We start from the raw sequence: 144,179 nt of genomic DNA, 5'->3' as shown, positions 1-144,179 counted from the left end.
CATTTTATGAAAGATAGTGTATAACTCTCTGAAGATTCCATGTGTACATGATCGTAGCTAGGCCTGGATATATAATGTGCAATTGCGTCATCGGTCTGTCTGCATTGCAGATGTGGTGATTAGCTTTGAAGCTTTTTTAACCGTTGTATGAGATATGTGAATGAATTTAAACTGCAGTCAGGTTTTTCATAACTTCTCAAATAGAACATAGATTTTAAACCAGTAAGTTACCCTTTTCTTTCGCTACTTACTAAATACACAAGCAAAGTGCACTTCCAAGCAAATTTCAGGATAAATTTAATGGACAGTTATTAAATAAGTTAATATTATACAGAAAACTAGTTCATTTCGAGTACTTTCATACTCTCTACTTTTCATGTTTTCATAACGAAACATTATTGATGCGCTAAGCTATAAATATACAATGTAAAAGCTACTTTTAAATACAAAAACATCAAATATTTAGTCTCAAACATGTGCACTAGATTTTGTATTAATCACCTCGATATTTTTCAAACAAGAAAATTATAAATGATATTGTCTGTTTTCATTACTGTTTTCTACTTGAAAAGTTTCAAACTTAAAGTTAGCATCCTGCTTTGGCCCTAGTGATGAATCAAATTCTCCACACAAAAATAACGAGAAGTAATTCTTCTAAATTACAGGGTTAATTGAGCTGCTGCTCTTTAATATATGTCTACGTTTATGCTTCAGATGTTTATAAATGTTATCCTCTGATTTACTCAACTATCTGAATCCCTTGCAATATTAACGGATAACTGAAAGCTTCTCCAGTTATATTTGCTCCAGAAAAAAATCCTGATGCCATGTTTTAAAACTTTGAAATTTGAAATGGCATTGTGACTGGTGCGCGAATTATGGATGCATTTCATTGCAGAATATGTATTTGCTGTGTCATTAGTGCTCCAACCACAGGGACTAGTTACCAAGAAATTAAGAGCATTCTTCCACGACTAGAGAGGTGGACGGGTCCAACCACCTGCAACAACATAACACAAGGTAAGACGCGAATCTGCACCCCTTGGTATTTCGAATCCTACTACTTTGTCGTATTAACGTCTTCTAATGTCCAGCTTACACCAGCCGTAATTAAGAATTGTTCAATATCCAGCGCGCTTCGTTTAATTCGTAACATCTTCAAGAGAAGTCAACAACTGTTCAACAATTTTGACGAAACGACAAGTACATATCATTCGGATAGTCTTGGATTTCATCAATGGCCGAACAAAATAAGAGAGGCTGAGATTGCTGAAATCATGTCTTTCGGTATTTTCGGCTTGGCGTTGTCCAAAATCAAGTTCATTTTATACCAGACCTGTTTCATTGATTTTGCTTTTGTCAACAACATGTTGATCTCAATCTGAGTCCAGAACATTGGGAAAATTCCCCATAAAATGCCTCAGCATGATTGTTTAGAATTTTCTTGCGAAGAAACTGTCCAAAGGAATGTTAAAAATCTAGCTGGTAAGTATGAACGAGACCGAACTTTCGTTTTCTTAAAGATATATGATTCAGTTATCTCCTTTAAGTTCAATGCATTCTTTTTTGTATTAATATAAAAATAAAACGTTTTAAAGTATATAAAAAATTTAATGTATTTAAGCACTGTCAGTCTGAAATTCGCTCGGCAATTTGCTCGGAAATTTGCTCGGCAATTTGCTTGGAGAGAGAGAGAGAGAGTGTGTGTGTGTGTGTGTGTGTGTGTGTGTGTGTGTGTGTGTTTAGTAACTAGTGCGTCCAATCATCATCCAAACTAATCCAAAACCTTTGTTCCATTGAGAACTAATGAAAAAATCAAATTGCCTATGGCTGCATTTTAAATCCATTCAAATGTCCCATGCAGCATTTTAAAAAATCCAAATCCAAAGAGTAAATCACCATATCTGCAATAAAGACAGACAGATGACGCAACTGCATATATATATATATATATATATATATATATATATATATATATATATATATATATATATATATATATATATATATGTCTAGCCACGATTACGTACATGTACATGGCGATTTTTCAGAGAGTTGTACGATATATTTCTTGAAATGCCAAATACCTGATTCATTTTTAAGTATACATTAAAAAAAAAATGTATCAATAAAAAGGGGATATATAATATATACAAAACCATGTAAGTACTTTGTTCCGAGTCGGGGAAAGAACTAATTTGATAAGGTGGTAGAACATACATTTCGACCTGACGCCATTGACATATTTCCACGCCGTATCGAACTCGTTATTACCGCTCACTGGGAACAAATTTCGTTTTCTTTCAATTCGGTAATAACCAACGTCACCGATTTTTAGTATACATGTTTTAAATTTCATTTCATTTTGTCATAATGATATATCTTAAAGTAAGCCGTTCCATTTATCCAGACCTTTTCGTGCAGCTCTCTTGAACTGTTCAAGACCGACTCCATCCACTGAAACTGGCCTGCTGGATCGATCTGGGAAGGTGTTTGCTTGTTAGAAGTGTAGTACAAGTTCGTATTTAGAGACAGAATACGGATTTTGGGCGCGGCTTCGATTAAGCGTGTATAGTATCCACCTGAAAAAAAGTAATTAAGATGGGAAATTAAAACTTCATATAATATGAACGGAGTTGCATGTGGCACTGACCTTAGACCCTTTCGATCTTTAATAGTTCTGCCTGTTGACTTGCAATTCTCAGTCTTTCCTGGTAAAAACATTATCTGGGTGACCGATAGATGAACTGCGTCGATTCATGGTTGTTGCTTCGTTTCTGTTATAGGCAGCGATCATAAAATGATAAATATATTTAATCAGTGATTACTTTTACACCTGACGATTGTTATTAGCAAAGTTGTTTGGTCTGCAGTTGATATCGAATTATTTCCGTACCAAAATGGCTTGTGTGGCGAAGGAGAATTGTACAATGAGCTAAACTAACCACATGCTTTTCCACCTGGTATCTGGGAGAAAATGAACCAAAGCAAATCGGATTTAGACGGATATACAATCGGCAACAACCATAAATAAACATTAAGTCAAGCAGGCCATTTGAAATTTCTGTGACTTTCTACCTCAATACATTTGTTTTTGTATTTTGCACACAAGTAATTCAGTCATGTGTGAAGTACACATAATAATTAGGATGCACCGTCTATACTCGCTTATATGTCAAGTACAGCAAACAACAAAAACCCATACGTTCGGTTCAGTATGCCCCGGAAGATCAGGTGTATATCGTTTGTTCTACTGATTATTTCTACCATTCTTCGTCTACCCAGATCTGCGGTCGCATTGTATGATGGTAGAGCTTAGTCTTTGCAGTTTGCATCTGGCTACGAGTTACAAGCAAAAACTTTTTCATTTTGTTTAACATTTTTATTTAAATTTGCTTCTTGATCTGTGATACCCACATTTGATTATAAGGGTCCTTTAATATACCTTTATCCTTGTGAAATTAAAATAAAAAATATGTACGTGCCAAGGAATTTTTCATAGGCTTATATATATATATATATATATATATATATATATATATATATATATATATATATATATATATATATATATATATATATATATATATATTATATAAGGTAAGTTTCAAGTTTACATCAGTGACACAGTTTACATCAATGACACGAAGATGCTTTGTGTATTTTACTGAACCACACAATATTTATATTGTTTCCAATTTTTATTATTATTATTATTTTTATTATTATTATTATTATTATTGTTGTTGTTGTTTGGCAGAGGGACATTGAAAATTATGTTATAATGTTAGTGCAGCAGTGGTCTGGAAAGAGGATATTTCTCTCATGTCCGACTTTCAGTTATAATAACTATAGTGCAGATAACTATAAATTGCTTGCGAGGAGGGGTGGTGGCGGTGGAATAAACTAGTGGGTGAGTGATGCTTTGATACCGGCTTACCGACATGGGTCAAATACTTCGAACCGCGTCCACACTACCCATAACTTTATCTCCGCATAATGCTCAGGTGTAGAGTGAGTGCATTCCCGTACAAATCCACATGCGCACGGCGCTGCCGCAATGTCCGCTTTTCTACCTAAATCTCGTGGCTCATCCGCTAATATTGACTAGATTTTCACTGCCTGTAAATCACATCCCTGTTTCGGTTCTATCTCCACTGTGGCGCTCCGGTTAAAAATCTGGGCACAAAGCCGTCAGAATTTTTCCATTTTGGCCAACACCGTCTCAAAGTATACAGTGGTAATGCTTTTGTCTTTGATAGCCACCAAGCGCAGTTTACTAATCGTGCTAAGATTAATCTGAGCCACCGCAACATTTTGCGAACAGATCCGTATTCAGGGATGCAGCCTAATAAAATTATTTTAGCATCGCCAACAGCCACACAAGTTACTGTTGATATAGCCCAGACTACAAATCCGACTGGTGTACCTATGATGGTCGCCACGATCGAGATTCCAGCCACTCCAAGACTAATATTGGTCTCGGCAGCTTTCCGCTAAATAACCTCTACGACAATACACATGTGCGTTTGTATTCAGCAAGTACCGCGGTTCATTTTATGACTTAATTTCGCAGTTGCTGTTCCGCTTCAATTATTCTCTCTTAAGCTTTACGGTCCATTATAGTCCTCTATTATTAATGTGATGGATTGATATAAATGCTAGACAGGGTAGCTTTTTCGGGTGCAATACTCACAGTCACTTCTAGCCAGTTAGCTTTCTTCACTAATACAACTGTCATGCAATCGCAAACAATATTTTCCTGTGGAATGTTTAAGTCTCCGGCGATTGTGCGTTCTGGGGGACTGCCACCACGTTCATATAAAACCATACTGATTACGCTATTAGTTGACGTATGAAACGATCATTCTCGTTTTCGCCCAAGAACTGTTACACGGATAAGTGAAGCCGTGCTAAAGAAGAGTCGAGATGAGTCCATGCTTGCCTCTAGTTAATACTGGTACATTAGGATGGTCATAACTCTCGATTTCTATCTGAATTTCGGCTCAGTTATATTAGAGCGTATACGAGGGTATGTTAACCGCATTTTCACGCAGACCAGTGGACGTTAGCATGCTCTCCCAGATGATTCAACATACCATCTTACGATTTTTCTCTGACCTCATTATCTTTCGTAACAAATTATGTAAGCTCCGTATTCGCCATGTATACGGTTCTCAGTCTTCAGTACAAATGCCAAAACCCGTTAATTGCACTTCTGCAGTCTGAATTGCTACCTTAACTCGAGTGTGTGCTGAATCTATTCCCACTCGAGTATAGCCTTACATTCAGGTCGCTAGGGTCTATGAAGCGAGACATATTGACCCAAGACATGGCGGCTCAATTAAATAGTGCATTTTATGCACAGTAATGCCTGGGGGGATGAGGCTCTAATTCCTTCCCCGGGATCAATTAAATAGTCCGCTTATGGACATTAACCAGACGTACATGCCCGTATGGGCGAAAAGGTCTATAATTTAAATGATGATGATGATTGCACTTCTTCCTCGACATGCAACCCTTGTATTTATACTCCTTTCCCAGTGTTCAATTTAAACCAATTTCCAGCTGAAAAAGTTCTCAATGATATATCATTTCAAAATTTTATTATTTTGAGGTTGTTGAAATCTTCGCACCGCTGCTGAGATTTTCTGATTTTGGTAGTTCGGCTTGACCCCCATGTGTTGATGGACGCCCACACGATAAGGAAATAATTTCCAGTTCTAAGTCTCAAGCCCCAAACATACATAAAAATAATTCTTACGAATCAATACAGACCCAACATCACGTACTCTATTTCCTCAATCGATCAAATCGGCAAACCTGGCCAGATCCACATCAGCGCTGCGCTTGCTAGAACGTAAATGTTAAAAGGCATTGTATACTTAAGCGCAGTTTCCAAATTACTGTTTTCAACAACGTGAAATTGACAAGCGCGCGAGTGTCGCTGAACGTTCTAGTGCATCCAGCGTGTAAATGGCGTGATATACACGTATTGGATTACCTATCCGAGTTTGCAACGGCAGTGTAGAACAAAACAGCAGTAGACCACCGCAGTGTCATGCTTCCTTCAATTCAGCCTATTCAACACTTTGAAAAAACTTCCTTATACTATGCATGCTTAAAAACGATCGCAAATTGAACACGTCGTATGCAGGGTTACCTCATTGATAAGCGCCACTCTCATCAATAATTAAACTATTGAAGGCATTTATTACCGAAGCCTGTCTATCAAATGATCCGAATCTGATTAGAAATACAGTCCTTTGATCAGAAACTGACTCAGTCAGTCAAATGTCAGCTCACCTCGTTAACATGGTACATCTCGTTCTTATTGGAACGTATATGGTGGCATGAATATGCAAGCCAACATTCAAATCAAATCAGTAAATTAGCCCCTAGATCAGTAACAAATAATTGTTGACGGACGAAAAACGCATTACGGGATCAGGACTAAACCAGAAGCTCTCTTGGGTTTACGCTCAGATTAGTTAACAAAACGAACATAACTTTACCCACAATATTTTGCTCTAAAACAAACGAAATTAGTTATGTCGTTGTCATAAGATACAAAGAGAGTATGAAAATAAAAATAGGACAGTAAAACTCAAGCATTAGTGCTAGAGTTAACACAGTTTTAAAGTCAATAATAATTTCTTATTTACCCTTCAGAAAATTGATCTCTTGGTTCTTATCATTGATCCAACTTCGCCACTCTACAAGAGTTCTATTGTATAGCTCGTTGTTCCCCGCCGGAAATTGATCTGTCGGCCAGTAGTCGTGGTTGCCGTACGCTGCAAATACTGGATTTCGTGGAAACGCTGTTTTAAGAAGGTTGGTGATATTTTCCAGGATCTCACTGTTGATGTCCAAGCTTAGATCTTGGTCTTTGCCATGAAGAATTGTGTCCCTACAATGTAGCATTTGAGACACTTGTACTTCTTTCTTTGATCGACCTACAGTTTGACATGTCATGACCCAATTAACATAATAGGTTTAAAATAAAAATAAAATATGCATATTGTATTCGATTAACTAGGGCAATACCAATCATATGATGAATCATTGCCAGTTGAGGGTTTTTTTTCGGACTGACAGCGTATAACACTAGAATCGAGCGTTGTGGATCCGGAAAGGATCGAAGAGAAATCGGTATGCAAACTGAACAGCAAGGTACGAAAACACGGAAACAGAAAAAAATATATAAAACGACAAGGAAACAGTACGAAGATTATAAAGAGTAGTTGGATACATAGCTAATTAACAATTAGACCTCACGGTGCGAAATGGTATGAAGCACTGCACCCCCATATATACTTGAAATGGTCTCCCTCTCCCTTTCTCTCTCTCTCTCTTTCTCTCTCTCTCTCTCTCTCTCTCTCTCTCTCTCTCGTAGATTTAAAATGAATTGTGTTTACTTGCGGTTCAGTGAGTCCCGAGTCACTAAGAGGGGAAATATATTTTCCATCCTGTATATTTCGAATTTATATGATTTTTCAGCTTGTGGATGTTATATTTTGATATTTGCATGCTTGGTAGATGTCAGTTATTTGCATTAATTGCGAAGCAAATATAGGGCAGAATATCTTATTAGTCATTGTCAATAGGTAGGTATTGGGTTAGGAACGTGTAACATCCGTCAATTGTTTAGTAAATGGATACAGGGTATTATGTACTGTTAGTAACATCAGAAAATGGCTACAGACCGACAAATGATTAAAGAGTATCGCGCCATCGGCTTGGAAGATCTAGGGTACGAGGGAGATCGCCTATCAGCGCTCATAGAGGAGATAATCAAAGAATGGAGGGCCGAAAAAGCAGCTGAAAGAGAGGCCTATAAGGATCTGGCCAGGATGGCCAAAACAGCAGCCGAAAGATAGACACGGAAAGAACTGGAGCTGACCAATATAGCAGCGGTCAGAGAGACACAGAGGGAGCTGGAGTAAGTCAGGATAGCAACGACCACAAAAGAAAAAGAACTCGCTCATGCTCTCGAAATGGAGAAATTATGGATAGAAGCTAGGACCACCGATAGGGACGAATCAAGTACGAGTTCTGGAGGGAGCGTACGACCGAGTATCGACCACCGAATGGTACAGATCAGTATTCCGCGTTTCAATGACAAAGAAGAATCCACTGACAATTTTCTCGCGCAATTTGAGAAACTTTCATGCATTCATAAAATTCTCGAGCACCATTGGGCGGTTAACGTCTCAGCGTTTTTGCAAGGTGCAGCACACAAAGTTTACCATAACTTAGCTAAAGAAGAAGCTGATGACTACCACGCACTCAATAAGGCCCTTCTTTGCCATTATCGGCTGACCGCCGAAACGTACCCTAAGCTTTTTCGGGACTCGACGAAAGACGCAACGGAAACCCATTCTCAATTCAACACCCGTGTTCGTGGGTTATTTGAGAAGTGAATAAAGATGGCAGAAGTCGAACGATCGTACGAAGTGATACGCAAGGTTATACTCAAGAAGCATGTCAAGAGTACTTACAGTCATGAGTTGAAAGTATTCCTAGCGGAGAGACAGCACCGGACTCTCGAAGAGATCGGCAGCATGGCGGAGAGATCCAAGCTGTCAGGGCGGTAAGAAAGTCGGAGGGGGATCTACAGGGAAGTATGCCACCCACAGACCAGGACAGGCCTCATCCACAAAAACGGACCTAGCAGGACGGCGAAGGCCATTGACGTGCTACAGCTGCAAGCCCACATATTGTTTTACAAGGGACTCTCGCAAGGGCAGACAGACCAGGTGAATGCTGTCGCTAGGAAGGAGTAAAAACAGGAGGCAAGCTGTAAACCAGCAAACCTCGCATCCGCAGCTGTCAACGGCTAAGGTGCCTACCTCTTGTACGACTTTGTGTGTAGCGTTCATGCTCCTTTCGACAAGAAGTATGTTAACCCTGAGGACTACACAGTGGATGTAATTGAGGTCAAGTACACGAATAGCGCGCGTGATTCGTTGCCAGTGGCTGTCATTGACCTCGATTCACCGTACGTGAAGGGGAAAATTGAATCTTCATGCTTGGATGGACTATCACATGACGTCATACTGGGATGTCGTTATGTGTTGCCACAACCGACCCCCCCCCACACACACACACACACAGAAACCTGCACACCGATACCGGTGAGTGCTGTCGAAACCAGGTCCACGAGTCGACAGACAAAACCGACGCCGATAGACGTTATGTTGACACCGGTCAGTAACGTACTTCCGGCCGAATTGAGGAAGCTACAGCAGGAAGACGCAACTGTGGCACAGTGGCATAAATACGCTGAAGAAGTGACGTAGTAAGAAACTCCGAATGGCGCAGTGAAGTTCGTATCCAAGAAGAGGATTTTCTATCGCCGTCCCACGAAAGGAAATGAACACTTCAAGCAAGTCGTCGTGCCAAAGGAGAAGTGATGTGAAGTGTTGAAACTTGCACATGAGAGTCTCATGGGTGGACACATGGGAATTTTCCAAGACGCGTGATCGTCTTGTTCAGAAATTATACTGGTCAGGGTCCAATGAGATGCATAGCGGTTCTGTCTTTTCTGCGACAAATGTCAGAGAATGGCACAGAAAACGGATCATCGACCCATCCGCTTGGGAAGTACATCCCTTATCAATGAACCATTTTGACGTGTCGCGATGGATTGGATCAGACAGGTAAAACCCGCGTCGTCGCATGGAAATTGGTATATTTTAACGGTCGTAGATTACACAACACGCTCTCCGGAGGCTGTAGCGTTGCGTAATTGATTCGGAAACTGTCGCTGTAGCGCTGTTTAGGAATTGGCCACGAGTCGATATTCCCGACGAGAGTCTGACCTATCAAGGGACACAGTTCATGAGTCGCGTGATGGCAAAAGTGAACCGACTGATTAAGCACCTCACAACTAAACCGCATCACCCCCAGTGTTATTGACTGGTCGAGCGGTTTAACGTGATTCTGAAAAACACGTTAAAGAAGCTGTGTGAAGGCAGCCCCAAAGATTGGGATCGGTACATTCCGGCCATGCTTTTCGCATATCGGGAAATACTACAAGCACGTTTAGGGTTTTCTACCTTTGAACTCTTGTATGTGCAGACCGTACATGGTCCAATTGCCGCACTCAGGCAGCTTTAGAGGGATAATCTCGATGTCAAAGAGGTACGTACTACCTTTCAGTACGTCGCGGATTTGCGAAACAAACTGGGTAATATTTGTTACCTCGTACAGGAAAACCTCAAGCGAGCGAAACCACGATAGTATGAAGTAGGGGACAAGGTGTTGCTGCTGTTGCCTCAAGAACACAACAAGCTGTAAGTTTCTTGGAGGGTTCCGTACGTCGTAACCGGGAACGTCGGAGGTCAAGCCTGTCGGATACGGATACCGACTAAGGAGAAACTGTACCATGCCAATCTCCATAAGGGATACCGAGAAAGAGAGACCGTCGGGGATTTTGTCGTCGCCACAATCGTCACGGAGGACGCCGAAGGCGATACGGGAGGTACGAACACTATCTCGAGCTGTCCATTAACGAGGGCTGTGACACCCTCGGACGTGGAATGTGACCCCATGCTGACTGCGCATAAGCGGGAAGAGATAGAGACGTTGCTGGCAGAGTATTCCGATATGCGTACGGACATACCAGTGAGCACATCACTCCTCGAGTCCGGTTTAAAACTGGTGAAGGACTGGCCAGTGTAACGGAAACCCTATCCTTTGCCCAACACGAAACGACAAGTCGTAAGAGAAGATATCGTGCAGGTGATTGCTCTGGGAGTAATCGAGCCCGCCGATTCTCCGTAAAGCTCTTCTGTAGTCTTAGTGCAGAAGAAGGATGGCACATGTCGGTTATGTGTCGACTACCGGAAGATGAATCAGGTGACAAAATTTCAAGTCGAATTGCTACCTGACCAAATATATATTTTCGTTTCTGTCTCGAAAGCGAAATATTTTTCGAAGTTGTATTTTTCCAAGGACTATTGGCAAATTCCTGTAATGGAGGAGGACAGAGCAAAGCTCGCTTTTGCTACTCCCGATGTGACCTACCAATGGTTAGGCATGCTGTTCGGAGTCCAGAATGTGCCCGCAAATCAGATAAAGTTCAGCATTACGCAGACACTATCAATTCGAAAGAGTTCTTCAGGTCCCTGAAAAATGTTTGTGAACCGTCAAAAGCCTGCATCTCCCCGCTAATCTCATCCGACCAGACCACTCTGCTCAAGAAAAAAAAGAGTATCACCGAAAGGTGGAAGGAACACTTCTCCAACCTATTAAACATGCCCTCCACCGTAGCCAACTATACCGGACCTGGACTTGCTCCCTACCATGGAAGAAGTCTAGCGAGATACCAAATGATCACCTCTGGCAAGGCACCAGGTGCGGGTAGAATTCCGTTGAACACTTCAAAGCAGCTGGCCCGAAGGTACTTGTGGCACTGGTCATCATCATGGTCAGCATTTGGAAGGAGGATTTCATGTCACAGGAGTTCAGAGACGCAATGATTGTCACCTTATATAAAAACAAAGGGAACAAAGCTGACTTCGGCAACTATGGAGGCAAATCACTCCTCTCGATTGGAGGAAAGATTATGGTGCGCGTCCTTCTCAACCGTCTGGTCGGTAATGTCTCAGAAGCCATACAGCTGGAGGCCCAATGTGGCTTCAGATCAGATCAAAGCACAATCGACATGATCTTCACAGTGAGACAAATACAGTAAAACATGAACTTATACGGTGTCTTCATATACCTCATAATGGCCTTCGGTAGGGATGTACTATGGATCATCTTAGCAAGACTCCGTTGCCCTAGGAAGTTCACTAAAATGATCAGAATTTTCCACGACGGCATGAAGAAAGAGAGAAAACAATTTATAAGCAACCAATATCAGAGCTGCATTGATTTAATTTTACTAATGTTTTGATACTTGACATTATTCTTTATCGTTCCAATGATAGTTAAAATGACCGTGCAGATTCAATTATGTAACCAGTAGGAAAACAAGGTAAAAGTAAGTCCATCACTGAAATAATCACATAATTATCTATCATTCTACTCTAACATGTTCTTCCGGGGAGCGTTATGTCCACTTACGTCTGCTTCTGCTTCCACGTGTCATCCAATTTTCTATAGCATTTTCTGCATCAAAGTCTGCACTTTAACAGCGTCATTCTGCATATTTGTTTTTGTAAATCGTGTATATTAGAGCTAGAAACTTCGTTACGTTTCCTTTACTTACCTAAATAAGATAACAGACCCATTTCATCAACCACATACAAAAATAACGAAAGATGGACTCCTTGTAATAACAAATGATCAATGTACTTCAAAATTATCACCTAGACAACTTTAAATCTCCGACAGGCATCAGAACTATTTGGCATGCCTAATTTTGAGATTTAAAACACTTATTTTGATACATTTAATTATTTGCCAAGTAGTATTTAGTATCGATCTCCTGTTAATTACCAAATAAACAACACTGCAAAAACACCGTTTGTGTGTGTTACATTTCTGGTCCATCGATCATGCTTTGATGAAATCCTAGTAATTGATGGTATGTGATGAGTGACTTATTTCCAACACTCCTGTCAAAGAAATCTCACAAGTTATATTATTAACTATATACTAAAACCTTACCTAAAGACAACGACGTATAATATAACAATCTTTAGACTCAGCCAGCTAACAAACTGCCCTATGCTAGGTGAGAGATACGTACAAATATTACGATTAAAAAGTAACTCATAATTTAAAATATCAATGTTTAATTATTTGTCAAAACTGGCTTCAGTTAGTAAATATTAACACCATCACGCCTGTTCGAGTAAATGCGAGTGACCTCGAGTGACCTTGACACTGACTACAAGATGTAACTTTGAATTGTGACACCACAAGCAGAATACTAACACACCCCAACTAAATTTTTCGGACTAGCCCGTATATATATATATATATATATATATATATATATATATATATATATATATATAACCTGTCCATGATTAGCGAAATTAAAAAGTGAAAAAGGAAATAATAACAAATTGTGTCTGTAGAATAATAGCTTTGATGAAAATGTATGTACATGCACGACAGATTATACATCAGAAAGCCGCCTGAATATTAAACGAGAAAAGAAAAAGAACTTTGCCTACTAGTGATGGTTCAGGAACATCTTGCTGTCCAGTTTTCATTAGAAACCTACCCCGTCCAGATAATGAAGTCCACGTCAGGTTTCAGTGAGGCCATAGCGTAGACACTGCTATTGATTAGAGACCAGGGTGAGTCGCACCAGTAGTCACCATACTTTCCCGGGTCCGTCAGATTCTTCCCACGGCATGACAGCTGACGGTCTTCGTACGTGAAGTCATAGTGAAAATCTGTCACATGCCAAAACCAACCTGAAGTAAAAGTAAATCTCTTTTTAATGCACCACTAATGCTTGTTTGGACAGAGATAAAACCGCCATATTATAGTTTTGCTCTTTAGCAGGCACAAGTTCGATTGCTGATTATGGTACGTGCTTAGTTATGTAAATGTTTACGTACGGTCAGTTGTTTCTTAGAGCGAACCGTATTATAGTACGTAACGCAGGATCATATAACTTAATGTATAACTGACACTTTGGTGAGGATAACACGTTTGATAATCTTCATACTGGTAAATTATCCGAAAAATCTAAACCCCGATATACGTACTATACATGTAACATCGTGTATGCGATACAGGCTGAACCATCTTTTACATGTTTGAAATGAATGCAAAAAGTCTATTTCTATTGATTAACCATAATAATGAAATATTTCCAATACTTTGTCATGGAGACATGTCATCCACTGCACCTATTAACGTTCATAAATATTGATATTAAATGGTACGATGTCAAATTCGTTGACTGTGATAGAATGGTGAGGTAGGTGTCCCATGCGAATCCAGGCAAAACTAACGAACTAAACAATTTTCCCTCGCTAAATTCAAGTAGGTGGTGTTTCACTCTCAATTAATAGTTTCATATAACTTGAGTTTCTTAATGTTCGGAGAAGAGCTGATCTTTGTAGACATGTCCTAAACGTGGTATTTTATGTTGGCTTTTGTTAGATGCAAAGCTTAAAATTAGATAGGCAAGACAACATGACAAATCAAATGACAATGGCATTATGGTTACCAGACATAAATGTGCTCTTCGAATGTGTGTGTGTGTGTGGGGAGGGTACAAATCATAAATACTAAACAAAATCTCGGCAACACTGAACTCCTCTGGCCTGAAATCGTTCTGACCTCTGTTATCTTTCCCTCAAAATCTGGAATACTTGTAAACATTTATATTAAGGAGTAATACTATCGGTCATCTATCAAGTGCGTGTTTGTTCCATACATTGACGCGATAAACAGACTTATTCCGCCAAAGCACAACAAAATGGGTATCTGCAGTCATCATCATTAGGTAAACACTAGATATATAATACAGATTGTTCTCGTTAGAAATAGTTTAACTTTTAAGCAATGTACAATATGGAAATGACATACAAACATCCCATTTTGCAAACAGAGATGCACATTTGTATTACTATTAAGAACGTAATACAAAAATGATGGTACTAGAAGCAATAATGTACATATATGCATGAATCAGCAGTTTTTTAGACAAAAACTGGGCAAATCAATTCTAGAATACCGTGTGTGTGTGTGTGTGTGTGTACGGGGGGGGGGGGGGCTCAAGACGGACACCGCAATTTTGCAGCCTTCTGTTTTCTTCGCTCCTAAACACTTTTAAAAGTACATCATGGTTTCAAATACACGTTCGGAAATGTTTTCTTTATTAATGATTTCCTGATTTTGTTTTGTGTTTAAAACTTTCAATTTTATGAGACAAATGTAGGCAAAGTCTGTGTCTACTATATTCCTCACACCGGCACAATTCCAGGATGTGGGAAGGCGTTTTCGAGAAATGACATTTCTTATTCGGGGATATCTTCTGGGTAAAACAGTCCATCTGGGTTAAGTCGGGAATCAAATTCTGTATGCACGATTTGGCATCTGGGCCTAGCACTACATAACTAGCCAATAATGAATTACGATGGCTCGCCGACTAATCTAATCACACAGCCGTTATGCGTTTTCTAACATTTATTCAACACATATGTGTCGATCAAACGATTAGTGAAGAACCCGGTCGATGACCACCTGTACGGGCTGCATTACATATACGTGTGCAAATTCTTGTCTTTAATAATTTCAAGATCTCTCATCCAACTTTTTTTTAATTCAGCCAAAGTTTTAAAGGTTCCGTCTATAAAAAAAACGTAATTTTTTCAAATGAAAAATGTTAAAGAAATACATATGCTAATTAGATATAGATTCCCTAAAATTCCCAGAGGGCAGTTTCAGGGATGCGTCCATGATTTTAACAACCGAATCCACAAATTTAGGATGCGTCCAGGACTAAAAAACAATATGGGGATGTGCCAGTGATTCAAAATTAAAATCGAGATGTGTTTAAGAATAAAGAATAAAGAAAACAATAGTAAATATTATTTAATCTCAATCTTAGCATTAAATAGCAGTTAGCTCAGATTGTTCAGCTTTATTTAGTTATGAAGTCATTAGTACTTTGAAAAATAGTCATTTCTGGTTTCTTGGTTTTGTATTACGCAAGTTTTAAGGCTCTTGACACTTTTAAAAAGATCAGTAACAACTGTTACGCAATACAACAACATCATCATCAACAACAACAACACAAAAAGAATGATAATGAAAACAACAATACTGTTCTGACCATCCTTTTATAAATTGTAAATGCAGCAGCACACAAAAATGAGGCAATAATAATTCAGTTTATATGATCATCCAAACTTGTCCTCAGATAAACAAACGTGGTATGACTCCAACTGTAAATCAACATTTAATATTCTAATAAAAGTTACAATTTGGATTTTTTTTTCTTCAGATTTGGACAAGTATAAAAGTACCACCATTTAATATCATTTCTCCATGAAAAAAACTCGAACAAAATGCAACTTTGTAATAGCCCTCTATTCAATAAAAGTACCAAAGTGCTTGGTAATTTTTCGAACTATTTAGCATATCCAATTTTGGTTGATCAAGCATTCCGAATTTACCCGACAACTGAGAAATGTCATTAATTTATGTATATCACAATACCTGAAACGTGCAACTAGTTCTTGGGGGCTTATAGTCTAACAAATCGGGTGATCTTCATGCATGTCCTGGTGTGGTTTTTTTCAAGGCGACTGGAAATATAACTGTACAGTATTTAACAAAATTAACGTCATACAGGTCATGTTAAGCTCTCAACGCCGATTATTTCAGCAATAGGTGTCATGTTTTTAGAATTTGATTCTACATATCTTTAAATGGCAACTGTTCACTTTTTTTGATACTCGTTCATCCAGATTCCTTTGCATGGTCATTATTTACACGCCTCGAAACAATAGCTAAGGTGTAATCCATGTTGAAGTACGTGGACATTTTTGGACGAGATCAACGTTGATGGAGTATAATCCGGACTGAATGTCGCGCGCTGTGATGTCATAGTGAAAGCTACGCGTGTTGGTAAACAAATTCGTACTACTCCTATATTGTGACAATTAGACTCGACGTGTTCTTTTCTTGACCCATTTTAGTACATGGTCACCATTTTATAAGTCCATAGCTATCGATTCGTCTGGAAATTTCTTGATAACAGTTAGGGTTCAAACCTTTCAATAATCGGTATTTAAGGGACTTTGGTAAGCAAATTTAGTATTATATTTTAAAATAACAATTTGTATTTAATTTAAGACGAGTAAGTGCGCATAGATGACCTGTGTGACTTGTACTATAGTGTCTGTATTCAATAAATTATTCGACCTTCTTCACTGTTCTGTATGTTGGAAACATGACAAATTACAATGACTCACACATAGAAGGTCTGGACCTGCATATCTAGTACGATCAAATACAATCAAAACAGTCGTAAAACGCGCGACCTTTGACCCTGAGGTTAATATAAGTAAACGATATTGTCAAAGAATGAATTGTCTCTAAGGTTATGTTGATTCATCCCAAATATGAAATGAAATTATTTAGGAATTTATGAAATATTAAGCAAATGAAACAGCTAAAACCTAATATGACTATGGTATTTACCACAAGGTCAGTGGGATCCACGTGTGTGGCACAGGATGATTTGTCTTAGATTCATAATAATTCATGTCAGGTATAAAAAGTTCCACAATGGAGTAAAGGAAATATGAAAGCAAATTAAAATGTCTTTTTACAAAAATAATAATAAATTAACAAAAACCTGAACGCAAATTTTCAATGACCGTTACCTTGACCTCAAGAGGTCAGCCTGAGTACCAAAACAATAATTGTCTTAGTTTGAAAATGATTCATACAATGCATGAACACAAGATTTTGAAAATAAAAGTAAATAAATAGACTTTAACTAAAATGTGAAGATTGCTTTAGGTCAATGTTGAAAGCAATGAAGTTTCTCAGCTTCATAAGGATTCGTCGGGTTTGAAGAAAGTTTGTAATGGACTTTAACAAATAAAAACAAACTTCACACAAACCTATAATGTAAATTTTCAGTAACAGTGACCTTGGCTTTATAATCAACGGAACGAGCCACCATATCGTGGAATTCAGTGTCTTAGCTTAATAAGGTCTAGTATAACGAGAATCTATCAATAGGTAAATGAAAACATTGGCATAAACATTAATAAACTATTGACAACACCGCCGACGAACAATTTACTACTATGTCTTGCTTTCATCTAACATGGTCTAGACAGAAAAGGGAATATCAAAGTGTGCCTGAAAAGTACAGATAACTGGTCTTACGAAAACGTATATTTATTGATTCCATATGTTATACTGCTAATGGTATTTCTTTAATTAAATTATTATTAATGGTCTTCATTGCTACTACTATATTCTATAATTACATCATATAATAACTTTTCAAGTTCACTTGAAAATTATACATCTTTTGAACCTCTTTGATAAATCTGCATTCAAGCAAAACAACCATTTAGTCTTCGTGGAATGCTAACAACACTCCACAGTTCTGATACTATAATACAAGAATTGGATATACTCGAAACATTATGCGCATCAATCTGTGAATATTTAGCCATTTATATATACACTGCTATAATTATCTAATCTGACACATTCCCACGCAGTATCTATGAAATATGCTGTGTCATCATCATCATCTTTATTTCCTTCCATGGAAGATTACATGATATAAGAATAAATCATCTGAATACAATCAATAAATATAAAAAAAAAAAAAAAAAAAAAAAAAAAAAAAAATATTCTATGTTGGAATACAAATTCTTACACAATATCAATCAACAAAGTGTTCGTCAACTCATAAGTTGCAAGTTTCAGTACCTTATTTACAGAAGATAGCTGCACACTGCATGACAAAGTATGCTGCATACAGGACGAATAGCTTGGAGTTTTCTTTGTCGATTACTCCTGATGGTAACCTTTTACCTAAAAGATATTGTAGTTGCAGCTCATCTTCTGCATTAAATAACGTAATGTGCAGGCTCAGGGGAAATTTATCAGTAAGGAAATCCCAGAAAGAATTTCGAAAGTTCGACATATAAGGACAACTAACACAACAATGAAGTATCAAGTCTGTATAAACATTCCCACATCTAATACACATATCAAGCTGTGTTTGTGGAACAGCAGCCCATAGTTTAGCTACATATGTAAATACCTTAGTGTGTTGTCTAGTTTTAGCCGACTGCCACACTGAGGCAGGTCGTAAGTATTCGTGTATCGAAGAGAATCTATCAAAATCTGCTTGATTAGACATACGAACTCTCCAGAGGCTATTTTCAAGACCAACAATTTTTGACCTTACAATTTCTTTCCAATTATGTTTATCTGGAATTTCAGAATGATGTAAATAATCAGTTAGATACCCGAGCAAGTCAAACTTCTTTGAGGTATAATATAAATTTGAAATTAACCCGCAGCTTGACATGCATCCGCTCAGAATGAAGTGAAATAACGCAACGTTAAACACACGTTTAGTATGTACATTGTTAGGCATCAAACACAATCTGTGTAAAAACATCAATTTTCTTCTATCAATTTCGGACTGCGCTGATGTCCATCCTAGCATTCCCAGGGCAATGTCTGATCTTGTATGTATTGGAAAACCTTGTAAATGTTTGGCAAAATACCTCAGAGTTTTATCCAATAAAGCGAGGTCACTTTTTGAAATGTTACACCATAATTCACTTCCATAAAACATTGAAGGGAAAATTACCTTTTTAATTACATTTGCAGCAACCAAAGGATTTAAACCATTCGGTTTAATGCCAATACCAAACAGACCGTGAAAAGATTTTTTCCCTTTCTTGCATGCATCGAGTATTGCGTCATGCGACGTCAGCTTTGAGTTAATCCGGTGACCCAGGTGTGTTGCCGAATCGGTGACCGGCAAACATGACGGGCCAAGATACCATTTCATATTGATAAAATTCTTGTATTGGGGTCCGAAAATGATAATGTATGACTTTGTAACACTAAGCTCGAATCGCCACTTATTACTGTAGTCGTATGCTATATCTAACAGCTTTTGTAGATTGCTAGGATATATAGCCAAAAGTGAAATATCATCAGCTAGGGTTGGATTTCCCACAGCTAAGGATCCAATCTTTGCTCCAAATCCACTATTTTCTAACTGTAGCAGCAAGTCATTTATAAATATTGTGTACATCAAGGTTGACAAAACACCCCCTTGTCTCACTCCTTGGCCAATTGAGAACCAATCTGAAAATTGCCCATTTACAAGAACTTTACTCTGTAAATTTGTATACATGTTAAAAAATATCAAAAGGGATTTACCCGTAATTCCCAACGTGAATAATTTAAAAAGCAGTCCTTCGTGCCACACGGTATCAAATGCCTTTTTTGTATCAAGAAAAGCAGCAAAAACCCGTGAACCCATGTTTACATTATATTGTACTGATTGCAACAGCACAAAACTCGCTGTTGTGCAGCCTAAACCTTTTTGGTAACCATGTTGTTGTGAACTGGGTATACTAGAATCAGTATCTTTGAGCCAAGTTACCAAACGTTCATGAATAATTTTCTCAAAGGTTTTGTAGATAACAGGCAGTAAAGTAACAGGCCTGTAACTTTCGAGGGAGTTCTTTGATTTTCTGTTACCTTTGTACAGTGGTATTACTAACCCTTTTTTGCAATCTACAGGTATGTAAGATTGATCAATCATCCGAGTAAATAAAATTGTCATACACTTGATGAGGTAGTCGCTGCCATAGATCAAATGTTCATTGCAAATTTGATCATGGCCCGATGCTTTTGATTTCTTTAGACCTTTAATGATTTCTCTTACTTCATTTAAACTGATACTGGTCTGTAAGGCCTCGATATGGCTTACTTCGTCCTGTAGACCCCGATTTAATTCTCTCTCTATAAATTCATAAAAGTTTCCGTCAAAACTATGGTTTAAATTCGGCGTGTGAATGTCCTCATAGTATCTAGCAAAGCCATTTGCGATGGAATCATCATCACGGACACAAACTCCATCAGTTGATAGTTCCTGACAAAAATTTGTATTGTTCCCTCTCTTAATGTTGATCATTTTCCAAAAGTGTCTTACATCGCATTCATGTGCTTTTTCAATTTCTTCATACACCTCCCCCATATATTTTTCCACAGCCAGTTTTTGAACGTTTCTAAAGTCTCTCTTCTTATCTTTATATTCTCTGTAAGAATTAAATTGACTACCCCTCGGTCTTCCCTCATTTATCCAAGTATACCTAGCTTGTCTTTGAAGTTTATGTGCTTCTTTGAGTTCATTTGACCAATATGGTTTGGCATGATAATTGAATTTAGACTTTGGAAGCGCGATGTCGCTTGACTGCTGTATTGCATTAACAATGTGCTGGTAAAAGCTATCAACATTGTCCGAAATAGTATCTATATCTAAAGTTTTCAGGCGAAGGTCCAGCTCAGATTGATAGTTTTTCAAGATATCAGCGTTTAATTTATTCCAGGCTATGTTGTTTCTCTTCATAGACTGTCTGAAGTCTCTCCCACAGGTCACTGTACGAAGGGAAGTGAGGATAGGGAGGTGGTCAGATATCGCGTGCTCTTCGTGATCTGAAACAATGTGCACACTTCGTAATCTACCTATGCATTGATCCGACAGTACAAAATGATCAATCATCGTTCTTGCTGGGGTGAACGTATAGCTGGAACCAGTGCATATTATTAAATGTCCAGCACTCACTAGATTATTATATCGCAAGAACTCATGAAATACTCTATCTTTGTAATCTCTGAAAGTGGCTGGTTCAGCTACTGCATTGAAATCACCAGTAAAATACACGTCCCCCAGCTGTGAGTACTGATCATAGAGATTTTGAATCAACTCAATTTGCGCTTTGTAACAATCTATGCCATATAATAGGGTCGGCATATATACACAAAAAATATATACATTTTGCATATCAGGAAATTTGAATTCTATGCCAACAACTCTGTCACTATTAACTTCATCTATAAAGTTAGCATATCTCATGAGAGAAGTTTTGCAGAAGATTGCAACTCCTCCTTTACCACATTTTATTAACATACAATTAGAGGAAATATCCTCTGCCTTAGCAGTGCATTTATAATCAGAACGAATAGTATCGCAAAATGGAAGTATGTGCTGTAATAGTTTATGTTCAGTTACGCAAGCTACGTCAACATTATATTTATCCAGCATTGCACTAAAGCTAAGAGCAGAGGACATAATTCCTCTAACATTCCAGGTCAGTATATTAAGATTCATATTAACTTGCAATATAGGCATATTAATACTTATGCATCGTGAAAGCAGGACTAAAATGACAAAGATGACAAAACACATTAACTTACGACAGAACATAATGGCAAATTTATGAACAATTAACTGTCACCCTAGTCACAGAATATCGCATCCTGCACCTTCATTTGCCTCCTGATCGCGATTGCTAAACCTGTCTCGCCAAGATTGATTCCCATACCACCTTCTTACATAAACACCTTTTGGCCATGTTACATCATTTTCAACAGTGTCGCAGTCTGAATTATATACAGTCAGCTTGGCCGATAGACAATTACGTCTACTGTGGATAAACTTTATGGATAACGGATCTATATCGTATTCTTTCAAGAATTTACCGAGGCCTTCAGCAGTAGATTTGACGCCAATGCCACCCACATAAAAGCGCCTTGTTCTACGTCTAACTACACCTTCAAATACAACATTCTCATTTTTGTCATCAACATCCTCATGTCCAACAATACTCTCTGAACCTATTTCTAAACCTGATTTACCAAATGATCTAGGTCTTTCTACCTGACCCCCAATAACGGTAGGTATCTTGCTAGGAGGGGTTTTCAAGTCTATACCTTTCACATTACTGTTGCTAGTAATCGGATGCCTAGCGTTCTCTATCCTGGTCGAAGTCGAAGTTAACAGTTTATTTTGATTCTGAATGGGTGTGCGCACAACATTTGTCACATCAGGATGAACACTGGCTTTATAAATCTGTGGGATATTTCCATCGAAGGGGGCGATATGTCTTCTAACGAAAGTCTGTGAAATTATATCCGAACTTTTTGAAACCAGAGTTTGCAGAGCACTGACCCCACTCTTTTCCATAGTTGTTTGGGCCGTTACACCGGTTCGTGACTCCACTGCCGTTGTACCTATTCAAGCAAAACAACCATTTAGTCTTCGTGGAATGCTAACAACACTCCACAGTTCTGATACTATAATACAAGAATTGGATATACTCGAAACATTATGCGCATCAATCTGTGAATATTTCGCCATTTATATATACACTGCTATAATTCTCTAATCTGACACATTCCCACGCAGTATCTATGAAATATGCTGTGTCGACAATATTCTAACAATATATTGCATCTAAATATAGCCACAATCTATATAAAACATTATCGCACAAAGAAAGCATTCTCAGTGAAATATATTATGCTAGCTTTATGTTATCGCACAAAGAAAACAATATGTGCACAATATAATATGTAGTATAGTTTCGATCAATATTCTCAGTGCAAATACAGCAGTTCATAAGCCTGACTGCGCGGCAGCTTCACGTGTACGCACACTGGGAAGGTTCGTCACGGGTAAATGATCACCTGCTTAAAGCGTACACTAGCGTGTGATTTAAAGTAAAGTCATGGGGTTAGAAAGCTTTGATATTGCATCAGTAAGACAAATATAACGGCCTCGTAATGATACTGTTGAATCTATCTATGAAAATATTGAAGTATGGTCGAAGACAATTAGATGTTTACCTCTGCCCTCCCTCTACCCCACGAAGAACCCCATGGGTTCCGCCCTTCTCTGTGGGTCATGCAAGGCTGTTTTTGTCACCTATCCTTTTTTTCTCTCATTGTTCACAAACGATTTTAGATCTAATATGTGCTGAATAGGGCACTACATGGAAAACGCTATCAATTGTATTACTACATGTGGACAATTTGGTTGTATCTGCTGAAAATGCAGTTCAGCTACAAAGATTATTTCATTGGTTAAAGTAATACCGGGAAGGTGAAGGTCAATCTATAAAACTCCAAAGACATTGCATTTCGCAATGGAGCAGTTTAAACGAATACGAAAACTGACGTTTCGGCGACGGCCTAAATTAAATTGCTCCCTACGATATATACTTTGGCTGTATGTTTTCCTGAAGGGGCTCTACTGGCATAAATTTTCCTACATTTTATTTTGCTTTCATTTCCTCTGTTTTAAAATGTTAAGAAAGTCTCAAATGATGCCTGTGTTTAGTCTAACATTGTTGAAATTCGCACTTTAAGATAGCCAAATGTCGATGTACGTAGGGTTTCTTCGGCAAAAAATAGAGCTTGACTATGCAAAGACGATCACGTGACGAATTAAAAGAGTAATCTAAGGAGTGAATATCATAAGAGTGGATGTTGATACTTAAAGAATATGTACTGCTGTAGGCGATGGGATAAAAAGTTTTAGTACATAGTAATGCACCTTCCTTGAAGTAAAGCAGTTTTATATGCAGTTTTAGAGCCATGTACTATGCAAGTGGTTTATGGTGTAATGGGATCATGGGGACAGGGTTCACCCGCAGATTTGTTTTTTTTTGGGGGGGGGACATGTAGTGGTCATCTATTAAGTTTGATGGATATACGCCAAAACATGTATGGATGTAAAATCAGAGGAGGGGGAGAGGCGCAAGTACACCACATCCACCTCTGCCCCTATCTGCCGTCGACTATGCATGTGGGTCATCTCAAATTGTTACCAACTGAAGGCTTACATTATACTCCACCACTAACCATCTCTCTCTCTCTCTCTCTCTCTCTCTCTCGTAATATTAAAGACTATATAGAATCCTTTGTTTGTTGATTTATATGGTAGACACACATACTCTTCACCAAGTGAAAAACACTCATCCCAAATTCAACCATAGCCCAAGTCTTATGTTAATAAGCGAAGCTGTGTATACGCCTAAAGGGAGTTTAGCATGAGCACGTAAGACCAATGGGTCCATATACATAGATGGACAAAATAAAAACTATATAGAGCGAACTTAATGGCATGGTATTATAGACATACATATTTTGAGTAGATCGTAATGCTTGACTCCTTTCCGAAACATGAAAGGAATTACCAAGGGGTGAACTTTAAAAGACCCAAGTATGGCTCACTAGGCTTAGATTGAAATAACAGTTTTAAATGATATAAATCAGCAGGTTCATTGATTTTGCTCCTGGTTGCATTAAACTTAAGGATGTCCATATCATTTTCAGGAGGGAAGGGGCTGGGTTATTTTAGCCTCAAAACTATAAGTTTCCAGATTTCATATATCTTTTAAAAATATCATTCAAATTTTTGAAAGAAGAGCACATTGTATCCAATTATATTAGTTGAAAAGAATTAACTATCCTAAGGTAATAGGACAAAAACATTTCTGGTTTGAAAATATATACATGGTGCCACCTGTCCCTCTTCCAATATAATTGGTTAGTCCCTTAGCTGACCGTTTCTTGTACTCCATAAGTACAGCAATTGTAGAAAATGTTAAAAATGTCTCCAAAACGTAAAGTTTGATTTAAATTGCCACAAGTTTTAAAAGTATAAAGACACGTTTCTACCTGACTGATGCTAAACATGACTGGATGATATGGTGGCTAAACGAAATAACATTAACAAAAACGTGTCACACTGAACATTCACCGAAAGATTGACAACAACAAAGCAAGTGGTTTTAAACTGGTTGGAAAATCAAATCACTCGCCTGGCTGTCATAAGGACTAACGTATACACATTTGTTTGTAGATTATGGCATTATACATTTTTCCTACAAATCTTTGATAAAAAATGTTACATTGTATGTTTGGGAGGTATGTAAAAACATAGTTTCGAACCGGTTAACATGGAGTTTTAATGGTTGCTATGGAATCTGTCAAAAATACAACTTGCCTAAATATAATCCTCGAATGTTTAGGCAAATATAGATATTACTTTAGGTGTATAAAAGTATTTTTATCTGATTGGCATAGGAACTAAACTTTTGTTACTTCACCAGTTAATGCGCGATCTTCCCTTTCACGCATTATTAACCCTATAATGCTACAGATGCATGAACAGAAAATTGATAAACATCCCATGACAAAGGCGATTAAGTTGCACCCACTCAAAGCACCCACTTTTCACATTAGTGTCGCATGGGTTGATGGCAAAAGCATGCTGAAATCCCGCTCAAAGTCTGCATCTTCGATCTTGAAAATGGCACTAAAACAATGAGTCGTGACACAACACGAGTTCCACACAGCACATTTTATATACATCTTGTACTCTTTCCCCTACCAATGGCCTCGATCCTAAAACTGCAAACCTGACAGCTGTGGAAAACTGAATAAAATTTCATCAAAATATATTTAGTAGCTAAAATGTGACAGCCACGATAAGGACGCAGGCCACTGACTTCTCTTGTTTTTAGCCTTAACCGTTGGAGTAGAATATGAAAACAGGAGATACTATCAAGTCTAGATGCGTATCATGTGGACAGAGTCACTTGCATGCAAGTATATTCATTGGCTCAGCTATTATACCTGTAAATGGGTATAGGTTGCTTCTATAGATTTTCCCTTGACGTGACTTTCAGCTTGAGACTAAAGTCATGGCTGTGGTATCTCTATGATATATAACAAGTTCAAGTTTCATTAAAATAGCTTAAGTAGTTTAAGAGTTGTCCTCCAGAAAATGCACTAAATCAGATAAGTACAATTGTCTTTGCCTACCTGTGAACTTAACCTAGTGGCATGGACCCTGTATATGGTACGTGACACGCCGTAAAGATATATTAACGGGCAGACTTTCATAAAATCTATCCAGCTGTCACAAAACTATGGGCTAGGCAAGCAAATGTTAACAAATGGATAGAATGACAACGTGCATAATTTAAGATTGTTTTAAAAAGCAAATGTACCAATAATCATATCGTAATTTAACATGACACCAAAGGTGCTCTTGGCTCGACCTTGAGAAATGACACATAACTTGGTATGCAAGACTCTGTATTCAGAACTACATGCTGAATAAAAATTGAATATGTTAACACTTAAGACAGCAACATGAATGTGGTATATGAAACACTGTCAGATTATCATGGATATAAGCATATTCAGTTTCATCTCTCTAAACATTAATTGGATTTTGGTGAAAGTCTGCACAAGAAATATATGCATATTAATATGTGATCATAACTTTGTTGCCAAGAGTTTGAACGTGGCAGAAAGTCAGTATGTAAAATTGTACAGTGCTGAATAATGCTACTTTTAATGGCTTCAAGTTACAGTCAAGATATCACAAGAAAGTAACCTTGAGATGACTTAACATACCTGTGCAGATATGATCGTGATAATGGTGAAAGACACACCAACCAAAATATTGTATTCTCATTACTTGAACAGCTTCTGAACTACATCTCTACGAAAATAATAACATTGATATTTTAAACTGGAGCATAAAGGTGTGCCACGTGACATGGCCTTAGGTCAGGATTCATGAGAACAGCATTTTTCAACTCATTATTCTTGAGAATTTGTGAGCTACTGGCTAATCATTAAAATATATAATGTTGATCTATGATCTAAACCTTGATAAAATAATATGAAAATAAATGATATGTTTAATTATTGTACCTCGAAATACTTTATAAATCTTTGATAGTCTGTTACTCAGTTTGGCTTTCTAACAATATCCAATCGGGTCAATGGCTCAATTCTAGGTCTGGAACTTTCCAGCCTATTATGTTTAAATTTGCTATTTAAAAATTTAGGAGTTACAGTCCTAATATGAAAGGCGAGTAAACTTCATGCATGACTATGATGCTGCTTATAGAACCATGCTATTGATACACACGATAGGTACATGTTACAGCTTCAAACAATTACTTTACAAGAGGAAGCATTATATCTACACATGCTGGGTACGTGATTCAAGCCAAGACTTTTACATGGTTGACGGTTGGTACACAAAAAAACGATACTGATCAGGGGACTGAGACCTGGCCTTACAGATAGGTCCATGAAAATGTAAAGTGACAACATCAAATTACGATGTACAGGCTATACCATGTTCTATGTATATTACTTCATTTAAATGTCTGCAAGTTACTGCTCCAAATTATATAACTGTGTCAACCTCTGATATTCAGATGAGAACAACGAAAGTGGCAAATTTTATACCCTTGCCTTACATACATGTAAAATCAATCTTCATGCCACTACTTCTATCAAATTCAGAGTTACAAATAGCACACTAAATGTAACATTAATATGTGACTTTAACCTTATAAAACACTAGTTCATATGTGTACATGTATCCAACCAATACGTTAATTTCAGTAAACCTTCCAATCAGCATATCATTTTTTAAAATTCTGTACAAAATGACATAAGGTTCCATGCACTCAAATTCCACATTGTCATCATTATATATATAAGTTATTGATCACAGTAATCCTCTTTCAACGAATCGTTCTCTTTATTCTAATCGGGGTGATAAACGACAATCACTTGTCGTTGAACAGGAAAAAGATCCTGAGATCTCCTGTTTGTTTCAGAAGGCCATTCGTGAAACTGAAGCTTTTGAAGTTCATGTCTGTTATGTCATTTAAAATGGAATTCTTATGAGAAAATAGAGACCCCTCAAGGTACCTGCTGATGACGAATGGTCGATGAACTATCAGATTGTAGTTCCGAAACCTTACAGACATGACATACCTAGTCTGGCCCATGAAACTCCGCTGGCTGGTCATTTAAGGATCAATAAAACTTATCACAAGATCTTAACTCACTTCTTTTGGACGAAAATCAACAGTGATGTTGGTAAATGCTCTAGATCTTGTCATAACTGTCAAGTGGTAGGAAAACTAAATCAGAAAATTCACAAGGCTCATCTACAACCTATTCCTGCCTTTGACGACCCATTGATTAGAATTATGGAAGATTATGTTTGTCTCTTACCTAAGACCAAGTCAGGTAACCAATACCTGTTGACCATTATGTGTGCGTCAACAATGTGTCCAGAGGCAATTCCCTTGAGGAATATGAAATCTTTGATAAAGTCTTTTACTCAGTTTGGCCTTTCTAACTCTATCCAATCGGGTTAAGGGTTCAATTTTAGGCCTGGAACTTTCCAGCCTATTATGCTTGAATTTGGCATTTAACAATTCAAGTCAGAAGTGAAGTTATTGTTTGACAGAACTAAAATGGAGAGAACTTTTGCTTTTTGTAATAGTGGAGTTCTGTTTCTCTTGCTCATTCTTCAAATATTTCTCCAGATTAGATACTACGGCCTTTACAAGGTTAAGAAGAAAATGAATGAGTTAAATTTTCATATTAGTGCTCCTGTGATCTAAATAAATTATAGGAACACCAGTATATTGTAAGAGATAGCCAGGTTAAACATGCAATTAATTTAGTTGTACCTGCCCCGCTCATTGAAGATATAAGTGAAGGAATATCATCAGATTCTACTGACATTGGAGTGACAAATCTTCGGAATTCATAAATTATGAAAGATCTGGACCAGAAACTTTCACATTTGCAAGAGTAAGAAAGAAATGAACTTAAACAGTTATTATTTGAATATGAAAATGTTCCATTAAGTTGAACTTGTAAATTCCAAACCTGTCAAACAACACCCGTACAGGATGAACCCTCTCAAACGGGAATACTTGAAAAAGGAAATTCAATATTTGCTGAAGAATGATTTTATAGAGCCCAATAAAAGTGACTGGATTTCACCATGCATACTTGTTCCAAAACCAGATAAAACGTTCCGTATGTGTACTGATTATAGGAAGGTGAATAGTGTGACAAAAACAGATTCATTCCCATTACCAAGAATCGATGACTGTATTGATAAGATGGGGAATGCCATGTCACGAAATTAGACCTTCTGAAGGGCTTTTGGCAGATTCCACTAACGGAAAGAGCAAGGGAAATTTCGGCATTCGTGACTCCCGATGGACTTTACCAATATAAAGTAATGCCGTTTGGGATGAAAGGGTCGCCTAGAACATTTCAATGCCTCATGAATATGATTACCTCTGGTCTAGACAATTGTGATGCTTACATCGATGATGTCATGATATACAACGACACATTGAAAGAACATTTAGCAACAATTCAGAAATTCTTTGACAGACTCATAGATGCATGTTTGACAATTAATTTATCTAAAAGTGAGTTTTGCCGGGCTATTGTAACTTTCATAGGACACATCGTGGGACATGGACAAGTTAAACACATAGATGCTACGGTAAAGGCTACATCTGAAGTCCCCGTGCCTGTGAATAAAAAGCAACTAATGCGATTTTTGGGTATAGCCGGAAACTATCGAAAATTTTGTTCCAATTTTTTTATAATTGCTGAGTCCCTTGCAAATTTATTGAGTAAGGAAAACAAGTTCCTTTGGACAGAAAAATGTCAGGAGGCTTTGGACAAGTTAAAAGCCAAATATAAAAGCGCTCCAGTTCTTACAGCTCCAAATTTCAGCCAATCTTTTAAACTGTCTGTTGATGCAAGTGATGTTGGGGTTGGAGCAGTTTTGATTCAAGTGATTCAAGAAGACGAAAGTGGTATTGATCATCCAGTGCACTATTGCACTATTTTTCCAAGAAATTAAATAAGCACCAAAGGAATTGTTCAACAATCTAGAAGGAATATTTGGCTTTGCTATTGGCATTACAACATTTAGAAATTTACCTTAGTTCAGCTCCTTCCTCGTTTATTGTATTTAGTGATCACAAACCCCTTACTTTCATCGGCAAGATGAAAATAAAAAATCAAAGGCTATTAAGGTAGAGTTTGTTGTTGCAGTAATATAATCTTGACATCAGGCACATCAAAAGAAAAAGATAATTTAATAGCAGATGCACTTTCCCGTGCATAACATTATATTATTTCATGTACGCTGTGTAATTTATATGAGTTCTTTTAGGCCTCATGTATAATTAGTCTGTGGTAAAAAGAAAGCTTTATGTATAAATCTTTCTTTTTATTAATGGGGGAAGTGTTATGTATATTTGATTTAATTATATCTGATTTAATATATATTTATTTCAATTTCATTGTTTCTCAGCTTTAATTTTTTTCATTACATGATATTGTAATGTAAATTTATTCAATAGAGATGATATTTTTTTGAAAATATTTCGACCTTGGCTGTTTGTTTATAAACACCAGGTGTTGATCTAAATCCTGACCTTGTTTCAGAATTTGTAGCAACCTTCGTAAACAAGTTCTATTTTATTTTCCAGGTAAATAAGTTATTTGCTAAATTTTAAAAAGCTTGTTGTTTTCACTCTTTCTGCGTTACTGTTTATTCGAGCCTAAACACGTGGCACATGTAAGAGTCCAGAAATGTTTCATAGATTTTGTGTTAAGTGTTTGTATTGTATATGTTAGTTGATTGTTTTCACTAACATCACTTTCCTCAAATGTATTTTGTAAATAGCAACAAAACCAATTATTTGGAAACACTGTAGGAAAAGAATAGATCTCATCAGGGTAAAATTATGCACGAGAATGCTCACCATAACGTGTATACTTCTTTCGGTGTAAGCTAAGTTCACGATGTCTAAACATATAAAATGGTTTTGGATTCTAATGTACGAGAATCACTGCCATGCTTCTGATCATCTGTTTGAAGTAATTTTGTTAGACAATGGTTTTAAAGTTCTTTTGCGGGATGTGATACCTGAACTAAAAGATAATGAATAAGGAATATAAACCAAAACAAATTCTAAAAGTATCATAACCTGCTGAATGCATCTGCAGTCCATACAATGTGCAGCAATGAAATATAGAGTACAGTAACTGAATTGTGGTTCACCAGTAACAGTTCTCTGTTAAGCCATAGTAATGATACCAGAAACAGTTTCTGGTTTTGTAGATAGCATGTACTGTACATATGCACTCAATTCAAGGTCAAACGTCTGAAAGTATGTATTTAGTCCTTCGCTCACCAAGTTAATCTCCAGTAACGATAACTTTATTCATTATATTGAATGCATGTCCGTTTTTCCGTCATTAATGTAAAATGTGTCGTAAGCATCGACTGGAAACTAGTTTCAAAATTATAATATAGCATTTGTATAACAAGTTTGAGAATACCCTCGTTCTCTCACATCCACTTAAGACATTTTTCGTATATGATGGAAGCGTTTCGCTCCTGTGTATCTTCTATACCATCTTTTATTTCTTCTTTCTCCATCTTCTTGAACAAACTAATCTCGACTGTACAGGCGAACTTTCCACAAAATAGTTCCTACTGGGATACGTGTCTTCGCTAATGTTTACGTGGAATCTTGAACTATTTCGGTAGAGGCAGCATTTGTTCGAATATGCATACATTATTCATGTGCCCCATTTATATAAACGCAAAACATACGTCTATAAGTCTGACTTACGTTAACTATGCAAGTCCAAATATTTTGGCGTGTGTTTTATGGGAGAAAATTGGTGTTTTGACACCATCTTTTAGTTTCCTGGAATTTATTTATTTTGATATTATGCAGTATAAAAAAACGTGATACATTTGCCAGTAAACACAAGCAACACAATAAAAAGAGCACTGTACGTATAAGAAACAGATTTAAAATCGCTTTGATAAATGGTCCTAAAACATATTCAAACATTTGATACCAAAATAGCATTTATTTTAAACTAGGTATCTGCTTAGCTAGGGACGTTCGTAAGGCTGATTAAATAGAAACTGTGATATTTCATTTTTATGTACACGTTCTTAAGCACTAAACAAACATCAAGCTCATCTGTCATGAAATGGGAAGAATGTCGATTGCAAGTAGCAAACTAAAGCAGGATAATAAAACTAAATACTGGCTTAAACATGTAAAGCCTAATACCGCCGTTAGGTGCAAAAACTTATATGTGCCAAATCAGCAGAATAATACCTAACCTTGAAAGTCACTGGTCCTAAATATCGTGGGTTCCAATAAACCGAGATAATATCGACGTTTCATCACATTAGGCCATGTAATTTCTCCCTCGAACTCAGACACCCTGCCAATGTTCACATTTATACGACTTAATCCGATGTTCATCTGAGACATCCTTGGGTCAACGTATTTCAATCAAAAGCTGGAACACAAGGTTTGATGGCGTCATTGTTGTAAACATAAGAAGCCAACATCGCGCTACGTCGGATTGTCTTTAGCCCAATTTCACACTTCAAAGTATTCCAGCCGGCCACCTGATCACCAATATTCACCCGAGACTTATTTTGATGTAAGGCCCACGTTTTCTTCTCAGATACGCTAAAGAAGGCAGGCCTGCCGCTCTCCATCCCTCTCGAAATTAATTTGTGCGCCACATGCGAATATTAGTATTAGATTAGGCACTAGCGGAATTTGTTGAATGTATGACATCACTACTTTTGGAGCACTCAAAAATAAAAGATCAGATTACGAGCGACTTTGTTGACTGAATTAAAGGGTAGCACCTCTTAATTCTAAACGAATATCTGAATGTCGTTTAAACCTAACATCTTCATTATTATAAAAAGAACGATTTGTCAGACAATTTTTTTACCAATCATTTCATTCCTTCCAATCTTTATTACATTTGAAGAATAGTGAAATTTATGATAAATGGCGGCATTGGAGCTTTAAAGCTGCTAACAGATCTTCTCGCAAATGTGATTCAGTATGACCTGTCACGCTGTTTGAATGAGCCATCAAAGTTTCTCTTACAAATAGAGTCACTTATCGATAAAAAGTGTACTTTTATTAATGTACAGGTGACTGTTACACTGTGTTGTTGATGACGTATTTTGTACATGCGCACTCGAGAAACACTAGGAAATCTCAGCACATGCTGCTATGGATACTATAGGGTGCATAGTGGATTCTTGCTCTTCGATTGCGATGATGGTTGATCACTTAATTTGCGTAGATCATGTTGCGATGTTTGCATTAAAGTAGTAGGGATGAGAAAAATATGTTTTGATTCTGTTCATACAGATATGTAGAAATATTATTGTTGCAAACTTTGAATGAGATTTAATCTAAAGGGTAGCGCTACATTTTATAATGGGATTAGAAATTATTTCTGATGCCAACATAACAGTTTGAGTGTTCGTTTTCTGTACAAGCTTAGAAGTGGAAACTTTCTAATCATGGCTAATGTAGGTAGATTTTAAATCATTCCATCTATACAACGGTCTTGTCCAATTTGTGTGGATAAGAAAAGATAAATATCATCACATTGTACGATTAACAGCGCCTTTTAAAGCTTTTATCTAACTTCAAATGTCTACAGTGGTAACAAACTTAAGAACTGTACGCAAACATTTTGTTTAGCGAAAATTGTCTCTATTCATTGAGATATCGTTGAAGAATATTTATATACAAAATTTGAATGCATTACTATGATTTGGCTCAGCAGCCAATATTACAAGAACAAAGGTTATTAATATCAGACATACACAGAGATATAAATATATATATATATATATATATATATATATATATATATATATATATATATATATATATATATATATATATATCTGATGAAGGACCAAACCATGACACAACAACTTTTATTTAATTTCGTCAATAATCTCTACTTATACTGATACCTAGAATTTGATGATTATGATTCTGAGTATGATTCTTATATAAAATATATCACAACACTAATAATAATAATAATAATAATAATAATAATAATTTAATAATATTTAATAATGATGAGCAGTAGAAAGAGGAGTAGATTAATTAATTACCTGAAATGTAATTTCTTCATGGTTCGTTCTTTCGACAGGCATGCATACAAAAATAATACAATAGTAGTTAAGTGGGGCACTATACGTACAATGGAAATTAGCATTACGGAGACCCCTGGGTGAATATACGTACAATGGAAATTTAACATGGCGAAAAATCGTGGGTTAATATACGTACAAGGGGAATTAACATGGGAAAAAATTGTGGGCCGATATACGTACAAGGGGAATTTAACATGGGAATAGAGTTTGGGGGTTGTTTAGGGACAAAGGGGAATTGAATATGGGATTTTTTTTTTTAAAAAAAAATTTTTAAAAAAGGGGTAGGCAATGGAAAGGCTATCTCTTTTCGAGAAATATGGCTGGCCCTGAAAAGGGCCTTTGGGTTTTCTTCTTCTTCTTCTGCTTCTAGTTTCTTCTTTTTCTCCACCAAGTTCTTATTTTATCTCCAACACTCTTTCTCTTCTTTTCTTTCTTTTTTTTCTCCTGCTCTTCTTTCTTCTTCTGTTCCTCCTCTTCTTTCTTCCTCTTTTCATTTTCTTCTTCTTTTTCAATTTTTTCATTCCATGCTCTCATCCTTATCCTTTCCTCTTCATCCTCCTTCTCCTCCTTTATTTCTTTCAACAGATCACTGATGATTACCTTCATTTTTCGTAAATTGTTTATCTCCATCTTCACTCGATGGGGACTATAAGAATAGTGATCCTCGTTTAGGTTAACCAAAATTTGCTCTATCATTCCTAAATTGTCGAGGACGTTTTGCAATTTTTCCATTTTGTCCATTTGGTTAGAAGCCACCTTCTTTTTTTATCCTTTGCAGAATGGTTTGAACGACGAATATTGTGGGTTCTTATACGAAAAGCGCGGACGTGAAGGAAAACATCCCCCTACTTTTTCATTTCATATAATAAAACCCTAACTATACTCTCCACATACGCTAAGAAACAATAAACAAAATCCATAATCTACTATCCACACAATCATACGTGAGCGGTTACAAAACCCAAACTATACTCTCCACATACGCTTAGAAACAATAAACAAAATCCATAATCTACTATCCACACAATCTTACTTGAGCGGTTACAAAACCCAAACTATACTCTCCACATACGCTAAGAAACAATAAACAAAATCCATAATCTACTATCCACACAATCGTACGTGAGCAGTTACAAACACAAACACACAAACACATACCCTCGCACTATGAAAAAAGAGTTAGTGTTTATAATCACACTACTCTACCTACACACACACACACACACACACACACACATTGGCAACTCGATAGTTATTTCTTTTCTAGAGTATTGGGTAGCCCTTAAAAGGGCTGTTTTTTTTAAACTCCAGATGCACCTATCTAATGGTTGCACCTTCCTGGCCTGGCGCCACACACGCATCTTCTTCACCAGTCTCCTTTCACCTTTCTTCTGGGGAGCGCAGAGGGAGGATGATTCGCTTCAACACCCCAATCCTCTGTCTCGGGAATATTGTACGACATCCTCTCTTCTAGTTTCTTTTCCTCCTCTTCCCTCTGTCTTCTCTCCTCCTCTTCGTTCTTCATTCTTTCCTCTTCTACTATAGCCTCCGCGGCCAGTTCATTTAACAGGCGCCTGACATATTCCAGATGTATCTGGAGTTCAAGAAGTTTGCTTATTCTGCTATTCATACTTGTGTTGAACAATCAACAAGGGTAGCTAGACTGCCCAGCGAGTTTCAATTTATAGTGGAAGCGCGGACGTGATGGAAAACATCCCCCTAAAAACATAAAATTGATCTTACCTAGATCATAACCAAAAAACAACAACGCGCGGACCTAAAAGAAACACTCACTCACTTTTTTATGCTACCCATCACTATTTTTAAATTTTTTATAAATCACTTCAATAGACTATCCACATACTCAAATCAATCCAATCTAACCCCAAATTTACACCTCAAACACCAAAAAAAAAGACATCATGTTAATCTACTATCCATACCAACTTACTTAAGCACTTACAAACACAAACACACAAACACATACCCTCACATTTTTAAAAAAAGAGTTAGTGTTTATTTTCACACTACTCTACCTACACACATTGGCAAATCGATCGTTATTTCTTTTCTAGAGTATTGGGTAGCCCTGAAAAGGGCTGGGTTTTTTTGTTTGCTATGGCATTCTTTTTTTAGTTTCTAAGAATGCGATGTCCTCTGAGGATAGACTTTCTGGCGATAGGTCTGCTTCTTCGAAAAGAGAAGAAGAACTCTTTGGTGTCGATCCGACAATCGACAAAGCCTCTGTCAGCTTCAGGTTGCTGCTGTTGTTGTTGTTGTTGTTGCTGCTGTTGCTGCTGTCTCTGAAGTCTGTACTTCTCCGTCCATTCTTCTTTCTCCATGTTCATTTCTTCTCTGAAAAGCTCTTCTATCAGGTCTTCAGTGATTTTTAACATTCTCACATTCTCTATTTCTTCTGGCTTCGGTATCAGACTGTGTCTGACCCTATGCAAATTCACGTAGGCTTCGTTGAGTTTAGCTAGTTTGGAACACATCTTCTTAGGAGAATGAGTCGACAATGGATGGTTAGACTGGAAACAACCCCGGTTCTTAAAGTCAAAGCGCGGACGTGAAGGAAAACATCCCCCACACGGTTTTCGAGTCGCAACGTTCAGTGAGTGTCATGCGAGGGATAGTAAGAAATGAAAGAGCATCAATCCAACAAAATTATAGCTAAACAAACCACAAAGGCATTTTTTTTCAAAACACAACATTTTTTATTCAAAAATCACTTAACACTAAACAACAACTCTAACATTTTTAACAATAATCCAACATGATAACATCAAACAATTTTTTTCAAAACACAACATTTTTTATTCAAAAATCACTTAACATTAAACAACAACTCTAACATTTTTAACAATAATCCAACATCATAACATCAAACAATTTGTTTTTCAAAACACAACATTTTTTCCACAGTCTCCTCACATTCCATCTTTAAAGTTTCTCCACTAGGTAAAGAGGGATAACAGTCTTCCATGGTTTCTAGTAATCTAGGATGACTTCTCTCAAACTGTTGATTTCTATGGTATTATCGAATTCTGCATACAGGATGACGTTCACCGTTTCATCAGGGTCTCGGTCTTTAAACTGAATTTCCACACGAATCTGGCCGGATTTTATAGGGTGGAAATGTCCCTCGTCGCTGCCTTGGTCTGGAGTGAAATCGAAAGCCCACAAAGCGTAGCCTCCTGCATAATCCTCGTACGTAATACCGTGACTGGTATTGGTTCCTAACTGTCCGGTGGCTTCGTACAGGGACAAGTACGATCTCAAGTAATTCTTCCTGGTAAAGTCAGGTTCGAAAGGTCGGGTACACAAGGTCTTGCCATCGCGACTGACTTCGATTTTGGACACGCCAAAGTGTTGAAAGTAGAAAGGATTTTTTTCGGCAGCTCCGTTGAAGGCTGTATTCTCGACGATACCAGCGATCAAACGTTTGGGTAACTGTCTATGGAACAGATGATCTTCGATCATGGATCGCTTTCCCTTGGGAATGGTGAAGGTTTTCACTTCCACGCGTCGTATGGGATACTTGGCAGTCGTTCTGCTCAACGTCTGACTGATGTCGTTTCCCACTTTAGGTAACACTTCCACACGGCGTACGTAGAGTCTGGCTTCTAGGATTTTGGTTTTGTAACCGTCACTATCAGCCATCAAATGGAAAGCGGCACTGCTACGATTCAGTCTCAGGCGGACATCCACCCCGTTCAGCAAATACTTGTCTTGCAACCACATGTCCAAATGCAAACGATCCATCAGTTCTAAACTTGTGTCGGCTCCCGTGATTCTCTTTCTTCGTTCTACAAATCCATCATTGTTGTCTTTCTTTTCATCAGTTTCCAATATTTCAAACTTGGTAGGTTCGTCAGCTTCCCATACCACACAGGCATTGAGATGAGTGTTCTTGGCATCTATTCCGTACGTCAAGAGATTTTCCAGGTAGGCACGATAAGGGTAAGTATCCATGCTGCTACTGACCAGTTTGTTATTCAAGTACAAGTCCACTCCACTGAACAAGGAATGCATGAAATTGTTGACGGGAGCTACTGCTTCATCGTCTATAGCACCTCCAGTCTTATCTAGAATTTTGACTTTCAGGTACAAGTAACTGCTATTCAGATCGATGTAATCTTCGGGCTGTCCTTTGATTTCAAACTCGATGGGAGCGGAATCGGTCAGTGAGGAGACGGGGTGAAATTCCACCCACTGGGATTCTTGCATCGTCATCATCGTGGGGGGCATGGCAAACAGATCCAGTTCCGTCTTGGAACAAGCGCAAGATTCTCGGTGCATCATTTTTTTGTCTCTTTTCTCAATAATCGAAAACGTCTAGGTCTCGAACGGTTCTTCTTTTCTTGGCCTTTCTCGCTTGAAGTCTGGTGAAAGGGTGTTTTCTTCGTCGTCTCTTTCTGCCTTGTCCTTGCTGAATGCCTGACTCGGTAGCGTGCAGGGCATTTATAGGTGTTTCTCGTTGGCCTAAAAAGTCTTTGCCCGTTTGCAGCAAGACATTTTTGCCTGCCCTCATGAAGGCTTCTTTAGGGTTTTGTTTGTCAATGATGACATTTTGGAGAAATTCTTTGCCTTGCGTCAGTGCCGCATCTTTCAAGGCGTGCAATCCGCGTGTCACCATCGGTTTCAACACCGGGGCCACCGAACGAAAGGCCGATTTTAACATATCTCCTAAGCCGTGTCCTCGCTGTCGAGCAACCCCTCGGTACACTGGATACATGACTTACGAATTGTGAGAAAACCGTTTTCGAAAATGGAGTTTCACCGTGACTTTTCCTTTGGTGAATGGAATATTTTGTCCCAAATCTCCTTTTATAGTAATGTTGACCGTGTCCAAATACGACTTACTGACAGGCAAATAGTGAGGATGTACAAATTCGCGGTGGACGTGGTAAGTGTTTCCACCTTCCTCGTCAGTGTTCGTGGCAGAATCCACTTTGAAAGGAATGACACACAGTAACGGTACGGAGGTGTGTCCCACCACGTTATACTCCACCACATCGGAGTACACAAACATCAAATTCAGTCCTTGGTTCAGTTCTACCGGGGCACGAAATAACTTGCTAAAAGACTCGTTGTCGTAAACGATGGGTAATTCGCTTTTCTTCATCATGCTCATTCTCAGGTTCATGTCTCCGCCCAACATGTCATACAATTCAGGACAAAATAAAATGGACAGGATTTTACTCCGTTCAAATTTCATCAAGAAGCGACGAGCTGTTTTGTGGTACTCCATGGTGACACTTTTGTTAACATGCTCCAAAGCTTTCAGAAACACGGCATTAAACCTGGAGGCTATGGTGCTGACCAAATGTTGACCACTAAAATAATAGCCTGGGGAAATGAACAAGTGATAGGTGGTGTACTTTTGTGTACGGGTTTTCTTGTCATATTTGACATTGCTATCCATCCACTGTTGCAATTGTTCGTCATGAACTTCCACATCAAAAAAATTTTGATTGGGAAGGACATTGAGGACTTGGGTCGGGTGAATCATTTCTACTAAAGCCACTTCCCAATGGGCTTCGTGATCTAAGGGGATGGCTTGAGGTAATTTGGCCGTGTAACAGCACAACGTGTTCTTGGGAAACACCTCCATGGAACTGTCACTGGGTAAGGTTAAGTAAAATTGGTTTTGGTGACTCATAATTCCAGAGTTCTGTGGCTGTCCGAGGGGTTAGTGGACGTCAGAGGCGTGTCTCCGCCCAAAATGGGGTTCTGGTTGTGGTTGGAGTGGTGACTGGCACTGGCACTGGACACAAGGTTCCCGTGGTTCCCGTTCGAGGTGAATTTCAGGGAGGGATTAGGAAGCAGGTAACCGATGCAACTGCTCAATAAAATGGTCCACAATTGTTTGTCTCCTTGTTGCAAACTCAAATTGGCGATGGCTGCCCCGATGACACAATACACCACGAAGATTTGGCAGAAAAAGACGATTTGCGTTTTAGGCACACGTTCTCCACACCACACCCACAAGGGTTGTTTTTGTAAATCTTGCACAGAAGAACTAGGGGAATGAGGAGTGGTCGACGTAGCTGCGTCTGTGTGAAAAGGCATGATGGTCACTTCTTTTTATAGTCGATGACTTGCGAAGCGTCGATCCAAGAATCAAAACTGGGTGGATATCCTTTCCAACGTACTTTGACTTCTTTGACACGTCGTTTGCCCACTTTACGGGTTCTGCGTTCGAGAATGCTTTCGATGTCGTACACGTCGTCTTCTTTTTTGGTGACACGTTGTAACTCGGGCAAATAAAACGTTCCTTTGAGCACTTCTCCGTTCATGTCTTCCAATTTATAGACGGCAGGATGACGGCCATGCACTCGTCCAGTGACGCGAAACAATTCGGTCGTCCAGTTAGGTAAGTAATTTTTGTCGAAAGTGCGTTTGGTTTTGCCAATGCGCACCTAATCTCCTACAGCCAACTCTCCACTTTTCTTGGGGACAGCCCTCGTCGGGGACGTACCAAACAGGCGCTCAAACACCAACACTTCGTTGTCGGGAGTCACGTCTTGCGGGGCACGTCCAATGCTTCGATGGTAAGATTGGTTGTACGCTTGCACCAGGTGCGGTAAGATGTCGATGTACTTCAGAGTGTGGTGATGCGTAAAATATTTCCACATGCGTTCTTTCAAAGTGCGTTGAAAACGTTCCACGATGCTGGCTTTGGTTTCAGGATTCTCGGTGGTAAAAAAATGAATGTCACGTTTCTTTAATTCTTTTTGGAAAGCTTGGTTCAGAAATTCGGTGCCTTTGTCCGTTTGCCATCGAAGAGGGTGACGACCGCTTTGTTTCAGCACTCGTTGCAGGGCTCGCACTAACTCGCTGCTCGATTTGGAAGTCAAGGGTACGACCCAAGCAAATTTGGAAAAGACGTCGATGACACAAAACAAATATTTGTAGCCACGATTGTAGCTGGCCAAATGAGAGACATCGGCTAAATCGGCTTGCCATTGATGATCGATGCCTTCCACTCGGGTGCGACTTCTGGCAAACTTGCGTCGAATGGGTTTGTGTAAAGTGTAGGTAGCTTGTTCTTGTAACCATCGTTGCACTTGAGGTAAACGGAGACTTTTCAGTCGCGTTTTGGCAGCACGATACAATTTTTGAACTCCTGCGTAACCTGCAGGATGGGAGGGATCGTAGTAAATGCTGGCTAAGACTTTTTCCATTTTTTTGTGTTGGTTGGTGTGTTAAAAAGGCACCCACTCTTGGAGGATGCTACTCTTTTTCTCTTGGGGTATTTTCTTGGATTGCAATGCTTTGCGTGTGCGACCGGCAATAGGTGTTGAAGAGGAGGAGGATGTCTGAGCGGGGGATATCGGTTCTTGTTTCACTTCTGTCTTCACTTCTGTCTTCACTTTCTTTTTCTCTTGTGATGAAGAAGGGGTGGTCATCATCTTTTTAATCCATCCAATTCTGGAGGTAGGTGGTGTTGTTAACTTGCGTACTTTTTCTGGTGGAGTTTGAAACCCTTCTTCTTCTTCTTCTTTTCCTTTTTCTGTCTTGGTCACTGGTACTGGTACTGGTACTGGTACTGGTGATGGTGCTGGACTTTTCATCAAGGTCTTAAAATCTTTCAGAGTGGGTAGAGCTGTTTCGTCTAAAGCTTTCTGGTGAAAGAGTTGCAGTCGTTGCAAGAGTTGACCGTACTTTTGCGATTTTTCTGTTTCGGACAAATCTTGGCGATCCATCAAGGACTGCAATTCGTGTTGTAACTGGGACATCTCGCTCAAATGGGGATTGGGAGGTAAATGCGGGGTGTGTTGTTCTTGCCACCGCTGGTATTCCATCCATCGTTTGTAAGGCACTAAAGCTAGTTTTCGTCCTTCCATGGGGTTGTCAGGGGTCGATTCTGAGATCTTGGAACTTCCGAGGCCTTTTTATCTTGCTCCCACCAGTCCTCCCAACATGGTTCCCAAGACTCCTTTCAGTATGGGGCCTAACAAGAGAGGTAAAATACCTCCACGTTGCACTAACATCTTCTTTTTTTGACGAATGGGAATTTTCTTTTGAACCATTTTCCGAAGAACGTGACGATGTTTGCCTAAGCATTGTTTCTGGTGTTTGGACAAAGGGATCGTGCCTTTCAAAACGTTCAAACAACATTCGCACACGGTATCGATGACCTCTTTGGAGGCTGTTTGAATGAGTTTTTTTCGTAGGGGTGGAGAAGCTTTGGACAGGACAGATAACATGTCCCCATGTTTGGCTAAACGTGGTGGCAGTCCTTTCCTTTTGTTTCCTTGGGGTTTTCTGGAGGGTGACATCTTTGAGTCTTCAGGAGCACCAAAAAACACTGATACCCGACTTGGTCACAGGCCTTTTTTATACTGGAACGCGTCGCCACTGATTGTCTTTACGTCGTATTAGTTTGAGGACAGGCATGACACGTCGTGCAGGGGTACGTAACGGACTAAATCGAGCCAGTTCTTGCTTGGACAAATCCAGTAAACTTTGTAACATGCCCGATCTTTCTTGAACTTTGATTTTGGGAGAAGGCACTTTGTGAGCAGCAGCCACTGCCACTAAATTGGAAGGTCCTGCCACTGGGGAAGTTCTTTTGGGGGTCATCAACGGAGAAGTTCTTGGTGTGATCAACGTCTCCAAGTACTCTTCAGTTCTGGGTGTCATTAACGGAGAAGTGGACAAACGTGAAGCTGCCGGAGACGCAGTCACCGCCGTGGCAGGTCGTGGTTTGCGAGTGTAAGGTTGCGTCCTGGCCGAAGTGCCTCTCTTGTGACTAGTTTTCTGTGGACTTTTCTTTTTCTGGGGGCTTCTTTTCTTTTTCCGGGGTGGTGGTGGTGTCTGGTCAGAGGAGGGTCCTGCCACTGGAGAAGTTCTCCTTGGGGACCTGGTCTTTTTCTTCTTGGGGCTTCGTTGGACTTTTGTCTTGGGTATAACTTTGGGGGCATTAGGATCCCATCTTAAGAGTGAGCGAATGATGACCCCTCCTAGAGTACCGCTCCCTCCAGGTTTCAAAATGATTTGTTTTTTGGTTTGAGTGTCGATGCGGGGATCGGCCAGTTGGACCAAAGCGACTTTGTTTCGATCGAAAAAGCGTTTGGTTTGATGAGGAATCTGAATGATTCCTTGGAGTAATTGACGTGCCGTCACCGTGAACCATCGTAAGACTTCTTTGAGACTAGCTTCTAAGACACGAGCTCGTGTTTGTGGATCTTTTTCTCGACTGATGCCATACAAGGCATGAATCAATTTGACGGGAAGATGCGACTGAAGGGACGTCATGTTCGCACTGAGAGTGAGACAGACGAAAAAGGGTCTGAGGTTTTTATAGATTTTTTTATGGGGAGTGAAATGAAGTCGAGGACGGAGACGTGTACAGGACAGGCCCTCCGTCTTGGCACCAGTGGTGAAACAAATGGGTACGAAATCGCAAATCCTCGGGAGTCGTAGGTTTCAAATCGACGAGTAAATAGGCGTGTGGAGTTTGAGTGGCATCGTCGTACGCCTGAGTCAGCCAAGGCGTTCCTAACTGTTTGGCTAAGACTTGCACTTGCGATTTATCTCGAGGGCTTTTAAACAAGACCACGTAATGCGCATTGAGACTGATGGTGCGATGGGCTTTACTTTGTTGAAACAAATTTTGGGTGATGTAAACGACACTGGCATTACGGTGATGCCCTTTGCGCGTGAACCACAGTTTAATTTCTTCTTCGTCTTCTCCTAACATGTCGTCGAAAATGACCAAATGGGTTAGACGGGAGTCAGAGACGATGCCATCGTCTTCTTTAGGAATGCCTTCCACAAACACGATGGAATCGCCTTGACTTTCTCGCAAGAGGCTGTACGCCGATTGCCACTCTTTGTAACACCACACGATTCGTTGAGGGGGTCGATCGATCAAATGATGTTTATGTTCGATCAAACGTTTGACGAATTCGGTTTTGCCTGAACCGCTAGGTCCAGCAATGAGCATGTTAAAGGGATGGCGAAGATACAAAGCCTCCCAACTGGCACGATCTAAGTGTTCGTCGATGACTTTGACAGTAGAGGAAGAGGGAGCAGAGACAGCAGAGGTAGCCATGGTGTGAGAAATGTCACTTGTGACACGCAAAAACAAACAAGACAAGAGTTTATATACTTTTTCAGAACACGTTTATTGAATGTTTCAAACATGAATACGAATGACAAAAATACATAAAAGCCAAAGGCTTAAGTACAAGAATAAAAGGCACATGATAACCATGAACGTGGAATAAACACAAGTGTCTGTACAACATGTTTTGGGTAAAGTTCTAACCAGTTCTATAGTAGGGGTAAGGTCACACAAGTGTCCTCCCGAAAGGGTCTTTCAGGCCTGTCCACGACAGTCCTGTCCTGGGTGACGGGTTCTTCTGGCACCGTCACTAACACAGGTTGAAAAGTAACTTTTTTCCTTGAATAACTCTCGTGCATACTGGGACCACCTCTTGTGTCCAAGCCTCAAAACCCTGGTCTCGGTGATGTCCAACATTTGACTCCTAACCAATCTGGTTTCTTCTTCGTCAACGACATGGTAAGTTACTTCAATGAACAATGAACTATCGATCTTGCCTAGGGTTCCTTTTTATATACAGACCAATACCGACGTGACCGTACGGTAAGGTGAAGTGATTGAGAAGTCGCACTCGCTTCTGGTATACAATTTGATAGACTTTTTCCAAGGGTCGACTGACGATGTGGTGAGTGGGTAAACGTACAATCTTGTTCGGTTGATAGGTGGTCACTTTAAAGTTTCCATCCTCTCCCGATTGCAAGGCTTCTTTCAATACCCCAAAGTTGACCACTCGACTGGTACGATGATTCAGAGTCAGTCCTTTCACTTTGCACTGCGTGTGCACTTCTCCTTGTTTGTCACGGTATTCGTAGCCGTAATTTTTGGGACCACCACTGACGAAACTTAGAATCTTGTCGTCGGGATGCTCGTCTGTCCAGGCTCCTAAACGGTCTCCTTCGATGTCAGGGTGATGTTGAATCGGGTGATGGATGTAAATGCAACTGTCCGTGTCAAAGTACAGGACGCGTTCTTCTAACAGTTCTAAAGCTTCGTACAATTTTAAGCAAGCATGAGCTGTCACGTAAGCCGCAATGATGACATTTCCAAAAGGGTCGTCTTGTAAAAAGTCCAGATCTTCTTCGTAATTGACCAAGATCAAATTCTCTCGAACGACGTCCACGTGTTTCATGTATTTGGTTTTGTCGTGAATCATCTGGAAGTAGCGGGAAGGTTCTGTCAAATATTCCGTCTTGCGTAAACACGGTCGTTGTGCCATTTTACCCCACAAGCAATTTAACATCACTTTGGCAAACGATCGCCTGCCTTCGTTTTTTTCGATGTGGTCTAAAGAGATGCCTTCTTGTGCGTAGTATTTCTCTTTGAATTGTATTTGGTCTTCGGGAGTGTGACACCAGGAAGGATAGCCGCTGGCTTCTTGTTTCAGTTTCAAAAAGGCATCCACGTAGTCGGCGAAAATGCCTTTCTGAGTAGGGTCACCCTTGTGGTACTGTTGTGTCTTGGGAAAGTGGCAAATTTCGTACACTTCTAACAGTTGGTATCCCATGTCCAGAGCTTTGAACAATTCCACGCTGACCCAGGTTCCCGTCAAGGCACGTTCTTCCTGGCTGTGATGGCAAGGTTGGTCCTGGTTGCACGTTTCGGCACAAGTACGGCACAAGGGAAACATCAGTTTGCCTTGACAATGGTGAGGTAAGACGGGATGGTATAGGTTCGTGGGAGGCAAAACTTTACACTTGATCAAGCCTTCGTATTGTCGAATGTTTTTCAGGTCGATGTGTTCCGTTAACAATTGCGGGTGCCCTACAGGAAAGCGACAATATTTGCACACGTAGGGATACAGCGAACACACGTCCAAGTATTTGATTTCTTCTCCTTTCTCTTCGTCGGCTTGGTACAGCAAACAGGTGACATTGATCCTTCCTCCGTACAAACTATCCCTCGGGTTCAGCGGGTCCATGAACTGGTAATTTTCCACGAGGCGTTTAAACTCGGGATCGGATTTCAAACGGTGATCGTACTCGTGTTTCCACATTTCCACCACTTGGTATCCTTGCTGTTCTAACTTTAGGCGTCGCTGACAAGTGTCCTGGTACAAGTCTTCCATGGTTCGTTGCAAAAACTGATTTTTAGTGTCACGGTCAGGGTAACAGACGGGACATCCGTGAAATAAGCAACCGTTAAACTCGTACACGATCTTGGGGTTTTCTAAGTCCCAGCCATCGACCGAATACGTTCCAATGGTCTTTTCGCCTCCTCCGTTGCGGGCATGCTGAATCCATTTGTCTTCCTTGTCGCACAAGTAATGTAACCAACGTAGGGCTTTGACCGAGTATTGACGCTTGACATAGTGGGTCGTTTGAGGACTGATGACAGCCACGGTGTTTTCAGGCATGAATCGTTGGCGGTACACTAAGGAACACGCTTTGGCAATGGTGCAAGCTTCTTTCAAAGGATCGACCCCTCCGTGTTCCATGAACAGTTCTCGAAATTTTCCACAGCAACGTCGTAAAATGTCCACGTCGGAACGACAATACTTTAACATTTCTTCCTGAAAGTCGAAGGGGTCAGAGGCATGAGCCTGGTACCAAGCGTAGAAAGCTTCTCGTTGTTCGGTACGCATGTTGTCGGGGTCGTAATAGTGAGCCTCAGGTAAATGGGGTAGAACGGCATGTTGATTGGCTTCCGTATTGAAAAAGTGTGGAAAGTACCCTTTAGCCATTTCTGTCATTCCAAACGTTTTAGGCATTCGACTCAAAGGCATGGCCAAGTAACTCATCGAATCTTTAAGCTGTACTTGTCCCACTTGCATGAAAATGATTTTGGCTCCGTTCAAAATCACTTTAGGACGTTCGGTGCCATGTTCCGTATAGTACCTCAAAAGAAACTGTCCATCGTATCCGGAGAAATTGTGAGCCATCACCGTGGCATGACGATGACAATCTCCGTAACGTTCGATGTCCTCTTGGCTCCACGTCTTGTCGATGGGGTTTAAGACCCATCGGGCAAAATCGGCTAACGTGTTTGGTCCCCGAAAGATTTTTTCACGCCCTCCGGGAATCTTGCTGCAGTGAGGGCAATGACTGAAGATAGGTTCTTGAATGCACTTCTCGCACGCTCGATGAGCCACGCAGAAATTAGGAATGTGAATGCCGGTCTCTTGCATGCATTCGAAATCGAAAAAGATGAAATTGCCTTTCTTCTTGTGACCGTCCTCTTTCTCTGGTGGGGGTTGGTATTTTTGCACGTAACATTCGTGTTCCAAGTCCACGATGTGGTGACAAATGTGACATTTTTTCTTTCCTCGACATACGTGTGCCTTGGCATTGTTGGTAAGTATGCCTTGTCCACACGTAGGGCACAATCTCAGGAGTTGACAAGCACATTTCTTCTGTGAACCTTGTGTTTTCAAATGTTGCTGGTAACAGGCAGGGCTGACAAACGTGCGCAGACAAGTTGAACAAGGCACTGGTTCTTCGCTCAGACAGGGTGGAGAGGCCAAACATCCTGGGCATTTCAATCCACAATGCTTGTGTTGCTCTCGATTGTTATAACCATAATCACATTTCTCACAATAATAACTGTATCCCAGGAATCCGGTGATACTGGTAATGGTATCGAAATGGTCATCGTGATAATAAAGGTGAATGTATTTTCCGTCCTTAAAATCCTGGCCTCGAAACAACAGAGACCCGCGCATTTCTTGAGGGTGCACTTTCAAGGTGTAGCGTGGAGCTAAGGCATCTTGCAATTTTTGCATCTCAGGAATGCCACAGGGTGTGTCTTTGGACAGGCCAGCTTGTTGCAACAGGAGTTCTGCTTCGTTTCGTTGTTTGGCTCGATCGGATCGTTGAATAGTGTTTCAGGTTCTTTTCCATTCTGTCGTGTCGTTCTTGTTGGCATAGGTTCGTCCCACCACGATGGCACGGGCTAAACACATCTGGTCGTGAGGATTGTGAATTTGGACAAGACTACGCTTAATGCTGCGAAGCTCGTTCACCAATAACATCTTTTTGCGTCCTGTCCCTTGAGGAAGAGAGACGTGGGCCATTTTCAGTGTGGCTTTACCATCGGTGATGTCAAACTGGTCATTAGATTGTTGTACGTGTTGAATCTTGTCCATGATTTTGGAAGGGGTTAGTTCTGCAGGTCTGCTAAACTCGATCCAAACAGGGGTTTTCAAACCGTCGTGATCTATGGATAGTGTCAAGCGATCGTCTTCTTTGGGTTGACATTGTCGCTTGAGTGCGGTGAGCAAAGAATCCCACATCTCGGTGATAAACCCTTCTGCTTTCTCCAAGGGTACGTCGGCCTTGAAATCTTTAAACTTCACCGTGTAGGTGTAAGCCGTGGTTCTAAATTTTGTAGAGGAGCGCTTTTCCATCTCTCGAATGGAATAGTACTTTTCAGGGTTGACTAAGGGTGGTGAACTTGGTTTAGAGGGTTCGGATTCTGGTTCACTCATGTCCTCTTCAAAATCATTGGCATGAATTTGTGCCAAGATTTCAGCCCTGGTACGAGGCGATAGATCACGTTTCTGCCTCTTACTTTCTTCTTCTTCTTCTTTCTTCTCGAATGAATGGGATCGTTTCATCTTGAGTGCAAAACGTCAAATGACTCAAGTTTAAACACCATAGACTAATTTATAGTCTTGGCAAACCAGCGTATATAAAAAGGGTGTGTCTTGTCCTTTCACTATTCATTTCACTCTCAAACCGAGGAGAACGATGGAAGAGACTACCCAGATGGAACGTTTCGTCAGAGCTTTGCGAGGGGTCATTAGAAAATTCTCTTCAGACCAGCCGACGGACTACTCTCCTTCCTTTCGAGATAAGAGTCAGGATACTTGCTATATCTGTCAGAAGAAAGGGCATTGGTCTTCAGAGTGTCCAGACCGTCAAAAAAGAAAAAAAACAGGGGCTAAAAAAGACAAAAGTCAAGATACCTGTTATTATTGTAAAGAAAAAGGACATTGGTCTCCAGATTGCCCAAAAAGAAACAAGAGGAGTCAGAAGAAAAGAAGGATTCTTCAGAAGAAGAGAGGGATTCTTCGGAAGAAGAGAGTGATTCTTCGAAAGAAGAGAGGGATTCTTCAGAGGAAGAAAGAAGACAATTCTATTTAAAAGAAGCAAAGAAACAGGAGAAGAAAAGAAAGGAAGAAAATGAGGAAAAAACGGTGAAGAAATTCAAAAAACAGAGAGACTAAACAAGGAGAAAGAAGAAGTCAATGAACTTTTAATTAAAGTGTTGTGTTGTGAATTGGATTGTAAAAAATGGATAAAAGAATACATGAATGATATAAGGTAAGTGTCTTTGAGTTTTGATTTTAAAATAAGAAGCTACACTCACGCACTCATACACAGACACGTACTATAAGGGTAAGATGGGTGGGGTTTATTTTTGAGTTATTGGCAAATTGAAATTGTATTTCTTTTCGAGAAATGTGGGTGGCCCTGAAAAGGGCCTTTTTATTTTGGTGTAGGGGTGAGTCTAACCAATCAACTTTAACTGCCTTAAGCCTTTGCCACGGCCAAGGCCTACTTCTGATGATTGGGTTGAAATCACTAAGGGTGGTACGACCGGCTTAGTCACAGGGTTGGCGTGTTTAGCTCGGGAAGGTCGTATTCTCTTCGGTCGTGATAAAGAAGTCTGATACATTTGTTTCAGACTCCTTAACTCCGCTAAAATGTCCAACAGTACCGTAGCCGTTCGATTTTCACCCTCTTGTTTCTTTGCTGCTACTTCTTCTTGCTGTTGTTGCTGTTGTTTTTTTTCTTACCTCTTCTTGTTGCTGTTGCTGTTGCTGTAGGAGAAAAGCTTGTTCCGCTTCCTTTTGTCGTTGCATAAATTTCTCCAATTCTTCTTTCTGTCGCTGTCTAAAATTCTCCACTTGCGGTAATGAAGAAGGTAACGAAGGTTCCGGAACAAATTCTTGCGAGGTAAGAAAATCCACAAAATCCCAATGTACCTCTTCTGAAAGTAAGTCCGGGTTCCCTTGGGCAGTCTCCCCTGCTGGTGCACCCCAATGGATCGTTTTCTGAGTTTCCGTCATGTTGAATCACTGTCGCATAGATTGACTGCACACAAGCGCTAACGAATCTATATAGACCACGTGACGTCACAGACTGCTCTCTTCGGATTGGATGCGAGCTGACTGAATTTTGTAACGCGTGTTCGGATTGGTGAATGAATTCAATCCGTTTCAATCCTTCCTGTACCTATAAATAAGCGCAGTTCACTGCATTGATTCACTTGTTCTCGTCGCTTCAAGATGTGGACCGATGTGCAATCTTCTACGCTTGTGTCTTCCATGATGTTCCGGACGGACATGCTCATGTATGTCCGATCCAAGTGGACCGTTGTCCACAGGACAAACACCAGCCTGTGGATACGTAGGATCTACGTTGAAAGACAAGGATGCCTGAAAAGAGTGCTGATTTACGGACCAACAGTGAGACGTAGCCTAAGGACAAGAAGAAGACCAATGCGGTACCATTTATGTTAATGAATACATTAACATAAACCCAAAGGCCCTTTTCAGGGCCAGCCATATTTCTCGAAAAGAGATAGCCTTTCCATTGCCTACCCCTTTTTAAAAAAAAATTTTTTTTAAAAAAAAAATCCCATATTCAATTCCCCTTTGTCCCTAAACAACCCCCAAACTCTATTCCCATGTTAAATTCCCCTTGTACGTATATCGGCCCACAATTTTTTCCCATGTTAATTCCCCTTGTACGTATATTAACCCACGATTTTTCGCCATGTTAAATTTCCATTGTACGTATATTCACCCAGGGGTCTCCGTAATGCTAATTTCCATTGTACGTATAGTGCCCCACTTAACTACTTACAATCTCAGACATGGAGAGCAGTTCAGGGTGTTTTAAGGAAGTAGTGGGGGTGTACTTCAAAATAAAAATAGGCACGTCATAACGGTTAATACTTAAACGAGCATATTTTCAAAATCTGCGCGGTAGAATATAAATACATTTAGGTCAAGTATTTTTAATAAAAGCAGCTACTCTTTCTTGAGTTTCAAGACCATTTTGTGTGCGCGTGCGTTGTGGATTTTTGGGTTTTGTTCTGTGGTGGTGAGGGTGTTTTTTGTTCATTTTTTTATATATTTTTTTTTTCGATTTTTAAATTTAATTTCATTCCAAAAGGAGGACATCAACAATGAAGGGAATGCTCAACAACTGACCTTACAATGCGCAATGATTGTTCTTTTGAAAACATAGGACATAACTTTTGCCGAGTCCTCTGCTGTACCGCTACGATGCTCTCAAAATTAGAATTGTTTTGATGCACATTCACTTATCTGATTGGGCACATGTTTAACAACATTACTGAACGATGGACGCGGTATTGATGCACTGGCCGAAATGGTTTGAACGTTTTCTTTTGTCGTTATATGTAAAAACTTCATTCTTTCTTTTACAGTTCCAGAGAGATTGTAAGTGGGAATCGGAACCCAAGAAGCATATACATAAACTAATAATGAGAACGATTTATCAAAATATGCTCACTGCTCCCGTGGCCTAAGTGGCTAGAGCGTCCGCCTCGGATACGGGAGGTCGCGTGTTCGAACTCCGGCCGAGTCATATCAAAGACTTTTCTTAAAAATGGTATAAAAAAAATGCTGCCTCGCTAGGCGCTCAACATTAAGAGTTAGTGTTAGGACAGGTCGGACTGGTGTCAGGATAATATGACTGGGTAGGATATGATGCTACTTGTCTGCGGCATGATGCCTCAGTGCTAGACATCGCTACAAACTGTCACACTGCATACATCGTGGCGATGTGACTGAAAATTCTTTAAAGCTGCCTTAAAAATCCATATCACACACACACACACACACAATATGTCGCAGATTTTATATATAAATTATTTGCTGAAAATAAACGTATTGTTGTGCCTCAGTTATATTTACTGTTTATATTCCTGATTCAATACAAGTTTTGCTGCAGTGATCAAAGCTGACACATTTATAAACATCCCCAATCGTGAATGCAGCAAATTTAGTAGTGAACAATGTCACTAAGCGAAGAAGTGCGTGCCTATCTTATTTGCCCTGAACATTTTTTTTATTGACGTATTATTATGTCCAGAGTAGGGAGTGTATTTTGTTATAGCTATTTCGAGTAATGATTACTTGTTAGAATTAATGATTATGTAAGAATCACAATCGTATACGCCTACTGTGTGCAAACATTTACCGCATCGCTCGTGAACGAAGTTTAAACCACAAGATGCGCCGTCGGGTTCAAAGTCATTCAAGGAAACAATTGAACAATGCACATGATGCTTGATATCTGTTATGTACATCATTATACTTAATGTCAGTTTGACAAAACATATGCTACATTCATCTGTGTAAAATGCTGAGACTTCAATGTAACTGGAGGAAAAGGTTCACTGCAGCTCCGACATTACGAATTTAGCAGCCCCCCCCCCCCCCAAGAAAGGTGCTCCTCAACTAATGAGCAGATTGCCTATTTACATAGGTTGCTACCTGACACTGTGATTAACACCTGATCTGGCCCAATGTGTAGTTGTGTACTTTGTTGTCTTTTAATTCTACACAGTGTACATCGTATAGGCTTATTCTGGCATTCGATTTATTTACAAATTTCAATAATAACCAGGGCCTAGGGGCCTCAAACTCTAGAAATGACCGGGACTTTCTTAACCTTTGAAGTGGACTGTACCTAACTGATCACATATCAACGTAATTTTGCAGTGAGGGAGTGGGGGGGGGGGGTATGCAATGTAGCCTACAACTGCATAAGCTAAGAGATCGCATCAACCGATATCAATCGGAGTTCATTCATACCCTGTTTAAGAAAAATACATAATAAGCCTACAACCTGAAGGTTCTAATGATTTTGCAAAGGTGAGCATTTATATCAGTTTTTAAAATTTTGGCAGCACATCCATTATTAACAAATCAGTTAAGATGCATGTGTTTTAAACATGGTGCATCTGCACTTCCTACATTGCACGTGCTAGACCAGTTACATCGCTTATGTAAATACAGCACCTTCTCTACCTAATCCTGCCTGTCAGTTTTTAATCTTGTCCTTAAAGTGGCAGAAATATTGACTATACAGCAACGTCGTATTTTCCCCAGGAAACTCTGGCCGTATACACTCTCCGTCAGATTATGTTTCATAATACAAAATAGATACAGGTAGGCATAGCAGGACTGAGAGAAATAATAGGTATTGTGAATTATGCCAGAAAGATAATGCTTATTTAGTAGAAGATGAATTCCATTTTGTTTTGTGTTTTTCCAGCTTATGACCATTTAAGAAAGAAATACTTAGATGGAGTTTATTATCTCTACCCGAACAATTTTTATCCTTCATGAGTCATAGTAATATATTAATTATAAGAAATCTTTCTTACTATATCAATTCAGCTTTTCATCTATGACAATCTTTTATAACTCAGACAAATGGTGAATAATATACTTAGAGTTAGTAACATCATTATAATAATATGCACCACGTATAGGAAATTATGAAATGTATACTCATGACGAACGCCATACTTAACTTCTTTACAGCATGGCGCACATTATATTTACTTGTATTTTCTAATTTGGGCCGGTGGCCTAAATAACTGAATATTATAAATTATTATTATTATTATTATTATTATTATTATTATTATTGATGTTGTTGTTACTTCTGCTGCTGTTTTATATTGGTCTTAGTAACTATTATCAACAGTATTGATAACAACGATACATTGTATCATGTACAACTGACTTTTGTTTTGTTAATCTGGGCAGATCCTCGAGATGTTAATATAAGTTATAATGACAATGATAACCTCATGCAGTTGTATCAAATTTGCATTATTTGCTCTGAAAATGTATGTTCTGTATGTTTTCCGTTTCCTAGCAACTTGTAAATAATAGTCAGAATGGCAACTTGGGTGGTCGGGTTTCCAAAATTTTTCCATGAAGTGAAATTGCGCTGGCATGTATGGGTCAAGATTTTCCTTTGAGTGTACTTATTGGTAAATTGTTGTCAGTAATACACTTCCATGCTGTCTTGTACCATATTTCCTTCCATTAGGTGAATGAAGAAGTACGCATACTTTTCATCTCCAAATCACGTGTTAGGGTAAAGTATATACATATTTTTTTTAATTCAGTTAACTCCCAAATATTACTGGCATGTCAATAATACACGTATATTTTTTTCATTCACATCCTTGATGTCAGGAATTTGTCTTTTTTCCAAGACACATCAGATATCGAATTACAGGAAAGAACAGCAACATCAGTAGGTAAAGCACCCGAGCAAATGCAATGCTAGAAAGATTTCTTGTGTGGGAGATCTCCCATGTAAATTCAGAACGAATACTGACCTGTATCTGAAATGTGTCCGCAATGTCGAGGTCTAGTCTGGGATGTCTGAGGATCTTTCCTAATCTCAGCCCATTCACAGACAAACCTAGGAATAATGTGATCATTTTTTTTTTGAAGTTCTAATTTCGGACATCTCCCGAACAAAAGCGAATTCCCAGAACAACAGCTGGACATACCATGTGCAAGTATTAGGGCATATCCCGGATACACAGTTTGGCAGGAGAGTACATATGCGTTATGGAATCATTACACCCACTTTGGCAGGGGTGTACGTATGCGATATGGGAACCAGACACACAATTTGGCAAGTGTGTACGTATGCGATATGGGATCCGGATACACAATTTGGCAGGGGTGTACGTATGAGATATGGCATCCGGACACACAATTTGGCAAGTGTGTACATATGCGATATGAGATCCGGATACACAATTTGGCAGGGGTGTACGTATGAGATATACGAGCAGATTCATTACATTTAGGGAAAAGAAGGTTCGTTGAATTCGGTTTTATCTTTAGCGTATACTGGGTATACGTGTTTGGTTTACACTAGAGCCCTACTTGCTACTCGACCTTACTATAAAACAGCATATAGGACCAACTGACAAGCTTATCATGCCAATATTTACTGTTAGCTATGTTCGACTGTACATTATACGTAAATTCAGTGTCATGATACAGAATGCGCATGGGATTTGATCATATAAGTTAAGTCATTCCCATGCGTAAAATGTCATTTACATATTATACATCGCATATGAAAATTGTACATAGAACTTGAAAAGCATATCATCTTTCACATTTGTGTTCAATCTTCCTTACTTGTGCAACTCATAAAATATTGCACACACACACACACACACACACACACACACAGATACATACATACATATATATATATATATATATATATATATATATATATATATATATATATATATATATATATATATACATCTGGTTATGAACATTGTTAAATATGCGAGGTCACAATTTGGCAAAGACTATTAATAATTCGTGTGCTTACCTGGTTCGCCCAGTCCTGGTTGTATGTTAATGCATACAACAATGTAATAAAACAAAAACTTTAGTATTTCCATGGCTTCACCATGTATCCACAATGCCAAAATATTAATGGAAAACTTCTCAAATAATTTTGTACGATAGTTTTAAGGGAAAACCCGCATTTATGGTCAATATAATCGCTATTCTTTAAGTTAGTCTGCTCCGTCGTATCTGCTTGCTTCTTGTGGAGGCGTGGCTGGTATTACCTCAATCCACGTGATTGAAATGGACGGGCGTAAATTAATCAGTTGTGGAGTGATATAAAACCGTAGTAGTATGGTAGAGAGAACTTATCTGCATTTCGCTGACTGGCTATCAGCAGGTATATACATATATATTTGTTGCAGACATTGAATGTGATACTTTTAATACATAATGTAACTAATTTACAAACATTCAATAAATACCAAAGATATATATTTACATATGCATACCCACATTCCCAATCACAGGCATACATGCATATATATAGGTGTACGTTGCCAGTTTTGGATTAACTGGTCAGATAGCCGTTTGCAGTATTCACAATGGTTAAATATTTATACAAGTTTGGAAATGTGATTGTTTTGGCTTTTGACCTGCATATAAATAGCTCAGACTGGACAGTTTTCTTATTCTTATTTCTTTTTGTTGTGACATCAAATCTGCATGCGTATTTTATTTTGCATTTATATATTATCTGAGAGGAAGAACGTATCATTGGATTATGCAGTGGAAAAAAGAAAGTGCACATCGGAGTATAATTTATTTTGGAACTACTGTGAATTATTCAAAGGAGCTCCGGACAACGCCATCCTAACGCGTCACGACTGATGGTGGACTATTATATTTGTGGACCTGATATTTATACGGAAGATTTCATTCTTTGGAAATGTGATTGTTTAATTGTTTAATAGAACATTTTTGAAAAATTATTTTGGATTCAGTTAACAATACTGTAAGTTCGTCTTAATTTTTCATTTTATAACATTGATAATTAATTTGTTTGAGTTGCAAAACTTGTTGTTTTTGCTTCCTTATGTTCCTTTGGTTATGGCCATAGATTTGTAACCTTATTTCGATTAGTCGTTCTATAGAATTAATGAAACATTCAAGCGTAATAAGATTTACAGTCCGATTGGATTTGCCGTGAATTAATATACTGGACTTTTAGATTTATAACAGTAATTCTTCTTTATTGTTGGCACATCTGTTTAATTAGTTATAATTCGGAATACCTTTGGAACGTATTCTGATTACTTGAAACTATTTGAATTGATAACTTTTAGGATTTTAAGTAACTCATTAACAACTCTAAGTTATTTTTAATTCTTTTACTTTGTTTTTTTGGGAAGTAAATTTATATTTTACATTATGCAAAACTTGGTTGTAGCTGTTTCTTGTTACCTCGTTTTTTCCCCTAGAGATCGTAACACATGCAAAATAATTGCATAAGGAAAGAGCAAAATACAACTTGTACATACATACATGCATGCGTACACACACACACGCACACACATATACATACATACATACATACATACATACATACATACATACATACATTTTTTAAGTTTGGAATCACATTCGAAACCCATCTCCTCATTCATGTTTACATTACATTGTAAGAGTTTGTCTTCCATATTTTTTGTGTGGTTCTTAGAGCGTACATTTTTGGAACGTTGCCTTTAATTGGCACCATATACAGCCATTATCATGTTAACGTGCAATTAAACGTTATTATATACACACATCATCTAGTTCTTATTTTTGGAAGCAGGTCAAGTAATTGACACCATTTCGATCTTCTCTTGCAGAGGAGTCATTAAACGTCATTATAAACATACCTATGATCTCATTCTTAAGTTTGGAAGAACGTTATCTTCTCGTTTGGATTATAATTTTGCATTAAATATCCGGTAGTAAATGTTGTGTGGTCATGCATCAGCATACTTGCCATATCATCGTCATCATTGCCATATCATTGGCATCATTGCCATATCATAGGCATCATTGCCATATCATTGGCATCATTGCCATATCATCGTCATCATTGCCATATCATTGGCATCATTGCCATATCATCGTCATCATTGTCATATCATTAGCATCATTGCCATATCATCGTCATCATTGCCATATCATTGGCATCATTGCCATATCATCGGCATCATTGCCATATCATCGTCATCATTGCCATATCATCGTCATCATTGCCATATCATCGTCATCATTGCCATATCATTGGCATCATTGCCATATCATCTGCATCATTGCCATGCCATCAGCATCCTTGCCATATCATCGGCATCATTGTCAAATCATACTACGGTTCCTTTGTTTCAGTCGGTAAGTTAGATCATGTGGGTGTGCTAGTTCAACACAGAAGAGTGTTCTAGCAAATTAAAATAACCGATCTGCCAAAATGCAAATAGTTCAAAGACGAAAGTGAACTTGCTTTTAGTGAAAGTTAAGAATGTATTCTTTGATTTTGGCTTTAATAACGCAACAGTTTGTAAATAGATGCTGCTTTTACGTTTTTGCATTTGTAGTTGTTGCATGTTTCGACAGTTTAGAAAAAAGGATCTGTAGATCTTGAAATCTCTTGGCCAGTCTCTCACACTTGCTGTATCGTATCTTGATATGTCTGTTTGACACCCCACCCCACCCCACCCGACCCCACACCGCCCCATCTCTCTCTCTCTCTCTCTCTCTCTCTCTCTCTCTCTCTCTCTCTCTCTCTCTCTCTCTCTCTGTTATTGTTGGCTTCCACCTCCATACAAACATACTATATAACGAGCGAATATAAGCTTGCAAGGAGGCAGGGAACTACTTTGCAAAGTTTTACATCAATTCTTTGAAGATGAAACTTTTGTTTAATGACCAACGTTATCTGCAAGTCGGTGGTGCATCAATGAGCATATAAATGAAACCTAAGCAATCAAACATTTATGGGGAGATTATATCAAACACTCCGACTCAAATACCTAACGGACTCTGACCTGGTGTAAATGTATTAATGGTATGAAGAGCACATAGCTAGAGACATAGATGGAACCGCAGCAAATCGTTTGATTTGCTAACAACGTACATCCTATGATCCAGTAAGCCCACAGTTCTATGTTTTGTACGTATCGATCCGATTTGTGCTGCATATTTGTGACCAGGTAGTGTATGCAATATTCAATCGCATGTACCATCAATGGTAAATTGTGTTATTTCGGAATATTTATAATGATGCCGTGAGATTACTCTATGCAAATTTATCGCAGTGTGCGTGAGCGGTTATTTTGAATATCCGGTGGGCCTTTCGACTACTGAATGTTCTAATGCGGAACCTCATTAGACAGTATGTTCAAAATCCAACAATAGCCTTACACGATATGTCTTGTCATTTCATGAACCTTCCTGGTCGTCCAGTTTGGCCTTAGTAAGAAGGAAAGCAAACACGAGGCTAATTGGTGCCTGTTCTGTGTAACATACATTCAACAGGGGCAAGTTCTATGCAGCATACATTAAATTGGGATGTGTAGTAATGTAAATTAATCCTGGTTACCTGAATATGGTATTGTCAACATTTGGAATTAGTGTACGCATGTGCAGCAGAACAACCTTACGGAATGAAACAATCAAGCAGCAAGGTTGATTGGCTGACCACTTGGGGGGGAGGGGGAATGTGATAAAAAGCCAATCCGAGACATTAGAAAATAAATTTAGCCCTCGTTAATAAGCGTGTGATTTTTTAATTTTTTTGACGAGATTACCATTGATCATAGGGAGTGTGTGTGAAAATGCAATCGATCAGGTCCAATCGCACGCGTGTGAAAATAATGTTGTACGCGCTTTACCATCTTATCAACAAAACAATAAACAACCAAACAAATATAAATGCATATACCAAATAATATTTATTTAGAGATAAGTAAATAAAGTATGTCATAAAACGACCGGGAAAATATCATCGTAACTGGCTTTTCGTGGGGAAAACAACCCCTTTGACGTCACCAATATGTGAACGAATTTTGCTGAATGCATGTGTCTCATGTTTGTTGGGGGGAGGGGGAGGTCCTGTCTCGTGTTAAGGATGCGGGTAGTTAAGGTTAAATTTGCATTATGTAAAAAAAAATGTGGCACTGATAAGGTTCACTGGATAATCTGGAATGATGCCAAAGATGAATTTTCATGTAATGAAAAAAAATAATAATTAAAACTGAAAAACAATTAAATTGAAATAAATATATATTAAATCAGATATAATTAAATCACATATGCATAACAATAAAGATGCACCAGTGGTCAGTAATCAACTTGCACAACGTGCACTTTGTTAACGGCGGCATAGTATCTGGTCAAGCCGCCATGTCTACAATTTCTTTCACTCGCACTCATGTTCGCGACTGTGGTTTGGTGGTGCTAACGCCAACACAAAGACTCGCTGCGGAAATAGGAACCAGAATTTCACCGCACATTCGTATCACAGTTTCTTATACAAGAACATCAGATCGCATGGGACAAAAGTACATCCCACGTGTGATCACTTGAGTGAAATTCGTATTTTTGCACATAAAACTCTATAAACCTTTCTCACGTGGTTGTTACAAACAAAGCGTCAACGTGATAATATGTGTGCGATCAAGGACAACAACCGAGAACTACAGCTTAATCTCTTCACATCTGTTAGGTGCGTGTGCAGATTACTAGGTTGAAGTCAACGATAACTACTAAGTCAAGGATGAAACATTAAGACAATTGAAAACGCTTACAATCAGATCGTGTTCAATGTGACAAAATGTATAAATGAATTGCCGAAACCATAATTAAAACTTTTCTATCAGCGTGGATCCTTCACGACTTGATTGTTATATCTCGGACACATACAAGTGATGCCCATCAGCAAGAAATATCCCGACTGCATGAAGTAAATCAAATAAAATGTTCAAATATGCCATTGCCGCTGTTGTAGCGCCCTCATGATAGCCACAAACAAAATATATATCTTGGAGACTGATGTCCAAGGACATCCGCGCACGGAAATCCTTGTGTTGTAGGATAATGTTCACGCCGGAGACTCTATACGAATACCCCTTAACACAAGGAACTATTTTGACTGCTCCACCTTAGGCCAGTAAAGTTATGGTTTCTAGGCACATTTCGCCAGTACAACTGCATCACATTTACCATCATGGCGACTAGCGACGATGTCGTAGCCTCAACTTGATGTTGTGGTTGAGGCTACGAACTGATTCCATATCATGTAATGGAGCAAAAAAAATCATCACTAAAGTCAGAAAAACAAAGAGTGTAGAAATCTGCTAAATAAGTATAATCATGTTGTAAAAGAAGTTTGGCTTATTTTGAATTTATTAAGCCCTTACACGATAAATAAATTGGCATGGTTACACTAACCTCACCATGTCCGTTATGACAGATAACGCGAGACCCTCACCGTGACCCATTTTCTACGTAAGGCTTGTTGGACCATGCTAGATATTCTACGCTTTGTTATTATCAATCAAGTGGCAAAGAATCGCTTCTTGGGGGAATTTCAAAGTTGCCGATAAATCGTATTTACTTTTAATGCGCAGAATTTCTGACTCAAACCGCGCCAAATTATTACTACGATTTGTTTACTTTTTCAAATAAGGCCTCAGTGTCCTTATATGGCACACAAACAAACGAATCTAAGAAAGGAAGTAATCGTTATTTGAACTAATATGGCGGACGATGTAAACGAAAATATCGGATAAAAAAGGTAAACGAGATTTTACAACTATTTTTACAATGATTTTCGATATTTCCGATATTAAATAAGAGGACTCAATTTATTGGATTATATACAAGGATTATGTTCAAATTGTTATTGTTAGGCTAAAAGAGCGCCGGGTGTGAATCATACCCGGCTTGCTCCATTGACATGTATATGGTCATGCTAGTACCTTGTCCACGAGGTAGGAGTAAGGGTACTAATATCAGTAATACATGGCGACACAAACGGTATCTGCCAAGTCCCTTCTTATTCATTCTATTGTGTAATTTACCTGTTTCCTACCGTACATACTGCCACTGCAGTCACGCCATGAATGTACAAAACTAAGTTTTAATAGGGACTATGCTAGTCCAGGGACAATCATTCGGTTTTGACCTGAATTCATTACTAATGAACCATGGCATCGTGGAAACTCACTAACACTTTACTCTATAACGTTTGCTCCTAGTAACTGGCTAATTATTCGAGCAAAGGAATATTTATATTGTACCGAATTCCAACAATCAGACAAGTAATCACACAAATCTGAGAATTTCTTAAAACGGGGCGCTATAACCAAATGCGCATACTCCAAATTTATTACAATATGTTTGAACCGGGAAGAGTATTTCTTGGCAACAATCTCTCAGTTGGAATACAATATTGGCAACTTATCTCGGTGTGGTATTTTTATATTTTCTTCGGGCGAGCACTGATGCCTAGTGAGAATCAATTGGAACAGAGATATGATGGTAAAATGAATGATCCATATTATTTTTTTTATGTCGATTAGATTCGCAGGCAAATAGTGCCAAATAAAATTAATCTCGTTTAGCGTACCTAAACATTATCCGCGCATGATAATATAAAAAAATTGGAAATACATACTCACACGGGCTTACAGATTGACCTGGTTGGAATTTGTATATTCAGTGACAGTGAAACCCTTCACGATGATAAAGTTTTTGAAGCAGTCGATAACAATAACTATAAAGTCATAAATCAGATGGGGTTACCAGCCGACATAGACAAAATTGTTGAACCAGTCGTTGATAAATATTTGTGCTATAGTGGAATTAGCGCACCAACGTATACGATATCTCGTACCATCCAGCGACTAAAGAAGCAAATATTGCTAAAGGAATCATCCTAAAGTGCCTCAGCCGACTTGTGGTAAACTAACAATCATAACGCCTGCGCAACCAAAATCATCCGATGGTGTTGGAAAATCGAAGTTCAAGTTATTTTATTTCCCCGCGTGGAGTGTGTCAAAATGGAATCAAGGCATATTCATTCCAAGACAAACACATTGAACTAATATTTACCTGATTTTTAAATGAATAATAGTATTGAATGAGAGGTGCTGTACGTTAGAACGTCAGTTTTTGGGGAAATAGATAAATGTTCAGAACTGAGGAAACGCATATTGTCCAGTTATGGATAGATGAACGCAGAGGTATGAAAGGTACGTGTGTGTGTGCGTGCGTGCGTGTGTGTGTGATTGAGATTTTGTAACGTAATTTTAAGAATGCTAGTCTTGTCATTATGATGTCTGCAGTGTGGCAGATTTATAGTGATGTCTAGGACTGGAGCATCAAGCCGAAGACATGCAATATCAATGTCCCACTCCGTAACATTATCTTGGCACCAGGCCGACCAATCGTAACGCTAACCTCCTAATATTGATGCCATTTTTATACATTTTTGGTATGACTCGGCCGGGGTTCGAACCCGCGATCTCCCGCATTATAAAAGGTACAGAATATGATGTAGAACAAGAAAGTGTAGGATCTGTTTGCAGAGCTGGTTTTGCTTTAAGATACTTCCGCTGATAAAAAGTAGCTGGATAGAATTAACGCCAAAAGGTTTGGTTAATAATATAGAATGTAAATTGTACTGATCTGTAACTAAATAGTTCTATCCAAAATATACACCTTTCCAGGCTTTTTGCCATATTTTAGCAGAAAATTAAAATGATTAGCAGCCACTAGACCTTAAAACAATTATTAAGATATTTATGTTCGCAATATTTCCGTTCATGGTAATCATTATATTAAAAAGCCCATCCAATAAAAATCGTGACAATTATCTACCAGTAGCTGTTAGTCATTGACTAAATAACTAAGATTTGAAGAAGAAAAGAAGAAGAAAAAACAAGCACAATAATGAGAAGTCATTTCTTCAATGTTTAAGAAAAGCAAAATAATACAAATGCAGTCTAAAAATCGGCGAATGACCCAAAAGAGCAAATAAGTCAATTTGTTACTTCCGTGACATTTCATTTTTTTTATGCATGTTAACTGGGTGCATTTATTTAACAACGTTAAAGAGTACTCTCATTCATTATGATTTTATATGAGTGCAATTACAAACTGTGTTCGTAACCATCTGTTGAGGTGATTTATAATATAAAATAAAACAGTAATGCGATCTTTTTACATTATTTAGTTCAATACAGATTTATTTTTAAAGCAAAACTTGATGTGCGAAGATGTTCCATAACACGCAATGAGTGTCAATAGTAGAATAATAAAAAAAAACTAGGCTGCTTCCACATGTTCTAAACTTCAGTTCTTACGCCACTGTAACTCTGAGGACCTGAGTCGAAGGGAGCGCATTTAGTTTCCAGTGATGTTCCAAACGTATTGACGTTGATCTTTTTATAATCCTTCTCTGGCAATATATGGACTATATTTGTTGAGGATGTGCTTGGACAGTCATTGAAAAAGTTATAAGGCGCTAAGAAGATATTGTACTTGTTCCATACGGTCGGTGTGGATGGAGCATCCTCTGAATGAGGAATGTGATGGACACCCATGGTCAACCAAACTACGATATCTTCATCAAATATCGTGTCATTGTCCAGAAGAAACCTCTCAAAGTCAACCACTGGGTCCCAAGGATCATTTTGCGCATATATGGATGAGCTCATTTCTTCCCAATCTTTGTGCATTGTAACAGCTATAGGGTATTTGGCCCACTTGGCGCCACTGGCAACATCAATGTCTTTCAATAGGAACTCTGTGGCTCCTCTGTTGATAATGCGATATGATCGGCTGCTGCCAAACTTGTTTTTGAACTCATCATTTAAAATGATGTGATATCTGAGATCGTCCATTGAGTTTCCCTGAACAGAATCTAATTCTTTTTCTCTAACGTTCCATGTCATGGTATGTTGAGCTTTCTGTGCGTCTCTGTACCAAGGGCTTTTATCTGTCTTCTTACCGATATCTATTGTTGCATACCGATTTTTTATACCTGCTATGTCAAGGTCCACTTTAAAATGAAATAAATGCGTATGAATATTTGCTATGGCATTGTAGTAAATTGTGTTGCCATATTCTTTCTCGTATGGTAATTTATAAGTGGCCTGAACATATCCAGTTGTAGCTACCTGAATTTCTATTGCGCCATTTAAATGGAATATATAATCAAATATGTAATCATAATTCCACATATTTGCAATATTCCGAACAATTAACTGGTAATCTACAAGTCCCCCATATGATGTGTAACCGTTCCTGAAATCATTCGTGTAATGTCTTCTTAAAGGAATGCCGGGATTGTTTTCAAAGACACATATAGCATTTTTGAAAAGCAGAACACGTCCACTATTTACTAAGTGGTGCGTGTCCAGGTATACCGCCGTTTCTGGACAATCAATGCCGGGAACAAGCTCAAATGAGGAAGCACCCAGCATCCGGGATGTATCGTAATAATTACTGGTTCCCTGTGCCGGACCAAACCCTGAATAAAACACGGAAGACTCCTGTAAGCTTATTTCATAAGCAATTCTTTCCTTTTGGAACCGAATATCAAATAGTTGAACCCCCGTAGAACTGCGCATGCGAATGTCCATGTCCCAGTGCATGAAAGTAACATGTCTACCCTGAATTTGAAATCTTCTTCCCTGAGGCTCAACAAGTCTCGGGCCTTGAAGTGGTATTTCCGTTGGACTTTTTCCACGCTTGTGAAAAGAAGAATAAATTTGATCAGGTAATCCAACTGGTTGATCTAATTTTATTTTACGGATGGTATTGTTACGGTATCTTTCAACAAGGTGTTCCACCTCATAGAAAAGGTAGCCATTGTAAACGATTCTTGATACCTTCCATTCATTAACGTCTGTTGATATATGATCTATCTGAATCTCTAGACCCAGGGGATGAAAATAAAGTCCTTCAACATCTCTGAAAGCCCAGAACCAACTCTCTCTGTCTCCACTTTTTCTACCTCTAGGCGCTACATCGTAAAACACCAGACAGTTATTTCCCTTTGTACAGTTGTGATAACACAATCCATAGCTATCTATCATCAAATGGTAAAGTTGTTCCGATACTTGATTTAAAATGGGATACATATATTTGTAATCCACATAATCAACTGGCCTACTGGCGTATGGGATCGGAGTGTGAGAATAGGCGGGACTGGACACAAGTTTGTGATTGTCAGGAATGGGGAGAGGAAACACTAAATACTCCTCTACCCGGGGCGGTTTGACATCTCCCCTAATAACTACGACTTTAGCAGCACGTTCTGGTTTCTTCGTGCCACGGTCCAGGTACTTTAGGACAGCGGACTTTAACGGCATGTGCAGATCGATCATGTAAATATAGCTGCTATTGACAGTTGCGTCTTCGAAAGGCACTAGATTAATCTGGGCGTTCTTCAGCATATAGTTCATAACAGCCTTGAACTCACTGGGATTGAGGTCTTCAAATACTGTAGGATTGTTTAAGTCCCTTGGAATGACATTAAATCCAGAAAAACAGTAAGGAATGTGTCCTTGATAGTGAGCGAGGATTATCACACATATTAGAAGTATCACAGATAAAAAGGTACTAACTATTGCTACCAATTTCAAAATGAATAATTCCTTCCCTTCTTGGACTACGACATCTGAGGACTGTTGCATCACCAACCCCTTTGTGAGAGGAATCTGAAATTAAAATAAAGATGGTATTTTATGTAAAGTTTCCCTAAGCTTGCTGTAAGAACACTATATATGCCTAAACATTAGATAAATACAAGCATGTTGTATCAGCGGACACACAGGTGTCTGATTCAATATGTGTCCATTATAAGCATGTATCCGTATATTCAAGACTACCATAATTCTTTGAAGGACAGAAAACGAAGCTTTCGTTTTGTTATTAACAGTTTTCTATATAAATTGGCTGTCTGCTAAGACACGGTCTGTTGTTAATTTTTGCTTGGAAGAATACAATATGGACTGACAAATAAAATGTTGGCTGTGATGTTGTATTTTTAATCTGAAGCACAGGCAACAACACTTGGAATATAGACCTATACAAATAATGCTAAGAAATGGCATCTTTAAGTACAAAGCGTATATAGACAAAGTGCATGATGCAGTAACATTCTGCTAAGAACTCGTAACTTCGAATCTGATGTATAGACACAATTAATGTACATTTAAAAATCTAATAACAAGCAACTGTCAAACATGAAATTCACATGACTGTCCTAATCAATAGCCCCCCACCCTCCGATTTTTGCCACACGTTAAAATTAAGCTCACACGTGTTTTGAAATGTTGTGTTCTAACATTTATATTGACACTGCTTGGCATATTTCCTCATTAAGTGATGCCTGATGGATTGATCTAAATATATCTTTTTATATAACTTTTGGTTGTACACTATTAAACAATGTTGAAAATACTTTCTATTTTGCTATATGGTTCGTTTCAGTTCGGTATTATTTTTTCATATTGTGCAAACTTCAAGGACAAGTATTACTAACTAGCATTCCATTTCCTGAAGTGGGGACCTACTTATGGTTAAATAATATTACGTGTATTGCTTATAGTCGTAAGATGTTCCGCAGTGAAGATCAATGACCAACCCATACCTTGCTAGCTTGATCGTCTTCTGAACTTTTACTGATATCCTGACTTTGTTCTGGTCGGTTCTGAGCATTTCTTCTCTTCATACGACCTTTACCCATTTTTTTTAATCATCCGTTCTCGTTCACCTAGGAACGAGAATCTGCGTAGCCAAGATAGATGTATCCAGGTTGTGTTCACAGAACATGTTGGACTGAAAAGAAAGTTTAAAAACAATGAAAACGGACTAGGTTAATGTAGTGAATATATTGCTCAAATGCCATAATTAAAGTTGTATATTTATTTGTCATAGTAATATTTAAATCATTATCATTAACTGTCACACTCAGCGTTGTTTCCTGATCAATTCAAGGATAAAGGAAAACAGAAAACACATACAAGAACAAGAAGAACTCAGAAAAGACAGAAAAAAAACTTAATATGTTTGAGGGCATAGTTTTTAACGCATGCAAGTAAGAAAGTCATAACCAAAATGACTCATATCGCTTACCTGTGTAATTCACGTATGAAAGTTTGTGAAAGCAAATTCATGCACATATTCAAGCTGTGAAGTGGAGAAAATATTGTAGCACTTAGTTGCCACATAAGATTACTTTCCTCATTTTCTCCTTCCATTTACCAAAACTGTACCACAAGTAACATGACCTAATTTTATTTATTTCGGAAAAGGCCTTGTCAGTGCTACTCAACCTCAAGATGCTGTGTTATAGGAATATATGCACCGTATATATAACTACTTAAATAATTGGAGTGTGATATAGTGTTATGTATATTTAATTTAATTATTCGTCCTTTAGTTGTTTTTTTTATTATTCCATTACGTGATATTGTCATGTAATATTGTTTACTGGACCTTATTTTTTTCAGAATTAAGTTCAGTTCTGTTTGACTTGATTGATTTTTTTAAATTTATTTCATTCATGTAAATACCCAATAATAGAAAAATTGTATATAGTTTCTGACCTTATAATCAGTGCTAGTTTTGGTAAACACCATTTTTTTATAATTCTTTCTCAGAGTAAGAATCGTTGTGTCAAGGTCAAACCTGGACTACGTGACGTGAGGCACGTGTTAATTCGTAAACAAACTTATATTCCTTCTAGAAGGATGAACTCTTGACCCCCATCCGAGAATCTGTTTTGCGTTTTAGTTAGTCTTATAACTGATGTTATCATAAATATTATATCAGTCGTGCCTTAACACTTGAGAAGTCAAGTTGTTTATGTTATGTCCAGTTTGGGGTTGAATTTTTATTTTCTCCAAATTATTGAATTTCAAGTGATTGTTTTTCCTGGAAATACTAAAGTGCTCTGTTAATTCTTGGACAAAAACATTTACTAGAATTTATACCGAATTAAAAAAATGGAATAATATTTTCTGTGATTCAACAAGAGAATGTTGACACATCAGTAAAAAGCAGACTATTGCATACGTCAACACCTTTCATTTTGGATTTTCATCAGGTTTTGAACTGTGATTCACTTAGAACGTTTCATAGATAGGACTTGTGTTTTTAAATTCTTAGATTACAATTTGGATTTAATTCGCTATACCGTAAGCTCTTTTTGCTTATTTTTTTAAACTTTGTAGTCTAGGGAAATAAATTATTTGTTAAATTTTACAAGACTTGTTGTCTTCACTTTTTTCCGTTACTTATTTTAAGAGCATATACTAGTAACATATAGCCTGCTGTAAATTTAATCTGACCACCATTAGCGAACAACACACAAAACTGGCCGTTATTAAATCATGCCATTTAAGATTTGTCCAGTACCTAACCGTCTTACAAGTGTGATGTCTAATACTTTTACCTCGGAAGGAAAATAAATACAATCTTGACACAACATAATCTGTTTGTTGACTTTGTAAAATAAAAATCTTTATTTGTTTACGGAGAATTTCTATGGCAGACGTCCTGACATTTGGAGGGTCTCGATATTATGGTTAGTCACGGTAATTAAATTTATAAGAGTGTTAGGTGAAAAACATAATACACAATGTAATTTGAAATGGTACTTTAAGGGATTTAGTAGCCCTGATTAGATTTGTAAGGAAATGAGAGTAAAAATCATTGCTGTGCGTCAGAGAGAGCATTTCTAGTTTGGTCGGGATAAGCCGTCTTTAATGTGTTTCACCTGATGGTTTTGGTTAATTTTTGTTTGACAATAAAAGTACAATATCTTTCCTAAGGGCCCAGCGCAGCAGGCGACACGACCTGATCAGTTGTACAAACTAGAAAGGTCTTCACTCTATGATGATTTCTGTGAATTTGATGAAACTATATTTTGCTGTTCAGTTTTCTGTTATTTTGTAACAGTGGTTTTTCCATTCTTACTAATGGTGGGCATATCTAAGGGTGAATCAGCATTATTTGTACAGACTTTAAGGGCAGAAAAAGCACGTCTCGTACGGTTTATAATAGTTTCGTGTTTCATTAATTTAACCTGGTGTTTTTATCAATTCTGTACAATGTGTGCCCGAGGGGGGGGGGATGAATTCAATCAAAATTCACCGAATGCTCCGTTCAATAAGAATAAAAGGAAGAGAAACGTTTACCTTTTGTCCCATATTTTTCTCTAATCTTGTTATAAAAACGGGGAACATTGCAGTCCTTTAAAATACATTTAGATTTCCAATAATGTAGTAAGGAACTTTATTTTTTTAAAAATAAAACTGACCCTAGTAAGTGTGCAACTACTTTGCTATATTGACCTTCCGTTACAATTATGATGAAATAATAACAATTGCTCAGTTTCGCTGACGTGTACTGCTGTGCTATAAATTATTATCGTCTGGCCTACGATAGAATCGATACGCTGACAGCAGGAGATTTGGCTTCCACGGCATTATTCAGGCCCAGCATCATTTGGATAACACATACTACGTGAGATAACAATCACAAGGAACCTGAAACCGCCATTCCTCCATGTACATTCTTGTATTGTTGGACTTACAAAACCATAATTTAAAGAAATAGCACAGGGTCGTAAGAGAGGCATTTTAAATGTACAACATATGTACCCTCATAAACATAGATTATTTATGAAATATATTTTTTATTACATTATAAAGAGTAGATTTAGGAGTAATAAAAAGTACAAGGAGCAATAAAATCATCTGTACATCGGTAGGACAAAGAGTCTATAGATAGGTATGCCCAATGTAGGATGAACGGCCTAAAATCTTGAAATCTCCCTGAGTCAATAATATTTCCGAAGCTAAGGAGAGTACAACATTTCCCGCAGGAGCCAAATTTACATGTATGTTAACAACAACCAGCGTGATGCTTCTAAAAAACCAGATGCTGCTGAGAGAAAACCTTACACACGGCCTGTTTATACTATTTCTTCTTAAAGTGTACGAGACAATATTCACTCCCTCTTTAATGTACACCAACAACTCAGTTTTAGTACTACAATACTTGTTGTTGTTGTTGTAGGATTTAAAGCCATTTTTCAGCACAAGATATACATGGCGGCCAGTATTAATGGTGGAGGAAGAACCCGGGAAAAGCCTGGAAAGAACTACCGACCCACGAGAAGCTACTTGCAAGCTTTCTCACATACCCACACTAGCCGAATCCGAGACTCAAACCCACGCAAACAGAGGTGAGATGGCAGTGATCCGTAACGGAGGGCGCGTTAGACCACGCGTGACCCCTATTACAATACTATTGAGTGTGCACTTATATATATATATATATATATATATATATATATATATATATATATATATATATATATATATATATATATATATATATATATATATATATATATATATATTAAATCCGTGATGCTCTTCAGAAGACGGGGACAGTGAATTCAATACCTTGATACCATTTCTGTTGTTACATTTATATTGCGAAAGTATCTCACATTGGATCAAATAGGAAATGCCATAACTGCAAGTAATCTTTGTTTTACCGTAGTTCGAATGAAATGTAAATATGGTAAAAAGAATTATATTATCAACTGTCAATTTGCAAAGAAAAGTTATAGGAATTCTAAGAAAGTTGAATATTCTCTTGTAATATGTACTCGTTCCATAAGCTGTGTTGACATACAATTCTGTTAAAAGCTAATGGAATAGATGTCCTTCGGACGGGCATTATTTGTCCCTATTATCTGAAGCGTCAGTTATCTGAGTCATTATGTTTTTTACCGTCAACAATTTTTCAGGATTTAATGACGTGCGAAAGCTAAAACTGGAAGAACTGTACGTCATGGTCATGACGTCACACTTTCATGATAGAATGGTACGTTTGTCTATTCCTAATACTGTCAACTACCAATCATATGCATATTCCATGTACATCAGGCCTGGAGACTATACACATTTTGATTTTGAATCTGAATTTTGTTGGAGATGGGATGTTGTGTATGAAATTAACTGATAATAACTTAAAGTATTCATTCAACACTGAGACATACAAACTAAGGATAAAGAACGGACAAGTTTAATTACGTCTGAGAACAGTCAGTGGACAAAGGGTGCATTCTCCATAAATGATATTCAACCGACTGCAAGAGCAGCAACGGCGTCTTAATCTGATCTACGTAATCATCATGCCTCTAATTTGGAAACCATCCTGTTTCCTCATATCAATGCTGTCATTCATTTTGAAGCCTAACACATCTGGTCCAAAGGGACTGTTGGAAATGAACAACCGGATTATCTCCTTTTTATCTCTCTCTGAAGCGTCAAATGTCTGATTTTTAGAAGTATTCGAGAGCAAGTGATAGTGTCGAGACTCCACTAAGACACAATGATGGATTTGTTTTATGAAGATCGTTAAACTTCTCCCTAGGGACAGTTCTAAGAACAAAGGTTTCAATACTTGTGTGTAAAGGTAATGTAATTGGTATCATTATTTCGGAGTAGACATTATTAAAGTAAACTGATGCCAAAACACTTTCCGAAAGTATCATAAGATAGCGTTTCCCTGGTCATAGTGATATACGAGTCTTGCGTATTTGTTTTTCCAAAAAAAGGTTATAATTTCCATAAATATTTGAGAAGATACCATGTGTGATAAAAGTGTAAAAGTTCTTACTATTCCGTTTTGATGACTCGATTAATAATTTAGTCTCAAATATGAAAGCCGAATGCATGAGTCCACGGAACACTATATCTTATCGGCGCTTTAGGAAAATGTGATACCTATGTTTCGCTATCTCCTTATGTGGTCGAGACAAAAAGGATGTGTTTAGGAAAGAAAACACAAATCAGACAACGAGCAAAACGAAATATATTCTTTTGTGGTAAGCAATTTTCATGTTCATTTGCGAATGTTATTCTGTAAGAATTAAGAAGGCAATTTGGCTGAATAAAGAGGAGATATATTGTTTGTTCATCCGAGTGTAGCCTTATCGTGTGTTTATCCGAGTGTAACTTTATCTTCTGTTCATTCGAGTGTAGCCTTATCTGTTCTCGTTCGGTCTTTTTGCTTCCGAATCAGTCAGTGAATTTGGAAAAAACGTCAGTATTCAATGAAAAGCAGCAACATTGACTACCAGTGCTACCGACACTTTATAATTAAATTTCCGACGCATAGAATTGAGAAGAAGACTGCGTAAGTGTGACACGATTATGTGGACTAAAATCACATTAAAATACACCGATGTAACCATAACTGTAGTTGTTGCAGGTACCACTTCCATTTGTAAATAAATGTGATAATACTGTAATTCACGCCAAAAAAGATCTCATTTTCTCGCCATTTATTTCCCTTAATAGGTTGCTATTAGAGAACAAAATGTGCATTCATAAAGAATAAATAACTTGTTCACACCGTTCCGCTTCTCTACGTTTGCATATAATGACAGACCCTTTCCAGATTGAGTGCTGTTACTGGAAATTATTGTAACTTAAATATAAAATAACTCTTTCCAGACAAGGTGCAGAATGTAGGGTATAGTGTGCCCAAATCATTCAGATTTAGTTCATTGTGGAAAGATAGGTACCCTATGATGATCACTTGCTACATAAATGATAACCACTTTGGAATCGGAGACTCGAACCCATGCAGGCAGAGGTGAGATGGCAGTGATCCGTAATGTAGAGCGCTTTAGACCACTCGGGGCCTCTATTAAAGAGTGAGATTTATGTAGAAAAATTCTGACGGAAATATTAATAATTTTTACTGTTTGGCAGATTATCATGAAATGGTATATATTTAATTTGATTTAGACCGATTTGTCTTACTGACAAGATTTTGTCTAACAGTACATGTGTAATTTGGGTTCTAGGAAATAGTCTTCCATGCAAGATTTTTTGTCTGATGATGCATATTTATTTTGGGTTGAATGAAATTTTTCTTCCGGGGGTGGGGGGTAGGGTGTGGGGTTTGCTTGATGGTGTACATTTACTTTGGGTAAATGCGATTCGTCTTCTTGGCAAGATCTGTACCTTTACCATGGTTACCGCTGAGAATTTGCACGGCACTATATGGCCAGTAAATGCATTCATACATACATACATACATACATACATACCTACCTACCTACCTACTTACATACATACATACATACATACATACATACATACATACATACATACATAAACCGCTCAAGTGGCCTAAGCGGTTAGAGCGTCCACCTCGGATGCTGGAGGTCGCGGGTTAGAACCCCGGCCGAGTCATCCCAAAGACTTACAAAAACGGTTCTAGCAGCTGCCTCGCTCGGCGCTCAGCATTGAAAGGATGGTGTTAGGACTTGTCTGTCTGGTGTCAGGATATTGTGACTGGTGGGACGTGTTGTTACAAGATGATGCTCCAGTGCTAGACATCACTATAAACAGCCACGCTGCAGACATTGTAGCGATGTGACTGGAAAATTGTTAAAGCTACGTTAAAAATCCGACTCTCTCTCTCTCTCTCTCTCTCACACACACACACACACACACACACACACACACACACTAATTGCTTCATAGTGTTACATCAAATAAATGTATTACAAGACTTGGTCACTCGCACGATTTGACATTGTATCTTTATAGTAGGGTCACACCGTAACACTGTCATTATTGGAAATGGGTAACTCAATAACAAATCCAACAATAAAGACTAGGGCATTATAAAGAACGATTTATCTAATTCATTGCATGAAGGTCTGAAGAAAAAACAAAACAAAAACCCCAACACCCAATTCCCCATACGGTTTTGAAGACTTAGTGTAAAGTCAGGAATCGTATCTGAATGGCGCTTGGATGGAACAAAGAAAATTCGCTCCACTTAACTCGGAAAGAACATAAATTAGTTCACATTATGTTATGCATGTCATTATCTTTCAAAGTAAAACAATGCATAAGTTTTATATCATTCAATTTGCTGGTGAAATTAGTGAACGAAATGTGTAAATCGTCCATAACCCCGAATTTGGAAGTAAAAATCGGCCTAATCTTTAAACTCCGAATTAATGGAAGTAATCAAAGAATCACCCTCCATATACACTAGTATATACGTGCACACGCATACAGATATGTACATTAATGTATAGTACATAAGTACTTGAAAACACGAATCCAACAGGCAGACTGACTGACATGTACGCATATTTACGGTCATGTCACATAACTGTATGAAAAGAACAGCCTCATGTGTCAATCCAGTAATCTCCGTAATTACAAAATGGCATTAAGGTCGACATGGAACTAATAATATATATTTTTCTCCAGATTAGAATTTCGGGGTCCAACATATTACTTGATGATCCCACTGTGTCACCTTTCCGCCTCTGCAAACGAAAATGTCTAGCCTTATTAAAACATCTCTAGCGTTTACACCATCCATTTAAGCACGACCGCCTGAAATTTAAATTACAAACAATCTTTCTTCCACACAAACTGCAATAAATAAAATGCGGTCTCATAAATCATTGCCGGTTGCCAAGGTAACGCCTGCTTTTGTTTAAAATATGTTAACATTCGGTCGAGACATTCAGTTTTATGTGACTGCATCTGTATTGTAAACTGCACAATAGATCTTACTTAGTCACAGCACAATAACCTAGGACTGGACAACAAAAATCAATGATCTTCAAATTAGCTTTAGTTCTTATTTGAAACATCTCTTCACACAGAGACACACAGACGTTCGTGGGCACGCATACATTTACTTTAAGATCGCTAATCAGTATGGCATATTTTAAAAACCAGTATGGGTAAAATGTCTTTAATACTATGAATATATTCAAGCATGTGATTTAGCACATATATCCATGACGTTCCTATCTGTGCACACATAGAAAGAATCGTAGCTGAGTCATCCGTGGGATCTCTCTCTCTCTCTCTCTTTCTCTCCACACAGCGAGTATAACATTTCCTTCATTTAGTAGAATGAACACGCGATAAATATTCTCGTATATATGGCGTATTAATACAATCAGTTTCAAAGACACTTTGCCCCATTAGACAAACAAGTTGTTTTCTTTCTTCTGACACGACTGGTCAGTTAAAAAGTAAAAACAAAAAAGGCGGAAAAAAACTCCCTGGACAATCTACTTGTGTCATTTGCACTCCTTCAATTGCAGAAAAGAACAAGAGCAAACGAGAGAGGAATAGGCAAAGAAAATATCGATGTTAATATCAGTCATCAGAAAAGAACATGATGTCATCTGACACCGTATTCAAGCATGAGACTTAGTGCATATTTAGATGTGTAAAAAATCGATCTTTGGAAATATCACAAGTCATCTACATCATTATTTAACGTGTTGGAGACAGATCGTATACTCACCACGCTTGCCTGCCTGCACGTATTGCCTCATGAAAATTCCTTACATGTGTATCATCAGATCTTCATGGGGCTAATGCAGTGAAGGACGTTAAATCGGGATGCTTGTGTTGGTTGCCTAGTACTAGCCTTGTTGTTCGTGCTCTCTAGTCGATAGTACCATCAGATGAGTTAGCCATCGAATGAACAGTCAATACATCTATAAATAGATGACGAATATTGCAAAACTCAATTGGAGCGAGAATTCCGCGCAAAACTTGTTCGGTGTAACATCGTAGGCTGATGCTGGGGAGGGGGGGCATGTCGTAAATGCCCGCTTATACATACATACTAGCTTAAAGTTGGACTGTTCCTCCAGCAAACCACATGATATTTATTGCGTTTTGGTTTGATTACTAGGATAATCATCTATATTTAGAAAATAAATCAGTAAATAATGTTTAATCTTTAAAAGACAGCACAACCCCTCCTCCCAAAGTACCCAATAAAAAGTTGACATCCTTGCGCAGACAATATTTAGTGTATATATTTGTTGCCACTTTCATTTTCATGCTATGAAATGTCTTGTCTCATTCTCTAGATTTCACTCCATCTGTCTATTTTAATAAAAATAGAGAAAATCCTGCGCCATGGATGTGAGGGAAAGTCGCATATGTTGACCTTAATTTAACATCATGTTTTTTCTGTTAAAAGACGAGGACAGCTGGAAAAGGGCGAGTGGAATAAAGACAGGTTACCAAAGTGTGTCAGTGAAAAAATGTTCTGTTAAATCAGTAAAAAAATGTTTAATATGTGTGCATGTGTCCACCCGCACATGAGTCGATCAATACATGTATCCATTCATCTATTGATTGATAGGTAAATAGCGCAGGCAGAATATGATAATACTGAGTTTTAAGTGACTTATGTCCCTACATTTAACATACTAAATGTCATTTAAAAGGACTGATAGTTTGGGAGATACGTTAACACTACTGGTATGGATACAGTAATTTCAAATAACATCAACATTTATGTTCCATTAGTTACGGATCTTTGTTTACACACCTCACACCTATGCTTTTTTTTTTTTTTTTTTTTTTTTTTTTTTTGTTAATCAAGCCCAGAATATTTTTTTCCTTTAATCCCAAGCTCTTTTTTAAAAAAACCTAATATAATGGCTGTTGTTGTTGTCGTTGTAGGGTTTAACGCCATTTTTTAGCACACGTTAGGCTATACATGGCGGCCAGTATTAATGGTGGAGGAAGAACCCGGTAAATCCCCGGAAAGAACCACCGACCCTCGATAAGCTACTGACAAGCTTTCTCACATACCCACATTGGCCGAATCCGAGACTCGAACCTACGCAGACAGAGGTGAGATGGCAGTGATCCGTAACGGAGAGCGCTTTAGACCACTCGGCCACTCGGGGCCCCTATAATGGGTGTAGCATGTGGTTCTTTTTTAATATTGATAAATCAGAGCCAAAATATATTTACTCATTCTATAGGCGGGCTGGACATTTTTTCTTTCAAAATAATTTAAATTGCCCCCTTCCACTCCAGGAAACGAAATGGTCGGTCCTTAATTAATTGCCTACAGTAATAGTGGTTTGAACCCAATCGATTATGTTCGCCAATAATGGTGCATAGAGCAAAACTACTCGTCGAAGTGACTGATCGAATAAAGAAGAAACTATTAAACATCTGGTAGTGTACCAAATATGGTGCCCATACTTGGTACTTGAATCAACAGATAAGTATTTTGGCATTGATTCCTGGTATACCATCCTGTTTTACCGTACTGGTCATCTGTACTACACCATGACCATAAATCCACATCTGTTTATATTAATAAATCTACCGCGCATCTGTCCTTCATTCGTTCGTTCATTTGATTATAGTCAACCGCTCCGGTGGCCTAGTGGTTAGAGCGTCCGCCTCGGATGCGGGAGGTCGTGGGTTCGATCCCCGGCCGAATCATACCAAAGACTTACAAAAATGGTACTAACAGCTGTTTCGCTTGGCGCTCAGCATTAAGAGGTTAGTGTTAGGACTGGTCGGCCCGGTGTCAGGATAATGTGACTGGGTGGGACATCTTGCTACATGTCTGCGGCATGATGCCCCAATGCTAGACATCACTATAAACTGCCACATTGCAGACATCGTAGCGATATGACTGGAAAATTGTTAAAGCTACGTTATAAATCCAAATCACATCACTTGATTATAGTCGTTTTGTTTCCTGTGCGACTGGCATGTACGACTCTTTCAAAATTGCACCTTTTGTCATGCTACTTGATTCGTGCAATTAACACCTATTATTGTCTTGCCCCCAAAGCAACCAGCAGAAAGAAGATCAGCCCGAACGCGCCCGACCGTCTTCCTCTTACAAGGGTGTCGCCATTTGTACAGGCTTCACAGAGTACATTTCTTTAAAATATATGCACAGTTTCCTATTTTGGGCGGGACGATTCCCATTGTAATGCTTTGAAAATGTGAGGGTCACTTCCGATTCGAATATTCTCGAGTCGTGAATTTTCCTACTATTCATTTTTGTTTGGGTTTTTTGTGGTTATTTCCGTGTATTATGCGTACTTTTATTTTCCAAAATATTTAACCAATTATTTTGGCTTACAGTAGTCGTTAAATTTTGTGATATCATTTAACTGTCGCAAGTCTGTTAGTTTCTGCAGCAGCTTGCCAATCGGAATCCTTTCAAGGCCAAACAGTTTCCGCATAAAAAGGCTTTCGAGGGACAGAAGGAAAGCCCATGGTAGAGATTGTACCCATTGCTTACGCCACTCTACAATGTGTCAAATTTCGACCAATTATCAATGACCTGGTTGTCCTACTTTTGGTGTGCGCGAATCGCATAAATCATGGCAATTGTTGGAAATTTCAAGTAAATTGGAATTTCTGCACTAAACGTACATGTAGTAGAGAAACATGTATTCTAATCGTCATGCAAATTGCCGTTTTGCATTGTTGCAATTATTAAAACCATACGGTCTTGAACTAAGTAATAGAAAAGTGCGAAAACCAACATGTTTTTCTAAAATTCAACAAAAGATTTATTTCCCTAGAATACAAAGTGAAATTTAAAAAAGAACATACGAATACGGATTAAATCCCAAACAGTCGAAAACGTTTTATCACCAGTTATAATTAATAGAGTGCTAATTAAATTCCGCTGGTGTTCGAAATAAGATCCAGCGCTGTAGTGTCCAATGTACTAGTGTTATAATGGCCTGCAGCATTATGATATGCCAACAGTCTTTTAATGAATCACAATAATATAATCCAAGATATACTTGTCTGAATTCATTATGGTTCCAAATTAATATTTCTGTCCAAGAATAGTATTGATGAGCACTTTGTATTTCCAATGAATAATAATTTGAATAAATACATTCCAGCCCAAATGAAATACTGAACACACGCATAACCATTATTTCTGATTCAGATGTTATTGCAGGAATAAATAAAGTTTCCAGTAAACAAGATTATAAGCCGTCTACTTGGCCTAGGCTACAACTAACATTTTCTTAAAACAAACTATTACCTAATGGAAACTTCAATTCTAAAAGATTATGTTACTAAAAGTATAATAAAGAACATGGTAAACATAACGTCTTTGACTTAGACAAAGATATTGTTCCCATTATTTAATCCACGCTATGATAAAACAAATTATTAGATATGTATTATTTGTTTAACAAAACAAAATATCATCAATGTCTTTAGTCAAGAACACAGAGAAATTGATTTTAGACAAGGTCAAGTACAAAATACAATTATCCATATCAGGTGTTAAGGGTTTTAATGGCATTTGTTGCAAAATGCACGAGTTTAAATTTGTCGTTTTTATTTCTAATCAGTTTTTGGCAATAGAGTGAGTTGTGTATCAAAAAGGGATATTTTTTTAAGCAAGTCTACAATCTTCGGTATAGACGTAACAAGGACTGTTTTACTTCAGGAGGCGGTATTTCCCATTCCTTAGATCTGACTCCATGCACTGCTTCGCCGTCCTCTTCTCGTTGTATTTGGCACTAGAAGGTGATACAGCTTTTGCAGTTCCACCATTTGCTGTGCCACGTAAAGACAACTGGAATGGAGTAGATGCTGTATTCGTTGGGGTCATACGAATGTATAATTCCAACCCCAACATTCTGCTGACCAAGGGATGGCAAGACCCTTTTGTCAGCGAACCCTATTTGAGAAATTGGTGGCCTTGTTTCGGTCATCTATGGTTTACTCCAGTCCCATGGTCTCGAATGTTGTTAGGTTGACTATTATTCCTGATTTACACAGGAATTCCTCTCCCCCCCCCCCCCCCCGATTTCCCTCTTCATCCTCCCCTTTTCTTGTCCTTCTTTTACTGAGTCACGGTCTGACTCGGGACTCAATCCGCGTTCAGATCAACATTCCCTCTAAGCGAATGGTAGATGTGCGCGCTATCCGCGCTGCATTGTGCAAGCATTACGGTGACTTGAGTATCAATGTTGGATTGAATATTTGATAATTTTGATCTCCTGCGCGGAGAACAAATCAGCTGCGTGGGGATGCCTGAGCAACTGCGCGGCCGCCGGCCGCGCGCGCGCAGCTTAGAGGGAACGTTGGTTCAGATTCGGAGTTGCGGTTCCGATGGATCTTCCGTTTGCGTGGCTTGTAATTAACGGCTGGAAGGGTCGCCTGCTGACATTGTGGCAGGAACGTATGGTTGCACGTACAGTACTGGTGACCGTAGGTGGTCTCCGTTCCCACGATCGGGGTCAGGCAGAGCAGTAGGAATTCTGCTATGGTGTACTGATGTGATGCTGCAGCAGTTCCTTTCCTCTTCTTTACTCTCTTCCGTCTTCTGTTTTGCCCCGGTTCCCACTGTCTAGTTGCTGCAGTATTATCAGGCGAGCTGTCGTTCTCCCATATCAACCGCAGCGTTGTTCCTTTTTGCCCTGCTCTAAGGAGAGGCTTTGAGGGTTCTCAGTGCAGACACAGGAATAAGAGCTATGGCTGGAATCTGCGCTACTTATTATAGCTAATTCTTTCCCAGTTTCGTCACCTGTTGTCTTTGCTGTCGCTCTCTACAACGCTGACCGCTCCAGTGGTCTAGTGGTTAGATCATCCGCATCGGATACGGGAGGTCGTGGGTTCGATCCCCGGCCGAGTCATACCAAAGATTTACAATAATAATAATGAGGAGGATTTTGTATAGCGCCTAATCTTTAGAAGCTATAAGCTCTTTACAACATTTGACAACACCTAAAACATAAAAAATACATATATAATGATGGTAGTAATAGCTGGCTCGCTTTGCGCTCAGCATTAAGAGGTTAGTGTTAGGACTGGTCGGCCTTTTGTCAGGATAATGTGACTGGGTGGGACATCATGCTACATGCCTGCGGCATGATGCCCAAATGCTAGACATCACTATAAACTGTCACACTGCAGACATCGTAGTCAGCGATATGACTGAAAAATTGTTAAAGATACGTTAAAAATCCAAATCAGACACACACACACACACACACTCACTCCATCGCTGACGTGTTGCTCCTTTCTTAGTAAACCGCGAACTAAATATACACGAATCTCACGTATCTGTCCTTCCTTCGTCCTTCTTTTATTTTTGATTCATTCAGCAGTCGACCGATCCGGTGACCTAGTGGTTAGAACGTCCGCTTCGGATCCGGGCGGTCGTGGGTTCGATCCCCGGCCGAGTCATATCAAAGACTCACAAAAATGGTACTAACAGCTGCCTCGCTTGGCGATCAGCATTAAGAGGTAGTGTTAGGACTGGTCGGCCTGGTGCCAGGATAATGTGACTGGGTGGGACATCATGCTACATGTCTGAGGCATGATGCCCCAGCGCTAGACTCACTATAAACTGCCACATTGCAGACATCGTAGTGATATGACTGAAAAATTGTTAAAGCTACGTTAAAAATCCAAATCACATCACATCACATTCAGCAGTCTCTGTACCTGTACCTACAACCTTTAACCGATCCCATATCAGCTCTCGTGCGGGGGGTTGGTGGGGGTGGGGCGTGATGCGAAGTCAGCGACCACCCAGAAAGAAAAGACAAGTGCCAGACGACCGGAACGTCTCCTAGCTGGTTAAATATAAGTCCTGGAGGAGCTAAAATGCAGTAGTTTCAGGGGGCTTGCCTCCCTGGTATCAGCCGGTTGTTCCATCCCATGACACCTCGCCTACTTCTTTATCCCCTTCCTCCATCACCGAAAAGTATTTAAGAATCCACCATTGAATATATCCAATAAGGAACAGATAGATAAGTGGTGTGTGGTTTTAGGGGCAGTTTGGTTCAGATTTTGCATGAGATTTATGTAGTTAAAGTCTTTTATACACTATGTTTGTGCCATATAACAATAAAGAGCATTACAAAATATACCGAATAAGCAGTTAAAGTTTTTTAGTCTTTTTTACTTTTAGTCCGGGGGTAGGGCAATATTGAGATGCAAAGTTTTCTACCCTTCTCAGCAATAATAGCATCACGTGTTCGTATAGGTATCATTGTAAATGGACGCATTGGAAAGGATAATCCTACCTTATGAGTAGTGTCCTGAATGATACAATAAATATAAACTGACTAACATTTTTAAGTTTCTGATATATGATTTGCAAGTACTAAATAACTATATTTATCATCATCATCCACATCATCATCATGGTTCATCTGCATCTCTTTCTCAGTGGCAGCTGTTGACCACGTAGTTTAAGGCGTTTGCCGTTGCATATCACTCACATATCTCATCTCTGCCCTTGTGAACTACAGTCTAAGCTCGACCAGCATGGGTGTGCGATGAAGCGTACATATAGCTGGGTCCTCCTGTGTTCTTCCCCGGGTCCTCCTCCACCAGATATAATGGTCGCCATGTAGTCTAAATGTGCAGCAAAATGGAGTTAAAATAGCACAAAACCAAACGAAACTCTTCTTACTAATACTAGTATTCGTCGTTTTGGTTCAACCCAATGTTGTCTTTGGTGTTGGATAGATATGGCTAGAGGTGAAACAATTCATCGATACAAGAAGTGGAAAATAGATACAATATATTACTACTGTATGCAATTTATATTAATCTTCTGTATAGTACATAAACAGGGATGATGCCAAGATCAGCAAATTCGTGCAGAATTTGTTCCAAATTTGTGCACTTAGAGAACAGCGATGCCCAAGAACTCTCGCTAATTAAATGGAAGTCGGACATATGAAAATGGAATCTGCCCGGTACACACTTTTTCTTTAACCATTCACTCTAAAAATGCTTTTTGCGACTTTAGTCGCGCCATAACATGTATGATAGCGGTTGTCGCGACATCTGTGTTTTTTTTTTTCGGGTATTAAACTATTTACACATCTAGATTGTTCAGCATGTCATGAAAGGCTGTTAAACTAAATCTCATCGGCACAATGTGCCATAGAACAAGCATTATGTCGAAATTTAAACCTTGTATCAACAAATGACTGGTTGAAATTCGGGCTACCTAGCAAACCCCCAAATAATGGCTGATTTCCATCATGATTTCATCTTCAGATGACGATTTCGTTCGGCAAATACAGGTTGGTGATAGTTATGACGACAATACGTACATCAGAGTAGTGGAGCTAATGTGTTCATTTGGATACCAGTTTGTGATTTTGAGCCATCATAAGGTGTTAAAGTCCGATGTACATATCGAATGGACGAAAATAGACCGCATTACGGTCAGTCATCATTTCAGCAAGTGTATAAAGGGTAGAATATCAAGCCAAATTAAAATACAAACAAATTAAAAGTGAATGCATATTTTTCTCTGCTGGATCATGTGCTACAAATATATATATATATATATATATATATATATATATATATATATATATATATATATATATATATATATATATATATATATATATATCCTTATCGGGGTTAAGATAAACTGATTAAGTTTAAATAAAAAATGAAATTTAGAATTAAAGAAATTTATTTTATCACAATACCCCTATCTGGAGGTTAAAGTGAGTCCTGTATGAAACGGAGAGTTTTAAAATGGCCTCTAATGATGACTAAAAATCACTGACACCACAACAGGTAATCTGTTTGAAAATGTTTTTGTTACCTTGTCATGATGAAAATGGCAAATAAATAGATGCTATGTATTTGTCTGTCTGTAATCTAAATACTGCAAACCAGTATTTACATCACATAAAGGTGCCAATGACAGACCTAAAGATGGAAAGATCATACAGTTCGTATTTTGTATTGATAATGTACCGTATCGTACGCAGTATATCATAAATCATATCAATACGCGGCACATGTTTATCATTTCACCCCAAGTTTATGTACTTTTATTGCTTTATTTGACTGTATAATGTCGAAACAATGGGAGCTAAGTGTCTGTCCAAAGGACACGTGCGGCAGCTTATTCCTGTTAGACTGGACTGATATCAAAATAGTGACCCAGGAGTCCGACGCTCTTGTAACTTAACTAACCAAATAAGACAAGGTGGAAACTAAAATAAAGCGTGTCATTCACACACTATGTATATGTAAATTGATGTGGAAGCCTTTGTTTTCAAGGGACAAGATGTTGTATGGCCAATGGATTACACTTTTTTTTTTGCATACAATTAAACGTACGGGAATGTATTTTGTATGTGTTATCCGTCAGTGTTCGCCACGATTTCTAAGTCAGTGATGAGCTTGGAGTTCAGAATGTTGTGTACATGCATCTTTATGATTTGTATCGCTATCTTTGCGTAATAATTTCAGTATATGCTCTTTTTCTATATATTGTACAATGCTGTCTTGTTTTGGATTAGTTGTGGTAGATTGGCAACTATATTATAATAAAAAGGCATAATTCTAAACAGTATTGATGACTTTATTGTTCATAATTCATTGAGATTTTAATTATTTGTAGAAAGGCTATAATTCCTAGAATAATTAAGCTTCAAGTACTGTTCATTTATGCAGCATAAAACAAGTTATTTCGTGTTGTGTTGGAATGAATGCCTTAAGCAATTCAAACTGTATATGAATGGCAATACTAGAAATACTGTCGACGAATGTATTTAAGCAAAGGTTGCTGTGACTTCTTCTGCTTCCTTAAATACGGTAAAGAATTTTACGTGGCTCCTTTTTTCCGAATCCACGTTAGCTGGGCTTGAGAAATAGTGATCACCTTTTGGGCGGCGGCTGAGGAAATAATTTGTTGTGGCTTTAATTAAAGCTATTCAGTAGTGTTTTGATCGTGGGCTCGAAATGCAGGCCTTACCCTTTTAGTCTCAGGATACATTCCTACCTAGTTGAGAAGCATTGAATTTGATCGATTTAAATACTTTGTAAGAAATAGAACGATGTCACCAACTGATCACAATCGACCACATTCATCTCTTATTTTTCTATAGGCTCACGTTTCGTGTTTCTTCATGATCTGCAAAAATACTGCACATATTTTTATTGTATAAAGGACCTGGAGACAGGATATTTTGTACATGTAACATTTATTGTTATTCTTTGAACGCAATTTTGACTCTTTAGGCCACTTTAAATCTATCATTTACCACCTCTCTCTCTCTCTCTCTCTCTCTCGGGCAGCAGAGAGACTTGAAATGATTGTCGGTTTCCCAAGGGAAAAGAAAACCAGACTCTTTCAAAATACGATTTCACACATATTTTTTCAGTGATAACTTATATTTAAAGAATGTATTATGATGATCAGTGACAAGAGTGGGTCATGACGACTAACGTCAACTACTCAAATAGGTCTCATCTTAACAGATCGCCAGCTTCTGTCGTTGATCAGAAAATAATTTTGTCCATTTTGACACTTTCAAACCAAAATTATGTAACCACAGAAGGTATTGTATATATTCGCTTGTAACTCGAGTCGAACTGCAAACAACATAGATCCTGATATGCCGTCACATAATGCGCTGGCACATAACGGTCTATTTGGTTTGTTCTAATGATTACTCCTAACAAACTCCATAGATATAGATCTTCCGGCGCATTATGCGTCAGATCTAGTTATGCGAAGTTGGAAATGGACTCTACTTGCAAGCGAGTACATAAGGTATATATCTTTTTTTTTTTTTTTAATGTGGACCACAATCATCTGTAAAAACTTTGTGTGGATGTTGAATGTCAAACAGATTTCATATTCCAAAGTGGGTGCCTTTATGAGTCTGTGTTGATAATAGTCCTGTTAAAATTAGCATGAATCACTGATTGTTGTTGCAATTTATGTTTTACTTGATCATACTATATAATTTTAATAATATCAGGAACTTAAGAAATAGAAAGACGACGTGTTTCTCTTGATGACAATGATGCCCATGAAATTACAAAATAATTTAACCAACTCTCTTGTTTTAGATCTTCGACTGCAAGAACAGACTTAAAGACTTTATAATGTTTACATCATTACCTATTTTCAGCATGTTTTTGTTTTATAATTTCATAACATTTGTTTATGTAATCTTGTCGTTACATATGTTTTTAAGTGTTATCTAATATTGTAAACTGTGTAGAGCTTCAAAAGAATGTCAACATTATTATTATTATTATTATTATTATTATCTCGTACTTTTTCTCTCTCCTAAATTCCTCGTCATCATCCCCCAATCGCAGTAGTAAGTAAGATTTGTTTTATTACAGTGAAAATACATACAGTTCGTCCGTAGACGTTTTGAATGCAAATGGTAGATTTTTCTGTTTCCGGATATGGCATCAATGAACAATTTTTATCCGTTACTTACGTATGGTTTTTGGTGAAATAATTTAGAACGAGTAAGTACTTGACTGGTTAACGACAAGTTGCTATTCATTGAACAGTTCTGTTAAATTAGTGTAGAAGCATATGGCGGCCTCCATAGTCTTTTGGCCGCTAACCAAATCTCAGTAGATTGGAGTTTGATTTGCTTTCATTTTTAGATATATAAACAGTAGAATGAATTCTGAAACTCTAGCTTTTTGCGAGAAACTTGTTTCGCCGTCATACATACAAATGGGAAGTCAAGCCAAGCGAATTCATGAAAATAAAATCAGGCATCTCATGCAACATGTACGACACAATGAACTTTCTGTTTTGCACAAGTCAGTCATTAATATTTAAATTAATAATGCAGCTAGATTTACATTTTTACACAGGGGCTCGTATCGTTCACAGGTGCTTGACGCTAGTATGATTTTTAGAAGAAAATAATCTGAAGGAAAAAATTATAGTGACAAAAATATCTTAGATTACCCCCCATGACCCGTTCTGACAGCAGTAAAAATTAATAAAAATCGCATGTTTCGGAGCCCGTAACTTCAGTTTGATACAGCGCAGAAAAGTCAATGTTGGCTTCAGGAATAGATAATATCTCTTGAGTAATACAAGCCGTATAGTATGCTCGTGTGCCTTTAAAGACGGAAATAGAAGGAAATTGAGGGTCATGGGTGGAATGAAGTATTTGGAAGTTATGTACCTTCTCTCTTACATAGTATGATAGAGAGAATCCTATGTCAGAAAGGGTCATTGAGTAATCTAAGGTATTTTTGTCACTCTGATTTTTTACCTTCAGATTTTTTTTCTTCTCAACGTCTGGCTTGCATTGAGCGCCTGTGGTATCGTTGCTTACAATTGACCTGTCATACATGTACTATATAATAACTACAAGGCAGGACACTTGTCTCATTGCTCGCGCGACATATTTAAGAATAAATGCCGATATTTCAAGCTATGCTTTGCGTAGCTTAATAAATTTGGTACCAATATTTAGCTCAGTCATTCAACTGTATATCCCTATTAAAAGTTTGACTTAATATCATACCTTTAAGGAATGCCAAATCATTTTCCCACGTTACCACTTGACATGGCCTATCATTAGAATTTCTCAAAATGAGTTTGGGAAACTCTTTACATTTCAACATATTACGTTTAGAAATATTTAGTTTTAAAATAAAAATAGCAGATTATAAGTATTTTTTTCGCTATCAAAGATAAAGCTATAAAAGGAAGGATGCAAGTCAATCATCTACTCAAATTAATTAATATGGCGGTGTTTGGTAGAATGCCAGTGATGATGTCATATCGAAAGTATCAGTAAGAAACAGTTCAAAACTGATTTTTATAATTACTCAGTGCCTCTTCTTTTAAAAACAAACTGGGTCATTGGCAGAAATTGGTATTTTATTATTTATATCCTATGCCTAATCATGTTGACCCCAATCATTTCATTGCTGATTTAAAATCAGAATGTAAAAAAATCAAAATTGGGGTACGCTGATTTAAACAATAGAACAGGCTGATTCAGACCATTTGAAATGTTATAAAATTTCATGTTCCTGACACATGTCATGTCATGGACCGACCATTTATTTTTGATAATTAGGGGATGGTCCATGATTTGTTAGAATTTGTTTCAAACCTGTTATATCCATTTTGAAAAAAATTTTGTTGCCCCACCCCCAAGCATTCAGTGGTCAGTCCCAAAAGAAATTAAAGCTATATTGTATGTGGTATAATTGCATAGTTTTATATTAAAAGCAATTCATTCACCTTATTGCAAAATCTAAGTAGTTTTCTTTCTTCTATTGGGAAATTATATACTTACAATGCTGAAATTTGTTAACACAAACACACACACACACATATATTGGTCTGGGTGTATGAGTAGTTTTATTAGACTTGTGTAGAAAAATATTACTATACATTGTACTAGATACTAAAATAAAATGTTACTGAAAATGGTGGTGTTATCCCTCTTGAAAGATAAAGTATACACTGCTATTTTAATCTATTAATATCAATGATGAAATGATGTACCATTTATTATTATGGTTTAAAGTAATATATATTTCCGTTTGATTGTACTCTAGTCCCAGTACTAAAAATGTAATAATTATCCTTTGCAACCATAATAATTAATGACATTTAATTAATCAAAATTGTGTCATGTTTCTTTGATTAGATTGCCTTTAATTTAATTTAATTGCAAACATTAATAGTGTGATGATCTTACCATCACTTTGCTTAACCTGTTTGATCAATGCTGCTAAAATTAAAGCACTCTTTTTACCATTATAGAACACAAAATATAATGCTGACTTTAAATAACTTTGCAGTCTTTGAGTACATGGAAGTGTTATTATGTACCATTATTCCCTAATTAAGCCCCTGGGGGCATTATAATATTTTTTAATTCAGGGCATTTATTAGAGTACAATAATGGTGTTCTTTTTATGTACTCTTATAATGACCACATGTACATCTGGGGGTCTTCTGCCACTGAATTCAGTCATGGTAAATATCAGCACAGTTAAATTGATCAATTAATTAACACATTTTCCCATTCAGCAGCTGGTTGAAGCAGGATTGGTAAGACTTTAAACTATGCATCCAGCTGCTGGTTATGTTTAACACTACATGTATGCCCGTGACTTAAGTTATTTATACATTGATATATACATTGTAACAGTGTGATCAACTGAGACTGCTGCAACATCATTTTTTGTTGTAGTCAGGGATCTTAAGCAGATGGGTATTGAAAAGCACATGTCTTGCATTGTATCTTTTAAATTTTCTGTTCTCAGAAAAGGGGAGGGGGCAATAATTAGGGTGGGGTTATATTTAGGGAATATGTGGTTTGTATTGATACAATAATCTGTCTATTCAGAAATCCAGCTTTTAATGGATTTCATCTAATATGTGATTTAAATGAAATATCTGATTTATTCATATTTGCAAAAGTTTCAGAAGTTGTTGTTGTTGTTGTTATAGGGTTTAATACCATTTTTATGCACAGGATAGGCTATACATGGCAGCCAGTATAAATGGTGAAGGAGGAACCTGGGAAAATCTCGAAAAGAACAACCGACACATGAGAAGCTATGGGTGAGCTTTCTCACATATTCACATTGGCCAAACCTGAGACTTGAACCCATGCTAACGGAGGTGAGATGGCAGTGATCCATAATGGTGAGCACGTTGGACGACTCAGCCTCTTGGGGGCCCCTTCAGAAGTTAGAATGAAATTAAAATAAGTTGGTTTGTAAGGTTTGAGATTTCGCTTGCAATGATAAAAAGTGAACAATAAAAGTAAATTACATTTTTAATATTGTGTTACTCATCAATAACTCATTGAACAATATTTATTTGGTAAATATAATGCAGAGAAAACATGATTTTCATGAAAATTCAACAAAAGCCATGAGGAAATTAATATACTTAAAATTTTGATGTAAGCATGTTATAACATCCTGATTTATCAAAAGTTTAAAAATGTTTTTCATAGATATTAATTCAAAGAAGAACTATATATGTTTTCTTTATTATAAACATTGAAAAGTTATTTTGTTTTTAAAAACTAAATGTGATAGCTCATCTATTTTATTCTAAGGGCTGTTCCAGTAAAATATATCTGGGACCCAGGGAAGACACTTTTAATATGGGCTACTCACCCATAGATAAAATGTAGAATTTTCTTATAATTTTAGGGTGTGTTCAGTGAAATCAAAATTACTCTGGCATATATTTTTGAAAAACTGCCTTCCCAGGGTACTATATGTGTTTAAATGGAAACCCCTGATTTGGACAAGAAACAGTTTGAAAAATACACCAGTAGATCTTTACATAAAAATTGTTATACTGTATGTAGATTTATAAGCTGAAAATTAAACTTGTACATTATCTTACTATATATGCACAAAAAGGAATAAGTAATAAAATAAAAGAAATATGTGTTCCATTGTTTTTTTTATTATATAATATTTACCATGTACCATGTGATTTGATTCGAACTAACCATGGTCTGTATCAGCCTGCATTCATCAAAATGAACTCGATCCAAAATGACCATAAGTTAAAATTTAACCAAAGAAAATTACTAAGTTAAAATGCAACTATGCAATATGTTATCAGTTAAACTGTAACTTGATGAAATGTACTTAAGTTAAACTGTAACTGGACAAAATGTAATGAGACACATGCTATTAAGTGAGATTTCATCATAAAACAAAATATTAAAATAAAATTATTATGAATGAAGTTGTTGTACCTGTTGTAACTTTCTGTTTTCCATGTTTGGCTTGTTTACTGGGGCCTACCACTTCTTCAGTAATACAAATATTATTCATTTTTTAAATTTAGCTTTCAATTTATTTTCAATGCATACACATTAAAATTAATTTACTTCATGAAAATAGTTTTGACTGAATCATTCTGTAAGGAAAACTTTGTTTTGACAGTTTCTAAAAGATCTGATTACAATAGAGATCATCTCTTCTCTGTATCAGTTCTTGCTAACCACCTTTATGTTTCTGTAATATATTTATTATTGTAATTTTATCCCAAGTGCTTTAAGAGCTAAAACAAATATAGAATGGTAAGTACGTGGCATACTTCTAAATCTCGATCCAGCCCATCCAATATTTTAAGTGAGTTGCCCACAGACATGTCTCCTAAAAAAGCGTTATCTAATTGGCCTAAAAGAAACAAGCCTGTCAGCATAGTGCATCATTTTCATTCTGATGTACTTGAAAGATGCTGGTAAATTATTAATACTGTCATTTGTAGGTCTTACCATCTTGAGAAGTTTGTCTACCGAAATGTATTGAAAGCTGTAAACTTTGTGTACAGAGAATTACATTGCCTGTGATTGTAGAGCAGTACTAATTCAATTCTGTGTATTTTATTGGTCACCTATAATTAGCACTTACTTGTTCTGCAGGAATAATGAGCCTGCTCACACTGACTTGTTAATGCAAAACTGACAAAATATAATGAACACTACCTGTGCAGTTGTTTAGCAGTTGAGGTAAGCTAGGGGATTAGTACTTATAAATGCTACCAATAGGATGGTTTTCACCAAATAAAAACTTGGATAATTTAATGCATTACATTATAGTCTATTCGTTTCAAAGAGTTGGTAGCAGCTGGTTCTGTTGATAATGATTTTTTTAAATTGTGACACATCTATAGCACTGTCTTGTTAACTAATTTACATAACTTACACCTACCTTTTCTTGTAATTTGTGTGATTATGATTTTTAATGTAAGTTTAACAATTTTTCAGTCATATTGCTATAATGTCTGCAGTGTGGCAGTTTATAGTGATGTCTAGCACTAGGGCATCATGCCGCAGTCATGTAGCATGATGTCCCACCCAGTCACATTATCCTGACACCAGGCCAACAAATCCTAACACTAACCTCTTAATGCTGAGTGCCTAGCGAGGCAGCTGTTAGTACCATTTTTGTAAGTCTTTGGTATGGCTCGGCCGGGGATTGAACCCACGACCTCCCACTTCCGAGGTTTGATGCTCTAACCACTAGGCCACAGGAGCAGTCTTCTTGTAATTTACATGCATTAAAAAAAACAATGCCTGTCCAACTTCATTTCTCTTTTTGACTTTGATCAAGAAACATGCAGACTTTTTCACTGCTTAGAAAATGAAGCTACTCCAAGATACCTAATATACATCTCTACAGATTGTGATGAAATACATAGACCGTACGTATACTGAAAGGCAAAGCTAAAGATATACAGGCAGAGATCACAATAGCAGAGGTGTATGCCACAATTATTCAGATTTTCACACCTGACCATGAAGAAATTATGACACTGTTGGAAGTCTCATTAGTTGTAAGCCCCTCTACATCAATTTCATGAACTATATCGCAAATATTAGGCTCTGACCTTTGGGGGTGAGGGGGTGTCCAAATATTAGAAAAAATATATGGTCTTATTTAACAAGTGGATTTTAAGTCCAGACAAGCAATTTTTTTAAGCTACCTGGCCTGGGCCTGTGTCTGAAATATTCTTGTTTGATCAATGGCATTCCTTTTGCATTTTATAACAAATTTATTGGTTGTGATAATCATTTCAAGACATTACAGCTTGCATGAATGGCTGTCCAAATTTACCCAAAGATGTGGTCTCAAAATAACGCTAAGTCAGTTATCTATGGAATAATGCAATTGATACATGTAAATATTCCAAAATGGATATTTTTCTTTAGTCATCCATAGCTTATACATGTAATAAAATGATGTTGCATGATTATTTCCTTTTGTTTGTCTTCTGCTGTGTGTGTCTGAACTGGTCTGTGCTACCTACTGTAAAGTAATGTAAACAAGACGGATTCATTGTGATTCAATGTTTCCTTTTTATGTAAATGTGTTTACAAGTTGATACCAATTATTTTAAACTTTGAAAATGAATCAAGGCTGAAACATCACATCAGTAAATTAAATGTCACTATCTGTCCTTTTTGGGAACCATGGTGAGACATAGTAGTACGCCATTTTGATCTGAGATGTCTGCAAAATACGCTTGGTGTGGACTTTGAATTGAAGTGGTTGGTGACATTTGCATTGATTTTGTTGTAGATCTTGTGGGTTATTCATTCATTTTCTGAAATCAGTGGTTTTGCCAAAATATTCAGTTGCAAACATCTTGCATGTTAGAAGAAAGATTATATTCTTTGTGGTTTGGCGTGTAAATGTATATGGTCATAGAATAAATAACAAAGAGTTTATACGGGAGTTGGTGAGTGATTGTCGAAGGAGATTATATGCTCACCAAAATATTTTGAATATATGTACTTCTTTTTTACAGAGAAAACTGCCAGATGAAGGTTGGGATGACTTCACCATTGAACTTCTTATGCAAGAACTGGCAGCCATGGACAGTAACAACTTTCCTGGAAACTGTGGAGTTGGTGAACGGGAATCCCGGATATTCTCAGGCCTGGTTGCACGGAGGCATTTTAGATTGGGCCATGGTATAGGGAGGTCAGGTGACATAGCAGCAATCCAACCCAAGGCAGCAGGATCAAGTATTATCAATAAGTTGACAAACAGTTTGGCACTAGATGCCATTAAAATTGCAGGTGAGTAGGCCTATAACAAGTCAGGTAGAATCCATTTAGAAATGTGATAAGAAATCTCAGTGTTACCCTAATGTCAGAATAGATCACCATGTACACACATCTTTCAGGAAAGACCTTTAGACTTTTGTTTCTGAAAAAGTACAACTTTGTCCAGATGTTACAGCATCCATGAGTTGTGTATTTATATGGTGGGATGACTCTATTTCAATATTATTACATGGTAGAATAACTCTATTTTATTATTATTCCATGGTATGGTACTTCTCTGTCAGTATTATAACTTGGTAGAATAACTCTAATTTCAGTATAGAATGACTCTTTCAATAATATTACTTGGTAGGGTAACTCTATTTCAGTATTTTTTACATGTAGGGTAACTCTGTTTCAGCATTATTACATGTAGGGTAATTTTATTTGAGTATCATTGCATGGTACTGTAACTCTGTTTCAGTATTATATTTTTTTTGTATTTACTTAGTAGAGTAACTATTTCATTATTACTACTTTGTGTATTTACTTGGTAGGGTAACTCAGTTTCAGTATTATTACAAAGTGGGCTAATTCTATTTGAGTATCATTACATGGTAATGTAATTCTATTTCAGTATTATTATTTGGTAGGGTAACTCAGTTTCAGTATTATTACAAAGTGGGCTAATTCTATTTGAGTATCATTACATGGTAATGTAATTCTATTTCAGTATTATTACTTGGTAGGGTAACTCAGTTTCAGTATTATTACAAAGTGGGCTAATTCTATTTGAGTATCATTACATGGTAATGTAATTCTATTTCAGTATTATTACTTGGTAGGGTAACTCAGTTTCAGTATTATTACAAAGTGGGCTAATTCTATTTGAGTATCATTACATGGTAATGTAATTCTATTTCAGTATTATTACTTGGTAGGGTAACTCTATTTCAATATCATTACATGTAGGGTACTTCTATTTCAATATTATTGCATGTATGGTAATTCTATTTGAGTATCATTACATGGTGCTATAATTCTATTTCAGTATTATTACTTTTTTATATTTGCTTGGCAGATTGACTTTCAGGATTACTACTTTGTGTATTTATTTGATAGGGTAACTCAGTTTCAGTATTATTACAATGTAGGGTATTTCTGTTACAGCATTATTACTCTGGATTTACTTGGTTGGGTAACTCTATCTCAGTATTATTTGTGTACTTAGATGGTATGGTAAATCTATTTCATTATTATCACATGGTAGGATAAATCTATTTCAGTATTTTTACTCAGTCTTTATAAATGGTAGGGTAACTCTTTTTCAGTATACTTATTTGGTAGGCTAACTGTTTCATTATTATCCCAGGGTAGGGTAACTCTGTTTCATTATTATTATATGGTAGGGTAACTCTGTTTCATTGTTATTGCAGGGTATGCTAACTCTGTTTCATTCTTATTATATGGTAGGGTAACTCCATTTCAGTATTATTACTTTGCTTCAATATTTGTCACACGAGGACTGGTATTTCTAGAAAAAGTGTTAAACATTTTGAGTGTAATGAATTCATTTGTTTAATCTGTGTGGGAACACTAGAATAAAGGTAATTTAGAGTTAAATTGGAATTTAGTTGTACAGTGATCCATAGAAACTGATTTTCAGATTTTCTATCCATCTGTAGGTGTTCAATCAGTTGCTGGTTGTTTTCTTGTTCCCATGGCAACTGGAATGAGCTTAGTGCTATGCATGCTGACCCTGCGACACAGACGCCCAGATGCTCATTATGTTCTATGGCCAAGAATTGATCAAAAGTCGTGTATTAAGTCCATTATTACAGCAGGTAACACATTTTTGTATTTACTTAATATTTACTAAGATTGCCATTTGTTTGAATGGAATACATTTCTTACCACACAACCCAAGGATTTTTTAAAGTTCATTTTGCAGCTGCAAGAATGTACAATGAAATTAATGCTTTTATGTAATCATCATATTAAATGCAATTTGCCATCTTGTATTTGAACTTCAAAATAGGTCAATCTACCATAACAGCTACCATCTACCATACCATGAGTATTTCTGTGAGAACCTAATTAAATGTTGACCCTGTTTTGATATCTGACTTGCATTATTATTTTTTGTATAGCTGCACTCCATTAAAAGCAGACCTGCTTTGTGTTATTAATTTAACTGTGTCATTTGTATCAAATCAAATAAAGGGACTGCTATAAAAGAAAAGTTAACAGACATGTCAATCCTACCTCTGTACCAGGTAAAGGGCCCTGGTCATGCATCAGGTCAAGTCATTTCAGTAGATCAATCAAACACTATCATAAATACATGTGTTATTATGTATGCAATATAATGAAACTACTTTAAATTAGCTTACTCATTTACAAATGCATACATGCCTACCATTACGCTTTTGGCATAATCATTATGCTTTCTTTCACTGAATTACATCTTATGCTTTCCTTTGTTTGTATTACGCTTTTCTAGTACGTTAAAATATAAAATAAAAATAAAGTAATACAAGTTGTGTTTGTGATTTATATCACCATCACTTTAATTCCACTCATCGTCAAAAATTGAGAATATTCTAAATAGAAAGGCTGCTGCATATGAATAGCATAAGAGCTAATTGTTCATCACAGAGCTACATGTACATTCCAAGTTTTCTAAATGATCCATTTCCAAGAAAACAGGTGGGTTTCTTTCGTATGAAACCTCATAGATTCATTATATTGGTAATGAATATAGTTAGTGGACCAGTATGTACCAGATACCAATGGTGCCAGATATTATGTGAAATTGACTTTTATGGGTTGATTTGTGGATGAAATTTTTATTAGAGCAACTTGTTCTGTTTAAACTTGAAAACTTGTACGATCAGAATAAGGACAATTCAACACAGCTTTAGAAATTTGTAAAGAAGAATGAGAGAGGGAAAGCAATACAGCAGTTGGATTGATGACAGAGTATGTGGACTTGATGATCATTTACCAAAAGTTATAGACATGGAATCTAGTTAAAATGACTGTTGAATATAAATAAGTTTTCAGAATGTTTTTGTGTTTGCATTCTGGTTCTGATCCTCTTGGATTTTACCCATTTCTGCTAAGTATTTTGACCTGCCGATACAGGTTAGTGGTGGAAATAATTGAAACCTTTCATATGGTGTACTGAATTATGGCATATAATATGGTAGCTACACTGTTGTAGCCTCAACAGAGTAGTGGTAAAAATGTCAGTAATATATAGACTACACATTTTCAGATTACGCCTTTTTGCCAATTGTGTTAGCAAAAATTACACTTATACATGTCTCGGGGTTGGCATGTATGCAGATGTGATCAAAGACAGCAAGGTAACCAAGCGAAATGAATACTTAGTGAAATAAGATGCTTGTTTCATAGATATGATTCATAGTTTGTAGTTAACTTAAAATTCCTTAATTGGCACTTAGAGATTTCCTCACGGATGAGAAGTTTCACTATAACTTGCAATGAAATCACAGCATCCATATTTTGCTAATAGATAAATAAATATAAAAAAATGGAGTTTTGACATTGATGGTTTGTTTCATGAAATAAATATCCCTAGATTTAAAAAAAAGTATCATGTTTTGTTGGGAATCAACAAGAATAAAAAGCAGAGATGCAATATACAGTATTTTTGCCTTTACATGGAGGGTGTCAAAATCATCCTGATTAATGGTAATGATCCTTTTAAAGTTGGGAATCTTGAAAATAAAGTTAATTCACATAAAAAAGTGAGCAACTTTGTTTAGAAAATTTCTTTACTGACAATTATTCCCAGTGTGATTATAAAACAAGTTGTCTTTCATTATACAGCCTGTTTCTGACCTCACATGGTTTTCTCACTGTCCAGCAGTGATGGCATACTTTCTTATTTTTTGTGAGATTCCTCAGTGACTTGCACCCTCCCTTATACTGAGGTAATTTTTTTAACCCTGCTGTATACAAGTTGAGCAACACTTAATGGAACATAAAGATATTGCTGTCATCTTGCACCAGAATGGTTGTTAACTTGTGATGCTACTTCATCCAGCTATACTATTATTATTATTATTATTGCTGCATATTCCTGATAAAGCAGTGAACATAGTTTTAAGTATCACCTTGCTAGATCTATCTTTTAATACTATATGTCAGGCATTTCAGGAGTTTAAATTTGCTTCCATTACCTTTTTAAATCAGTGGTCCCAAATTTCAGGTTTTGATCCTGTAGTCATAGAGAATAAACTTGAGGGAGATGAACTAAGGACAGATGTGGAAGAGATAGAGAGAAGGATGGTGGAGCTTGGACCGGAAAATGTTTTATGTGTTATGTCAACAACCAGTTGTTTTGCTCCTAGGGTTCCTGACAGGTGAGGTGTAAGATGATAAACAGGTTATAATAAAATAAACAGGTGTGGGAAGGACAGAAATGTTTTTATTTATCTTGAGTTTCAATGTTTTTTTAAGTAGTGTGCTCTTACAGGGCTTTGATTTTATTTTGAATAGTTTGCTATTACACGGCTTTACATATTTTATTAAAGTGAGCTTTACCAGCTGACTGGAAAATTGAACTTTTCCTTGGGTGATTTCAGCTTGCCTCAAAATATGACAACATAATATCATAACAAAAGAGAAAAGGTAAAACAAAATATGGGATGATGTCAGGAGATTGTGTTATATTCATTTTAAAAATAAAGTTATATTTTTATTTTATTTGTCTTAAAACGTTATGTCAGTAATTAGAGTTACAAAAGAGTTATATGTCCACTCATGTCTGCTTTCCCGCCACATGTCACCTTGAAATCTGTGACATGCATCAAAGCAATCTTTGACAAGCTGACTTTTGAGAGTTGATTTGTGAACACTTATTTTTTTTTACATCTTATTTATCTGTCAAAGATAAGTATGATTGTATAGGTTTTTTGTAAATATCATATAAACAGTGGATGAAAATCTAACACACCACTTGAGGTTCAACATTTTTGGTACATTGCAAAATCTTTTAACAAAATCCAGGTGCCTGATAAATAGAAATGAGTACCTTTTATTTCCAAATACACCTGTCAAGGAAATCTAAGGTTAATTTGTTGATAATTATCACCTATCTTCTTAAAATTGGTAATATGCATTGAAACAGTCTTTGACTAGCCGATTGTTTATTTACTCCTTATTTGTCAATACTTTCTTAACCCTTTACCTCATGCAAGCGTCTTTGGATGCCTCTACTCCATTCGCATGGAAGCGCCTTTTGACGCCTCTACAAGATTTGCATGGAAGTTCCTTTTGACATTGGCTGTAAACATCAGCCATTTTTAGTTAGTTTTCGTAGCGCCACCTTCGGGGAAAACCCGCCTATTAGATACTACATTCATTTCTGCAAATGACAATTACGTCAGATCATGTGGTCGCTATTCATGCACTGGTCGATATCTGCTGTTTAAAGTAACAGGGTCGTAATCTCCACTCTCCAAAATGGCAGCCGCAGATTTCATTCAGTGCGTACGAAGTTTTCACGATTAGAATAACAACCACAAAAGATTCAATAAATTAGGTAAAGTCTCTGATATTGATGTAGGCAGCAATTAGTTTTTATAAATTATCAAATTCAGATGACTTAGTGATGTAGATGCACACGAAAACCTTGTAAATTTTGAGTATCGAAAATGGCAGCTATGGTTGATGACGCAGCCTCACTGACATGACGGTGAACAAGTTCTCTCTCGATTTTGAAGCACATAAAAAATTCTTCCGTGAAAAATAATTACACAGCTATGGTGGCGCTATACAGTTTCGCATTTTGCACAGGGTTAGGATTTTAAAGAAAAAGAATATCCCCGGCTTTCCTCACTGGTTATACTGGCTATTTAAAAATGACCTTGTATATCTTAGGTATAATGCAAAGAACCTTTAATTCCCTTTATTTTGGTGTATGATTGATGGGTGTACTGTGGGTTATAGAGTATACAGCTTGGCCTTACTTCAAATGTGCACCTTTCAAAAAAGTGCTAGCTCTACTTGGTCATTTTCACTTCCTGAACTTCAGAGGTAAATTGTATAAAAAAAGAGCCGATAACTTTTTTTACATTTTATATATTTGGTAATTCATTCATTGCACTTTCAGAAGCTGGTATTGTCTAGTCTGGCAAAATTCATTTTCCCTATTTTAATAGCTGCTATGTATAGTGTACTTTAGGCTAATTCAGACTGATTTTTTAACACAAGGGAGCAGTCATTTTAGTTAGCAGTGTGCTTAAATCATGTAAAATTTCCAAAAGTACAATATCCAAAAGAAATATCATCCACATTACATTAATGTAGCATAGAGGTATGCAAACATTCTCTCCACTGTGCACGTTTTAAATGCAAACTACTTCACCTTACATACGTCACTCTCTCAAAAGTACATATTATCTGGTGAGCGCCACCTGTAACAATCGAACTTTACTCTTAAATTTTTCTACAAATAATATATATGTACCGAAAAGGTAAAATGGTTAAAATTGCTGTTAAATGTAACATACACAACATTGTTTAACAGTTCACAGGCAGGATTTCATTCAGTACTTACGAAGTTTTCACAATTATAATCACAACCACGAAAGATTCAATAACTTAGGTAAAGGCTCTGATATTTAGGTAGGCAGCAATTAGTTTTTATTGATTATCAAATTCAGATGACTTAGTGATGTAGACGCAGACGAAAAACATGTAAATTTAGAGTATGGGGAAATGGCAGCTACGGTTGGTCACGCAGCCTCACTGACATGACAGTGAACGAGTTCTCTCTTGATTTTAAAGCACATAAAATATTCTTCCATGAAAAATAATTACACAGCTATAACAATCGGACTTTACTCTTAAATTTTTCCACATATAATAGATGTGTACCAAAAATGTAAAATGGTTAAAACTGCTGTTAAACGTAACATCACTACATTGCTTAACAATTCACAGGCAGGCCTATGCGTATGCGGTCGGCTAGGTAACAGGTGTTCTGTTTACAGCATGCTGCACTTTGTCACTATGCTCTATGAGGTAAAGGGTTAAGTAGTACAAATTCACATTATTATGACTGCATGAGAAAATGTAAACTTTTTGAAAAATATTAGATATAATTTTTTTATATAGTTATTTACTAGCGTATGTTAATATGTTTAATGCATATATTCTTTTTTAAGACTGAATTTTCCTTAGATTTTCAGAAGAGCAGTTCTTTTCTGTTTGGATGTTACATATTTCTCAAGTTCAATAAATATTTTTTCATTTGTTGAGTAAGTGTGTTTTATGTTTACTGACCCTGTCTCATAAATATCTTGGCAGAGTTTCTCTGCCTATAATATCAACAGAGTAGCTAGTAAATTGTAGGCTTCAGTGTCATCACTTCCTATTTTTATCAACATGCTCTTGAATGTCAGCACAAAGCCTTGCATAGGATGTCAGCTATAGTGGGCTTAATCATCCCACTTTAGTTACAGTTTTAAGTTTACAATTTATTCATACACACAGCATATTCATCTGCTGTGAGGTACTGACCAATTAATTTTTGGGGAGGGTGTTGGGTTGTGTCTGTTTTAGCCATGATATTTTCTTTTCATTTATCTTGGGATAAATTAAATTTTTTCCAAATAATATAATTGAAATAATATGGTGTAATTTTGCTATAAATTATATTTTTTTATGGTTGTTGACAGACATAAATTTTACCCCAGAAAGTTGAATTGTTGGTCCCCAGTATATATTGTGGCAAGATAGTCTCCCATCTTGCCAGCAGACAAGTACCTTGTGAACTTTGAGCTGAATTTGAACTGGTCCCAGGTGCCAGGCAAGTGGATTTGTAATGCTTTGCATTCACATGATAACGTTAAATATTATTTGGAAAGCATACAAAGAGGAGGTTCAAAACCACATTAGTATTTTTTTCTGACTCTGGGGAAAGAATTCATTTCATGTGGCATATGAATACATTTTGGCCTGATGACCTTGACATATATCCACACACTATATCAAACTCATTCTTTCCATAAACTCAGAACAAAACAAGTATGTATTTTTGTGTATTTACAGTCTTAGTATTGTTGTTACTGTCACCATAATAATTAGATTACTTTGTTACTACATTAGTCAGAACATTTTATTATTTCTACTTATCTAAATAGATGGTTTTACTGACAAGAGTATCACTAATGTCTAATTGATTGCCCTTGGATATTCAGTATGTCATACCTGCCATATTCCCAGACAGTGTTGTTTTAAAAAAAAACTCAAATGGCTTTCATGTTCCAGAGTGGGACAGTGTGCATACCCCCCCCCCAAAGCAGTATTATTCAATTGAGAATTAGCTATCTTATCATATGAACCTATGGAAACTTACTGGAAATTCATGTCTGAATGAAAGAAAATAACTTTTCTGCTTTCTTCAAAGTGTTTAAAACACATACAAAATAAAAACTAATTGGTTGTTGTTGTTGTTGTGGGGTTTAACGCCATTTTTCAGCACATGATAAGCTATACATGGTGGCCACGAGAAGCTACTGGCAAGCTTTCTCACATACCCACATTGGCTGAATCCGAGACTCGAAACCGGCACAGGCAGAAGTGAGATGGCAGTGATCCGTAACTGAGAGTACTTTAGACCACTCGGCCACTGGGGGCCCCAAAAACTAATTGGTGGACATAGCATTGTTTAATATCATTACCACACACATACACATATGTACAGACACTTTCATAATCACAGCCACACAGACATTACATAGAAACAAAAACAAAATACCCACAAAGGTTTTGTCTTCGAAACCTATTGGATGTCACAATAGTCTTAATTAGGTGCAGTCTTTTATGGTGTCATTAGTTCAGTAGGGGTTTTTGAAGGTAATGCAGAAAAGTGTCATTTGTGTTCATCTCTGTATTGATTAGAGACTGGATGTACAGTTGTTCAAACTTCCTAGCTGGATTCTAAGAGAGAATCCTAGTCAGAACTGAGTTGTCCTTGCCAAGCATAACATTGGTATTGTCAGAACTGTATCGGATGCAGTTTCAATAAGAAATATTCTTGTCTTGGTACAATAAAGTAAATATACATCAGATGTTTGATAGACCATTTTATGGTGGGGGCATAATTTTGGTAAGAGTAATTAGGACCATGCAGGTAATACAGCAGTAATAAATGCCTCTATCCAGTATGGCTGTAAATGCAGTCTCTTTATCAATTTTACAAATACAAGCATGTGCATATTATAGTCTTTCAATTAATCTATTTCATGGCTAAAATCCTCTTGAAACATGGTTAGAGCATCCACCTCTGATGCGGGAGGTTGCGGGTTTGAACCATGGCTGAGTCATGCCAAAGACTTATAAAAATGGTACTGACAGCTGCCTCACTACATGCTCAGCATTAAGAGGTTAGTGTTAGGACTGGTCGGCATGATGTCAGGATAATGTGACTGGGTGGGACGTCTTGTTACATGTCTGTGGCATGATGCCCTAGTGCTAGATATCACTATAAACTGTCACACTGTAGACATCATAGTGATATGATTGGAAAATTATTAAAGCTATGTTAAAAATCCAAATCACACACACACACACACACATACACACACACACACACACACACACCTCTTCTCTTCAAAAGCATGGGTCAGTTAATAGTTGGTGTTTTAACAAAATTAAGATAATGAATAATAATAAAGAAAACTAGCCTGAATGTTTAATTCAGCATGTTGAATATGTTCTGACTTGTCCCAATGTTAGGTACTCCAGAATGACTAATGTTGATATGGTGTTTGCATTATGTGCAAAGCATGGATTGTTTCCCCTTGTTGCTGTGCTTCATAAGGTCAAACTCCATCAACTTTGAGTTCTAAAATTTATTTTTGCTGGGCTTTGCTCACTTGGTTGATGGATCATTGTTTCCTGAATCATAGCTGCCTTTTTGACATTTTAATTTAAAAAATGAATCACACTTGAATAATCATGTTTTCTGTTGTATATAGGGAGTAAAATCCAACTTCAGTAAATGTTGCCACTGTTTACAGACTTAACAGTGATCTTTAATAAAGATGGCTGAAACATTCTTATTCAAGGCAATGATGTATAATAACGTTTATTTTTTAATTTGCATCTCTTTGATTTACCAAGAAATTCAAATGAATTAGGTTGTGTCATTTTATAAACTTTACTTATGCCAAAGTATGAGTAAGTAAAGGTAGTAATATTGTACACTTTTAGCAATGTGTATTTGAAAAAATATGAAAATGCATGGGATACTTTGTGTTTTGACATTGTAAAACTGTTCATTAATCATCTCTTGAATCAAACTAGCAGGGGCACTCCTTTATCACTAGACACCAAGTGATGCCATTAAGAAAGAGAAGATTCAGAAAATGAACTGTTGCATTTTCATTGAGTCTTGTTTTGTGAAATACAGTTGTTATTGCCTTGTGTTGAACCCGATAAATAAACTGCATTACCTAAACCCACCAAGTCATCTGTACTCTGAATACTTTGATTATTGTATCATTGTTTCCTTTAATCACTGCAGGTTGGAAGAGATAGCCAGTCTGTGCAAGAAATACAATGTTCCCCACCTAGTTAATAATGCCTATGGCCTACAGTCTACAAAATGTACCCATCTCTTACAGCAGGTGAGTCTAAATTTGGTTGTTTTTTATTGTGAGATTACAACTGTTTAGTCTCAGCAATCTAATTTCCATAAATCTGATTTTGTTTTAATATAATGTCACTGATAATATATTATAATATAAACAGTTAGAGTGATAGTGAGTGTGCTGTTTTATTAATTACACTTGCATCCTTCTCAATATCATCCAGCCACTGGCTAAATTACCAAGTACTTTTTTTTAGCTGATCGGTCTACTTTTACATTATGGTAACTTTATCTATTATATTATGACTTGGCCTTGTTTATGCTTTTAATTTTAGCCAGTTACTTCCAATGATAATGACAAGGATTTACTCCCTTGATTATTTTTCTGTTATGAAAAACGTCCATTAAGGATGCTTGTTTTAATATACTGGTATTAATCAACGTCTACTTTGTGGGTCAAAACAGGACATCATAAGTCCAGCATCTCTTGTTACCTACATGTTTTATAGTGCTGTCATCTTTGGAAGAAATTTGATGTAAAATGACATTTTTGCATTACCTGCCTCATGAAAAAATGAAAAAGAAAAATGCGTATATAATTTTAATAATTACAACAACAGTCCTGTAAAAGAAAATGATAAAGTCACAGAAGACTATCTTAGACCTTGCAATTTAGCAAACTCACATGTGTAAAAAAAGAATTTCACATATATTTATTGGTTTGGCTTCACACATATGAATTTCACTTTTTCTGTACTAATTGAGTTACTTTCTATAAATAAACATTCTCCTTCTTTGTCTCAACTTTAAATAAATAACATTTTCACACATTATTTACAGTGAAGAGCTGTATTTTAACTGTTTGTTACAATACAAAATCCATATTGCTGATCACTAATTTATGTCCTGAATATGAGGAATTTACTAGAATTGCAAAAACTTAATGAAGTAAATCTATTATATGTAATTGCTACCTTTTCTACTGATCGAATTATCATACTAGTCTAGCGCAAATGTCATCAAGACATACAGTCTTCTATCTCCAATACACTTAATTGAAATTAAAAAGATATCTCATATGCTTGCTTGTGTCCTGATCCAGATTCACAAAAACGTTTTGAGTATGAAAATTTGTGCTTATGTTCCAGTTCACCAAAATCAACTATGATACTTGGGGTACATCTGGGTTAGTGAAATGTAGCAGTCTAGGAGAGCGACTGAAGAAAATATTGAAAGTTCCATGATACGAATTATTAATTATATTGGCCCAAGTCTGGTTGTATTGACCACAGGCGGTGCCAAGGATCTATAACAAACTCAGTGTAAAAATACCCATTTCATAACATTTGTATTAATTAACGTCCTTTCTCTTGTACTATGTTAGTACCATCAATTTTTTCTACTCTGCTGATTCTATCATCCTTATTTTATGTAGAATTTTCTTTCATCAGCTAGGCAAATGAACAAAGAAAGGTCATAGTTGTAAAGGACATGCTTGTGTGTGTTCCCATGTGAACAACAATATATTTTAAGTTAGAAGTTTATAAAGGAGCAATTGATGACATGGGAAACTAAATTAGATTGAAAAGCATGTCTTTACTGAACATTTTGTTTCTGAACTTTGTGCAGTGTTAAATTTTTTAAAAATTGTATCTTCATTTTAATTTAAGCTTCATATGACTTCTGTAATGAATTAAAAAACAGCTTGGCAGAGCAAATTTGGTTTATGCCTGACATAACTTTATATAAGGTCTTATTCAGGACTTTATACCAGGCTCTATACAGGATCTTTTACTAGGTTTTATACCAGACTTTATACAAGATCTTATAGTGAGCTTTATAGAAGACTTTATACCAGACTTTTTATGTGGTCTTATACACAACTTAATACATGGGTATATACAGGACTTATTACCTAGCTTTATATAGGACCTTTTGGAGGACTTTATACCAGGCTTTATACAGGGTCTGATAAAGGACTTTTTAGCAGGCTTTATACAGGGTCTTATATTGGACTCTATACCAAGCTTTATTCAGGGTATTATATAGGACTTAATGCCAGGCTTTATGCAGGGTCTTATATAGGGCTTTATACAGGGTCTTATATAGGACTTTGTATCAGGCTTTATACAGGGTCTTATATATGACTTTATATCAGGCTTGATACAGGGTCTTATAAAGGACTTTGTATCAGGCTTTATACATGATCTTTTACTAGGTTTTATAGCAGGCTTTATACAGGGTCTTATACAGGATTTCATACCAGGCTTTTTACAGGATCTTATACTGAGCTTTATAGAAGACTTTATACCAGACCTTTTATGTGGTCTTATATTAGGTTTCATACAGGACCTTATACACCACTTAACACATGGCTTTAAACACGACTTATTACCTAGCTTTATATAGGATCTTTTGGAGGACTTTATACCAGGCTTTATACAGGGTCTTGTATAGGACTTTATACCAGGCTTTATACAGGGTCTTATATAGGACTTTGTATCAGGCTTTATACAGAGTCTTATATAGGACTTTGTATCAGGCTTTAAACAGGGTCTTATATATGACTATGTATCAGGCCTTATATAGGACTTTATACCAGGCTTTATACAGGGTCTTAGACTTTGTATCAGGCTTTATACAGAGTCTTATATAGGACTTTATACCAGGCTTTATACAGGGTCTTATACCCGGCTTTATACAGAGTCTTATATAGGACTTTATACCAGGCTTTATAAAGGGTCTTATACCAGGCTTTATACAGGGTCTTATACCAGACTTTATACAGGGTCTTACATAGGACTTTGTATTAGGCTTTATACAGGGTCTTATATAGGACTTTGTATCAGGCTTTATACAGAGTCTTATATGGGACTTTGTATCAGGCTTTATACAGGGTCTTATATAGGACCTTGTATCAGGCTTTATACAGGGTCTTATATAGGGCTTTATACAGGGTCTTATAAAGGACTTTGTATCAGGCTTTATACAGGTTTTTTATAGGACTGTATACAGCTGAATTGTAAGCTGATGAAGAACTGGATGGACACAAAAGAGAGGAAAGCAAAGTATAACATTAGCCTGTTGAAAGATGCAAAAACTAAAGAAGAATACAGACTGAAGCTTAACAACAAGTGCCAAGTGCTACAAGAGCTTCTTGAAGATGAGGATGACAATGCAAACAACAGATGGCAGAATGTTAAAGAGGCAATAAAATCAACTTGACAAGAAGTACTAGGCCCCATGAAGCACCAGCAGAAAGAATGGATTTCAGCTGAAACATTGCGCAAAATCCAGGAGCATAAACAGAAAGAATCAGCAGTATATAGCAGTAGGACAAGAACTAAAAAAGTAAATGTACAAAAAGTGTACACTGATGCCCACAGAGAAGTGAAAAGAAGCATCAAGATAGACAAGAGAAACTATGTTGAAGGAATGGCAGCAGAGGCAGAAGAAGTGACAAGAAGTGGAAACATGAAGAAGCTGTATGACATCACCAAGAAGTTGTCCGGCAAGTACAGCAAAACAGAAAGACCCGTAAAGGACAAGCAGGGAAAGACAGTAACAAGTACAGAACACCAAATTAAGAGATGGGCAGAACATTTTGAAGAACTGTTGAACAGGCCAGTCCCACTAAATCCCCCAGAAATCCACCCAGCCAACGCAGATCTCCCCACAAGCTGTGACAATCCCACCAGAGACTAAATCAGGAAAGCCATCAACCAGCTGAAGAACGGCAAGGCAGCTGGACCTGATGGCATCCCAGCAGAAGCCCTCAGAGCAGACTTGGATGCTTCAGTGGAAATGCTATACCACCTCTTTGAGAAGATCTGGGAGGAAGAAGAAATAAGGCCTGACTAAAGAAAGGCGACCTCAGCAACTGCTCCAACTACAGAGGAATCACACTCTTATCAGTACCAGGGAAAGTATTCAGCTGGGTTCTCTTGGAGAGGATGAAGGAGGTTGTTGACTCACAGTTACAAGATGAGCAAGCGGGCTTCCGGCAGAACAGATTGTGTATGAACCAAATAGCTACTCTTTGCATCATAATCAAGCAGTCGTTGAAGTGGAATTCTTCACTCTACATTAACCTTGTCGATTATGAGAAGGCATTCAACAACGTGGACTGAGAGACACTCTGGAAACTTCTTTGCCACTATGGCATCCCAACCACACTGGTAAACCTGATCAAGAACACTTACAACGGAATGTCCTGCAGAGTCATTCATGCAGGACAGCACACAGACAGCTTCCTTGTGCAGACTTTCGTGAGGCAAGGCTGCTTGCTGTTGCCATTTCTCTTCCTTTTTGTCATCGACTGGATTATTAAGACGTCCACCAATGGGTGTAGAAATGGATCCAGTGCACATTGTGGAGTCAACTTGAGGACCTGGACTTTGCCGATGACCTAGCACTCTTGTCCCATAGTCAGCAGCAAATGCAGGACAAGACCAGCGTACTGGCAGCCACATCAGCACAGGTTGGCCTCAACATCCACAAAGACAAGACCAAGATCCTCAAGATCAATTATGCCAGTAACAACCCAGTCACACTGCAGGGAAGTCCCCTGGAAGAGGTGGAGTCCTTCAAGTACCTGGGCAGCATTATCAACCAGCAGGGTGGCACAGACGCAGATGTCAAGGCAAGTATCGGAAAGGCAAGAGCAGCTTCCATACAGCTCAAGAACATCTGGAGCTCCAATGAAATTTCCTTAACTACCAAGGTCAGACTGTTAAACTCCAATGTAAAGTCAGTCCTACTGTATGGAGCAGAAACCTGGAGAACCACCGAGTCAACCGTAAAGAGATTTCAGACCTTCATTAACAGCTGCCTAAGAAGAATTCTCCAGATCCACTGGCCAGACACCATCAGCAACACCAACCTGTGGCAGAGAACCTCCCAGCTTCCAGTAGAGGACGAGATCAAGAAGAGAAGGTGGGGTTGGATAGGACACACCTTACGTAAGCCGCCAACCAACATTACCAGACAGGCATTGAAATGGAACCCTCAAGGCAAGCAGAGAAGGGGATGACCAAGAAACACCTGGCAATGCGACCTGGAGTCGGCTTGAAGGGATGTCACAGGACAGAAGTATCTGGTGATCTTTTGTGGGTGGCCTATACCCCGGCAGGGGTGATGGGCAAAACCAACTAATCCTCTTCACTATACAAGAAGGTTAGAGTGGTGTATGCAGAACTTTAGACTTTAGTGCTGCATTTTCCAGCTTGATGCATGTTAAACAAAAAATACTTTCTCTTATTGCATGCACTTAATTTCTTGTTAATACAATGATACTGACTTGTGACAGACTGTTATTTTTGTAAATATTCAAATTTTGCTGGACATGTCCAAATGGTCTGGCTTTGAATGACAATAAAACGCATAAATCCAACATTGGAAGTTTCTAAAACGAAAACTGTGTTTAGAATTGGACAATAATTCAACTGGAATTCATACAGGAGGTCAGGGGTAATGTACTGAACAATTTTACAGGTGTATATGAAAGCCTGAACCCAGTTTGGGAGGAAAACATTAAATTTCATGAATAGCAAGTGATCTCCTTAAAAACAATTGAGTCATTTTCTAAGATATAGAAGAAAAAATTATCATAAAATAAACCCAATATTTACTGAAACCTTTGTTAATAATTATGACTTTACATTACTGTAGAGCAAAGACAGGTAGAATGACTGCCAAACCCTGATTTATAAAATTGTTGTGTTCCTAAGTGTAGTTGCATAACTTGAAATTAAATAAATCAGCATCTTTGGTTTCAATGCCTTTAATTTTTACTGAATAATACGTAATTCTTGTTTTTCTTTGGTATGTTTATTATTCCTTGTATATAGGTAGCAGTAGGTAGGGGAACCATCCCATTGACTACATCACAAGTCAGTATAAGTGCACATTAGTTAATAGGGAACTTAATATTATATTCTAATTCTAAACCCAAAGAGAGAGAGAGGCGCACACAATCAAACACACACACATACACAGGCACATATGCATGTTATTAAATGTACTAGATTCAACATTCACTTATTGCAGGTATTATACAGTAGCTATTTTCTTTTTTCATTTCACAATATTTACATTCTGTTTTCATTGTCAGTGATTATTTTCTCTTATTATCAGTTTCCCAATAAAACAGATATATTAATTAGGAGACAAATTTTTCTGTAACATTTTACTACATTAACAACTTTGCAATTACTCTGCTTTATAGATGTGTACATTATGTTTACGACATTTTTCCTTTCAAATATACCCAACAACAAAATAAGTGAGGTCATCATGGCACACAGCTTAATTTCATATATGGACATAGCTTTACTTTTAATTGTACTTGTGATTTGAAAATATGGTATAAATCATTCAAAGAGATATTGGTATAGTTGCAATTTGTCACCAGACTTTTTCCATGTATAACTGATATATACATAATATTTTTCTGACATGTACATCACCAATGTTTGGTGTTTCGATCTTAAATTTCCATTTATACATATATGATTTCAGTTGCAAGAAAAGGAGATTGATCACTGTATCTCTTTTGTTTTGGTTTATTATACCAAAAATAAATTCTGATGTTGAAACTTGAAATTATGCAGGTAATTACATTTATTCTTTATCCACCCAATAAAGCTAGTAATGCCCTAGTTTTGGAACAGTTCTGAAAAAGATGAGAGAAAGTCTCAAATAAGTCATTACTTAAAGAGTACATAAGTAAGTAAGTGGATATCTGTAATAGTAAATCCCTCCACCCCAACAACTTAAATGGTTCTATTCATGTTTGTTGTAAGCATTTCAATGGAAAGTCGGAAGTGTATATCAGACTGGTTTGAAACTGCTTAACTTATTTCAAACTAGGAAATACAATGGATTAAGATGAAGAGGGAGGAGTACGTTATGAGGTAAAACTGCTTCTGACAAGTCAGGAAATAAATCTGTTTAAAGAAGTGTATGATGGTTGAGATGGCATTGGTAGTGTATTGTATTTCCTGAAATTCATTGATGTAGAGACTGATCATTTAATTTGGGGTGGGTTTTATCTGGGAATATTTTTGGAGCTGGGATTTTTTAAAATATCGTTTACCTCAATGTAAGTAATTTTTTATTCAAGTTACTGTAATAGATTGGATATAATACTTTTATTGTTGTAATGCAGAGGTAGAACGTTCTTTTCAAGCTATTTATGAGACAGAAATGAAAAAAAATCAACACCTCCTATTTCCTGTGAAAATTAAATGTGGATTCCTTGAAAATTCAAGTGAGAAACTTTAATTTGTAGACTACATCATTGGTTGTTGCTTGGTTGTGTATGCCAGAGAATAAAGATGATTGAGCAAACATCTGTTGGCTGTTGTTTACCCAGGATTGATTAACATTTTTATACAGGATGCATTGAAGACAAATGCAGACTTAATTCCTTTATTGTTGATAGTTTCATAATAATTATATTAAAAATTGTGAGCTTGTTAATGGGCTAATGTCTTTTCAAAATAAGCAAGAAGTATTGATATTTTTTCCATCAACAATACAGCATTTTGCCAAATTATTAAATCAAAACTCTTGTTTGTTTTGGCACTAAAGCTTTTCAGTATTTCAAGAAATTAGTGAAATTATTTTAACATTTTTGGTGCCTCACCTAGGCTGTGCTAACGCTGAATTTGTGTCATAATGAAGTGTGCTGTAGTGTAATTTCATTCTTACACATTTACTGATTAGTTCTTATAGCTGTATACTGCTGATTAGTTCTTATAGCTGTATACTGCCAAAGTTTTAGGACTTGATGCATAAGCTTGTGTGCCTCATTACATAAGTTTTGATATTAAGTGAACATGACTCTTAGTGTTTTATATCTTTAAATAAAGCTGCTTTCAAATGAGTTTCTTGATCTGTTTCAAAATATGAGAGAAATCTCTGTTGATTCGTTATAGGGACTAACAAGGGTCGTAAAGGTTTACTAAAATGTCAGAAAAAATGTCCACTCTTTCAATAGCTCTAAGATTACTTGTATCATTATGTGATAATGTTTTCCATTGCTGTCATTCTAAGGGATTTATCAAATTTGACAAAACAGAGCTCGTACTTCTGGTTTTAATAGTGCAAGTACTTTCTACTTTCAGGCAAATAAAGTTGGAAGAGTGGATGCTATTGTTCAAAGCACAGACAAAAACTTCATGGTGCCTGTTGGTGGGTCAATCATTGCTGGATTTGACAAGACATTTGTAGAGGAAATTAGTCAAAACTATCCAGGTAGCTTTTGACTGACAGCTTTATTTTGAGATATGATTTTTTATCCTTGATTTATCAATCACTATACGAGAGGCCCCAAGTGGTCTAAAGTGCTCTCCATTACAGATCACTGCCATCTCACCTCTTTCTGCATGGGTTCGAATCTCGGATTCGGCTAATGTGGGTATGTGAGAAAGATTGCCAGTAGCTTCTCATGGGTTGGTGGTTCTTTCCAGTGTTTTCCCAGGTTCTTCGTCCACCATTGATACTGGCCACCATGAATAGCCTATATTGTGCTCAAAAATGGCATTAAACCCAACAACAACAACAACAACAACAACAGCAACATCAATCACTATACATTTACATGTGCCTTGTTTCCCAAAGTGCACTGCATGTTTGGAATTTCAAACCTAATTGAAAACACAGAACATCTGTGTTAAAATGTTTTATTCTTTGTTAAAGGAAGGAACTAATTGGATGCAATTCATAAATAACATTGTGGATCATTGCTGGGCAGGAGGGATACACACATAGAGTTACATATGTGTGCTATTGTTTGGGTGTCATACATGTCACATATCCTGAAAACCACAAAAATGATTCAAATTTGTTTAATGCATAATAAAATTTATTATTATTATATTATTATATTCATTATTGTTGTTGATGTAAAATTAAGAAATCTTCTGATGGACCCAGATGGATTAGTTTGACTTGTGAAGTTTAAAAGTGATATATTTTGTAAGTAGTTCAACAACAGAAATTGCAGAACTAAAGTCCTTGTTAGACTCTTTTTGTCAGTATTTATTTTCTACTTTTGTTCATCTTTCCTTAGCATGTGGTTTGCTAACTGTTGTCAATTTTACCTAAACTAATTAGTGTGCAGGTAGTATGTAAACAAACAAATAGTCTGTTTGAAAAGTGAAGCCCCAATTGGTGGTTTAGAGACTGCTAAAAAATCATGGTAAATTCTCTCCTGTTGCATACAAGAATAATAAGTATTATCAGCAAACTGAACTTTCATGATGACCATTGCCCTATCCAAATTTCAGTCGAGGTCACTGTTGATGCAAACCCAACACCAAACAGCTTGGACCCAGATCTAGTTTTGTTTAATGCAACAACAGATCAAGGTCTATGCTGTTTGTTTGAACTGTTGACACATTATGTGACAGAGGATCTGGGTCTGTGCTGTTGAGCTATGTTAGCTTGATTGGTAGAGTGTCCCACTTGTGATACAAATTTGCTGATTCCATACTTGCTCAGGTCAGCCTGAGTCTGTGTCATTGTGAAATGCACCTTGGTCCCATTTCCTGACCATGATATAACGAAAAATGTGTTGAATGTGCTGTTAAAAACCCATCAAACAATATACAGAACAAACAGCACAGGCCCTGAACTGTTGTCACGTGATGTGACTTAAGATATGTGTCAGTGCTGTTTGTATGAAATCAGATATAAAACAAACAGCATAGACCTTCAACTATTGGCACCTTATGTGGCAAGAGATCTGGATCACTGCTGTTTGTATGAAATCGCATACAGAGCAGACAACACAGACTTTGAACTCTAGGCAGATGTATGTGATGAGTTTTAGGTAAGTGCTTGTTTGCATGAAATTGCACATAGAACAAAACGTACATACCATCAGCTGTTGGCACATGCATGTTACAAGAGATCTGGTTTGCTTTTTGCATGAAATCACATTTGAACAAACAGCATGGATCCTGAACTGTTGGCACATTATGTGATAGGAGAGTTAAGTCAGTACTGTTGCTGTTCATAGTCTAGCACCTGTTACACTAATTTAAATAATGTAATTGTCTACTTTCCAGGTCGTGCCTCGGCATCTCCAAGTGTGGATCTGTTGATCACACTGCTTTCCATGGGCAGCTCAGGACTGAAGAAACTGCTCAGAGAGAGAAAAGAGATGTATAGCTATCTATCCGAAGAACTGCGCAAGTGTGCTACAAGAAATGGAGAGACATTCCTTAACATTAAACACAATCCTATCTCACTGGGTAATGTCTAAACCTTTCATTGCATTAATGTGCCTAAAGTCTAAGTAGATTCAAAATACAGTTGACTCAACTTAATCTGATCTCTTGTTCCCCATTTATTTAGTTGATATAACAAAATATTATCAGGCATATTTTTAAAAATGTAAAGTTTATCAAGCAACCTTGTGTTTAACTGTGATGTCATCATTTAGCTACAAAATGTTTTTATGAATTAGTGTTCCAATAATCAGACCCTTTTGTCTAATGCAATTTTTTACAAATAACGTGAGGTTGTTGAGTTTATCTTGTATTGCATTGCATTTATAAAAGTAAATTGCTCCACATGCATTCAGAACAATGGTCAAGGTGTTTCTATGATTATTCTACTCTGTTTGATCATACAATAAAAGGTCCACAGGTGATATTTGTTTATCTATAAGTTGGGTTTATCCAGTAAAGTTAAAGGCATCATCCTTCATCAGATGAACAACAGTAGACTGTAAAGGTCCTCAAAATATTGTACTTTTGGATTGTTTTCTGCAAGCTTTAATCCTGATTGTAATGCCCTGTGCATGAGCAGTTACTTATGTAGTTGTGAGCAGAGGCAGCTATCTGTAAAATGATTTTTGTCTCATCTGCTATATCATATTGTGACAAAGGTATTCTTTATTTCACTGACAAGGTTAGCATTGTCAAAATTAAAATTTTGTCTTATCATATATATATATATATATATATATATATATATAAATATCCAATTGCAAAAGTGCAAAATTTCATCAGACATTCTCAGTTTAGAAAGAAAAGCAAAGGTATTTAGATTAAATGAAAAGAGGATATTGCCCTTTGATCTTTGCTAATTTGACATAAGATACAAGTAAGAATCAAATACTTGCTGAAGCAATGGGAAAATGGACTGGATTGAGATAGCTGTATCGTAACCTTGACTAGGGCAGATAATGATAGTTAGTCAGATGTTTGTACCTGATGTTATTGACAAGTTTTGTAAATGCTTTTGCACTGTCATTGATAATTATTCATAATTAATTTGATAAACTTTAATAACATTTTTTATCTCAATAATCCAACACCTGCATATGATTTGTAATTGAAAATATGAAATATATAAAAATTAGTCCTGTTTTTCTTATCTTGTAAGTCCACCCCACTTACAAGGACACTTTCATGCTGTAAAAGGGTGGACTTATAAGATGGGGGCCACAGAATTAAGACATAAATATTAAAGTGATTTAATCAGTATCCATATTCATGGCACAACCAAGTTTTGGTTTGTTGTCCAATTATTTAAACTGTCTGGAAGATGTGTTACACTTGTGGCATTCAAATATAGCTTGGATAATTCATAACTTGAGTTATACTACATTTATATAAATAACTACTTAAGAAAATGACAAGTAGTAAACTGACAAATAAATGAAAGTGTATGTGTGTATCTCATTACTTTGACTTAGGTAGGTCCAATTAAGAACAATTATTTTTTTTATTATTAGGGAATTACTGGGGCAGCTGAAAATATAGTTATCCCATATTTCTGTGCTCAGATGTCTTTTTAGAAGTTCTGCTTATGTATCATCAATAACACATTTATTTAGAAAGAGTAATTTAAAAAACTCAAACACTGAGAAAATATTTTTTTGTTGTTGAGCAGATGAAAACATAGCTCCAACATTTTTCTCTATGTATATATATTTTTTACAAGTTCTGCAATACATTATTTTTCAAAATGAATAATTTATATAAACCCAAACAATGAGAAAATAATTATTTTCAATGCTCCAATTTTAACAGCATTATTATTATTATTATTGCACTGTATTATTATTATTATTCATACTGATTGATAAATAAATAAGCTGCAAAAAGTACACACAGAGGATGAGAATAGCTTGTTTCTTGTACAATTTAAATTATATATACATTTCAGAGACACTTTTTTCTTAATTCAAAATCTTGACTGTAACTGCTGCCTTAATTAAACCATCAATATGCAATTAAGATTTTTGTTAGGAAATGGCAATCTTGTATAGTCCATTTAAAGTCCTTTGACTGGCAGTGAGATGTGGCTTTCCACAAATTTGAATGTTTACACAGTTATGAGCTGTAAAATCTGTAAGTTACTATTGAATAGAGTCCTGAAAAATTGTCATTGTATGAAAGTTACTATTAGATATAGTCCTGAAAAATTGTCATAATATGTAAATTCCTGTTAGGGCTGTTCCATTAAAACATACATGGTAACCCAGGGAAGGCACTTTTAAAGTGGTATGCTCACCCATAGATGCAATTAGAATTTTCTTATCACTTTAATATGAACTCTGAATCAAAGTACCCTGGCATATCTTTTTAGAAAACTGCCTTTCCTGGGTACTGTGTATGTTTTAATGGAACACCCTTATATATAGTCCTGAATAATTGTTATAATATGTAAGTTACCATTAGATACAATCCTGAATAAATGTCATAATCCAGGGGTGGGCAAACTACGGCTTTCATGCGGCCCGCCAAGGGCTTTCATGTGGCCTGCCAAGGGCTTTCATGTGGCCTGCCAAGGGCTTTCATGTGGCCTGCCAAGGGCTTTCATGCGGCCCGCCAAGGGCTTTCATGTGGCCTGCCAAGGGTTTTCATGCGGTCTAGGAACAAGTCATCATTCGCACTGACTCTGTTTATGTTACTCTGTTTATCAAATAAATGTGCTTCTTTTGAAGTTTAAGTTTAAGTTTTCAAATATTAACAACATATTAACAACTGAAAATTAATTATGATGTTGTTTAGGAAAACCTTTTGTTTTTGCTATTTCAAATATTAATTATTTTACTTAATGAACTATGCAGCCCGTGACAAGGTGTAAATTTGTGTATGTGGCACTTGCACTGTGTCATAATCTGTGAGTTACTGTTAAATAAGGCCTGAATAATTGTCATATATATAAGTTACCGTCACATATAGTCCTGAATAATTTTCATAATATGAAAGTTACCGTCACATATAGTCCTGAATAATTTTCATAATATGTAAGTTACCGTCACATATAGTCCTGAAATATAGTCCTGACGGATTGTCCATAATTTTGTTATTGTTTAAATATTTTCCCTATATTTAAAAAATGTTGGCATAAACACACTTTGGATGATTTATCATAAAGAGTTACTTATTAGATTTAATAACACAAGGGTAAGATGTGATTGGCTGCCACTCAAAGTTAACTTACCAATACATGCATGGGGTTGTAGTGTTGGTCACATCGTTGCACCCATTCAGCCACAGTAAGCACATGGTTACTATTATGAGTCAGTAATTAGTCTGGTATGGACATACTGTTGTGTTAGATGCAAAGTTGAAATTTAAATGGTCAAATGCAATGCCAGAGTTTGTGTATACTATTCTTGTAAAGTTTTAGTCATTAAGATTTTCACTGTAATGTATATTCTCCCCATTAAGTCAGGTCCAACTGTAATCTGCACAGACACAGATCTGCCATCACATAATGCACCAGCAGATCTGGGTCTCTGCAGTTTGTTAGAAGCAATCAGTAGAACAAACAACATAGACCATGATCTGCAATGGCAGATCAGGGTTTCTGTTGTTTACAGTTGACCTTATATGCAAGTACATATGGTAATTTTCAAAAGTTTTCAGTTTCACTGCAGAGTGCAGAATGCAGACTATAGTTGAGAATTGGAGATGTTTTTCTAGATGCAGTACTAGTAAACTTGTTTTTGTCACAGTAATTTGAAATTTGAAATTAAGCAACTAGAGCCTAAAACAAACTGTAACACAATGTTTTGTCTAGTTTAACACAACCTTACCATAAAGTGTGTGCAGATTTTTTTCCTTTCTGTGTTTTAGCAATGTCCCTTACACCAAGAGAAGAGGGTCAGATTGTCACAGATGTTGGTTCCATGCTATTTACAAGATTTGTATCTGGCACAAGGTAATTGTGTATTTAATTCCTAGACATCCAATTATTATTTAAGGTTTCATTCTGTACATTTCTGTATTAAGGTTGACTGCTTTTGTAAAATCAGTGCATACTGTGCAGCTCCAAAATGACTTATTATTACATTGTGACACCATGGTATGGCATGGTCATTACTTTATGACACCATGGTATGGCATGATCATTACTTTATGACACCATGGTATGGCATGATCATTACTTTATGACATTGTTGATGTGACATAATCATTATATTATGACATCAGCAGGATGACATGATCATTATATTATAACATTTATGATATGAAATAATCATGATATTAAGATATCATTGATGACATGGTCATTACATTATACACTGTCAATGACATAATAATTACATTATGACATAAGCAGGATGACATGATCATTATATTATAACATTTATGATATGAAATAATCATGATATTAAGATATCATTGATGACATGGTCATTATATTATGACACTGTCAATGACATAATAATTACATTATGACATCAGCAGGATGACATCATCATTACATTATGACTTTGTTGATATGACATAATCATTACATTATGACATCATTACATTATGACATTGTCAATATGACAATCATTACATTATGACATCAGCAAGATGGCATGATCATGACATATCAATATGACATGATCATTACATTATAAAATCACTTTTTTATGTAGGTGTATTGTAGAACTATGAACTTTGGGAATGATTGGATATGAAATTACGTGGTTGTGGTTTGTGTCTCTTCTTAAATAATGAAAAAGAAGAAATCTAATATAATTTTAATAATTGCAAGAACAGTAAAGAAATGGTAAAAAAAACAATAAATATACAAGACCTTTGTGAATTCTTTAGTGATTTATAAACCTGCCATATAATGCTGTATAGGCTTTCTGATGCAGAAAACAGAATCAATCTTAGTAATACTGAAAATACCACTGACAAACATTCCCATTTGATGGAGCATTAAGAGTGTCCATACTCTATAACGTGCAGATTTAATTAATATTACTAAACTCTTATTTAGCTGTTACTGTACAGGCAATTAGTAACTTCTTTTTCCTGATAGATTTCTATGTGATTACTCTTACTTGGAGATAGTTATTCAGCCAAGAGCTGCTTTCATTTTCCTGATAGATTTGTATGTGATGACTCTTACTTGGAGATAGTTATTCAGCTAAGAGTACTGTTCTTTTTCCTAATAGATGTCTATGTGATTACTCTTACTTGGAGATAGTTATTCAGCCAAGAGCTGCTTTCATTTTCCTGATAGATTTGTATGTGATGACTCTTACTTGGAGATAGTTATTCAGCTAAGAATACTGTTCTTTTTCCTAATAGATGTCTATGTGATTACTCTTACTTGGAGATAGTTATTCTGCCAAGAGCTGCTTTCATTTTCCTGATAGATTTGTATGTGATGACTCTTACTTGGAGATATGTATTCAGCTAAGATTAGTACAAGAAAATGCAAACCTACCAGTACATTATTTAGTAATTTTGGATTGCTTGAACTCTTTAGCCATCTAAAAAGGATATGATTTTAGAAAATATTATTGTCATATACTTAAGGACTGTAGAGGACATTGAAAACTTTGAAAAGCTTTGAAAAAATGAATTGTTCCTTCAAAGCCTTGAAAACACCTTGAAAATTCAAAATATTGTCTGGGTACCATGAAAAGCCTTGATTTTCATGAAACCTAAAGAAGTTATTCAATAGTTTTCATTTGACAGAACTAAATAAAAAGAAAATGGGGAAAAAACAAAAAAACAATCTCTCGGTGTTTGTGCTGGAAGGGACATTTTTCTATGACTGGCCACTGCGCAGTCATACATTTTTTGAACTTCTGATTGTACACAGTCTGGATGTAGCATCAGTTTATATTTGAATCATTTGCTTTGACATGGCTGGCTGCTGATTCCAAGTTTGGTGGCTAGATGAAGAAAAATATAAAGTTTGGATTATGAGATCTTTCTCAGAGAGCTTTGCAAAGTGCAAATTATGCCAGAATGGGAGAGAGTGCTTGTTGGTCAAATGCAGCTGGAAGAAACCTGTATGAATGGCACTTTGATGTCACACTTTTCTACTTACACAGGCAGTATCATGTCTGAATGGCACTTTGATGTCACACTTTTCTACTTACAAAGGCAGTGTCTTATATGAATGGCACTTTGATGTCACACTTTTCTACTTACACAGGCAGTATCATGTCTGAATGGCACCTTGATGTCACACTTTTCTACTTACACAGGCAGCGTCTTGTATGAATGGCACTTTGATGTCACACTTTTCTACATAAACAGGTAGAGAATGTAGACAGAAGATATGACTTTAAAAAATGTACAAAAGTACCTTAACATTTTTGATGATGCTATCATTGCTGCCTAAAAATGATATATAATTCTTGCCATTCACAGACTTCACAAGAATGTTCTCCCATATTTTGGGCATTTGTCTATCAGTATTTTCACAGTTCATCAGTGATAAAATAAGACCTGATTATGCACATGAAGAACAAAATGAGAAATGTATTGATGTCTACATTCATTTGAATGATGATTCAATAAATACAGTTTCATTTAAACTCTGAAAACATACCCTGTTCCAAAAACTTAAAGTCAACATATGGAACAGCAAAACAGTATAAAAATGAATACATCACCAATATGGTTAGTGCGAAGCAGTGTTTGAAATGAACTTTTAGAGCTAGAATTAGGACCAGCATCAAAATCTCGACCTTCGAGACTTAACCAGTCATGAAAGCACTAGTTGCATAAGCGACTTAAATCCTTTAATTGAGTATCGATTGAATAGGCATAGCTAAATTCCCTAATAGTTACTGACATGAAAATTACTGGTTTTGGGCTGATGGTGAACTGGAGGATACTTTCTTTGAGTCTGTAAATGACAGGGCAACATATAGCACCATTCATAGATGAGTTACAGCCTTATGTGGGTCACTTGCTTAGGGATGCTTGCTTGTAAAGTGTTGGAGTATTTAACATTTTGCAAAGTGATATTTTTAATTAGTTAATAGTCTAAGTAATCCACAATCACTTGAATATATATAGGTTTGTGTACATTTTCTTTGTTGAAATATAAATCAATTTTGGCAATCTTGTTGCAACACCTCTTGAAGGGATTGTCATATGGGGTTTTTACTAAAACACCTCTTGAAGGGATTATCATATGAAGTTTTCACTAAAACATCTCTTGAAGGGATTGTCATATGGGGTTTTCACTAAAACGCCTATTGAAGGAATTATTATATGGGTTTTTCACTAAAACACCTCTTGAAGATATTGTCATATTGTGTTTTCACTAAAACATCTCTTGAAGGGATTGTCATATGGGGTTTTCACTAAAACATCTCTTGAAGGGATTGTCATATGGGTTTTTCACTAAAACACCTCTTGAAGATATTGTCATATGAAGTTTTCACTAAAACATCTCTTGAAGGGACTGTCATATGGGGTTTTCACTAAAACATCTCTTGAAGGGATTGTCATATGGGGTTTTCACTAAAACATCTCTTGAAGGGATTGTCATATGGGGTTTTCACTAAAACATCTCTTGAAGGGATTGTCATATGGGTTTTTCACTAAAACACCTCTTGAAGATATTGTCATATGAAGTTTTCACTAAAACATCTCTTGAAGGGATTGTCATATGGGGTTTTCACTAAAACACCTCTTGAAGGGATTGTCATATGGGGTTTTCACTAAAACGCCTATTGAAGGAATTATTATATGGGTTTTTCACTAAAACACCTCTTGAAGATATTGTCATATTGTGTTTTCACTAAAACATCTCTTGAAGGGATTGTCATATGGGGTTTTCACTAAAACATCTCTTGAAGGGATTGTCATATGGGTTTTTCACTAAAACAGCTCTTGAAGATATTGTCATATGAAGTTTTCACTAAAACATCTCTTGAAGGGATTGTCATATGGGTTTTTCACTAAAACACCTCTTGAAGATATTGTCATATGAAGTTTTCACTAAAACATCTCTTGAAGGGACTGTCATATGGGGTTTTCACTAAAACATCTCTTGAAGGGATTGTCATATGGGGTTTTCACTAAAACATCTCTTGAAGGGATTGTCATATGGGGTTTTCACTAAAACATCTCTTGAAGGGATTGTCATATGGGTTTTTCACTAAAACACCTCTTGAAGATATTGTCATATGAAGTTTTCACTAAAACATCTCTTGAAGGGATTGTCATATGGGTTTTTCACTAAAACACCTCTTGAAGATATTGTCATATGAAGTTTTCACTAAAACATTTCTTGAAGGGATTGTCATATGGGGTTTTCACTAAAACGCCTATTGAAGGGATTGTTTTTTTGGGTTTTCACTAAAATACCTCTTGAAGGGATTGTCATATGAGGTTTTCACTAAAACACCTCTTGAAGGGATTGTCATCTGGGGTTTTCACTAAAACACCTCTTGAAGGGATTGTCATATGGGGTTTTCACTAAAACGCCTATTGAAGGGATTGTCATATGGGGTTTTCACTAAAACACCTCTTGAAGGGATTGTCATCTGGGGTTTTCACTAAAACATCTCTTGAAGGGATTGTCATATGGGGTTTTCACTAAAACGCCTGTTGAAATGATTGTCATATGGGGTTTTCACTAAAACACTTCTTGAAGGGATTGTCATATGTTTTTTATACTAAAACACCTCTTGAAGATATTGTCATATGGGGTTTTCACTTCTCATTTGCATGTAGTTGATCTTAAATCTAACTTTTCATAACATCTTCTTCTCCTAAACAGATGGTCTTACTTATTTTTTAAGAAATTCATTTTTACAATCTGTATATGTAATTAATCGCATTTTATGTCCAAAATGGCAGAATTGATTGTTATTTGGTTTGGTTTGGTGTTTTATGACACATAGGGTTTTCACTATAATACTATAGCCAAATGTACTTCTATTTCCAATATGGCACCACAAAGGCCATTAAATCTAATTGCTAGTCCTTTTGCATGAATGGTGGCATTAACGTCTTGTAGTAACTAATTGGCTCTGAATGGAAATGGTGCAGGCAATTCCACAAACATATTCACACAATTGTGAAGGAGTTTTGAAAGCCAGACTTAATTGACCATAAAGTCAAGTCAAAGTTCATTGCTTGCATTGCTCAGTTATTTATCCTCAGATCGCAAGATCAAAAAGGCTGTGACAAGGAATTTTGTACTACACTTACAGGTGTCTTGTGAACATGTTACATTAGACATGAAAGAAAATGTTGTTGCTATGTTTGGTATGTTGGAGTTTTTCAAGAATATCAGAGATGGTTTCAATACTATGAAGTTAAAGAACAGAAGGACAGAAGAAATTCTATTTTGGCCATTAGAGCATCATTCCCTTCAAGGGACTCCTGTTTTATCTTTACATTTCTTCTCTGCAAACATTGCCCAATCACATTAATGCTAGGAATTACTTTTACTACCTCCGTTTTGGCATAGGCAAAGGGAAGTTACTCTTATATATTATCTCCCCTTATCCTGCCTGCAGGCAATCTGTGCTTTATATTTTTCTGTTATCCATCCACCAGTCTTTTTTTGGGCAGAAATTATCCTATGTAGTGCATACTACATTTTCATGTATTTCGGTGAATTTTCAGATTGTTTGCAAATATTTGGTTACCCACTCATATGAGAACGTGTATACAAATTGGTAACTATATATTGTTCCAAAGTACACTGTTTTGAACATATTATGTTCATCTTATATATATATATATATATATATATATATATATATATATATATATATATATACACACACACACACACACACACACCAGACAGTAAAGTGCTATCCTTGGATTCCTATAACAGTAGGCAGAATGAATATTTTAATATAAATAATACTATCATACAGGTTAGAGAATTTTCGTACTCTATGGAGATATGAACCCAGGTCTGCGGGTAAATGGAACCCATTGCTTTGCCTGCACACACGAGTCCATATTTCCTCATGACTAAGCACACATCACCAAAAAATGATGTTACTCAGTTGGTGTTATATGCACTCGTGTATGTATATATATATATATATATATATATATATATATATATATATATATATATATATATATATATATATATATATATATATATATATATATATTGTAAGTGACCTCTACTTCCTGTCTGCTAGGGAGGATTCATTGAAGAAATTCCACTCAACAATAAAGTCAACAAAAATGTTTAATGAAAGTAACATAACTAAGAAACTGGAAAGCTGTCACCAGTACATAATATTCATTGGAATAAGACAAATATACTCCTGCAATAAGGCAGAACTCATTGCTTGCACTCTAGTATTGTAACAATTAGATACTGATGTTAAGTTTCGATGTCATTTTCCTGGATCATTTCAGTAAAATGTCTCAGCACATAATAGTCTGTTTTAATGTTAAATAAATTCAATAATGATTGGAAATCATAGAGTTACCCCAACAGACGAGAGTTGAAGATTTGCTTTGTATTCGTTTAACCCAGGTTACCAGTGTGGTGGGAGATAACTGCACGATATTTTGGAAGATTAATTTACTTACTCGAAAATTTCCCATGTAATTTTCCAAAATGCTTGCCACTGCATATTGTTAATTGGCCATCGTTTAGTCTATTTTAGTTACTGTTCATCCCTGCCTATTGAATAATCCAAACAGTAAGATGTAGTTTTTGTTTGTTTTTTGTTTTTACATTTGTGGTAGCAACGTGATGCTGCCTTCCTTGCAGGCATCAGAAATTTAACAAAGGGGTATCTGAAGGATTTTATTCTGACTGAAAAGAAGGGGAATTTTGATTACCATCCACATACAAATATCAGCCTTTGCAAATATATTAATTACTAGCAAGCAACCAGAAATCCAATGAAAGATAATTACAAGATGGTGCCTCGTCCCGTTGATCTCCGTTACCAGAAATGTCAACAACGAAACAGTGGATAACTCACATCATACAGTACTCATGCTAGATGTCAAGATAAGCAGATTATGATATAATAATGCACTGTTTAGATGGTTTGTCAATATGGACAAATAATTTGTTTATGTAACAATACATAAATTTCAGTGCATTTTATATCTAGTTTGCTGCTTTCTTTCATGGGACCTCTGAATTTCTCCACTCCAAACCAGTGGTTGTATATACAAGTTTAAAACAGCCAACAAAATTGGCAATAAATAAAGTCGCCAGATGGTATATTTTGCCACCAATAAGGGAAACAAATCCAAGTTTGTGACATTGGCAAAGCCCTACATGATCCCAGAATAAACTTTTTACATATTGTTTTTTGGGAAAAATACATATAAACACGATCTCTTCCCCAAAATGATAATAAACTTTTTAGTTTTTTTAAAATCATACATCTAATTAGTCGCAGTATGGCTTCAGTTTTCAAAAAGCATACAGCTGTACAATAATTAATGACAATGTCTTATGAGGGATTTGTTGCTCAAACCAGTCATCCATCTGTCCTTATGGTTGTCCAGCCAACCTGGCCACATCTGTAATGTAGATCCAATGTTTACAAGTTGAACAGCCAAGCTGACAGATTGGACCAACCCAGCCATCCCAGCTGGCTGTGCCATACAGTCGCCTTAGTTCACAAGTGATCCAGGATTTCTCATAGCCTTCCCAATCAGAAGATATAGCAATACATCCTGATGATACGGAGGTGTCTTTGCTTGGTGGTATAACAGGACATAGAGACAGGAAGATGAGAACTCTCTAGTTGATGACTATTCTGGGTCAGTTTTAAAGTTGCCAAATTAAATTTTCAGATAGTCTGCATAACATGGCCATTAAATGCAAAAAGTTCAGATAATCATGAGTCCTGCCTTGCCTGCAATAAATGCTCATCCTCCAACACCTGCAAGGTGTGCACTTTGTGGTCAAAAGACAAATGATCCAGTTTTCTTCAAAATGAATCCAAACCACTCCAGACCACATTACTCCTAAATTCTAGCCTCTAAGCAATGTTCTCTACCATCAGTTACAAGTACAGCATGCAACATAAATGTTGCAGTTGATTAGGACAAAGTGTACATCCATCCATCGGAATTTTACCCCAATCTCTAAAGATTTGGGAAGTAGCCACAACCAGAAAATAATTTTATAACCCCTCTTGTCCATTGATCCTTTGAGTGAGGCGAGGTTACAATCCATTATATACCCTCCAAATATATCTGAGGCTTTTCCTCCCACACAAAACTGGAAAACAAGCATTATCTTCCCGGCTAAAAGGGAGTCTTCCCATCAGCATACTATGATCTCTCACAGGAACAGATGTGTCTGGTGAAGATTTCGGGTTTATAAAATTTGAGCCAATTCTATCAGCATTGCCTTTTAACACAATGCCTCAATGACAACATGAATCAGTTGGTTTGCATGCCCAGTCCACTTTTTCCTCTTTCTGTTTGCATGACATGGCATCATAAAACATGGAGTTGAATTTAATTGGTCCCTTGACTGACTGCCCAGACAGTACCAGACCACATTACTCCTGACACAATCACATCCTCAGATAGATAAGCCAACTCTCACTGGATTCACCGAAGGAAACCTTTCTTGTAATTATGTGTTGAGTGCGGGTGCTTACAGGGCATTTCCTTGCACATGTTGTTGTTGTTGTTGTTGTTGTTGTAGGGCTTAACGCCATTTTTCAGCACACGATTGGCTATACATGGCAGCCAGTATTAATGGTGGAGGAAGAACCCGGGAAAACCCCGGAAAGAACCACCGACCCACGAGAAGCTACTGGCAAGCTTTCTCACATACCCACATTAGCCGAATCCGAGACTCGAACCCACGCAGACAGAGGTGAGATGGCAGTGATCCATAACGGAGAGCGCTTTAGACCACTCGGCCACTCGGGGCCCCTCCTTGCACATGTAGATACACCTATATTCAGTTGTGTTAAATATCATTAGGAGAATTTCACTGTTTAAATTAGATAGTTCTTTGAACTGTGCAGGGTAACTATAGGGAGAGTTTGTATGCTTAGCATTTCCTCCTCCTCTCTTGTATTATCATGACATTAATGTGATTGGTTAATGTATTTGATGGAAAAAGAAGATTTTGTAGTGAATGATGTTCGCCAGATATATTTATCCAATTATATTACTACAGATCCCTTCCACCTCTTCCTGCAATATGAGCATCCTAAGACAGTGCTTAAGTTAAAACTAGCTATATCTGGCAGGCTGCTTCCTACCTTGCATCATAAATAAGGGTAGGTAATCTGTATGAGTACTTCCCTTTTTTCTATGCAAAGTATAGAAAGAGAGAATTTTCAAGTCTGTGGGAAGACTGGATTCTGGACATAGCAGAAGTAATTCCTAAAATTATTGTAATTGGGTAAGTGTTTTCCTAGACACATATTTTAATGTAAAAATTAATTTTTAGAACTTCACTTTTAATTGGTACCAGTTTGTATTATGCTGCTGTCCCGTTAAACCCAATACATGTACATACATGCATTTGATTCCTTTTTTATGTCTTCATTATTTTCCATTCTTCAGAGAAGATTCAGTTAGAAGTGAAATCATTTGTCGTGTTTTACTTCCTCCTGCACTTCATTAGACCATAAATAACAGCCTGATTGGACATTTTTGCTTATGGCAACTCTATTGGTTTGGTGAGATGGAATAGGCCTGATAAGACCTACAGCATGTCATAAAAGGCAACTATTAGAAGCAACCATTCTATCCTGGTATACATCCCATAATAATGTTCCATGCTGAGAAATGTCTGGGACTTTTTAAAAGAGTTTGGCTTATATAAATATGAGTTCTTCAAGTGACTTGTGCTCCACTGTCCAAAAAGAATTTCCAGGAATGCAAGGAAAGACCATTTCTTCTTTTTTACTGTTGAGTAAGGTTGACATTGCCCGGGGTGGGAGTGGGAGACAAGCGCCCCAATCCTCCAAAATGCCCCATACAGCCTGCGTCTCTTACTGCCTCTGTCAACTAAAATCCAGCTCCTGGCCTTCGCGAGTGGCTTAGATTTGAAGCCCGGCAGACCATGTTTTCTACTAACAGGAGAAGGGGTGAAGGCGGCCCACTGGCGCCTTAAAACCAGTTGCTTCGGGTAGATGGGACTCGTAAACCTTGGATGGTAGCTCATCTAGGAGAAGGAACACTCCGATTCCAAACCTCTGCTGCCTTGTGGCTATACCCACTCATGGGAAAGGCTAAGGGAGTAAACCCCGACAGAAAATCAGGAGATGTAGTCCCTAAGGCGGTATGACATTGACTTCAACGTCATTCCGGCAACTCCTGCAACGCCGTTGGTGCCAAGCTGTATCGGCATTCGTCGTTCCCTTGGGCACACCAGCTGTGTGGAGAGGGGGGATCTGCTGCATGGGCAACAGCTGATTCTCCATACCACCCTGCCCAGGCTACATAGCTCCACTATAGAGGACACTCCAGCGTCGTTGTACGGCATCGGCACAACACGAGAAGTAGCAGTTTACCAGTTCTAAGTCAAATCTCGATTGGCGTGGAGCTTGGCGCCAGGGGTTACTTCTGACGGTGGGAGAGATCACCAGGTCTCACTGGACAGCTACCACCCGCCTCAAGCTGGGCAGCCCCCAGTCAGTAAGGTGCTGCCCGCCATGGCCTGCCTGCTTCACTGGGTGCGTGGAGCTTAGAGAACCATCTCGACAAGTGAGCCACAAAACGCTGCACCAGGAAAGACTAAAAGAAGAAATAAAAAGACTCCAACTCTTCGTTTTGCAACCTGGAACATCAGGACCATGTGTCCTGGATTGACCACTGACCAACAGCAGATTGACGATGCACGGAAGACTGCTGTCATTGACAGAGAACTCTCCCGACTGAACATCGACATTGCTTGCCTCCAGGAGACCCGACTGGCTGACAGCGGCACCATCAGGGAAGCCAATTACACATTCTTTTGGCAGGGGAAGCCCTTGGATGAACCTAGGCAGCATGGTGTAGGCTTTGCCGTCAAGAACACGCTAATCGCCTTCATTGAACCTCCATCATCAGGTACTGAGAGAATCCTTGCCCTCTGGCTGTCAACATCCTTAGGCCCTGTCAACATCTTCAGTGTGTACGCCCCAACCCTCTGCTCCACCTACGAGGAGAAAGACAAGTTTTATGAGGCTCTGGATCAGGCGATATCCAGTATCCCCAACAATGAAAGCCTTTACTTACTAGGAGACTTCAATGCTAGAGTGGGAGCTGACCATGAGGCCTGGTCCACCTGTCTCGGCTTTTACGGAAGGGGCAAGATCAACGAGAATGGTCAGCAACTGCTGGAGATGTGCTGCTCCCACAGCCTATGTGTGACCAACACTTTCTTCAAATGCAAGGAGATCCACCAGGTGTCGTGGAGACACCCACGTTCACGCCACTGGCACCAGCTAGACCTTGTCATCACCAGGCATGCAGAACTGGCCAGTGTCCTCCTTACCCGCAGCTACCACAGTGCCGATTGTGACACGGACCATTCCCTCATGGCCAGCAAGGTGCGAATATTACCCAAGAAGCTGCACCACGCCAAGAAGAAGGGTCACCCACGTATCAACACCTGCTGTGCAAGCAACCCAGAGAAAACACAGCAGTTCATCAGCAAACTGAAGGAAGCCCTCACCAAAGTGACACCTGATGACACCATTGACTCCAAGTGGTCCCATATCCGTGACTCTGTGTACAATTCAGCCATCACAGCTTACGGGAAGAGGGAGTGAAAGAATGTCGACTGGTATGAGGCAAACTGGGAGGAGATGGAGCCCGTGACTGAGGCAAAGAGGAAAGCCCTCCTGGCATACAAGGCTGCACCTAGCCCCAGAACATTACAAGCCCTCAGGATTGCAAGGAATAATGCCCAGAAGACCGCCCGCTGCTGTGCCAACACCTACTGGCTGAACCTTTGCAACAGTATACAGACAGCTGCTGACACCGGGGATACAAGAGGAATGTATGAGGGTATCATAAAGGCGACAGGCCCCCCCAGCTACAAGACCGCCCCCCTCAAGTCCAAGACGGGCGAAGTCATCACAGACCAGGGGAAACAACTGCAGCGATGGGTTGAGCACTATCTCGAGCTATATGCAACCTAAAACAATGTCACTGGAACTGCCCTGGACGCCATTCCAGACCTGCCTGTCATGGAGGAGCTAGACACACAGCCCACCCTGGAAGAGCTCGGAAAAGCCATCGATTGCCTTGCCTGTGGGAAGGCTCCTGGAAGCGACGGCATTCCGCCTGAAGTCCTCAAGAGCTGAAAACCAGCACTGCTCCAGCCCCTACACACACTCCTCTGCCTTTGCTGGGAACAGGGATACATCCCACAGGACATGCGTGACGCCAACATCGTCACTTTGTACAAAAACAAAGGAGACCATAGCGACTGCAACAACTATCAGGGCATCTCCCTCCTCAGCATCGTTGGAAAGGCTTTCGCCCATGTTGCCTTGGCGCGCTTGCAGATCCTAGCCTCCCGCGTCTACCCAGAGTCCCAGTGTGGATTTCGAGCCGGCAGGTCAACTGTAGACATGATCTTCTCACTACGTCAGCTGCAGGAGAAGTGTCGCGAGCAGCAGATGCCCCTCTACATTGCCTTCATAGACCTGATGAAGGCGTTTGACATGGTTAATCGGAGTGGACTCTTCAGACTCCTGCAGAAGATCGGCTGCCCCCCACGTCTGCTTGGTGTCATTATGTCGTTCCACGAGAACATGCACAGCACAGTGTGCTTCAATGGCGCAACATCTGAAGCATTCCCAGTCATTAGCGGAGTCAAACAAGGCTGTGTCCTTGCACCGACACTCTTTGCCATCTTCTTCTCCATGCTTCTCCAGTACGCATTCAAGGACTGCAGCGAGGGAGTGTACATCCATACCAGGGCTGACGGCAAGCTGTTCAACATCGCCCGTCTCCGTGCTAAGACTAAAGTCACAGAGGTACTCATCCGTGAATTGCTCTTTGCCGACGATGCAGCCTTGACATCACACACGGAAGATGGACTTCAGCAGCTGGTATGCTGCCTCTCCCATGCATGTAAGGAATTTGGACTGACCATCAGTTTGAAGAAAACGAATGTCATGGCACAGGACACAGACTCCCCTCCCTCTGTCTCCATCGATGGGTACAATTTGGAAGTTGTCGAGAACTTCACATACCTCAGGTCTAACATCTCCAGCTCACTCTCCATTGATTCTGAGGTGGGCAGCAGGATTGCCAAGGCAGCAGCAGTGATGGCCAGACTTAACCAGAGGGTCTGGAACAACCCCAACCTCACAGAGAAGACCAAACTGCGTGTCTACCAAGCCTGCATGCTCAGCTCACTTCTCTACAGCAGCGAAACATGGACCACCTATGCAAGACACCAGAGGAAACTCAACAGCTTCCATCTGAGATGTCTGCGGCGCATTCTGCACATCCAGTGGCAGGACAAAGTACCCAACACAGAGGTTCTAGAACGCGCCAACATGAACAGCATGTTCTCCATACTCAGCGAGAGGCGCCTTCGCTGGCTCGGCCATGTCAAGAGAATGGACCCAGGTCGCATTCCCAAGGACCTGTTATATGGGGAGTTAGCAGAAGGTGCACGACCAACTGGACGACCACATCTGCGCTACAAAAATGTTTGCAAGAAGGATATGAAGACAGCAAACATCAATGTCAACGACTGGGAGAGCTGTGCAAACAACCGTTCCAGCTGGCGTCTAGCTGTCAGGCAGGGAGTTCAAAATGCAGAGGAAAAGAGAAGAATAAAACAAGCTGAAAAGAGAGCTAAAAAGAAGGATAAGCAAAAGTGTACTTTGGAGCTACGCCATCGTCTCCCGTAGATGGACGGATGCCAAGGAATTGAAACCAACTATGATATTCTTGAGCAATGATATTTCTTAATTTGTCACGGTGGCAGTCATATATTAGATGTAATATCAGCACCATTGTCATTTAGGACAAGTTAGAGATCCTCAAAATGTTTGCTGAAAACACTATGCCTATAGGACCATCCATCCAGGAGAATTAGCAATAGGATTTTCAATCTGTTCATTGGAGCATTATTACTGGATATTAACTCTTTACCTTCTGCTACTGCATATATGCCTCACTAAAAATAGCTTTGCTTCCCTACAGATGCATTTGTGTGTTGAAAGTATTAATCTCTCTGTCCCTGTTGACTCAAACATTTATGGCCAAGGGATGAGAAAACCCTGAGATGCATACATACATTTCATATTAAAGCTTTGCATTAGAAGAAATTGCAAACATCTGGTTTCTTTAAATATATTTAGCCAGTGAAAGTAGTACTTACATAAAATTATGACAGTGTTCTATTAGTAGCTTTACATCCTATAAGCAAAAATTACCACTGAAAATGAGGTTGATTGTAGAAAGTACACAAAATGGCAACCTTCATATATATATTCCGATGATTCTGATGCCAGTTTTGAAGGATTTAAAAGCGATGAGATTGCAAATAACATTGAGTTTAATAATTAAATTCAAGATGAAGGATTGGACATAAGTATAAGCCCTATTTCTACACATGACATTTCAGATTTATTTGAATGTGAGGATGAAACAACATGACGATCTTGTTTGGTCAGAACACGTGAGACCATTACATGTGGATGACTTTATCGCAGATTCAGGGCCAACATTTCATTTAGATGAAAATGCAAGGGAGATAGATTTATTTTTACAATTTTTTTTCTTCCAAAGAAATATTCCAGTCATTGGTAGCTGAACAGATATTTTGAAAGACAAATTAGTGACAAGCCTTATCCCAGTATGAAGAATATGTGAATATAAACATTAATTCTTGAGGATTATATGTATTTCTTGGTGGAAATGAGTGGCACAAAACTTTGGTGAGTGTTTTAAAGTTCCTTTCTCATTAAAGTAGATAGTTTGCAAGCTTGATGTAGAAACTGTAGCAGCATGTGCACTAACTCAAGTAGTAGCCATTATGTCAATCTGGGGTTCAGCCTAGCAATAGCTGCAAGGAAGCAGGCTTAGTAGCCAAGGCTCTCAGTACTTGCAGAAGGACCATCTACATAAGAATTCATTTCATGAAATTTATGTTGATAATAACCTTCAGTTCTGGAGGAGTAGTGAGAAAAGATTTGTAAAATGGCCACAATATTGAATGTCTTATCAGTATCATTTTCATTCAGGAACAACATGACACCATAAGAAGTCAGAGAGTGAAAACCCAATGTCGATATGACTTTCCTTTTAAAAGAAGTAGCTACAAGATTTTCCAGATTGCTGCCATGGTCGCTATACTGGGTTTCAGATTGGTCCCATATTTAGTAGCGACTAGACATTGTAGGAAGTCTTTTGCTGAAAATGAAATGTCTGTATGACTTTCACTCTAAGAGTAGTAATGACTTGAGTTTAAAAATAGCCACTGTGTTAGCCATAGTGGATATTGGATTAGCAGTTTTTATTTAAGACCATGAATCTTCCAGGAAAAAAACCCATATCAAACTTTCTGTCCAGGAGGAATAGCAATAAAAAGATTTTAAAGATGGCTGCTGTTGTGTAGCCATGTTTGATGCAAAAAGAATTTTAATGAAAACCACATTTTTATACAACCATCCATGTAGAATGAGTGGTGATAACAAGAAATTCATGATCGCCAAATTGGATGTATGAGCAAAAACATTTTCATTTAGGACCAACTGAAACTTAGGATTTATGTATGTCTAATGTTTTATGACAATCATCCAAGCAGATTATGTGGAGTAACAAGAACAAACTTGTGCTATGGGATGAATGTTGGACAACGGTCCATTCTGTAGGATCATCTGGTCTGTGACCAGTAGAGCTAAAAATATGGCTTTGTATTTAATGGATTTTACCCTTCTTTGCCTTAATATCATTGTTTTTCATGCATGCATGGCTTTTCAGGATACATAAACTAATTCAGTACAATGTAGCCATGTTTGTACTTATATGCCATTAAACCCTTTACATATATGCATGCATCCATACATGCATTAGTTTTTGAAAGTCACATTATACTTGTTCATAAAACTCTTATTGCTTAAGTTTCCACTATCAGCCAGTCAGAAATAGCTTTACAAAAGTAACATCATCTATAACTAGCTGAAACAAAACAAAATCTCAAATTTAAACTCAAACTCAAGAGTTGAATGATTTCCAGGCCAGTTCAATTATATAAATGGGGTGGGTGGGTGTGAATGTGGGGTAGACCAAGCTTAAATATTGAAGAAAAGGTAGAATAATTTGAGGTGAACAATAATTGTTAGCCATCTGAAATTGTGATGCTAGATAAGATTTTTGTATAGGTGTTGCTTACATTCCCTTGTAGCCTATTTTTGCCACCATTGATGTTTCATTTCCTCATTTAGACTTTCTCTGTTTCAGAGTGGTGGCACAGCTTGGCAAAGAGACTAATGTTAATGGAATCAAATTTGTGAATTTTGGGGCACACAGTAATAATTACCCATGTTCATATTTGACAGCAGCTGCAGCTATTGGAGTGAATAAGTCAGAAATTGATAGTTTTATCAATCGCTTGGACAAAGTTCTGACCAAATGGAAACGAGGCTCGACATTAAACCCTGGATCATTGTCATCAACGTTAAAAGAAGAACAAAGAGAAAATGAGGATACAGAAAATGAGCTTTTCCAGGCAGCAGGTTTTCTCAAAAACCAGAATTCGAGCGATAGAATTTGTGAAGCTTTAAATCCTCTTTCTCTTGATGATGAATTTAATTCATAAACATAATCTGTATAAATGTTAGAACTATCTGTTGTATGAATACTAGAACTGTCTATTGTATGAAAGTAGAACTATCTATTGTATGAATGTAGAACTATCTATTGTATGAATGTAGAACTATCTAATGTATCATATCACTTTAAGAACATTTAATACATTAATTAATATTTACATGAAATTATTCTTGATCTGTGATAAATTGATTTGATCAATAGTACTTAGATTTTACACGTTTACCAATAGTTGTTGCAAATGTAATTACCATTTGATAATCAAACTCAAATTTTTGTTTTGAGTTCTTTCTACAGTGTCTAATTATTAGATTTTATGGGTACCAATCATTAGTTGTAGAAAGATTGGTAGTATGTAATATGGCACTCTTTTATTTTTGTCATAACTGGCTACTGCAGACATATCAAGGTCAAAATACAATACTTATGTATAGTAAAATCTACATCAATACAAGTCAAATGTGAATGACAGAGGATTAGCAATGGTACATGTAACGTTATCATGACAGTATTATCACAATCAGAATGTGTTAATTTAAACACAAACGAAAGTCTACAACTTTTGAGGCTCAGTATTTTAAATCAGAATGTGTTACGCCCTAATTTAAACACAAACGAAAGTCTACAACTTTTGAGGCTCAGTATTTTAAATCAGAATGTGTTACGCCCTAATTTAAACACAAACGAAAGTCTACAACTTTTGAGGCTCAGTATTTTAAATCAGAATGTGTTAAGCCCTAATTTAAACACAAACGAAAGTCTACAACTTTTGAGGCTCAGTATTTTAAATCAGAATGTGTTACGCCCTAATTTAAACACAAACGAAAGTCTACAACTTTTGAGGCTCAGTATTTTAAATCAGAATGTGTTACGCCCTAATTTAAACACAAACGAAAGTCTACAACTTTTGAGGCTCAGTATTTTAAATCAGAATGAAGTTAGAATAATGGAACTTTAAGAATTTTCTTAACTTGGATGTCTTTTCTTGTACCATATTTCCCCCATATTAAGCCCTTGAAATTTTTTAAAGAGCATCGGGAGACTTCGTTATGGAACTTAAGAGTTCTGTAAGGTTAATTTACTATAGTCTGTTTTTGTTTTTATAAATAAAAAAAATTGCAAAAGCGGTGTAGACATAGACTTGTCATTATAGGAAATACTGTGATAAATGTCCAATAAAAAAATAATTGGTTAATTAATATGTAATGTATTGGATCAATGTTGACTAAAGAATTACAGTTGATAACTTGTTAGTTGTAGGTCTGTTGTGAAATTCCAGTTTTGTTCCTTTAAAAAAGACTCTAAAGCATCTGTGATTTTGGTTCCCCAAGCTGTTTTTGGGTTATTAGCTTTAATGATCAGCAGTGGTGCAATATTGAATGATTTAATTTTTTTAATAATTCGTATTTTTCCATAGCTAAAGTTCCAAGTAATCCAATATCACTTGAAATATGTGTAGGCTGATGTGCATTTTTTTACACTGCTCTTGTGTATCTATTCTCAAGTAGATTTTGCACAGAGAAGTATGGGGAAAACTACCATATCATTAATTGCCCATAAATTAATAGCTGAATGAATTTGAAAGAATTTGTCAAATTTGCACAGGTTGAAGACCAGGCTCCACTTTTCAAATACACAAAACAGAGATTATTGATGAGTGAATTTTACAGTATCATATGGTTATAAAGATCAACAGCCTTTAACAACAGAAAGCCTGTATGACCAATTTATGATGGGTCATAAATTGCTAAAGGTTACAAAAGTTCTTTATACTTTATTTTAACTTTATTTTTTGTTTTTTTACAGGACTGTTAATGTGATTATTAAGAGTGTGGGCAACTTTCTTCTGTTTCATTATTTTAAATAAAAATGAGTTTGCAACCATATCAGTTAACATCAATCTCTGCAGAATTCATACACTTTTGTCAAATCTGTGTAATCAACATTGATTTTATAAAAGCAGATATACTTAACAAGACATATGATTCTTAGTAGACTTAAAACTGTGCTTGACTCTAAATCTGACCAATAAAAATGTTGTATTTTTACATTCCAAGTGAAATTTGCAAGTTTTATTTTTCTGAAACTTGTATATACATTCAGGAATGCATTCCATACATAATCATCTAAATGATTCTAGCATGAACAGAAAATGAATTGAAGTCAGTGAATCATTAAATATGGGTAACATGTATCTACTTTTCTGATAATGTTTTGAGTATCCATCCACTTACAATGTTTTGTGATTACAGGTGTAAAAGTATTTACAAAGTTATCCCCCTTAGTCTCCCTTTCCAAATCAGGTCATTTAAACCCATTCCAGACTGTTTCCTAAGACGTAAGAAAATGCACTGAGGCTTTTCAGTGTGTGAATGCTGATGCCAGAGATAATACAGTAGTTCTGATAGATCAAAATGCGACCAAGTTATGCATTGTAGTAAAAACATATTTCAGTGAATATGAACACGTTTATAGTTCTTGGTTTTTCTGGTCACATCCATTTACATTACCAATTAGAAACTCTTTGCAAAGCTGACTTTGGTAAAAACAAAATGTTTAAGAGCTATCCAAGAACCCAGAAAAATATTTACTGTTGCATTTTCTACATGCTATATTACCTGATGAGTGGAAGGCCATAAATATTTAATCTTTCTGAAGTCTGATTTCATCTTCCACTTTTAAGTGACTTTGCCGCATTTAAATATCCGAAAAGTTCCCATCTTAGGTTATCAATCTCACGTCCAGTTTCTAGTTGAGCACATTTCTACAAATCTATATAGATTGATACATGTCTTAAGTAATTTTTTTAGACTTTGATGAGTTATTTGTCAAAACATTGTTATAGTCAGTTCATTGAAAAAAATTCTTTTATTTGGGTCTGAATGAAAACAATTTTTGAAGTAAAATTTATTTCTTCCTAAGTAGGTACCTGAGCATAAATATGTTGAGAGTATGGTCACTTAACTATAAAATCTGCCTTCCCATGCATGCTTTTAGCCACAAAAATGCTAAAAGACTTATGCTGCTAGGTGAGAGTCACATAAGAGCATTCTCTTCGTGGATTGAGGGATTGGTGCACAGTTCTAACCATATTCAAGTCACCACTGGAATGGATATTCATGCTTTGACATATTTTAAAATATGACTGCAGTGAGGCTATGCATATACACCACTCCCTAGATAACTCGTGTACATCGGGGTCCAGAAACATCGACCACACTATAGGTGAGGCGCGAGTTATCGAGGAACCTATAAAATAAGCCCAAAACCAATAAAGTGATTGACGACATAACGGAGAAATAAGTGGGGGGGGGTAGACAGATTATACTGTTGAATACTCACTTTATAATCGTTCTGAGGTTAAATGTTAATAAATATCTCTTCATAACGGTGTACTTTATTATTTCCTCATAGGACAACATTAATTTCAGGATAAATTACAGTATATTGAGGCGATCATCAAAAACATTATTCCACGTGGTTTCCGTTCGCTTAACATGTGTACCACTTCACACATTGTGTACTACGTCACTAATTTTTATGTTGAATTGGATACATTCTAGTTTTATTCTTTGATCCAAATTAGACGTTTTTTTATATACAAAAGATTGACTCTTTTCGAGAAACAGTGTCGATCGAACGATAGATAGATAAATATTTTTGAATGTGATAGAAGTAAAATGGAAAACAAAAAAAACAAGGGTTAATCAGTACTAACATATTTAATTGGTCTACAAATTTAAAACAACGTAAATTAGAACAAGTTAATACTTGCCGTTTGTGCCACGCTTGACAAATATCAAATCACTTTTTGAAAAAAATCAGTTATTTTTTTGTGTGTGTCTGTTACTCCTTGGTTTCTCTGCCGCCGAGCAAAATCCCTCAGATTTCTCAACTGCATGAGCTTTATGTAGTCAACATTTTGGGACTCCAGCCACCTTATGGCAATATCAAAATATTTGATTGCTTCCTGTGCAGAGGGGTGGGGGGGGGTGTAAAATCTGCGTCTGCATCACTTTCAACACTTGTGTTACTCCAGTTAGAATCGTCTTCTGCTGCAAATTTGTTCGCTATAGAAATAATTATAGTTTCATCTGACATGTATTCGGCTGTGGGGCAATCATTGTCAGCACAAATCCACTCCTCCATATCATCGAGAGAAACGCCCATCTCAGGACCATGAGTCTGTACGAATTTCTCCCAAACAGCCTCGGCATTAATGACATCAGTTTCACTGAAACATTCGAAGTCACTATCATCGTCATTGTCTCTGTTACTGTTTTGCTTTACGTCAAAGGCAGCTCCAAGACCCTTAATCCAGCACCTGAGGTCTCTTGTAATCGATTTTTTTTTTTAATGCAACAAACACTTCCCCAAGTTGTTATCAAAACAAAGCCAGCATGTACATGTAATTAGGTTCTCACAGAAGTACTCACGGGTTTCGATGTGACGGTTGATTGACTCTTTTCATGTTTTCAATGAACAGAATACGTTGTGATTATAATGTTTACAATGAAACGGAATTAAAGAATTAGAACGTGACTTTCACACAGGAAGACGTTTAATTGGTGTTTATTTCATTTTCTGTTGCCACCTGTTAGCATTTACCAGAAGTTTTCATTGATCGCTATTTCACCAGACTGTTTATTTACAGTATACTGACAACTATTTATCATAAAAACTTACATAATATATGATATCTTTAAACAGAGGTCTCGCTAGGATTTCAAAACTGGGTCTTTCTGCCTCTGAATTCAATCACTAAATATCAGTACATTTTCTCACTCGGCCGCCAGTCAAAGCCTTTGACCTAGCCGCCTGGCTGTTGCATCATGTTCTTTTTTTTTTTTTAATGTACTCTTATAAAATGCCAACAGTACATCAAAGAGTCTTTCAGTCACTGAATTCTGTCATTGTAAATATCAGCACAGATCAACACATTTTCCCACAAAGCAGGTGGCTGAAACAGGACCGGCAAATCTTTGAATTTTCCTGCGCACCTATTACATGCGTATGGAGGACTCCCGCCTCAGTGATTTTCTGCCTCCCAGATCAAAAATTGGCGTCCAAATACGCGTAATTAAGCGTTTTTGAGATCTCTGAAATTAATTCTTCTTTAGAACTTGAAAATTTCAAAATATGGATTATTTTTAAAGGCATTAATTACCATTTTCGATGATAAAACGAACAATGTATCAAGGTTTAATTTATCAATTCTTATCGTAATTTTTTCATGTTCAGCATATTGTAAAGATATTTTAAATACATTTTCTCTGTAAAAAATCGGGAGCCAAGACGGACACTGCGTTACAAGCGGGATCGCGAGTTATCCAGGCACGAGTTAACAAGGGAGCGGTGTATTATGATAAAGTATCATTGTAGAAACACATTAAAAAATATTGTCTTCAAATTTGTTTCCCAATCATAAGTATATTAGGAGAATAAGAAAAAGATGAATTAAATCCCCTTATACTGGAGAAAGCCCAATCTCCAGTCCACAAATCCATTTGAAGCAGCTTCATATCTAAAAAAAGATCTCAGCACAAGTTGGCATAGAGCTAATGCTGGATGCAGCTAGTTGGGATAAATTTCCCCATCCTCTCAAATCTAGCACAAGTTGAGTGGCTGCATCTTTGTTTAGCTGCTGAATTACCCATATTAGGTTCTATGGGTCCTACCAGGTGAAGCTGAGTCCTTGAAAAAAAAATAATCTAGAAAAGAAGTCTGCTGCATAAAAATAGTGTAAGAATATTGTTATATTAAATTTAGATTGTGTGCCTGACCTTTGTCTGTGATTCAGAGTCGAGTTCTGGCCTATCTGTCATTTTTTTAAAAGTGTATATTTGGATTTGATTCCAGGACCTAGCCTTGATTACAACCTTTGAATGTTCTGGAACAGAACTTGTTGACACTGTTTAATGGAAATTTCCACTGAAAATTAACTATATCCAGGACATTTTGTTGTGTCGTTGGTCAGGTGACACTGTATATAAAGAAGACCAGGCAAACAGTTATTCATCCATTTTAATATCAGTCTGTGGAATCACTTTTCAGTTATAATTTGAGAGGAATTATTTATTTAAATTATTCATTTGAATTACCAAGTGCTCATTGAGCTTTTAGACTCAAACACTAGTTTGGGATTACTGAGACAGTCAAAGACATTCTGGCTTGTATCATTGTGGTACATCACAAAAGACTATTTGTACATCAGTACATTCAAGACTTGGAATTCATTCAGAATATGAATTATTTGAGATTTAATTCATAATGCTGAAAGTTCCTTTTAAATTTTCACTTCGAGAATTATTTTGTTGATTTTACTAAACTTGTTGGTTTTTCTTGTTTCTGTTATGTAGTTTAAGGCCATAGTCTTCATAACAATTGGGGACTCACTCAAGATTTGAATTTCTTAAAAACATTTCAGAGATATTAAAAATTGTCTTTAATATTTAAATTGGCTTTGGAATTTTCATTGTCCAAAATAAGATTTTAATTTCACATATGTAGTTAACCTTTTTTCCAAATCCTACCCAAAAGATTATGAAATATGATGAGTTGCTTAAGCTTGCCAGACATTATAATATTTTGATTGTATTGAAATGTTTTTTAACAAAGCAAGAAAAATAAAATATTTTGGTTCAGTATTTTGTGGGAAAGAACATTTTGGATGATAAGTGTTTTTGTGTCCAGTTGGTATAAAAAATTAATGGACTTGCAGTTAAAAACCAGACAAAACTGAATTAGCAAAGCTTCAATTTAAAAAAAAAAATGATGAAGTTGCAGATTCAGAGGAAAAGGTTATGTAAATGCAGAATGAGAGATGAGGAAAAAGCAAATAAACGCAGAGAGAGAGAGAGAGATGAAAGAAGTGGCAGAGAAGGAAAAAAAATAGAAAAATGAACTGGCAAGTGGAAAGAAGGTTGATCAAGATTACAATATCCTCAGACAGCTGATATTAATTGATGAGATCAAGAATTTTGTCCATATTGATGTCAAGACCAATCTTGATGAGCAAAAGTTCAGAACTTTTAGAAAATCTTGCTCATGCAGCTAATGAGTATTCCTTGACTTAACAAGTTTCATTCATCAATAAATCCACTCAGCAGTTGTTTGGTAAAAAAAAAACCATGTCAATCTTGGTTTCAAATTTCAATCTGGCACCACTTTTAGAAATCGAACTTCTGATAAGACTGATCAGAAATAATTATCTCTTCCTATGTGCACTTGATGTAAAAAGAAAGGGTACATCATTTCTGATTGCTACAGATTGAAAAAAGCAACAGAATCAAGTCAAGAGCTATTCTAAATACTCTTATTCCAAAGGGTCAAGGTCACATTCCCTGTTGAGGGTATTAATTTATTACAAGGCAATGACCTAGCTGGAGAAAAGATTGTGGTTATCCACTTTTAACCAATAAGCCATGTTTGCACCAGAAAGTTAATCCTGTTGAGATTGAAATCCTTGTTTTATATCCTGCTTGTGTAGTAAACCAGAGCTAGGTCACAAAGCCCTTGAGAATAATGTTAATTAGAAAATTATTCCTTTAGCCGACTCATTTATTGGTCAGTCTTTTGATGAGGTCAGTTTTGCTTCAAGTATTGATCAATCAATAGTTATTGATTACAATGATTCTCATTTTACTACTCATTTTCTCTAATTAGGGTGACCAAAGACATTGTTGAACAGGAACAAGATCCAGTCTGTTTTTGCAGGGTTATTAGTGAAACTGGAGCCACACAAGTATCAGTTGGTTATTTCAGTCTGTTTTTGCAGGGTTATTAGTGAAACTGGAGCCACACAAGTATCAGTTGGTTATTTCAGTCTGTTTTTGCAGTGTTATTAGTGAAACTGGAGCCACACAAGTATCAGTTGGTTATTTCAGTCTGTTTTTGCAGTGTTATTAGTGAAACTGGAGCCACACAAGTATCAGTTGGTTATTTCAGTCTGTTTTTGCAGTGTTATTAGTGAAACTGGAGCCACACAAGTATCAGTTGGTTATTTCAGTCTGTTTTGCAGGGTTATTAGTGAAACTGGAGCCACACAAGTATCAGTTGGTTATTTCAGTCTGTTTTTGCAGTGTTATTAGTGAAACTGGAGCCACACAAGTATCAGTTGGTTATTTCAGTCTGTTTTGCAGGGTTATTAGTGAAACTGGAGCCACACAAGTATCAGTTGGTTATTTTGTGAAAAATTGGGTCCTTATACACCTGTACAGATTGTTTTGTAAAATTCCCAGCATTTAATGAACATGACAACGTCTAGACCAGATAATTGTGATGCATACATTGATGACATTATACCTGAAAAAAATCGCCTGGAGACCAGTTGGAAATTCTGTATCAATTCAGTGATGCAAATCTGACAATTTATGTAAGGTTAAGTTTTGTAATGCTTGTATTACGTTTTTAAGACATATTGTGTGACACAGTAAAGTACAATTTGTAGATGTTACGGTCAAGGCTATCACTCTGCATATCGGTAAAATGCATCTGAGGAGATTTTTGGGTATGGCTGGAT

General features: G+C 37.3%; 3 protein-coding genes across 4 annotated transcripts in view; 1 reads left to right on the top strand and 2 right to left on the bottom strand.

The window, feature by feature from the left end:
• The window catches only part of LOC149795829 (cyclic GMP-AMP phosphodiesterase SMPDL3A-like), a 69,886-nt gene extending 13,813 nt beyond the window's left edge, over positions 1-56,073 (bottom strand). Inside the window, exons 1-4 of the mRNA XM_089965729.1 lie at positions 55,829-56,073; positions 13,187-13,382; positions 6,666-6,910; positions 2,413-2,582 (exon numbers count right to left, since the gene is read on the bottom strand). Of these exons, the coding sequence (XP_089821855.1) occupies positions 2,413-2,582; positions 6,666-6,910; positions 13,187-13,382; positions 55,829-55,901 (684 nt within the window). The 5' untranslated portion in view covers positions 55,902-56,073. The remainder of the gene's footprint in view (positions 1-2,412; positions 2,583-6,665; positions 6,911-13,186; positions 13,383-55,828) is intronic.
• A 7,684-nt stretch (positions 56,074-63,757) lies between these two features.
• LOC149795828 (diamine oxidase [copper-containing]-like) lies at positions 63,758-76,469 on the bottom strand. The gene is made up of 3 exons (XM_089965728.1): positions 76,201-76,469; positions 67,466-67,653; positions 63,758-66,530 (listed from the first exon to the last, which is right to left on the bottom strand). Exons 2-3 carry the CDS (start codon positions 67,559-67,561, stop codon positions 64,152-64,154), a joined length of 2,475 nt encoding a protein of 824 aa, XP_089821854.1. The 5' UTR covers positions 67,562-67,653; positions 76,201-76,469; the 3' UTR covers positions 63,758-64,151.
• Positions 76,470-87,046: 10,577 nt separating this feature from the next.
• On the top strand, positions 87,047-139,046 carry LOC149795827 (O-phosphoseryl-tRNA(Sec) selenium transferase-like). Of its 2 annotated transcripts, XR_016422418.1 has the most exons (10): positions 87,047-87,249; positions 93,787-94,060; positions 95,713-95,871; positions 98,268-98,421; positions 104,595-104,697; positions 112,790-112,919; positions 114,737-114,922; positions 118,769-118,853; positions 121,086-121,189; positions 135,290-135,410. XR_016422418.1 is itself a non-coding variant. In XM_089965726.1 (9 exons), exons 1-9 carry the CDS (start codon positions 87,136-87,138, stop codon positions 135,645-135,647), a joined length of 1,563 nt encoding a protein of 520 aa, XP_089821852.1. In that variant the 5' UTR covers positions 87,047-87,135; the 3' UTR covers positions 135,648-139,046. The 2 variants fall into 2 exon arrangements, 1 of the variants encoding a protein (XP_089821852.1); XM_089965726.1 differs by lacking the exon at positions 121,086-121,189 and having other exon boundaries at positions 135,290-139,046.
• The last annotated feature ends 5,133 nt before the right edge of the window (positions 139,047-144,179 follow it).

Source organism: Sinohyriopsis cumingii, chromosome 7 (assembly GCF_028554795.1).
Source record: "Sinohyriopsis cumingii isolate HCF-2022 chromosome 7, ASM2855479v2, whole genome shotgun sequence".
Taxonomy (NCBI): Eukaryota; Metazoa; Mollusca; class Bivalvia; order Unionida; family Unionidae; genus Sinohyriopsis; species Sinohyriopsis cumingii.
This window is presented reverse-complemented; position numbering and strand designations above follow the sequence as displayed.

What these genes read in the sequence shown, in the direction of transcription:
- LOC149795828 (XM_089965728.1), bottom strand. Translation starts at nt 67,561, where the DNA reads ATGGGTAAAGGTCGTATGAAGAGAAGAAATGCTCAGAACCGACCAGAA. An exon ending in AAGACGATCAAGCTAGCAAG is followed by an intron (nt 66,531 to 67,465) that starts GTATGGGTTGGT and finishes TTTTAATTTCAG; the next exon opens with ATTCCTCTCACAAAGGGGTT.
- LOC149795827 (XM_089965726.1), top strand. Translation starts at nt 87,136, where the DNA reads ATGAATTCTGAAACTCTAGCTTTTTGCGAGAAACTTGTTTCGCCGTCA. An exon ending in GCTCCTAGGGTTCCTGACAG is followed by an intron (nt 98,422 to 104,594) that starts GTGAGGTGTAAG and finishes TAATCACTGCAG; the next exon opens with GTTGGAAGAGATAGCCAGTC. An exon ending in ACACAATCCTATCTCACTGG is followed by an intron (nt 114,923 to 118,768) that starts GTAATGTCTAAA and finishes TCTGTGTTTTAG; the next exon opens with CAATGTCCCTTACACCAAGA.